This window comes from Pseudoliparis swirei, chromosome 15, assembly GCF_029220125.1.
Source record: "Pseudoliparis swirei isolate HS2019 ecotype Mariana Trench chromosome 15, NWPU_hadal_v1, whole genome shotgun sequence".
NCBI lineage: Eukaryota > Metazoa > Chordata > Actinopteri > Perciformes > Liparidae > Pseudoliparis > Pseudoliparis swirei.
In genome coordinates this window covers 15,928,588-16,072,766 of record NC_079402.1, presented here as the reverse complement: position 1 = coordinate 16,072,766, position 144,179 = coordinate 15,928,588, and the positions used below count along the sequence as shown (strand labels likewise).

General features: G+C 44.9%; 3 protein-coding genes across 23 annotated transcripts; 1 reads left to right on the top strand and 2 right to left on the bottom strand.

Moving 5' to 3' along the window:
- Nucleotides 1-41,595: 41,595 nt before the first annotated feature.
- LOC130204862 (formin-binding protein 1) lies at nucleotides 41,596-102,771 on the bottom strand. Of its 19 annotated transcripts, XM_056431821.1 has the most exons (19): nucleotides 88,694-88,903; nucleotides 81,526-81,641; nucleotides 73,734-73,790; nucleotides 72,705-72,852; nucleotides 68,061-68,123; nucleotides 66,852-66,956; nucleotides 63,118-63,246; nucleotides 57,280-57,426; nucleotides 56,176-56,367; nucleotides 54,409-54,597; nucleotides 49,555-49,569; nucleotides 49,244-49,279; nucleotides 47,661-47,770; nucleotides 47,442-47,574; nucleotides 47,135-47,255; nucleotides 46,441-46,617; nucleotides 45,489-45,647; nucleotides 44,402-44,442; nucleotides 41,596-43,740 (listed from the first exon to the last, which is right to left on the bottom strand). In XM_056431821.1, the coding sequence occupies exons 1-18, from the start codon at nucleotides 88,832-88,834 to the stop codon at nucleotides 44,435-44,437; spliced, it is 2,046 nt and encodes a 681-aa protein (XP_056287796.1). In that variant the 5' UTR covers nucleotides 88,835-88,903; the 3' UTR covers nucleotides 41,596-43,740; nucleotides 44,402-44,434. The 19 variants fall into 19 exon arrangements, 2 of the variants coding, with proteins under 2 accessions (XP_056287796.1, XP_056287795.1); XR_008833812.1 differs by lacking the exon at nucleotides 88,694-88,903 and adding an exon at nucleotides 102,465-102,771 and having other exon boundaries at nucleotides 44,402-45,647; XR_008833804.1 differs by having other exon boundaries at nucleotides 44,402-45,647; nucleotides 88,694-88,904.
- Nucleotides 102,772-107,287: 4,516 nt separating this feature from the next.
- agpat2 (1-acylglycerol-3-phosphate O-acyltransferase 2 (lysophosphatidic acid acyltransferase, beta)) lies at nucleotides 107,288-120,036 on the top strand. 2 transcript variants are annotated; one of them, XM_056432525.1, is made up of 6 exons: nucleotides 107,288-107,715; nucleotides 113,023-113,156; nucleotides 115,839-116,014; nucleotides 116,134-116,229; nucleotides 117,700-117,772; nucleotides 117,868-120,036. In XM_056432525.1, exons 1-6 carry the CDS (start codon nucleotides 107,537-107,539, stop codon nucleotides 118,023-118,025), a joined length of 816 nt encoding a protein of 271 aa, XP_056288500.1. In that variant the 5' UTR covers nucleotides 107,288-107,536; the 3' UTR covers nucleotides 118,026-120,036. The 2 variants fall into 2 exon arrangements, with proteins under 2 accessions (XP_056288500.1, XP_056288501.1); XM_056432526.1 differs by lacking the exon at nucleotides 107,288-107,715 and adding an exon at nucleotides 110,702-110,749.
- Nucleotides 120,037-124,848: 4,812 nt separating this feature from the next.
- On the bottom strand, nucleotides 124,849-132,212 carry egfl7 (EGF-like-domain, multiple 7). 2 transcript variants are annotated; one of them, XM_056432821.1, is made up of 9 exons: nucleotides 132,033-132,212; nucleotides 129,958-130,174; nucleotides 129,087-129,209; nucleotides 128,333-128,439; nucleotides 128,062-128,157; nucleotides 127,791-127,991; nucleotides 126,300-126,379; nucleotides 125,897-126,059; nucleotides 124,849-125,293 (listed from the first exon to the last, which is right to left on the bottom strand). In XM_056432821.1, the coding sequence occupies exons 2-9, from the start codon at nucleotides 130,029-130,031 to the stop codon at nucleotides 125,274-125,276; spliced, it is 864 nt and encodes a 287-aa protein (XP_056288796.1). In that variant the 5' UTR covers nucleotides 130,032-130,174; nucleotides 132,033-132,212; the 3' UTR covers nucleotides 124,849-125,273. The 2 variants fall into 2 exon arrangements, with proteins under 2 accessions (XP_056288796.1, XP_056288797.1); XM_056432822.1 differs by lacking the exon at nucleotides 132,033-132,212 and adding an exon at nucleotides 131,030-131,143.
- Nucleotides 132,213-144,179: the final 11,967 nt, after the last annotated feature.

Genomic DNA, 144,179 nt, shown 5'->3' with positions numbered 1-144,179 from the left:
GAGCGGATGAGTGAAATATCTAAAACTGACCATGATGTCTTCACAACGTACCATTAAAAACGACAAAATGCATCTTCCACCTTTGTACGACGGGTCAAGCGAGACCTTGCAGCTCGTATCCGATCATATGTCAAATAATCACACGCATGTTTAATAACCTCTTAAAGATTCCTGGATCTTGTTGTTGTTCTCCGACACATGGAGCGCACAAGGCCGACGAACCCAAAGTCACATGTTGCCGACAGCAAGAAGTTCGAACCGAGATGAAAGCGGCACGCTTCCTTCTCCAGTGTGTGTGTGTGGGGGGGGGGCGGCGGGGTGGACGACACATGAACCAATTACACTTTGAGTCCTCGCGCTGGCTTTGAAGTGGATGTTAATTAGACGAGGGTTGTCTTGTCTGGGCTTGTGAACTCAGCGCGCCGCGTCTTGTCTCAACTAAGACCCCGTTTACACGATGGGAAAACGCATATATTTTCATGCGTTTTGGCCTTTCATTTACACAAAAATGGAGGTTTTATCACGGAAAACGATCATTTCTAAAAAAACTCCGGCCAAAGTGGAGATTTCTGAAAACTCAGTTTTTGTGATTGCGTGTGAACTAGGTCAAACGGAGTTTTAGGTCGTCAAACGTCACAGTATGCGACTAAAAATGCTTCACGTCATGTGAGCGTCCTATGTTTACAGTTAGTTTGCTTCGGTGCGCCCGAGTTATTTCCTCCTTGACATGAGGATACTCCTCGGAGGTCTCGGACGGGTACTGTTCTAAGAACAATGCCAACATATCCCTTTATTTAGTTTGGCATGATTCCCAATCCACATTATCGAGTGCTTTATTTGCCTTATAATCTAAGGCGACTCGAAGCAGCAGCTCCACTTCGCTGTCTGTCCATACAAATGAACCTCGCGCCATATTTACTCTCTAAAGGAAAAGGAAGTTGGTCGTGTTTTTCGTAGTTGTTGTTGGTTTTGAGAATTCTGATTGGTTTGCATGTCTTTATCCTTCTCGTTACACTGCCGACTACAGGTTTGGCATAGTTATGATGGCGCCCGGGGGCGTATTTATGCGGGTTCATATAAACAGAAACTTTTTTGAAAACGACGTTGTGTGTACAACGTTATTTTTGAAAACGGAGGGGCAGAAATATTCGTTTCTGTAAATACCCGGCTATGTGTAAATGTGGCCTAAATCACACTTGCTATAACGATGTAATGACGGCACTCTCAAACGTATAATTGCACATTTTTGCCCCCGTATGACAAACAACGCCATAAAACACCCCGAGCGCTTCTTATAGGCTTCACCTCTCCGGCCAGAAGAGACCCTTAAATTAAATCTACCGGAGAATAAACGTGCTATAGTTAAAGCCCCTCGCCGTCGTCTTGGGCTTTAACTAACCGTGTCTCGTAACCGTGTCTCCTGACCCTGTCTCCTAACCGCATTTACTAACTGTGTCTCCTAACCGTGTCTCCTAACTGCATCTCCCTAACCGTGTCTACTAACCGTGTCTCCTGACTGTGTCTCCGAACCGTGTCTCCCTAACCGTGAATCCTGACCGTGTCTCCTGACCGTGTCTACTGACCGTGTCTACTAACCGTGTCTCCTCACCGGGTCTCCTGACCGTGTCTACTGACCGTGTCTCCTAACCGTGTCTACTAACCGTGTCTACTAACCGGGTCTCCGAACCATGTCTACTGACAGTGTCTCCTAACCGTGTCTACGAACCGTGTCTCCCTAACCGTGTCTATTAATCGTGTCTCCTAACCGTGTCTCCCTTCCCTGGCCCCGCCCTGTCGGCCGGTTGTAGTGGCGGCTGTAACTACCGTGTGTTTCTATACCGACAGCCTCTCTTCGCGCTGCCCTCTTACCGGCGACAGCTTCTCGTCACATAATTGGACAAGAGAGTCTGAAGGGTGCAAAACATGCTGCAGGTCGACGCCCATCGAGGCTGGAAGCGTGGTTTTTTATTAGTGTGTGATCACTTTTTAAACACACTCGTTGTGTTAGTTTTGAGTATCACTCCCTTCAGGAAATACACAACGCCGTCGTTCTTGGGTTGCTGATGGATTTATTGGATTCACGCGCACCACCGAGTCAATGCACCGTTAAACTCTATAAATACATTTAACAAAGGTCGGCGTTCACGTTACATAAAAATAGAAATATGCACGACGAAAACATGAACATAAAACATAAAGCACGTACCTCGCTGGCTGCACACAACCAAGAGGGAATGGGTCCATGTAGAAATACCAATCTTACCCTCACTTACATTTCTTTACTAATTACTACTGCACATGTCTTTTTGAGATGGTCGCAGCGAAATGCGTCCCAGCGCAACATATGATGGAGAAATAGTTCCCATCAAATGCAATTAAAACAAAACCAATATTTAACTAAACGAGTTGTACAAATAATAATATGCAACCACACTTATTAGAAATGACGTAAATAATATTTATGGCAGTTAAAATGAGTTATGAGTTTTTATTTTGTTGTTGTTGTTGTTGAACTGACTAGCTAAGATGTGAGGATATGTTTTAGTTCCATTTTGCGACATTTAAATGGGACGCAAAAAAATCTTCAAAATGGCTGTTTCCTCGTTTGCAAAACTAAAATCTTCAGTAGGAAAGAAGAAAAAAAATATTTAAATCTCATATTTTATTCCACCGAAAAAAGGTTCACGTCTTCGAAGTTCACCAAAAAATATACCTGCCAGCTTCCGCCAGAGCTCAGGACGACCCGGAGACCCGGAACCGAAGGAAACACTACCGATTGGCCATCGGCACGATGACTGATCTGGGGTCAGCTTCAAGCTATACCGGCACTCGGGATGGATGCCAAACCTTTTGGATGGAAACTGGTGCCGACCTTCATCGACCCCTGGGGAGGTGAAGAAGAACGTTGGTCGCACTTTAGAACTTCTTCATCAAGATTCTAACGTCTACAATACTCAGCAAATACCTGCGAACCATAGCAAATTAGCATTTAGGCAAGTGAAAAGAATAAATGTATACACTTAATAATGCAAATATACACACGCATACATTTATTTTTATTTGTATATTACACGTATGTACGAGGAGAGAGTATATTCCGTGTATGTGCACAAAAAATAAAATTAAAATAATCAACCGTTGCTACCGCCTCGCTCCAGTGGTTCCCCGTGTGTTGATGTGTTCAGCATTACGTAACATGGGCATCCCAACATATATCATGATATATCATTAGTGCATTCTCTGTTAGCTGGAAACAGCTTGAGGTCGGGGTCATTGTTTATTGGGGGCCGGCGGCCATTGTGGGGCCAGGCACACAAGGTTTTGGGGATCTCCCTTCCGCGGTGACTTTGAACTCTTTCCCGCTGAATGAAATGGGGGGTTAGGGTTAACTTGGCAACGCCGACTGACTCGATGAATACAACATATTCTTGTAGACTCTCAACCTTTTTTTGAAAACTCTGGGGGCCAGTCGAATAGGGTCAGTCGACCCCCCCCCCACCCCCACGTCATGGTTGAGTCTACCCGGGCTTCATGTGCACCACGCAGACGCTGCCGGTTGGACATTTGGCCGCTCGCTCAGGCGGGTTGTATAAAAAAAGAGGGGGAAATAAAGGGGGAGGGGGGGGATGAAGAATTCAGCCACAATGAACCACGAGTAAAGTTTTAATGGACTGAAAATAAGAAGATCGGGTAGCTTGTGTGTTTTTTCTTCCATGCTTATATATTTTTAACCGATTCTGTTTGTGAATGAAGGCAGACTGATTGGTCCTTCACCAGTGTGTCACAATCAGGGGGTTGGCGGTTCAATCCCCCCCTAGTCGATGTGTCCTTGAGCAAGACACTTCACCCTGAGTTGCTCCCTGTAGCTGTGTCTACTCTACGGTGTATGGATGTAACATGGGCATGGCTGTAAGTCTCTTTAGAAAAAAGCGTCGGCTAAATATCTTGTAATGAAAAAAAATGAGACTGGGGTTAAAGCTTGACAAAAGGGGGAGGAGCTTAAATATTCACAAGTGTCACCATGACCTACACGTAATAAAACCCCAAAAAGGGTGGAAGCCACTGGAGAGAGAGAGACTGGCTGACCTCCAACAACTTAAGGAGGCCTCCAGACCAGGTGACCTGAGAGGGGGAAGGAAAATGAAAGTGTCCACGTGGTTACGTTAAGCCCCGCCCCCTGTCAATCACAACCAAGTCAAGTCAGCAAAACAAAAGCCACTTCAGATAAATCGTCTAGAAATTGAAAAAAAAAATTTGAGGTTGCTATATAATTAGCATATTAACTTTGTGGTTTAAATGGGGGACATATGAGACTTTTTTTTAATTTCCATGCAGATGTTTGCTTATATCCATTCCGGTGGGGGGGGGGGCAGAGGACAGAATACCCCCTACTTGTGTACGACGATATTAGTGCTGAGTACACACAGTGTTTCCATTGGCCGTTAGTCAGAGCTGAGCTCATATAAATATTATAAAGAGTGCATAATACTTGCGCAGATGTGAAAGTGTTCAGCAGCTGCTGGAAGGAGAGTGATACATCAGATCAGGCCATAAAAGCAGGGACACTCGTACACACACACACACACACACAGACGCTACACACACTTGACACGTACGCGACACACTTGACACGTTGTTGTGAATTCCCCAGCTGCCCCAATCGAGCCTCCAGAGGAAAACCATCTCCCTGAAGAACACTTTCACCACAATAAAAGCTTGTTTTAAACTTAAAATGAGGAGGATGAAAATGTTAATGTTGCTTAAAGGTGACACGCCACGCTCATTTACAGGTTTATGCTTCTACTAGAACATATTCATGTGCTTTAAAGTAAGAAAAAACACGTTTTTTTCTCTCATATGTCTGAATATAGCTGTATTCGCCCACCGATATAAACGCGCCTGTCTCTATAAGAAGATGGAGCATCTTTGCAAAGGTGCTTCTCAAGTCGTGGTTGGGGTTGTTTTCACTTCACGCACACAATATATATATATATATATATATATATATATATACAAACAAACAAAGTTCTAAAACATTTATATAGTTGCACAGAAGGGTTAGGGTTATAAGGGTAATATATATATTATATATATATATATATATTTGTATGTATATATATATATTTATATATATATTATATATACGTATATAATCATATATATATTTATATGTATATATAATCATATATATATGTATATATATAATTTATATATATACATATATATATATTTTTATATAATATAAAAATATATATATGTATATATATACATATATATATATGATTATATATGTATATATTTTGTTTTTGTTTTGTTGTTGTCATTGTTCCATTGTCTGTGATTCTTTACCAACCAGTTTCCCTTCTGTAACTATAGTTAAGGCTCATAATTAAATGTTTTGGAACTTTCTTTGTTTGTTAGCTGCCAGAACAACGATGTAAACTGTTTAGGCGACACGGTTTACAGTGAATGAAGTCTGACCGACGACTCACGAAATGTTTCCAATCCAAGTGAAGCGAGATGGAGAGAAAACACAAACGAGCTGCAAGTCGAAGACAACTAAAAAAGAAAAAGAAGTTTAAACCCACGGCACGTCGTTTGCTCTCCAGATGTCAATCGTTTCATGTGATTCATACAGATGCATTTCCTGCTTATCCCCGTCAGGAAATAAAGTGATTGGTCGTGATGTGTGTGTGTGAGGGTGTGCGTGGGCATCTCTGAGTCTGTCCATGCGCCAAACTGCATATATTGTGGTTGCTCTCAGATGACTGAGACACATGCAAAGACCCGGCGAAGGCGTCGGCGTATATATATTAAAATGAGTGCACCTTTTTATCGGTAAGTTATGAGATCATTAAGAACTTTCTAATGCGTCTTCATCGTTTAAAACAACCCTGATTGAAAGAAGCTCACGTGAAGAATCTTGCCAAAGATCAAAGGTCTCCGTGTGCATAGATATACTTATGTTCAGATGTTTTAGAGTCGTTGGACCTTGGACGGCTCCTTGGTCTGCTCTTTGGACCTTGGACTGCTCAAATACTATTTGGACCTTGGACTGCTCCTTGGACCTTGAACTGCTCTTTGGACCTTGTACTGCTACTTGTACTGCTCCTTGGACCTTGAACTGTTCCATGGAGCTTCAATTGCTTCCTGGAATGCTCTTTAGACTGCTCCTTCTTGGACCTTGTACTGCTCTTTGGACTGCCTGTTGAACCTTTGACTTGTCATTGGATCTTGAACTGCTCCCTGGACCTTGGACTGCTCTTTGGCTTTGGACTTCTCCCTGGACTCCTTGGACTTCTCCCTGGACCCTGGACTGCTCCCTAGACTCCTTGCCCCTGGGCCTGGCTGCTACTCTCCAGGCAGCCCTCTCACCGGTCTCACATGTGGCCCCCAGCCTCTGTTCTCGGTTCACATCGGTCCTGATGTTTTTCAGCCCCTCGCAGTATTTTCATTTATTGTACTCTTCGGAGAGCTGATGTCATAAATTAAACATCCCGTACATGTTGTAGTCGTTAGCCGAGGAGCAGGGTATGCTAATCAGAGAGCTGGAGGCCAGCTGCAGTCTGAGGCCCAGAGAGAAGATGCCCCCATTACATCGAAGTGGCTGTTAAAACATTAGCGATGTCACTCGGGGTAACAAGGGGTTGTCCTGAAATCTGGAGACTCTTTCTGTTTTTGTTTTATCGTATCTCAGTGATTTGGGGATGTTCTGAGAGATCTTCTCAGATAACGAAGCAGAAACAATTAGAATCCCTCATCAACGCTTAATTGGGAAGAAAATGTATGCGTAGGTTTTTTGGGGGGAAATCTAAACCACGTGGAATACCTGCTGGTGAGCGGTGCTAAGAAACAACGTTTCTAAATAACTTGATATTTTCGATGTAAATTGGCCATTCAGTGCGCTCCAGGCTATAAAAGGAGGGCTAGTCAGCGAAATAGCATTAAGTGATTGTTAGCGACCACCTTTTGCTTCAGTCAACATTTTGATGTTCCCCAGAAGATGAATTCTCCACGTCTTTAGTGACGCTCGCACTTTCACCAACATCAAGTTGACCAATTTTTTGGTAATCTTCTTGTATTCCCCTTTCACCGGTCGTGGCGCCGTTGGCTCTGTGACCTCACAGACGAAGACAGCCAATCAGAAACAAGACGGTCTAAAAAAAGATCTTGGAAGTCTCTCTTCTTTCATAAGTTTAATTAAAGTAGATTAAATTGTATCCTCAAGATACAAGCAAGGTTATAGAGCTCACTGACTGATGGCCTTCCTCTCGTCTTAATCCCACCCCAGATGGTATTACACACAAGACAGCCCCCCCCCCCCCCTGTGCAATAAGGCTGTAAGTGCTGTAGGTATGGGCCTTCTTCTGGATTCCATGCAGGAGCACTTCGGCTCAGACATCGAAACTATTCGGTGGTGTTCTGAAGCCTCTGGGATGAATCCTTCATACCTCGGTCCTCCTTTTTTCCCCGCCGGCTCAGAAGACCCCATGTTTTTTATATATGCACGGATGAGCGTATAAAAAAATAAGCCCCTCCCCCCCCCCTGCTTTACTGCAAGGCTCTACCCGGAAAGAGTAATGGACTTCTGGGGATAGCGCATGTTTATACAAGCATCTCTTTGTGAACTGTAACGTGGACACACACACACACACACACACGCATGTACACACACTACATACATACACAACTGTTCCACCACTCATCCCTCTCCTGGTAACCCTCCGGCCGGCTCGGCCCTGTTTCATACTCTTTTCCATCTAGAGGGGATTCATCGCCGGCATCTCATCGAGGGGTATTGGCGGCTCTCCCGTGGAAAATCTTAACGCTGCAATCCAAACGGCAAAGTGCTCGTTGGGTTTTGATAAACACTCCGTCTGGAAAGACGACGTCTTGTTGGAGTGTGTATGTTTGAAAATCAAAAATTAAATCAGATTTCAGATGAAAGGAATATAAGGGCACCATTTTTTTCCCCCTCATTCTTTACGTGCCCGTCCTTGGACGCCCGCCATGTTAGACCCAGATGATGGCTGGTGGAAAAAGAGATAGAGAGAGTTTTAAGGTGCTCCATCTTCTTAAAGAGACAGGCGCGTATATATCTGAGGGCGAATACAGCTATAATCAGACATCCGAGAAAATAAAGTGTTTTTTCTTACTTTAAAGCACATGAACATGTTCTAGTAGAAGCATAAACCTGTAAATGAGCGTGGCGTGTCACCTTAAGCAACAGTAACATTTTCATCCTCCTCATTTTAAGTTTAAAACAAGCTTTTATTGTGGTGAAAGTTTTCTCCGGGGAGATGTTTTTCCTCTGGAGGCCCGATTGGGGGGGGGTTATATGGAAGAAGTGAGGAAAAAGCTGTATGGTTCTATCTTTTGTTAAAACTGCAAAATTGGGGAGTAGACAACGTTGTGGAAAATATGCAGACAGCCACAGGTCATGATGGGCTGAAGAGCGAGTGGCACCGGGTGGGTGAGCGTCAGAAAACCCAGTGAGCTGTTTCATGTGGCCGATGATGAGCCCAGACCACGGAGAACTCTGAATGAAACAAAAAACGTCTGTAAAGATTTTTTCCTCTCATATAACTCCAGACTACAACAGTCATCTACTCCGCAGACGTAGACCGAGCTGCAGCGCCGATGGAGTGTGTAATGGAGACTAAACTCTCTGCCTACTGTCTGCTCACTAACCCTGATTCAGTCCAGTGCTCCCATTCAGCCCCCGTCCCTGATGACTGGAGCCACCGAAGAGGAGGAGGAGGAGGAGGGAACTTTCCTATTTTTCACCGAGAGCTACTCATCCGCTCTGAGGACATTTTATTTTCCTCCTCTCTCTCTTTCCATTTTTTTTCACCCACTATTCTGTCTTGTTTTTAATGTTTTAACGATTTTTTTAACCTGTTTTAGTTTCTTTAGTCATGCGAGCTACGTGACTAATGTCTGTCATAAATATACAGTATATGTACATTGCCGTTAAATCATGCATATTAATCACTCAACGTTTTACAAATGTTATATGCCTCAAGGTTTAAAGAAGTCCTTAAAACAAAGAGCAGCAATTACACACGTTTGAAGCTGAGCATCGTGTTATTTATTGCAGTACCGTAGTTTGCCACCGGGGTAAGTGATATTCATGGAGTCACCAGCCGGTACAAGACGGTGTTGTGTTATTTATTGCAGTACCGTAGTTTGCCACCAGGGTAAGTGATATACAATTGCATGAACTCCCATGAAAACTGAACGATGGACCACGAATCAGGGGAAAATCTTAAATTAGTTATCGTTGTTTTGACACCAATGATGTTAAATACATTATAAAGCACATTAGCACATGTTGGCATGCACGACACTCCACGATGGAGGTTGTAAACATGAGGCCGTATGCTCAGGTTAGTATTCAGCTCAAAGCCCGGGGTGCACCTGAGGACAGCCTGGCGGCGCTTAGGCGTGTGTACGTATAAAAGAGCACATCAATATAATGAAGACTCTTCACTGTTGAGGGGCGACGACGGAGAAGGAATAACAAGCTGAGCGAGGCTGACATGAACTGAGCTGGTGGTGGTGTGATGGCAGAGCGTGCCTAGACGGCTCCCTGCCTGCCGGAGCTCTCCGCTCTTTGAAGTGTGCGTCGGTGATGCGTGCTGCATGTGTGCAGGGATCCCATGAGGCTTACTCCAGATCTTCTGCTTTTGGACCATCATCTCGGAGGTTTACAGACCATATGCCCGCCGTCTTTTCCCCTTCCATTCATATGCTTTCCCCCCTCTTCTTCTCTCTCTCTCTCTCATGCCTTTCTCTCACGCCATTTTCCATTTCCTCTTTCCCTCCTCCAGATTCCAAGCAGATTTTAGATGTGTGTGTATTTGTGTGTGTGTGTGTGTGTGTGTGTGTGTGTGTGTGTGTGTGTGTGTGTGTGTGTGTGTGTGTGTGTGTGTGTGTGTGTGTGTGTGTGTGTGTGTGTGTGTGTGTGTGAATGGAAGAAAGACACAGATTGCACTTTTCATCAGATTCAAATGCGGGGATGCATTTTGTTTATTTTGTTTATTTATTTACTTATTAATTTATTTTTATGTATATATTTTATTTTTATTTATTTTACTTTTATTTATTTATTGTTTGTATTTTATTTGTATTATATTTGTATTTTATTTTTTATTTAAAAAATTATTTTTTATTGGTATTTAATTTTGAATTGGTATTTAATTTATTTAATTTATTTAATTTATTTATACAACTTATTTAATTTATTTTCCGGGTACGAGTCCCACATTTGCATCTGATAAAAAGTGCAATCTGCGGCTTGCAGCGAGGTCAGACAGAAAATCAATTAGCGTCTAATTGATTTTCTGTCTGACCTCCCTGCAGGCCGGTAACTCTCCGTCCGTCTTCCTCCCGACATAAACACATGTTGGTGGTAATGACTCCACCACAGACCAAAGAGCCTTGTAGGGTAGCACAAGAACTTAAAGGGTCTTAACGGTGGTGGAAACATTTCAGAGTGTCACACATTAAGTATCGCCCTGGTTGAGGAGGAGGGGGTGGGGGTGGTGGGGGAGGGGGTGTTTATAGAAAGGGTGAGGTAGCACTTTCCAGAATCTTGAGAAAATTAAAAGAAGAGGAGAAGGAGGCCAGAGGGAAGGACGGGGGTAGAGACTAAAGAAGGCTGTGGAGGTTTGTCTCCTCGACTGGAAGCTGCTGGTTGTCATTAAGCTTGACCACGCCCAGAAACTCGTTAAAATGGAACGAGACAGGCGAAGTGTGTGTGTGTGTGTGTGTGTGTGTGTGTGTGTGTGTGTGTGTGTAATGTGCACCCTCATAAATGCAAAAAGGTGGAAAGAAATAATGAGCTAAGTGAATTAAACAAGATGACATAACATTTTCTGTCCTAGTTTGGCATATTTTGCTCTCAGCATTCTGATGATCTCATGTGAGGTCAGAGCACTGGAGGCTTTTGAGGACTTTTAGGAATCAACATTCAGTGTCATGAAGAGTGCTGTCAATTAATGGCGGGTGACTCAAATAGAAATGTAAAACGTGATTAAATTATTGTATTGTTTCTGTCCTTTTATTTATTTCATTTATTTCATTTATTTATTTCATTTATTTCATTTATTTCATTTTTTATTTTTATTTAATTCATTTTATTCATTGTATTCATTTTATTTATTTATTTATTTTATTTATTTTATTTATTTTATTTATTTATTTATTTTATTTATTTCATTTATTTCATTTATTTTATTTATTTTATTTATTTTATTTATTTTATGTATTTCATTTATTTATTTTATTTATTTTATTTTTAATTTCTTTGAGGGAATTTGTCACTTGTATTAACTTAAAATAAAATGATTGAAAAAAAGAAATGTAAAATACTGAGAATATAAATTGAAAACTCACTCATAATCCCTTATTAGAAATACAATAAATTACTACTCTATTGAATATGTCAGCCATGTAGATAGACAGACATACAGGCAGATAGACACTCAGCCAGGTAAACAGACAGTCACTCAGGTATAGAGACAGATTACCTTCTCAAGTGTTCCTTGGCACTCTTCCGTGGAATGATCTGGTAATTGAGCGAGAGCTGCATGGAGGGTGGAGGTCATTGAGTCCGACATGTGGTTTCACTGACATCCTTTTCCACACCTCCACCTCTCCGGCGGGTCCGGGCACGGCCTAGCCGAGATGACTCCTCCTCACCCGCCCATACCTCCGTCGGCATGCGGACTACACCCAAACCAGAGCCGCATCCAAATGGCGTTTCGGGGTAGACTGAGGAGGAAGCACATCTGTCATGTCGTGAATACATCATCTTTACGACAAAAGGAAAGAGCGCATCCAACGCTGAAGAACGAAAGAAAGTTTAACGTTTGCCGAACTCTAACCACACCTTGAACGCAGCGTCTTCACCGTTACCGAGGTCCGTCCCTTAGGGTGAAGGTATTAGGACCCATTGGACATGATTTGGATTGATTTTGCAGAGTTTTTCATATTCGCTTTACTCGCGTGAGTTTACTCGCGTGAGTTAACTCACGTAACTATTTTAGGCTTTTCACTCGCTTCATTCGCGCTTGAGAGGGGGCGGGGCTTATCTCTGTGGCTTTACTCCATGGAAACAGTTGTCATCTCCTTCATCCACCATGAAGAACTAACCACTAGTTCTGCTTCATACTTGTTGAGGATGTCCCCCAAATGTCTGAAGATCGAACGCCCTCGTGTTTGGGTTCATAACATTAATATATATATATATATATATATATATTATTTATTGATGACATCACACGTAGGCTCACAGAGCTCGTTGACTTTCACCTCTATGTCTGAACGCAAACATCGCGTCCGTACGTTGACTTTGCTTCTGCGATCTACTCGCGCGGAAAAATTTGCAACGCTAGAAGCACCTGGCATACAGACAGTTAACGGTTTTTAAGATCTCTGAAACTTCGAACCACAATCCGAGAGGAAGTTCATTGAAAGGATGTTTTTTCTTTGGAAGCAAAATAAAGTGTAACATCTGTTTGTTATAACTTTTTTTCTGGAAAGACGTGCTGCTCCGGTGGGAAACGTTGTGATGTGTGTGGTTCCACACACGTGTTTTAGACGAGGGTCCTTTTGGAGGATAAATCCTATCCCATAATAACCTTGTCCCTTTCGTCCTCATATTGAGTGCACACGGCGACCTGCACCTGAACTCTCAGAAGCCATCGCTTCTGGGAGTGATTATCGAGCAACACCAGATCTAAAGCGTCAGAGGGTAGACAAGAGGGTACAGCTGTATCACGTTATGGTCTGGATGATATTCACCCTTTTTGGAGCATAAATTAATCATTAATTTGTAATTAAATTTAAATAAAATTTAAAAGAATTACAAAAATATATATATTTAAGGGGCGAAGATGTTGAATTCATTCGATTTGAATTCATGATTCTTTCTTTCAATCATTTTATTTTAAGTTTATACAACAACAACTAAATTAAATCTATTTAAATATCAAAATAAATAAATATATACATAACACTAATAAAAAAATATTATTAAAAAAATTTAATGTAAAAGAATTTAAAGAATTAAATACATAATAGCATAATGACCAACTGTGCGTAAGATCAAACAAGGACAGAAAACATTCAAGAAAACACAGACATAAATGATCATCGTCCATATTAAACCTACTATAACAATTATATCATGAGGTTCATTGACACTGTGACAAGATTCCTGCTGTCACCCGTGGGTTTCCTTCCAAAGCACCAGAGATTAGCCACAACCAAGGTTCGGTTCGATAACATGTTTTATTCAACTCCAGCACAGCTGACCGCACGACGGCGCCTCTGCTCACTCTCCACACTCCACTCTCAACTGCTCCTTTTATGAGAGCAGCGTCGGCTGCTGATTGATTGCCAATCAGCCAGAGCAGCTGGCTAATAACCAAACAGCCAGCACCGAGGCCAAATAGGAGACTCCACCCCCACAGCTGCCACAGACACGTATTGCATCGACTCACCCACGAGCAAACTATGAAATTCCAGTTAGTGGTGTAAACTGGACGATGGTGATGTAATATCGAACTCGGCTTGAACTCGGGGAACAGTTTTTTTCTCGAGGTCATTATCAAAAAAACCTGGAGCCACAAAATGAAAAGTGTCGTCATAAGACCGTGAGCCACCAGGCCAGAGACCTGCAGCCCAACTCTTGCTAAAGGTACCGCACCATGTCAGTGTTCTTTTGATGGAGAGACAAGCTGCCGGGTCAAGAGCGTTGACTTGAAGAGGCGTACGAATGCTCCAAAATGGCCACCGGCGATGTTTCTACTTATGTAACAGAGCAAAGTCGATGTCTCAAGCTGAGGGATTACAAGACAATGGCTTACTCTTCTTCTTCTCGTCCAATATATTTATATGGAAAACCATATGTCTGGCATCACATCCTCCCTAATCGGACTGGTTTTCAGTGAAAGGGTTCCTTAACACAAAACTCTTCGCCAACAGAATGGTTCGATCCATTTATAACAATGAACGGTTTTCATATAATGACTAACAAATACAACAATTCACATTAGTCGAGATGGGAAAAACGGAGTCAGAGGAGGAAAATGTTTTAATCAGTTCTGGTTGTGTAGAAGCAGCTGTGAGTCTTCATTGTGTACACAGCTGTCCTTCAGCTGACTCACGGTGCTGTGGTGAGCCCGTACCGTCTGCTCCACCACCGCTCAAATCACCTCATGATTATGTCTCATACTTATAGGGCTGCCCTCGTACAGACTGAGGACTTGGTAAGGACGTGTTTCCGATGCTAGATGGAGTCAAATGGCATCACACCGGTCCGTATTTATTTTATCGCGATGCCTGTCAGCCCAGAATTGACATATCTAAATATACCAACATGCCCAATTTGTCAAATAATGCCTCTTAGTCGGTGGCCTTGAGATTCAAACTATGACGCTCTAGGCACCCATGGAATTTTTGTTTTGAAAAGACACTGTATGTACTATCAAGTGTCTTTTCAAAATAAAATTACATTTATTATCCAAGATTTAGGAAAAGATTTTAAAGTTCATTTTTTCCAGTTTCGCATGGGATACGAACAGCGATCTCCGGAAAAACAGCGCGGTCGCCTCTACAACATCACGTTAGTTAGCATCGCTTTTGTGTGTTAGCATGCAGATGCTATTCGCTCACTGCGGCTCTAGATTTTTTAAACATTTGGCCGCATATTAACGCGAACATTTAAATTTATTTATATATATCGTATATATCTTGGTTGTCTATTTTCAGACCTAGAAATATTTAACCATGAAGACCATATTAACTTGATAAAGATTTAGCAATGCCTTAGCATCCCTGTTAACAACTCCAAATCAGACAATATACAAAGCGCTAGCTACATTTAAAGTCTGTTGACACGGGACACATAACCCTTCTCTCTTTTTACTGGCCGTCTGTCACTTTAACCACCCCCTCCCAAATATACACATCCACAAGCACACACAGAAATGCTTGGTATGTTTACAGCCGGTGAATCTTTACATAAAGACAAATGCTCTTTGTGCTTATGCATTCATATAAACATGCACGTATGCGCCCCTATGCTAAAACGCGACAACATAAACCCGTTAGCAAGTACAATCTACCTCTTTTTTGTTGTTGTTTCTATCTTTCTTATACATCCCATCCCACACACAGTTTGTTTGACAGGCCCATCTGCCTCCAGAGGAGGTTACAGAGTATCTTCCTTTTTCTACGCCTGTGTGCTATCTAAATATTAAAGGACGTAAAGGATGTGCGTCCCACAGTTTAAAGATCAGCTGCTGCTAATAATTCAACGTCTACGAAAGCACAAGATTAGTAGTGAGCCAGTAAGATAACATAGCATATGACTGAACTTCTGCTTGTATTTATATTAACTTTCAATCAAAAGACAGCGTTTAATCGGGAAGCCATTGCCCGGAAGGACATGTAGTCTCAATTGAACGATAGCGTTAACTTTGCAGTTTTTAGTTCTGTGGAGCATTTTATTGCCCTGCAGCTCAATGTTTTGGTTTTTAACGACCGTCTTTTGTCTCTTAACACTCTGCAGGCAACAGTTTTCCTTTAAAAACCCCACCGGTCACCAAACAGCCAGGAACTCTAAATGAACGCTTAACATGTCTCGTCTCCTGGATGTGTAAATAAACCGTTAGCTAAGTACCGTTAGCTAAAATCGCAGTACATTCCGAAATATTTACCTTTAAAAAAAGGTGTTCATAAGTCAGCCTTGTTCTCACAACTGGTTATAATGCAGGTTTAACTTAATGTGGGACAATATCATTTCTAAATGTAGACAGATGTGCTACATGTGCTAATGGGCTCGAGTTTGGTCGCTAACATTCAAGTTAGCTGAACTTCAGATATCGTATAACTCCCGGTACTGTAAAGGATTACTGACTTTGTGAATGTTATTTTCTGTTTTAGTGATTGTCATTAACGCCACGTTTAACCCCCTGTAGCCAAAGCTTCATAGCCTCTATTTTACAAATCCTAATACCAGAGACAGGGTTCATACACATGTTGACCAATGAAGTTCCAGGACTTTAAACCAAATTTCCATGACCAAACATTTCGTGAAATCTCGTTTTATACATGAAAAAGTGAGAAAATTTAGTATTTAAACAAACAATTACGATTCCAAAGCATACAGAATACCTTAAATGACACAATTTAATGAGCGATAATAGTTTGATTAAAAAGATATTGTTTCACCCTAACCCTAAAGTTTGACAGCGTATGGCTGCTTCTTGAAAAAACATATTAATTATTTCAAACTCAACATAAAATATGAATATAACAAATGTCCATGACTTTGCCCAGATTTTTTTCATGGACTTTTCCAGGCCTGCAAATAACCATTTTAAAATGCCATGCCTTTTCCAGGTTTTCCATGAACCCTGAGACACACCAGACCAAAAAGGGGTAAATCAAACTCCCCGGGTTGCTAATCACGGTGTATGTAATGCATGCATTGTAACCGTTGTTAAATCCTTACACTGCAGCTGTTAATGCTCACGAGATGACCTCATGGGGCTCGACATCACAGCAGCAACATTTTCTTTTCCGCTACCACAAAATACTTCTTCGCTCTGCCAACCGTCAGCATCCCAGAAACTAACGTGCATGACATCACCGCGCTGTCCTCGCCCGGGGACCGTGCTGATAAAACGTGATGTACTCGTGCACGTTTTGACTTGACCTCAGCGACGTGTGCATCGTTTTTTTCTTTCCCTCCTAAGTGATACTCATTCAACCTGTTTTTGAGTCTGGACCTCTGGGGGGTGAGGGGGAAGTCGTCTGTCCTTATCTCAAACAGAAAAGGAGATAGTGCTGCGGATGCGTCTGAACACTGAGGTAATAATGTCGTTCGTTCAGACAGAAAATGCAGCCGGCTGGGAGGAGGCGGGAGGAGGCGGGGCTCCTGAGCCATGACTGGAAAACTTCAGACACACCAGAGGAAGGTGGAGCTCATTGTTGGAAAGGCAGCTTTTGTCGGTATGACTCTGCCCCCTTTTCTCTCTCTCTCTCTCTCTTCCCCCCTCCCAATGCACACACACAGATACTGTTTTCCTATATTTTCCCCACAGCCTATCATGTAATAGTAGAAACATATGCGCACTAGTGAGCCGACATGTGCGCAGGCCCTGGGTCCACAGGGAGGGTGAGGGACACATGGTGCACTGAGAAAACACTATTAATTCCTCTCCTCTTTCCCCTCTTTTTTCTCTTCCTGTTCTCCTTTTACTTTCCTATCCGCCGTGTCGTTCTTTTTACCGTTTCCACTGCATTTTGTTCCACATGTAACCCAAATTTCCTGATTTCCACCCCGAGGTTCTCTCGGGCGTCGCTCCTTCAGGGGCCCCCTCTCGTTCTATTGGGTCACTTTTCACCTCCTCTTCCCTTCTCACTTCTTCTATTCCTCTCTGACCTACGTTTCTCCACCGCTTATTGCGCAAAAGTTCTCGGCGGCGGCACATTCGCCTCGACTCTCTGACTTTTTTTCGGCAAATTCCATCCCGCCCTTTTTCATCGCTCTGCCTCACGTTCTCACAGCTCCCACGTTTTCTGTTTCCATCACTTTTTTTCTCTTCTTTTTCTTCTTCTTCTTCCTCCACTCCCCCCTTTCCCTCACTCCTCTCTCTTTCTCCTCTCAAAAGATTCTTCTGTCAACTCTCCCCTCCTTTCTTTTCCAATACTTTATGACCTCCTTCCAGATCCCTCCTCCCTACTACTCTCACCTCCCTTTTTTGGAGCATCTATGCTCTTCTTCTCCCGTCTCGAATGGCTGGTTTCGCTTCCATTTTTTCTTTCTTTTCTCGGATGAACAGGTTGTCATGTGCCGTGACTGCGGTCCCATACGCTGTACTCTGGGTGGGTGAGACGCTAAACCTCTAATTATGCAGGTACCAACAATCAGGACAGGCGTTGGGTCAGACATCCAGAAAAAAAGGCCAAGAGATATTAAAAATCAGTGAATGTCTGACGTCATCCTTTTCTTCAACATGAACGTATACACTTCTGGCTGTGTGTGTGTGTGTGTGTGTGTGCTGCAGAAGGGAGGCTTGCTCTGGTCTCTGGGATAAGAAACAGATACGCCCTCCGCTCATTCCAGGGGGGGGGGGGGGGGGGAATGTGAACAGCAGTATTTTACAAGATGATTATTTTCTCAAGACGTTAGTCTCAATGAAGTTAAATGTGGCGGTCATTATTTCCACATCAAAAGATGCGTTATAAAACATATATATATAGGGGATAACTTCATTATATATATATAGTAAAAAACTATTGTCATTGTTTTTTTTACATTAAAGTAAAGACAAATATGTTCTAGTCTTCTGACCACTCAAAGCACTTTAATGACATCATTCACACCGTTTCCCCCCCTGATGGGAGGGGCTAAGCTTCCACCTGCACATCAGCAGTAACTAACATTCATAAAGTGGAGGCACAGCTATGAGTCATGTTTGGGGGTAAAGCGTCTCGCCCGAGGTCACATCGACGTGGAGCCGGGGATCGAACCGCCGATCCTCTGACTGAACGACCCTGCTCACCACTGAGCAACAGTCACAATACGTTAGCTAGTAAGAATAGATCAAATATCATACTGAAATCAAGTCAAATGAAATGTATAACTGGTATCAACGATATTACATGATTGGCCACAACACAGCGTTTTAAAGTCGGAGGATGTGGTCGAAGATGCTGCCGCCGGTTTGGTGTTTCCGAGCCGCGGCTCTTTGGTACAGGTGTCCCTGAATGAAGCTGTCAGGTGATACCGAATTAAAAGTAATGAGAGAATAGGTCGTCAGCACCGTGCGTCTCTCCCTGTCTGCTGTATGTCGCCTCGGGTCTCCATGTTGGCCTCAACCATGCCGTCCTATAATCTCTTTCTGCCCCCCCCCCCCCCCCCCCCCACACCCAGACAGTTCAGATCAACGCGTCCGGTGCTTTTTCTTTTAAATTACATGTTACTTTTAAGTTGAAAAACTGAGGTTTTTCTTGGTGAAACCATCCTGTACTTAGTGGGGGAAAACATTTCTCTTGGGGTTGGGGGCGATTACCCGGCAGCAGAACGTTTCTTCCATGATTCAGCAAGCTGCTTCTTTTCCATCACCAGTGGGGTTACGGCAGCGACGTGCAATCTTTCAATAAAACTAAATGACTCAACTGCAAGTTTTTCTTTTCGCAGTCGGCCACGCTTTCATTTTAAATCGCCTGAAAGAATCATGTCAAACATCGATGTTTGTACTGCAGCGTTACCCCAAACGTCAGGGGGTCGGCGTCTCTTGGCCGCCCTTCCTCTGTGTTTGCATTGTGTGGTGTGGGGTTGGGTGCAGGCATATGTTTGGCCCTCACTCTAAAGTTCTCCCACCAGCTCTGGGACATGGTCTTCAGCTCCAGCTAATGAGTCTCAGCTTTAGCTCTTACCGTAAAGCCAAACAAGACAACGTCATCGGTGTTTCTCGTGAAATACATCGGGGCTGAGGATCAATGTAGTGGATGAAAAGGAAAAGGGAAGTCGGCCTGTTGCATAGTGAAGGTGGAGTGAGGAGATCCTGAGGATCCTGGTGCAATGTCATCGTGTGTTTGGTTCGCTGTCCAACAACGAAACTCTAACAACGTGTGTTCCCTCATCTCTGGGTTGGCAAACAACAGAATGATCTTCAGCAGCATCGTCTATGTCTAATATATTTTGTAAAATGGCGTGAAGAAATGCCTACAGGGGGCGAAAAGAAGACACAATTAGAAGAATCGGGTATAGTAGGGTCCCACAGTAGGACAGAAAGCTACTGGGGTTCAAGGTCTACGTATAGAAGGGCCCGAGGGTCCCACAGTAGGATAGGAAGCTACTAGGGTTCAAGGTCTGAGTATAGAAGGGCCCAAGGGTCCCAAAGTAGGATAGGAAGCTAGTGAGGTTCAAGGTCTGAGTATAGAAGGGCCCAAGGGGTCAAACAGTAGGACAGGAAGCTTGTGGGGTTCAAGGTCTGAGTATAGAAGGGCGCAAGGGGTCAAACAGTAGGACAGGAAGCTTGTGGGGTTCAAGGTCTGAGTATAGAAGGGCGCAAGGGGTCAAACAGTAGGACAGGAAGCTAGTGGGGTTCAAGGTCTACGTATAGAAGGGCCCGAGGGTCCCACAGTAGGACAGGAAGCTAGTGGGGTTCAGGGTCTGAGGAGCTCTGGCCTTGTTTACAGCATCAAGGCTGCTCAAGACATCAGAGCCCCCCCACACACACACACACACACACACACACACACACACACACACACTCGTCTACCAACACTTCCTGGAAAAGCTCATGCAGAACTTCAGGCCCTGCCAAGTGGGTTTAATGCTCTTGCGAACACTCACGGACAGGAAAAGGTTGCGTTGGCACACTGTTGGCTATTATAAATACAATTATTTCGCTACGGATTGGATTAAATGAGTAGATAGGGGAAGTCGGCCCTGGCTGTGCTTTAAAGACCCGGTGGGCTTGTGGGAGAGTGCTGACGTGGATGTTTTTTCCTGGAAAGAGATGCTTTGCAGTTGAGTCATCCCCAAGCAGTGGCTGCCATATCCTGGGCAGGCTGGGCCCCTCTGACCCCTCCCTGGTTCTCCCCCCGGGTATCCTCCTCTCTCTGCCTCTGATTTACGCCATGTTTCCAGAGGCAGCGTGAGCCGAGAAACCGGACGTTTCCGGGAGGTCGTCCCCCGAATCGTGACGAAGAGCCCCCCCCCAAGTAGGACGTTGGCTCTGAGTGGAACCTGAGAGGGTCTCCTCTCCGGGAGAAAAGGCCCACAAGTGTGGGGTCTGTTCCCCACAAAACTGCCTCAAGCGGGGCCAGAGACCCCCGTAGCCTGAGAGCGACACATGTGTGTGCAACTGCATACACACACTCACACACATTCCTCAATACTTGGGTGGGCTTGTTGTTTACTGACACAACAGGAAACATCGTGGCTGTCAACATTTCAGAGTTCTGATTGTTTGTTTCTGTCTCTCTGCTTTGTGTTTTATTTATTCTCTTCTCTTCTTGCCTCACCTACATTGCAACACAAAGACTGGATGGAGATAGTTTCATCTCTTTAAAGCCTCAGAGGTCTTTTAAAGTCTTGGCAGGCAGCGGTTGTTCCGTCTCCTCGAGGCCCCTGAAGTTCTCCACACAGAAGGCTTTCTCCAACACACGGCAGTTATATTTCCACTTACTCTTGAGATAATACTTGAAGAATGCATATTTCTTCAGAGAAATTGGTCTGTTGTGTTTTTAAGTGGGTACATTTTTAGTGCCATAGCATTGATTTTGGAGGTTTTAGTCCTTTTCCAGTTCCAGTGCTTCAACTTGCAAATGCACTGGTACTGGCCCTTTAAAAACCTGGAAAGGGGGAAAGTCTACATTTCTTGAAGTCAACTAATCCCACATAAACAACAACACCAACAATGAATTGATCCATAGTAGCAAGTAGTGCCTGTGTATCCACAGCATGGACTGTAAATAAGAAGTGGACCTCACTCATTGAAGTCTCAAGTTTCAGTATTTCGGCCATTACCATTTTCTTTGAGGAGCCGTGAGATGTTCATGGGCAACACCAAAAATCACAGCGACAACACCGCTGTGAAAAAGTTCTAAAGTTCTAAAACGAAAACATGGACAACTTCCAAACCCAACAGAACCATGGTAGCAACTTGATGACCACAAGTAGCCCCGCCCCTAAAGGGCTTTACGGTCCGACCCTGATTTACTCGAAAAGTCTCAGGTTATCAATGTGTAGTGTGGCATTAAATAAGGGATTACACCTCGACGATTCTCTATGCAAAATGTCCACTTATTTGTGGAAGGGGAGTCGGGTCAGCCGTCAGCTGACTCCGGCCGTCTGAAACCAATTCTGAATTCCAGTTTTTCGTTGTCTCTTCTGTCTAAAATTCAAGTTAAAAATGCATCTTTTAAATGTTTTGGTTCTTTTCCTGGCCACCCACATTCCTTCAGCTGCGGTCTTCTGCTTTTCTTTTCTTTTGCCATTCAATTCCTTTTCCATCTTTCTGCAGTTTTCATTCCTCGCTGTCCACTTTACTCCTCCTCCTCCTCTCTGCCTTCCTCCTTTACTCCACGTGTGAATGGTGGGAGGGAGGAAGAGAGGGAGGAAAGGAGGGAGGGAGCGAGCGAGGGAGGCTGGGAAAGCTGCTTGTAGGAAGTTAGAGCCCCCCCTCCCCCTCCCCTCCCTCTGTTAACGTGTTCACCGGCTGGACAGCACATTCTTTCCACCTCTGTCAGCCTCGCGGGTCAGAATCTCTCTCTCTCTCTCTCTCTCCCATAAGCTGCTGGAGGGGAGCCTCAGAAGACATATTTTAGTTTGTATCACACTTTCCAATCGGTTTCCATCTCCTCTGTTTTTCAGGTGCTCTCTCTCTCTTTCTCTGTCTCTCTCAATCTCTCTCCGTAAAAGAGTTAAAAAGCACACATACAAAAAAGAAAAGGAGGAAAGGTCTTTAAATATAAACATATGTGGCACACCAGCAACGCGAGTGTTTCCATTCCAGACACTTGATTTATGTCCGCCAGCTAAAAAACACAAGACACAGGATAAAGAGGAGGAGGAGGAGGAGGGTGGGAAAGATAGATGTGTTCAGAGTGGAAAGACTGGAGAAGATGGAGAAAAGCCTGTTGTATTGTCACACACACACACACACACACACACACACACAGTTACACACACGGTCGCAAATGAGCGTTCAAATTCTCTCCCGGCTGCGTCGTTAAGACGAGATCTGGAGAGTGTTGACCGTCTCCGTTGTCAACGTCTTTAAACATCTGCGCCGACGGTTTGTTTACACACACACACACACACACACTCACGCACACACACACACAGTGCATGATTAGGGCCATCATGAGACGTACTGTACAGCATGACTCAAGCGGAGTGCTGGAGGAGTGACTCATGGGGTACTCGGGGAGACGTTTCCCTCATCGGGGGCCGTGTCGGCCTGTCGGCCCGTCGGCCCCCAGAAGCCACCGACGGACCCTGAGCCGAGCAGACGCCGAGGACTCCAGAGGAACGTCGAGAGGAAACGTGGAAAAAAAGCGTTCACGACATAATGGAACGGTCAGGAATCTGTCATGTGGCGACGCGGTGAGGTCATGGTCGTGGAATGAGGCGATGTACAGTCAGACTTTGAGGAGCCGAGAGGAAGCACCGTGGGGCATGGAGGTCCAGAGGGGGAGGAGGGGGTATTTCGTTGTGGGTTAAAGGGTCAGGCACTTGAAGTGTAGTGCGGATATCTGAGGTAACTTAAACCTCTATACACACACACACACACACACACACACACACACACACGTGGCCTAAACCTGAGAAAAGTATGGAAAAAAGAGAAGAGGCTGAGCTCACTTGTTTTTACAAGAGGTCTTGGATGTTGGGGGGGGGGGTCAAGGATCTATGATGTCAAGTGAGACGGGGATGGCTGGCAGTAAAGTAGAGGGGGGGGGGGCATGACGAGCATTTACCAAATTCGGCAGGTACTGAGAAAGTCTCTGCCTTTTATCTGGAGCTGCGAGAGAAATCTTCACAAGCTCCACTCAGACATAAACACAGTCAAACCAAAACCGGCACAACACACACACACACACACACACACTTCATCATTTGCTGTAATAACACGCACGAGTGGAGCAACAGAAGTTACACAAGTGGCCCGTGATTGGAGGACGACGAGACGTCTCAAACAGCAGTTTAGGTATACACTACAGAGTGTAGGTAGACTCAAGCTTTCTGTTTATTTAAAAAAAGAAATCAAATCTGACCAAAATGGTCATTGAAGAAGGCTCAAAAGCGCCGGTTCAGATGTCTCCTGGACGATTTTTTATGGGGGGGGGGGAAGAAAAACAAAAGTCCCTGAAACACAGGAGACGGGTAATTTTCTCAAACTTCTGGCTGCCTACAGGATTCTGTTCCCTCCACACGTGTCTGGATGGTAATTGTTGCCATCTGTATTTCTTATTATGGCGAAAGAGGGCATGAAGCAGGTTGAGAGTCATGCATTCAACAAAAACAAAAACGTGCCATTTGCAGTCATTAATCCGTGCACGATGTCCGCCATCTATCATCGCCAACGACTCTGTACGCAACTGTACATCATGTAAAAAACTATAAAAAGTGGCAGATGTTCAGAGATGGAGTCACAAGATTAATTTGCAAACCGCCTGCCAAACACAACGTCATCCGTTAGGAGAACTCCACGCATCCTCTTATTCTTATCTGGCGTCCAAATAAAGGGATGCTGATTAAAACCATCGCTTAAGAGAGATGACGCTTTACATCCTCTACGATCGAGCTTCCAATGTCAAATGTTTTCTCCGTGTCCCGGGACGAAGACGCTCCATTGGAACCATGGATGAAGACGCTCCATTGGAACCGTAGATGAAGACGCTCCATTGAAACCATAGAGGAAGACGCTCCATTGGAACCATTGATGAAGACGCTACATTGCAACCATTGATGAAGACGCTCCATTGGAACCGTAGACAAAGACGCTCCATTGGAACCATAGACGGAGACGCTCCATTGGAACCATTGATGAAGACGCTACATTGCAACCATTGATGAAGACGCTCCATTGGAACCATAGACAAAGACGCTCCATTGGAACCATAGATGAAGACGCTCCATTGGAACCATAGATGAAGACGCTCCATTGGAACCATTGATGAAGACGCTCCATTGGAACCATAGAGGAAGATGCTCCATTGGAACCATAGATGAAGACGCTCCATTGGAACCATTGATGAAGACGCTCCATTGGAACCGTAGACAAAGACGCTCCATTGGAACCATAGACAAAGACGCTCTATTGGAACCATAGATGAAGACGCTCCATTGGAACCATTGATGAAGACGCTACATTGGAACCATAGATGAAGACGCTCCATTGGAACCGTAGAGGAAGACGCTCCATTGGAACCGTAGACGAAGACGCTCCATTGGAACCATAGATGACGATGCTCCATTGGCGACTATGGGTCAGTGGGTAGCAGGTCCTTCTTTCAATCAGGGGGTTGGAGGTTCAATCCCCGCCCTAGTTGATGTGTCCTTCAGCAAGACATCCTGTAATGCTCCCTGTAGCTGCGTCTACGGTGTATGAATGTAACAGGATTGTAAGTCGCTTTGGATAAAAGCGTCAGCTAAATGTCATGTAATGTAATTGGAATCATAGATGAAGATGCTCCATTGGAACCATGGATGAAGACGCAATTATGACCAATTATAACGAGGGTATTTAACAGGGTTGTCTCTCTCTGGTCGTGAACATGTTGGTGATTGATATAAATGTTTTCAGGGATCTTAGAAGGCAAAACAATGTTTTTGACCTCGTGCTGCTGCAGTCATTATTTTTTATCATGCCCAGATTCAAGAGTACATTTAGCTATCAGACGTGTTAAATTGCCATTTATATTGCCATAAAGAGCTCCGTGTCTCAAGATGTCTTGTCATAATTTATATTAATATGCCACCTCTTGCCAGAAGGCTTTGAAGAAATGACGTAAAGTCAACTTCTATGCAGATGACACTCACATGTAAATGTAGACATGAGCACTACTGAGAAGAGGTTTGTATCTTAACTTTTGATGAAACAATTAATACAAGCATGTTTCATCAGATTTCAGATCAAACTTTTAAAACCAGCACTCGATCCTTGTTATTGAAACACAGAATATTGTAGTTTTCTATCCTTTCTTTGAATCCCAAGTAAAAAATCGGTCCCTGATATGATGCTTGTAATAAAAAACTACCATGACTGTTGATACCGACTGGTTCTGAGACAATGGCAGTGGAGGAAGAACAAGAAAGATTAAGATCATTAAAGGGTTTCTTTAAACTCGTGGAAAATAGCAGCTTGAAGAGTCTCAGTCGGTTAACTTTTTACCATCCAGTTCTGTTTCTGTCTTTGCCTGTAAAGTACTTTAATGTACTGCTTGTTCATTTATGGTGAACTAAAGATTCTCTGAGGTTTCTACATGTCAATTCTGGCAAATTTTAAAATTCTAAATCCGTCCTCGGATGAGTAACTGTGCAGGTGACACGACATCTGTCATTTGATCATCACTTGAAGAGGTCTGGATGCACAATAAATCAGATTTGACCTCCTATCGTGTTGTGAAAATCAGACAAAAGCGGTTTTATGACCATTTTACCGAAATTTTTCATCAAAATGGAGACACAAGGTCACGTGACTTCATGAACATCTGAGGATAGCGTCAACTTTACATTTGATTCGGGGGTTATTGGTGCAGCCTTCACACCTACTGAGCTGCTTCTGCCAAACCCGATGGAACGCCCGACAGTCTCTGCACAGAACAGAACATGCAGTTTTTTACAGCCCCTCCCCCCCCAAATTAATGGAGTGGAAAACAGCAAGAAGTCGCACCAAGGCGTAGGCAAAGCGCGGCCGCGTTGTTTGATTGAAGACAGCCTGTTGGTCTTCGTCACCGCGGCGTTCGGAGGAGAGATGAAGGCGAGGCCGACTCAAGACTGCAGCTGGAAATTATTTGGTTTCTCGGGACTTTGCCGATGTGCTCGGAGATGATTTATTAAACGCACAGCTGTGTGTATAACTCGTGTTTCTCTTCGGAGCGTCGGCGTGTTCGAGATAGCGTTCGTTAAGATCGACGTCAATGCCTTCAACAACCTACAAGGGAAAAGTCCATCCACAGCAACATGGAGAACGTGACCTAAATACAGCACGACAAACGAGACCGACTGAATAATATCAAATAGAAACTGGAAAAACTGTAATAAAATCCAATAACATGGAAAACATGCAAGAAAAAAAGAGCCCGATTGCATCACTCGTCACCTTCGTGCCCTGCCAACGTTGAGGACGTTATACGAGACGTTCACTGATCACTCCGTCACATTAATGTCGAGCATTAAAGCCGAGACGCATTTATTTTTAGGCAACTCGCGGCGACGTGTGCTCGTAATCGTTTCCTCTGGGGAATCCCTCGACATCGGAAAGGAATTTATCACCCTGTGTGAGTCAGACCTTTTTTTTTTCCTCCACTTTTCCAGACTTGAAGTGTAAGGATAACCCCACGAAGGGTGGAGGAGGTGGAGGTCTCGGCCTAAAACATCTTTTCAAAGAGCTCCTTTGGCCTCTCGTCTCCAGACTCCCACTCACAGGACATCAGGACCGAGTGGGGCGGAGGATGAGGAGGATGAGGATGACGTTCGCGGGAAAAAAGAGTGCAACATTGTTCGATGAGTCTGGTCTCGATGGTCAGTTGTCGTGGGAGGAGGGAGGAGGGAGGAGGGAGCGCCTGTGGCTCCGGTGGTGTTGCACCCCTGAAACTCTTCTTCAGAGTAAAGGACTCCGGGTTCTGGGTCCGCTGTGCTCCGCGGGTCCTGCTGGAGACTCTAGTGGCTGGATCTAAGATCATCTCCTGAACCTACAGTGCACGTGGTGGTGGAGGGAGGGGGGGGGGGGCTCTGGAGAATGCGACTCACTCCCCTCCGTCCTCTCTTCCTCCTCTCTTTTTCTTCTTCTCCTGACCTCCCATTTTCATGTTCTGTCTTGTGCAACACATTCGGGATGCTCCTCTACAACTCTCAGCTCTGCCTTCTTCTTTTTTTACATCAACAACCCTCTCTCTCTCTCTCTCTCTCTCTCTCTCTTCGCCGCTGTTAACCCTCTCTTTCTCTCCCCCGCTGTTAACCCTCTCTCTCCTCTACTTTCATGTCAAATCATAAAGAAGAAAAAAATGCATAAAAACCTAGAGAGTGAGAGATGGCGGGCGGGTGGGGGTGATTTAATGGAGTCCGTTAGGAGGGTATGGACTATGGGAGTTGATCATAAAGAGTGAGATGAGAGGCTCGGCCTGTTTGAGACGTGAAACAAACATCTGGCAAACAGCTTCCTCCACATCCCCTTCAATCCCTCTCTCCTCTTTTCTTTTTGTCTTTCCTTCTCTCATCATTTCACTCCACTGTTCTGCATGAGTGGAATTAGAGCTGTTGTATAAGCGTATGCTGCTGTTTGTCCTGCTCACCTTTTGTATTCGCCTTTAAATAATCATATTTTAAATACATCATATATTTAAATGAGGGTGCATTTGTAAGAAGTAATTATTATAAATATGTTAAGCATTTTTTTAATTTGTAATAACAGTCATGAAAGGCTCCACTTCTCATGATGTGGAGTCATCTTACATGAGTCCAGAGCACCAGCTTCTGATAACAACAATAAGTGAAGTGTCGTCCTCTAGTGGTGGGGATGAGAACTACTAAAACTCGACAGCACCAGATCTCCTTTTTTTTTCTGGCCCTATCGCAGAAATTACAGAAGCAAAATATGTTTTAAAAAAACAACACTTCAGCTCTAACAACAAAATACAAATAAGACGGATCAATAAATATGACGGTGTCACGACAAAAAAACGACATTGGCTTGAACATTTATTCATATTTTATTTTTTATTTTGTATTTCCAAGTATTTATTTTATTTTATAAAACCCGGAACCATCCGTGATGGTTTCAGCTTCATCTGTGAAGAGGAAGAAGAAGAAGAAGTAGAAGAAGAAGAAGAAGAAGAAGAAGAAGAAGAAGAAGAAGAAGAAGAAGAAGAAGGAACTACAATGTGTTTACACAAGTTGCTTATACATCCCATCTTCCTCTACGTTCCTCAGATAAACAAATCTCTTTTCCATCTTTTCTTTTTGCTCTTCTCCCCTTCTTTTCTCTCTCTCTCCATACTGCTGATGTGTCACCAGCCCCCCTATTCTTCTGCAGCTCCCCCTTCTCACACACACACGCACACACATACGCACACACACACACACACACAAACACACACACACACACAGATACACACTCTCTCTAGTGTTTCCAGATGTGTGCCGGGATGATGTCATCATGGCTGACCGGAGGCATTGGACTCTGGTCCTTCTCTCTCTCTCTCTCTCTCTCTCTCTCTCTCTCTCTCATTTCTCCTCCTCCAGAAAACATTTATCTCAGATGAAGAGGAGCGAGAGGCGGAGGAAGAGGAGCTGACGCCATTGCAGAGTGTGCACACGGTGCTGAACGCCCTCTGGTCAGATGAGTGACAGCTCGTCTTTGACCTCCCACCGCGGGTCATCCTCCATGTGACCCTGCAGCCGCTGGAAAAGTGTCTTCAAATGTGTATTGCGTCTTTTTTTTTTCTTGGGGGGGGGGGCGCTGCGCATGCCTGGCACACCCCTGGACCACCGATGGTACCTGAACTTCCCAAAACATCTGGCACCAGCATTGAGCTCCCAATGACACGAAGAGTAAAGGAAGAGGAGGAGGAGGGGTTGGTGGGTGTTGTGACGGTTGCTAGGCGACGGCAGTGTAAATAAATTGCAAGAGTAGAAGGAGGAGAAGAAGAAAAGAGGTCCGTGTAAATGCCGGCCCGAGGGTCTCGGGGGGACCGTGAAGTGGAGGGAGGAGCCTCGCCCTCGTTACACACCCCAGCTGGACCGGAATTTGGGCCTCAGACACCAGCTGGAGGGGGAGAGGCTCCGCCCACCACGCTGTCAAGCTCAAGACCTGCATGTTGGGGAACAGGAACACCGAGACAGATACCGTGTGTACAAAGACAACGGTTGGTTTCACAGATTTAATTCAACTCTTTTTTTTCTTCCTAGATTTTATTTCTACAGATTATTTGATACATCTTTTGAAAAGGTCATTTGTGTTTGTGTTGCCATGTCTGTTGGATCGCAAGTGAAACAGTAATCTGAAAAGGCCGAAGACGTCCCCGTTGGGCAGTCGGCATGTGGAAGGACATTCTGTATTTATTATTTATTTATTGGGTCTGTATGTAAAGTTGCAAAGCAAAAAACATCATTTAGAAATAGAGCTTATGGTTGTGTTCTGCAAGAGATATTTGGTGTATCGGTTTTTGATTTTGGTGAGTAAAAAAAAGGGTTATGGTTGGGTTTAGGGTTAGGGTTAGGTTTAGGGTTGGGGTTGGGGTTGGGGTTAGATTAGGAAAAAAGCGGGGTTCCCCAAGGGGAACCAAGAGGGGCACTGGCACTAGGGGGCTCAAACATGCAAAACAACAATGAGGAAGACCTAAGTTATCTTTAGATCACATCAAATTTAAGAATCTTAACGTTTAACTTTCGTATTATGAGGTAAATATGTGTGTGGTCTGCATAGAAGCGAACACGTCGATAGACAAAGATAGACATGTCATCTATTACGAGATATTATAAGATGCTAAAGTTGTTATATTGGTATTTACACAGCGTGTCTGTGAACTACACAGACAAGGCAAGGTGCAGCTAATAACCTAACTAATTACCCAGGAGGCCGTTGCTAATGATTAATGAAACGTGTCAGAACGTCCGATGAGGCTCATGCGCGATGACAGATGAGCGCACGTCAAGCCGCGGTAACTTGATGACAGATGAGCGTAACTCAAGGACAACAACGTCGACGTCGAGCCGAGGTCATTTGTTTAAATTAATTGGACTTAAATTTGAAGCTGCACTCTAATGGTTGTTTGTTTTAAAATGTAAAAATAAAGACACCGTGTAACTTTCTGGTCAAAGGTAGACAATGACAACCGGGCGACAGGTATATTTACTATGTCGTGTTGTGAGGACAGGTGCTCATTTGTAATGTGAAAAACACGTAGAATACCTCGACTTGCATATCGGCTGATACCGACTACACAACCATAGAAGTGCTTTAAAAGGGAAGTTAAACACGTCATAATTCCCTCTCCAACATCTACTTTATATTTCTGTGAAACCATCACCTTCAAATAACTGGACAACTGTATTTATTGAAGACATTACAGGGAAAATGTGTTGCACAAGTTTAACCACAGGTGTGTGCAGTACGGATTGGGCAACATGTGCATATGAGGTAGTGAGGGTGTTGTTCCTATAAATAAACTACCGGTGATAAATAATATCAGATCGTTGCATGTTCCCTTACTGCATCGCGGAATACATCAAGTTCTGTGAACACACCACCATCCCATCACGGACTGTGCGCTGCTTCCCCAACAACAAGCCCTGGATCACCAGGGACCTGAAGGCGCTTCTTAACATGAAGAAAGCTGCTTTCAGGTCTGGGGACAGGGAGGAGCTGAGGAGAGTCCAGCGCAACCTAAAGGTGAAGCTCAGGGAGGGCAAGGACTCCTACAGGAGGAAGCTGGAGGCCAAACTCCAGCTGAACAACTCAAGGGAGGTGTGGTCTGGGATGAAGCAGATAACTGGCTTCAAGGTGGGAGGGAGACAGCCAGGGGGCTCCCTGGAGAGGGCCAACGAGCTGAACTGTTTCTTCAATAGGTTTAGTTCACAGCCCTCCCCCGTCTCCTCCACACATCACACCTCCCAAACACCTCCCCCTCTGCCCCCCCTGCTGAGCTGCACATTCACCGAGCCCTCAATAACAATGGGCTCCTCCACCCTCCCCCTCTCTCTGTGACTACTGACCAGGTGAGAAGACAGCTGGAGAAACTACACCAGCGCAGAGCTGAAGGTCCTGATGGCATCAGCCCCAGGGTCCTAAAGACCTGCGCCACCCAGCTGTCTGGTGTCCTGCAGCGCCTCTTCAACCTCAGCCTGAGGCTGGGGAGGTCCCGTGCTGTGGAAGACGCCGTGCCTGGTCCCTGTCCCAAAGAAGTCAACACCATCTGGCCTCAACGACTACCGACTGGTCGCCTCACCTCCCATGTGATGAAGGTGCTGGAGAGGCTGGTCTTGGCCCACCTCCGCCGCAGGTGAAATCGTCGCTGGACCCTCTGCAATTTGCTTACCAGCCTCATGTGGGAGTGGACGACGCCATCATCTACCTGCTGCAACGAGCTCAGTCGCACCTGGATGGAACCGGTGTCTCTGTGAGAGTCACTTTCTTTGACTTCTCCAGTGCATTTAACACCATCCAGCCACTGCTGCTGAGTGAGAAGCTGCGGGTGGTCGGTGTGGACGCGTCCACCATCTCCTGGATCACTGACTACCTCACAGGCAGACCACAGTTTGTCAGAATGGGCCGTGTGCTGTCTGGAACGGTGGTCAGTGATGTTGGAGCCCCACAGGGAACTGTTCTGTCTCCCTTCCTCTTCACCCTGTACACCAGTGACTTCCAGTACAACACGGAGTCATGCCATCTGCAGAAGTCCTCTGATGACTCTGCAGTGGTCGGGTGTATTAGGGATGGACGGGAGGAGGAGGACAGGGCAGTGGTGAGTGACTTTGTAAAGTGGGCCGATGAGAACCACCTTCGGCTGAACGTGGCCAAGACCAGAGAGATGGTGGTGGACTTCAGGAGGAAGGCGACAGCTCCTCCACCTCTGAGTGTCCTGGGAGTGGACGTGGACATGGTGGAGGAGTACAAGTACCTGGGCGTCTCCATCGACAGCCGACTGAACTGGAAGGCCAACATCAACGCTGTGTACAAGAAGGGGATGAGTCGACTCTTTTTCCTGAGAAAGCTTCGATCCTTCAACGTGTGCAGCAAGATGCTGGAGTTATTCTACCAGTCGGTTGTGGCCAGTGTGCTGCACTTTGCCATTGTCTGCTGGGGGAGCAGCATCGGAGCCGGTGACACCAGCCATCTTAACAAACTGGTTAGGAAGGCTGGCTCCATCATCGGCTGCCAGCTGGAGCACCTGGAACAGGTGGTGGAGAGGAGGACGTTGAAGAAACTTGTGTCCATATTGGACAACCCGGACCACCCTCTCCACCACCTCCTACAGGGACAGAGGTACTTTCTCAGACGCCTCCTCACGCCTGCTGCCACAAGGACAGAGACAGGAGAACATTCCTGCCATGAGGCTCTACAACAGATCCCTCTTGCAGATAATAACTGTCTTCATATCCACACTATGTTGATCTGCACTTCACACATTTCATTTACTTACACTACACACACACACACACTTCATTTTCATTTACACTACACACATACACACACTTTGCATTTTGCACACTGTCTATATTTAATATTTTTATATTTAATTTAATTTGTCATTAGTATTGTATTGTGTATTGTGTATGCATATATGTTGTATAGATACATATATATTTTATTTTATATTTTACTTTGTATACTTCTTGTATACATCTTTATCTTTCATCCCTGTTTTTTATATTTTACTTTTTATTCTTGTGTGTTTAGTTTATTGGTGCTGCTCCTGTTACGACAAATTCCCCCTTGGGGATTAATAAAGTACATATCTATCTATCTATCTATTCATGGACTCCTGATCCATCATTTCAGGCATTTCCAGTACAGCTAACCTCCACCGTAGATATTAAAGTATCAGCTTGCAATCGCACGACAAAACAATCCTTTTAATCACAGGTAAAGAGTTCCAGGGTCATGTGACCATTTACTCCGGAGACCCGAAGGGGGTGGTCCATCCATAAGGGTGTGTGTGTACCATTCCTCTCTCCTGACTCTCAAATGAAAGGACTATTGAAAAGAAGTAATTCCTCTTTTTAAATGCATGCGCTCTTTTGCTTTCCGGACCGATTCTCATTAGCGGAGCCGAGGGAATCTGTTCTGTGATATCGGTAATCGGTGCAGAAACGAGGCGAACCCCCCGCGGTGAAATAGATTAAATGGGGGGGCGGGGGGATGTAAATCTCCCTTCCTGCCGGGCTCCCTGGGATTTCATTGGGGGAATGAAAGCGTGTCCTGGGGTCTCAGGCTGGAGGCCTTCCCTCAGAAGCTGGACCGGGTTTTAGTGACTCGTATGATTCACAACAGCAACCCCGAGTCATCTCTGAACTTCGACTTCTTTTGCTGTTTTTTAACAATTTAGTAATTTCCCGTTGGACCCCAGCATGCAGGGCGCTGGCCACCCAACAGGCTCGTTAACTGTGTTCAACCCTGGGAAGACAACGGAGCCTGATTGGAACAAAATACTAAAGTTTAGTGACTTGACTGGTGAAAATGGCCATTTTTATTACAAGCTTTAATTGTTCTTTCATTCTTTTTTTCTGTTTACAATGAATGGGACACAATAATGACAACACCTGTAGAGTCTCGTGTAGTCTGAAGCTTCACTTTGGTTTACGTGGAGAAAGAGTTTCCTGATCTTTATAAGGAGTCAATTAAAAACTATTCATTAATATCTTCTCAATAGATAACAGTAACCTTTTATAAAATAAAAAACCTCTATGTATAGTATAAATATTATTTATTTATTTATGACATTTTGCTTAATTTAGTTTGAATATAACCAGCGGTTACTAGGTAGACTTTAATTATATTGTATCAGAAAATTCAAATATGTAGGAAAATTAAAAAATATATATTATATATAAAAATATTATTTATTCAATACTTTTGAGTCAAAGTTGTGGTAATTAAAATCTAACCAATTTCATTAATCGTCACTTTTTAAGTAACTATTAATCATATTTCTTTAGGGTGAGTCTGTGTCTCCATGTGTTTCGGTTCACGAGTGTTGGGGAGGATCTGGGCACTTAATTACCCAGGGTGCATTGCTGGCTCCACGAGAGCGCGGTTGGCAGCATCTCTCTCGTGGGTTGTGAGACGCGCTCTCTTCGGTACGAGGGCCGCCTGGAGTCAGAGGTGATCAAGTGGTCTGGAGGTCTGGAGGTCTGCCACAGCTGCAGAGAAACAGACCTCCAGAGATCACAGGAACAGGAGGAACAGACGGTCCTTTGTCCTGCGGCGAAGGCATTCCTTACAGTCATAGCTACGGTATTCACGAGGAATACGTGTTAACGGTCGTTTCCAAATGTCATTTTCCGTGTGTGTGTGTGTGTGTGTGTGCGTGTGCACAATTTCATTGTGCGGTCTAAAAAGAGGATGACACGGTTCACGCCATGTGAACCATCTGGTTAAAAAGTCCAACTGCAATCGGGCCGCGTGGCTCTGAGCCGCCACCTACGACTACGAGGTGGAGCAGGAGGTGGAGGAATCTCATTGTTGTTCTGTCCTTTGTTCTTTTAATGGGTGGCGGGCATCGGTTTAAAGGGGAGAGAGGACTCAAACATCCAGGGAGCTACGGGACGAAATAGAAATATGGAGATCATAATGAGGGGAGAAGCAATTTTTTGAAATTTAAAAACAAGAAAAATATAACGTCAAGTGTCATTGACATGTCATTATTCGTCGATATTCGGTAGTATTTCTATATATATAGATGTAAATATATCTACATCTATATATATATAAATAAAATATCCTTAATTTAACTGCAGATTGTTCCTCTGCTCTCCACTCTCTCGCTCCTTTATGGGGGAAGAAACACACTCACAGATTAGCCCCAGCTGGGGTTAATTAACAATCGACCACCAGCTGAGGCCGAATAGACCTGGTCCCAATGCCGTTCCCTGAACCCCCCTCCCCCGCTCCACCCACTCTGCAGCCGAGCCTAAACACCCCCCCCCCCCCGCTGCCACAGCCTCCTATTGTTTCCTTAAATCAATGTGTTCCTAATAATTCATGCAGTAAATGTCAATAAAAGCTTAACATTGCTGCAGATCTCAAAACACGCAAATGAGTCACTGTATATATATTTGTTGCACATCCTGTTCCTGTTTTAGTTTTTAGATGTCCCCACCCAAGATACTAAATTAAGACGTTACACATCTTATCAAAGGCGGTTGCTAACAAGAAGCTAAAGGAGACTACGAAATGTCATCGCGTGGACTACAACTCCTTGACAGCAGTGGTGTGTAGACGCACGCCACCGCAGTTTGTCGTTCGAGTTCGATTAAGACGAAACGTGTCACAAAGAGCTTATTTTCTGCAATAATACAGAATGAAGCGATCCTATTGGCTCAGAGTTGAAGGAACCAGCGCGACGCTAACTTCAGGGCCGAGCTCGCCCGCTCGTGGGTCGGGAGCGCTCAAGTTTTCCGCGCTCACACTTTTTCCACTATTGCGCCAAATAAATGGGCATCCGTCATCATTTTGTCTCGTGCCTGGAGAGAGGGAAAGAAAACGAGGAATGAAGTGCTACGTTGTCAGTTGGGATCATAATGTGCAGAATATTAGAGAAAACTAGAGGCCACGGTCCAAGTATTATCTCAACTGGGCTCGGGACGCCGCATGCGGACAGCATATCTGTTCCAGATGGAGGAACCGAGCCTGTTCACAGTTCTCTTGGTTCTCAGAGACCTTCTTTGTTACCCTGGCAAAAACTTCTGTGCTTTCATTTTTGTGAGATGGTCATCGCGGATTGTGTTGTCCTCCTTTTTTAATATTAACGCGTTTCATATTAGCGTCTTCTCATGCGTCCCGAGGCATTCTGAGGTGTCTCTCTTTTGGTTCTCCGGTGGTTTGCAGTCTTCCTTTCCCACAGTTCACATTCTTTTGGTGACGCCAAGATATGTTGAATCCTTTCTCCCCGGAGTCCGTCCAGTGGAGGAGACAAAGCCAGCAGCCGAGTGCAGCTGAGTGTTGAGAGATGTTTACTCGTTGCAGCCTCACAGAGACGGTGACTAACGGGCCTTCCTCCTTCTGCACACCTGTCCTGCATCTGTGATGTCACTGTTAGAGAAAAGAGGTCCGCCAGGCCCTCCGGGTCCTCCGGCTGACGTTGCTGAAAGAACATGAATGGCATGGAGTCACACTAATCCATATCCATAACATCGTTTGGTCATATTTAGTGGAAGCTGCATCCAAACTTTTTCATGTGAAATGCCTGAAAAGCTCCGAATAGCTTTAACAGAGTAAAAAAGTAAGGTTTTCACTCCAGCTAGCGTCCTGTTACTAGTGAGCGTACGTCTTTATACTGTTGTAGTGTGTCTTTATACTGTTGTAGTGTCTTTATACTGTTGTAGTGTGTCTTTATACTGTTGTAGTGTCTTTATACTGTTGTTGTGTGTCTTTATACTGTTGTAGTGTGTCTTTGTGTTATTGTTTTATGTTTATTATGGTCTGTTAAGGGACTACAGATGCAAATGAGCTGAAGCTACAATCTGGTCCAGAGCATCAAATGGTGACATGTTTTAACTGTACATGGTCCCTTTAAATAAAGATAATATATTATTATTATTATCTTTATTTAAAGAGACCATGTCCAGTTAAAACATAAATGTCACCATAATCTGTCTCTATAATAATAATAGAAACCAATAAACAGGAAGTTATGTAGACGTTCAATCCGGTCACACGAAGCAGAATACCTGTCCACGTGGTTCACCTCCATGCATTACCGAGACGCCGATGTCTGAACCAGCGGCATTTCATGGCGAGGCCGAGCGGGCCGAGCGGGCCGAGCTCCAGACGTGTGCTTTCCCCATCAGGCCCGACGGGAACATACCAGGAATGGAACAGACTGACACCAGCAGCTTCAAACCACTCTTACAAAAAGACTATCACAAAGTAAGAAGCTTCTTCCCTGTGAGGTCTGACTGTCTTGAACATTTCTATTGATTCAGGTGCAAATTCAACCTTTTGAGTCAAGAAAATACAGAAATGCTTTAATATTTTTATTTCGTTGCAAAAGAATCCGTGTTAAGATTCAGATCAAATCTTTTAAGGAAACTGACGGACTGTGTGCATCAGTACATTAAGTTGTTCATGATGTTTATTTTCGGAAGATGTAAATAATATAAAGACACACTACAACAGTATATAGACTTTTGCTTTGTTTGGATGAGAAATCCAAATATTAGTTCTTTCACATTCTTCCGTAAGTTACATTAATGTCCGTAACATTTAAACCTGGATGTGGTGAAGGTTAGTTAGAGGTCATCTATCAGGTGTGTGACGAGGGCACACACCAGTTTATTCTCCTTATCCTCCTTCTTCCTTTACTTCTTTCTTCTCCTCCTTCTTCCTTTCCTCCTTCCTTCTTTTTTCTTCTTCCTTCTTCTTCTCCTTCTCATCCATCTTCATTCTTTCTTTTTCTCCTTCTTCACCTCCTTCCTTCTATCTTCTTCTCCTCATTTCTTCTTCCTACTTCTTCTTCTCTTTCTTCTTCTCCTTCTTCTTCCTTTTCCTTATTTCTTCTTCTCCTACTTCCTTCTTTCTTCTGCTCCTCCTATTTTCTCCAAATGTCTTCTTCCTACTTCTACTTCTTTTCTTCCTCCTCCTTCTTCTTCTCCTCCTTCTCTTTCTCATTTATGATTCCTTCTTTCTTATTTACATTATTCTCCTTCTTATTCCTTCTTTCGTCTCCTCCTTCTCCTTTCTTCTTCTCCCTTCCTCTCCTTCTATCTTCTTCTCCCATCTCGTTTATTCTTCTCCCTTCTTCTTTTTCTTCTTCTCATATCTCCTTCTTCTTCTTCTTATTACTTCTTTCGTCTCCTCCTTCTCCTTTATTCTTCTCCTTCTATCTTCTTCTTCTTCTTCTCCCTTCTTCTTTTCCTTCTTCTCATATCTCCTTCTCATTTCTCCTTCTTCAGTTTGAATATGTCTCCATGGCTCCAAAGGGAATAAAAAAGACCTTCTCATTAGAGACACCTCCATTATGTGATGCTGTGCTATAAGTACTGTTCTCTACTACAATATTTGAGGTACTTGTTGAGGTACTTGTACTCAGCTCTAGTATTTCAATGTTCTGCTCCTTTATGTTTTATGTTCTACTGACACTGTTTCATCTCTTCTGGGATCTATTTTTCACTTCAATGCTTTTCAAAGACGAGGTGGAACCTTCATGAAGCTTAAACACTGCAAACTGCATTCATGGAAATTAAAATATAAATGTCACCCTCGCTGGTCTAACAACAGGCCAGGGACCAGAGACTCTGAGCGTGTGATGTAGTTTTTTTGGGACAAATAAATCAATTAAAGTAAGAAAAAGTGTAAATGGCTCTGCATGAAGCTGCCTTCACAGGATTCCCTGAAGCAATTCAGTTTATTTTCTTTTTCCACATTTCAAGCTGCGGCATCCGCAGCCCATCGGGTCCCCGGGATCAAAAAGGCCAATTAGGCTGTTTGGGAAGTGAGCTGGAGGAGCTGGAGGAGCTGCATGGAGGAGGTAAGGGCTGCATCTGCTGCACAGCACGAGGCCCCTGCAGCCGGGCTATGGGGCCACGAGCAGCTGCAGCTCAGTGGACCACAATCAATGGACAATCCCAATCTGTCAGTCGGCCAGATCAATACGTGAGAGTCAAACGGACGAATGCAATCAGGAGGAGTTAGAGGAATGTCAGTGTGTGTAAGAGGGAGACTTTTATTGAGTCAGACGCGGTATAAAGAGGAATTTAAAAATGCTTAATTCACCTATAGGGTATTATTTTTCTTTTTTCTTCATTGTCACTGAAAAATAGTGCACAAAAAAAGCACTTTTAGATACTTTAAACACATTTGAGGCCATTTGGTGGAGCATGACTACCATCTAGTGGTCAAAAGGGGTAACTGCATCCAAATAATCTTACTCAAAACAAGTATATCCAGGTGTATTTTCATTAGGGCTGTCAGCGTTAACGCGTTAATCTATGCGATTAATTTGCCCGCGTTAACGCACTAAAATATTTTAACGCAATTAACGCACTTTTTTTTTTTTTTTTTTAAACCGCGGCAGTACGGTTTGACACTGTTTCCGTTTTTAAAACAATCATTTCTCCGCGAAAATAAGGAGCAGAAATCAGTTTAAACTCGTGGATGAATCAGTCGGGTTTCCTCCTGCTCCTCCTTCCTCCCGTCTCCCCCTCTGATACACAGAGGAACGGAGGGCGACGTGTCGGGTGACGCGGCGCGGAAAGAACGCGACACACGAAACCTTCAACGTGATTGGTCAATCCGTTTGTCTGTCAACATTTCGGGGGGAAAAAAACCCAATGAACACTCAGTAAATCACAAAGGACCTCCCACCTCACAGGTTAGGCTCATTTAGCAGCCTGTCAGTCAGAGAACCAGAGGACACGGCGCGAGGACAATGAGCCTCATTTCAGAGCTGAGATTGTTCTGGAATGTTTGATGTATAACACGTGGGGTGTGTCACATGCAAAAGACTTTAAACGGTGAATTTAATTTATTTTGTAAAATGTATAAAATGCCCCCAGCCTCCAGAGGGTTAACGTGACATATTTGAATGTCAGTCAGTTACCAAGGCCACTGGTTCTGCTGCTGTTCAATGTTAAAGATGACAGGACCAATGGGGTCTCAATATACTTCTTTTTTTTTACTAATCTGATGTTTCACTGAAGAATTTTTTTTATCATCCACGATATTAAATACCTCGCTGGCACTTTGTATGTAGGAGCCTCTTTGAAAACACAGCTCTGTGGGAAGTTTTGTCTTTAAAAAGAAGGGAAACACTTTTAACCCTTGTGTTGCCTTCGGGTCATTTTGACCCGATTAAATATTTAACCCTCCCCCCGCCTTTGGGTCATTTTGACCCGATTCAATGTTTCACCCTCCTGTTACCTTTATATTTACTAACATATTTTACCCTTTGGGTTCAATTTGACGCCAGCAATTAAAACCTCCAGAAAATTATTAGAATTAATATTGTTTTCCAAGTTTAAGTGTGAGGCACTATATGTTTGTTTGTTGACTACCGAAAGAACACCGACATTAAACATTGAATGGGGTCAAATTAACCCGAAGGCGGCAGGAGGGTGTAATATTGATTCGGGTCAAAATGACCCGAAGGCAACACAAGGGTTAAACGGCGATTAATCGCGATTAATTAATCGCAATTTCAAAGTGTGCGATTAATTAGTTAATTTTTTTTAATCGATTGACAGCCCTAATTTTCATACATCAATCCTTTATACGATGTCCCGTAGAGGACGATGGAAGTGAGTACGGGGAGAAACTCTGCATGTTTACTTCAAGCTAACTTCAAGCTTGTGTAAAAATGTTTTCTATTAAACAACATGTTTGTGCATTTATTTATTTTTGACTGTACATATTACTGTAAAGGGTCAGGGTGTGACGTAAAGATATGTGTTTGCATGTTTGGTCACGCCGAGAACTGAAATACCAATTAGTGGTTCAACAGAAAATTAATAGCAGCGAGATTTGCTGTTATATATATATATTTTTTTTTTCTCTCATTAATATAGATATATTTTGTATTTATATATCTTTGCAATACATTTAATACATATATATACATATTTATATTTATTTATATATATATATTTATATATATATTTTTCTCATAAATATAGAAATATTTTGTATATATATATATCTTTTTAATACATTCTACGATATTATATTTTGTATTGATATATATATAACAAATTTTAAACACATTTTAATCTCTATATTTATATATATATTTGTATTAATATAGATATATTTATTAATATAGATATATTTGTAAATATATATTTATTTTATTTTAATTAATATATATTTATTTTGTAATTGTATTTATATATATATATATTTGTTGTATTATACACTTTACTTTTGGGCTGTCAGTCAGACAATAATAATAATAATAATAAAGACATTTAAGAGGTCACAATAGGCTCTCAAAATTAATATTCTTTTTCCAGATGAAAACTAAAAGCAAAAGATTAATTAAATAAATATCTGACTCGTGAACTGCTGACGAGAGATGCAAAAAACGAGCAAACATTACATTTCAATCTCATGAACACGTAATAAATACATCGTGGAAATCGTCGTAAATAATAAATCAAGCACAGGGACGCCGCGGTGACTTTCCAGGCATATTTAATTGGCACGGTACACACAATACAAAGTATTCGGTGCTCCAGGAACACAAAGCGGCCGCCGAGGGGACACCAACGAGAAAGTGCTGAAAACACACCATGTGGTCGACCTCACCAAAAGGAAACGAAGGAGTCTTACTGTTGTTTTGCAAAGCAGGTAAAGTAAATAATAAGACTCCTCAATAGTTAAAATAGATGTTTTTTTCCTTTTTTTTAAACTTTATTCATATATTCATATATATATATTCTCTCTAATTCCAACGTGCCATTTCCACTGTACAGGCAGGTTAATCCGGGGCTTCTGCTGCCCTCAAAGCGGTGATGTCATCAGGTGTGTCATGGTGGGGGGGGGGGGGGGGGCAACATGACATAGCAAACAGGGTACTTTTTAAAGCTGGACTCAGCAGATTTAATCAATACGTCCATGTAGTTTTGGGGAGGGAGGGGCTTAGACCCATTCAGGCAGAGTAAGCAAGCAACATAGACTTCCAGCTTCAAAATAAAAGAAGACAAATCTAATATATATATAAAAAAAGAAAAGTTAAAATCACGTATGTGCCGTTGAGCAGGGGGGGGGGGGGGCAGTGGTCATGATTTCTCTTGTATGATTTATAAAAACTAAAAAAATTCCCCCCAGAACATTTGCGATAATCACATTTGAATCCTTTCACAGGAAGTCGTGGATCACAGTTTATTTCTCATACACAGTAGACGAGTTATGTGGAGCATCCTAAAAAAACACTAAAACATGAGGTGTCAAAAAGATCTTCAGAGCGCAAGTTTATTTTTGGGGTGAATGTTGTTTGGACCGAGTGGAGAGTCCCACTAACTTGATTAACTGTAAACTAACAACAACAACAACACCAACAACAACAATTGGACACTGATACTAATGTGAACTCACAGTCAAACAAATGCACGCCCATGGCCTGTAACAATAACAACATGGCGTCCTCTCATGTGACGTTTGGGGGTCAAACTGAAAACAGGGAACCGAGAGTTCTGACCCCAAAGAAAAAGCTTTCATGAAAATAACAAAAAAAAGAACCGCAAGGGCCGACCCAAACGGCAGCATCCAGGTTAATTCAAACGCTGTGACCAGGCAATGAGGGTTAGCAGAGAGGCTGGAGGCGAAGGGGGGGTGGGGAGAGGGGGGGTGACCCTGTGACCCCCCCCCCCCCGCTGAGGGTCGAGGAGGAAAGACAGGGCAAGCATGCAGCGCACCACCACGCCGAGAGGCCCCCGGCCCCGGGACTCGTACACAACACAAAGTTTAGGGTGGGCAGGGAGGGGGGGGGAGTCTCAGAGGAGCCAAGGCATTGCCTGAGCCATCAGGAGGGGAGGGGGGGGGGGGCGTGGTCAGAGAGAGGAACGGACACCGTGTCACATGACATGTAGGATGAAAAAGAAGATGGACGAATGATCTCTGTCCTCCCCAGCTGGTCCTGGATATGTGAGGATGGGGGGGGGGGGGAATCACAACACACACACACACATATACACAGACACACACACATACAAACACACACACACATGTATACACAGACACACACACATACAAACACACACACACACAGCTCAGACGAACACACAACCTTTCACCTCTTCCTCTCACAAATATGGAGCTGATTTTAGTGGGGGGGGGTGGGGGGCCGTGATGGATGTCAAGCCCAAGATGTGTGTGTGTGTGTGTGTGTGGCCGGGGTGATTCTCTTCTTACACACATACACGCCACCCGGATGAAGGCGTCTGACAGCTTACAGTCCGTAAGGCTCCTGCTGGTCTGCGTCCGTCTCTGACCACACCCCCACCATGTGTGTGTGTGTGTGCATGAGTGTGTGTGCAATGGGGGGGGGGGGGGTAGGGGGGCGTTCAGAGCGAGGAAGCCAACAGCCGCGTTCATGAGTTAGTTACATTAAGAAGCAAAGCTTTGCTGACAACTAAAAAAAGTGTGTGTGTGCGTGCTTGTGTGTATGTGCGTGCTTGTGTGCATGTGTGTGTGTGTGTCGTGGCTTTCTCTTAAATCTGTGGAGGAAGCCCGCTCTAGGCCGTCTTCCTCTCTCTGAGCGGTGGAGCTCCTCCGGCTGCCTGCCCTGCCATTCCTCAGCCAGACTCTCACTTTTAGGAATCTGCAATTTAAAAAATAAAAACAAAAAAAAGGAAATAACAAACAAACAAAAACAAAAACAAACAAAACATGACAAGAAGAAAAAGTTAGATCGCTTGAAGAGGAGAAATTGCCAGAAACCCCAAATATCCAGATGTGGAGAGGAAAAGAGTTCATGAGATGTGTTGGCATGAATGTAATGTACACACACACACACGTGTGAAAGACCTCCTTTAACCCAAAGGCGTCTCTCTTTTATTAAGAATATTTCATCCTGTACAAAAAGATGATGCAACACGTTTAGAAAATGTAAAAAATAAAAAAATAGATAATTGAGAAAAATATGAAATGTGTATTCACAGCTCTACATGGCACCCTGCACATGGCACTAAATGACACCCTGCCATGCCGGGAACGAGCCAATCAAAGCGGATATTAATAAATAAAAACATAGGCCGAGTGTCATGAGTTATGAAATGATCATTTCCGCTGTGACACTGAACGCACCTCGCTGTGACAGTGAACGCACCGCTGTTACTGTGAATGCACCACACTGACAGTGAACACACCATGCTGTGACAGTGAACACACCACGCTGTGACAGTGAACGCACCGCTGTGACAGTGAACACACCACGCTGTGACAGTGAACGCACCATGCTGCACACATCTCTCCAGTCTCACCGTTTCTCTCTCTCTCAGTCCTTTATTCCTTTCTCACTGGCCTGGAAACAAAGGATGACTATCGAGTAAAAAAAGGCGGATGACAAAATCCTAGCATCCTAACCTCCTAACCTCCTAACTTCCTAACATCCTAACGGATACATAATTGAATAAAATCCCCCTTTAATAATTACTTTTACAACTTTTTCATGGTGTAACAATGCTATGATTAATCTACAGCATGCAACATTCAAGGTGTGTGTGTGAGTGTGGGTGTGAGTGTGGGTGTGAGTGTGGGTGTGAGTGTGGGTGTGAGTGTGCGTGTGGGTGTGAATGTGCATGCACTTTTTTCTTTTCTTAAAAAAATATCTTTCAATGCGTCGTCATATTTTACAGCCGAAGCGCACCGAGCATGCTCCGCCTTTTTAAGGTCGCACAGCGAGTGACTGCAACACGAGGTTCCTCCACAGGGGGGCGCACGCTCACCCAGCGAGTTTATTGATCTCTGATCAGACTGACTCGCATATTCGACCGAGGGCATGTTGGTGTGAGAGGAATACTGTTAACCCCCCACCCCCCCTCCCCCTCAAAAAGAGAAAACAACACAATATACATTTATTTTCTTTAAATCACATTCTGTGTGTTTTGAAAAGTACATGTGATCATTGTCAGCAGGGGGGGGGGGGGATTTGTCCCATCATGCTCAGCTTGTCTTTTTCTTGTTTTCCCTGTGTGACCACTAGGTGGCACTGCAGCGAATGTGGAGGGAGGAACTGGAAGCTTCTTTTCACACACACTTCTTGTCCCCCCTGTTTCCAGTGTCACAATCTACACGGTGTGCAGCAACACACACACACACTATCAGCCAACTGTCATGAGGCACAATGGACCAATCTGATTGGCTCTTCCTTCCGGGAGAGACAGGAAGTGTGTGTGCGTGTGGAGTGATTCTCTTATCTGAGCTACCCGGTAAACAATCTTTAATCTCCACAATGTTCCCCCTGCAGTGGATGGAAACGTTCTGACTTCACAGCGACAACAAAAAAAGAAGAAATAAAAAATAAAAATATAAAGTCACGCTTGCGGAGTTAAATGTATGTCATAGCACCTTTGGCATTGGTTTCCAAAAAGACCTCGACGTAGGACGAGGGCACGTATCCCTCCTCGTCCTCGTTCCGGCGCACTCTCGTCCAGCCGTCGCCTTTGTCCTCCTCGATGACGTACAGCAGCTCGCCCTCCGCCACGGAGATGGTGCCCTCGTTGTGACCTGCAGGAGAGGAGAGAGCGTGACTAGGAGAAGTGTGCACTTGGAGGAAGAACACTTCGGTGCCCTCGTTGTGACCTGCATTTTATATATATATATATATAATTTATTTTTATTTTTATATATTTATATTTATATATTCTTTTTATACATATAAATATATATACATATATATATATGTATATATATAATTGTTTTAAATATATATGTATTTTGGATATATATTTATATATAAAAATATATTTATCTTAATATAGATTTGATATTTTTTATTATTTATAGATAGATATTTGTTTATATATATATTAATATAGATATATCATGTATTTATTTATAGATAGATATTTATTGTTTTATGTATATATATATATATATGTTTGTATAATTTTTATTTTTATTTACAGGCGCAACAGCAGTAAAGAATGCCGTTGAAACCGTAAATTGATTACCTCAACTTTGTGGATTTACTTTTGTGGATATTTGACATGTTGAATTGGCAACTGCAAGACTGAATGTTTTAACTCTACTAAATATTAATTTAATATATATATATATATATTTTTTTTTTACCTTCTTAGTCGGGTCATTATTTATACATTTAACGTTTGCTATTTTTATGAGACTCAACGAGTGCAGGGGGGGATAACTCTATCCTCAGTGAGGTCACAGCCCTCCTCCTCCTCCTCCTCCTGTGTAATCACATTCCTCCAACTAAGAGTTAAAGGGCTTCTAACTTCTGAAACATTAACATTCGGTGAAGACAAAGGGGGGTCGGGGGGGGGGGGTCTCAGGTTACCTTCGAAGGGGTACAGGGCCTTGCAGGTGCCGATGGTCGGCAGCCTCTCGTCGTCGTCGAACTCGTCGTCGAACTCCGGCGTGCTGGAGGTCGGCAGCGCGGGGTTCACGGCGGCCTTCACCTGCGTCTCCGAATTCTGCTCCTCCGTGTAGCTGCCGTCCGGGCTGCTCAAGGGCCAACACACACACACACACACAGTAAACGCACCGCGAAAACACACACCCTGCGTGCACCTTGTTGTGTGTGTCTTATCTGTACTTCCGGTACTAGGTAGGTACACACAAAAATCAATACATTTCACTTTTAATTATAAAAAAAATCAGAAATAAGTTAGAATTGTTAATAATTATTAAAAAAAATATAATAACAATAAATAACCATAAAGAAATAAGAATAAAGTTGAATGTTATTGTCTGATTTATGTTTTTTGTTGTTTTTTTGTTCAAAGAATGTAAGAAAACACTTTAAATCTGTAAATTACTGCCTAAAAGTCTTATTATTGATATTGTTATGACAGTTGCTCATATCCTGTGAGACTAAATAAGGATATTCATTATTTTTAAACAAAGGTTAAATGTTATTTCACAAATTTCAAAAAGTACCTCCAATTTTTTAAGCGCTCCCCTGGTGGGGGAAAAAATTGCCCTCTAAAAAAAAAAAAAATTCCTGTGTGTGTGTGTGTGTGTGCCATACCTCTCTCGGTCCTGAGCGCAGTTGTTGCTCAGCGGCGTGCTGTTCTGGGTCTCATAGAGTCCACTTCGACGGTTCGTATCGCTCTTGGACGGCATCCTCTCCTCCACCTCCGCCAGCCAGCCCTGAGACACACACACACACACACACACACACACACACATTACATCCGTGTTCTTTCTCTTTCATCCCCTTTTATTTACACGGTTAAATAAACCAGGCCCGGTTGTGACTCCGCCCCCCCCCTGCAGCTGCATCACATCATCTCCTTATATGGGCGTAGCGGCCGGCTCCTCTGCGCTTGAACCCACCTCAAACTTCTGAGCCTCGAACTGCAGCTTCTCGACGTTCAGGGCGATCTCCGACAGCCGCGGGTCGACGCTGGCCGGGTCGCCCATCTGAGGGTTCTTCACGTACACGTCCTTCATCTTCGTCAGCGCGTCCCTGGGGAGAAAATTATCGACTCGAGTCAGAAGAGAGTGCCCGCGTATCGGGGAAGCGTCGTCCACGCCCGGTGCTGAAGAAGGTACCTCTGGTCCATCTCTTTCTGGATGTCCTTATTCAGCTCCTCCATCTTGCCCAGAAGCTTCTTCCTCCTCTGCTCCGGAGGCAGGTGGCTGAAGTCCTCCGGTCCAGAGCCCTGAGAGGAGGAGGTGAGGAAGAGAGAGAGAGAGAGAGAGAGGCAGAGAAAATGGGGGGGAAAGAGGAAAAGAGGCAGAAAGAAACATTTCCCCAGCTTATTATGGGCTGTGTCAACGAGGATCATCTCTAGTTCTGAGGCGTCTCTCGTTGCCGTGACGGAGACAGAGGAGGACGGAGAACCTCGTTCAGTGAGCAGTGATTTGACATAAATGACATTTATTTAATGACCTCACACCACGAGACACGTCTGGAGCTACAGACGTCACCGGAGCTGCCGGGTCCTACTCATGCAGACGGTACCCCGTACTTACCCGCCGCCCGCGGCGTGGGGTCATGCGGCGTGACGCGAGGTCAGTCGGCATGCGGAGACCGCCGAGCGGCGCTCGTGTTAGTGCTCATTCCACATGGACCCGAGCAGCTAGAGCTAGAGCTAGTGCTAAAGCTAGAGCTAAAGATAGAGCTAGAGCTAAAGATAGAGCTAGAGCTAAAGATAGAGCTAAAGATAGAGCTAGAGCTAAAGCTAGAGCTAGAGCTAAAGCTAGAGCTAAAGCTAGTGCTAAAGCTAAAGATAGAGCTAGAGCTAAAGCTAGAGCTAGAGCTACTGGCGGACATGGAGTCACTCTGTGTTTCACTACTTGAACTACGTGATTGTTCTGTATGGATATTTACAAAAACACAGACTGTAGAATGTTGAAATCACTAGAAATTCATGATTTTTATTATCTATATTTTTGGAAAATACACTTTCTTGCAGAGTGTGTAACCCGACTTGATTGTTCTGTCTGGAATCAGGGGTGCATTTACTGTAGAATGTCGAAAATCACAAGAAAATCCAGAAATAAATTATAATTATTTAAACTTTTCATTACAAATGAATCAATATTGTTTAGAAAATACGCTTTTTTGTTGCATTCTTGCAGAGTCCGCACGCAAAATATGAAGCCAGCTGGTGGTTAGCTTCCGCTTAGCTTAGCGATTTTCAGTCCTAAATGCTAAGCTAAGCTGCAGCTTCACAGGGCTCTCAAGTTTTGAAGACAGGCAAGAGCTCCGAGAAGAGTTGTTGACGGGGGGTGTTTTAATGCACCCCTGCATTAAAACATTAACGAGCCGAGAGTTTTTTTCAGCGTGAGAAATACGATGTGTGGCGGGAGTGCGTGAGTTAAGACCGAAATGCGTGAGTCTCACGCTCAATGCGTGACACTTGAGAGCCCTGGCTTCATGTTGGGCACACAGACTCGGCAGGAATGTAAATAAAAAAGCTTTTTTAAATCCTAAAAAGTGACAATCACACTCATAACAACACTAATAGAAGTCCGTTCTTCGGCGAGGCGATGGCACCGGCATGCAGTGAGAGGACGTGAGCGAGCGGCTGCTCCTCCGGGTGGGGTTAGTGTTGGCTACAGAGGACACGGGTGGAGACAGGAAGGACTACCACACAGAGCGGAGGCCAAACACACGTAAATATGATCACCTCCATCAGATTCCGGACGTGGGAATTGAGCGTGATCTGCACCACAGAGACCACGGACAGGTGTGTGTTTTTTGGGGGGGGGGAGAGACAATGACGAGAAGACAACCACACACACACACACAAAAAACACAACAAAAGATTAAAGAAATAAAAACATAAATGAGACATTCGACGTGGAGTCTGGAGGTTAAAGAGAAATCCCGTAGGACAACATAATAAACGTCATTATTCACGGCGTGGGTGGGGGGGGGCATGCATGCTTTTTGTGGTCATGCCGCTTTGCGATCGTGAGGTTATACGGTCATGCTTACCAGCTTGAGAGAAAGCTTCATGGAGGGAGGGAGGCGGGAGGAAAGAGAAACGGCGAGAGAGAGAGAGACAACAGTCAATATCAGGAGGACATCACGGTGGCCATGTTGGTTCATCTTTGCATAACGTGGTTACTCGTGTCGACTATTAAACTTCACCATTTATGGAAAAGAGGGAGTGAAAGTATAAAATAATAGCTTCAAAAGAAGGATTTTGGATGTGCCGGTTAAAAAATAATTATTATATTTTCAAAATAAAGGAATTTTTTTTTTAAAGCTCTTTTTTTCTAACGTGGAGAAGTTCAACAATTCTACTAATGAAAAATAAAATGAGAGAAATACGTTGGCAAAAATAAATAAAAATGGCCAACCTATTGCTCAAGCGTGAGGTGAGAGGGAAACAAATTAAGGAGAGACGGATGAAAGTAAAATGTAGAGGAAGAAAGAAGTAGAGAAGGGATGGAGACTGCGACAGGGACGACGGGTGCACCCTTTACTCCTCCTTCATCTCTCTCTCTCTCTCTCTCTCACTCTGCTGCCGGTGCAATGACACGGAGTTGCCGGCAGAGGGCGCCAAAAGCACGAACACACCAGCAGGACCATGTACGTTGACATGGAGGCAGATACTGAGCACACAAACAAAGATGGAGTCGCCTTCCACAAAACAAAATATATATCTATCAAAACTCACTCGTGGAGAAGAGAGCGCTGCTTATAGTAGAGCTGAACGAAGGCACGACAATAAATAAATAAAGGTTCGTTCTTTCCTTGGCTCTCGACCTGTTGCCAGGCGGATCTGCAAGCAGGTGCCTTGTAATCCTGTTAGCGGTCCGCGGTGCAGCGAGCAGCGCCACGGGTCCACTAATCGAGGCGACGTGTGGGCCTCCCCTCACCACGATGATATTCTCATGTTCTATGTGTGTGAAGCTTGCAGGATATAAATGTGTGTGTGTGTGTGTGATCTCACTGAGGGGGTATTCTTAAAATATAGGGCTTTTAAAAGTGACTCACAACTTAAAATGAATAATAAACTGAAGAGAGATGTTCTTCAGGAGGAACTGGTTATGTACCAGTAAAAATACCATATGTATCAGAATAGTATTATATTTATATCTGGTCTTTTTTATTATTATTATTATAGTTTTTTATTGATTTATTCATTTCATAAAAAAATTCAAAAATCCTGATAGAATTTTTCTTTTTGTCTCTTTTTTCCGGATAAATTGCAATATTTAAGAATATTAGTCACAATTGATTTGGTGGAAATAAAATATTATAATAATCAACAATGGGGAGCGTGCAGGGTGAGAAACAACTGGTCCCTGATTGGCTGTTCCTGCTCTGAGCAAACGTCATGTGACTAGTCACGTGATCACTTGAGAAGCCTGTTGTTTTTAATATTATATATATATATATATTTATATATATATGTTTTATTCCTACCTCTCTCCAGCCACCCGGACAGACACAGATACACAGGTATATGATGGTCCTCACAGACACAGTATGGCACAGCGGCACAAAGAAAGCCCTGGAGTGGTGCATTCTGGGTAATGTAGGCTGAACCCAGACCCAAAGTGTGACCAACACCTCCCCTACAATGTCCCATCCACCTGAATAGAGAGTCCTCAGGTGCTTGTGACACTTTGTGAATCAACCCCCCTCGTAGAGCCCCGCCCCCCCCAAGCTGATTGGATAACATGTGATGTGGGATGAAGTCGTCATCACTGCCGAGCCAGGCTCAGACACCGGCCTCCTTTTTTATCCACGTGAGGAAATGTTGCCTTAAAATTACTCGAAAATGATGATGAGGCTCTCACACACACACTCACACACACACACACACACACACGCACACACACGTCTTGCTTTTTCTTCCACGCCGGTACTCACTGGCGCCCGTCACGCACTTACAACATACTGCCTGGCTTCGAACGCGTACGTGGGTCGGCCCAGAGTCCTCTTCATGAGCTCTTTGTGACGCGAGCGCGTGGATTGTTGTTGTTGTTGTTGTTGTTGCTGCTGCTGCTGCTGCTGCGGTGGTGGTCGGCGGAGAGAACACAGCTCCGTCAATTAAAGAGATCTTATACTGTACAATGTCTGAGTTTGACTCCCAAACGCGGCCTCTCCTTCCTCCTGTACTGAACCCCCCCTTGAAGGACCTGGACCCTGATTATAAGGACCTGGACCCTGATTACAAGGACCTGGACCCTGATTACAAGGACCTGGACCCTGATTATTTGGACCTGGACCCTGATTATAAGGACCTGGACCCTGATTACAAGGACCTGGACCCTGATTACAAGGACCTGGACCCTGATTATTTGGACCTGGACCCTGATTATAAGGACCTGGACCCTGATTATAAGGACCTGGACCCTGATTACAAGGACCTGGACCCTGATTATAAGGACCTGGACCCTGATTATAAGGACCTGGACCTTGATTATAAGGACCTGGACCCTGATTATAAGGACCTGGACCCTGATTATTTGGACCTGGACCCTGATTATAAGGACCTGGACCCTGATTATAAGGACTTGGACCTTGATTACAAGGACCTGGACCCTGATTACAAGGACCTGGACCCTGATTATAATGACCTGGACCCTGATTATAAGGACCTGGACCTTGATTATAAGGACCTGGACCCTGATTACAAGGACCTGGACCCTGATTATAAGGACCTGGACCCTGATTATAATGACCTGGACCCTGATTATAAGGACCTGGACCTTGATTATAAGGACCTGGACCCTGATTACAAGGACCTGGACCCTGATTATAAGGACCTGGACCCTGATTATAAGGACCTGGACCTTGATTACAAGGACCTAGACCCTGATTACAAGGACCTGGACCCTGATTATAAGGACCTGGACCCTGATTATAAGGACCTGGACCTTGATTACAAGGACCTGGACCCTGATTACAAGGACCTGGACCCTGATTATTTGGACCTGGACCCTGATTATAAGGACCTGGACCCTGATTACAAGGACCTGGACCCTGATTAATAGGACCTGGACCCTAACATCACTGCCTCTGGCAGGCAAAATAAAATATGGAAGACTTTTTTTAAAGAATTAAAAAAAAATTTAACCTTCTGCAGACTAAAAATAAAATCTAATCTTTTCTTCTCAAAATGGATGCGGGTTCTGGGGGCCTCCAGCTGGTTTGAGAAGCGGCCTTAGAAGACCTTTTATTTCTGTTGCTAGGCAGGATTAAGGATGCAACCCCCCCCCCCCCCCTGTGGCCTTTTAGACACCTCTAACATAATTAATTCCTAAAAGACAAATCATTGTAAAAAAAGAAAGCGCTCTATCTTAAACATCTATAACATGAAGACATGAGACATGGAAGGGGAACAGCGAAACCACACCATGACGAATGGAGAGGAGATTCTCTAGAAAAGGGATTTCTAGACTTCCTTCAAACTAAAATACGACCCCGAGGTCAAACAATCTTTTTTTGATCAGTTCACACAATGCCGACTGATTTAACTTCTTTGTATCGCACTTCTCTGGCGCCATTTCAGCACTACCGCTTTTCAGAAACGTGCACTTCCTGCTTGGACCCGAAAAAGAAAATACACACTTCCTCTCTTTTTTTTGTGTGTTCTCTGCCGACCTTCAGATGGTTTCCTCTGCGATACGCTTGAAACGCTACACTGTTGCACCGCATTGTTCTTTTTGGGCCTTTTCAGACGTCACGTCGCCACCTATTCATGCTCGTGTTTTTACTTCGACTCACCCGCTTTTCAAAATAAGAGCGTATACAAAAAATAACAAAAAATTAAAATATAAAACGTTATTCGTGGGGTCCGGAAGGAGCGCGTGAGTTACCGCCCGGTTCCTGAGGTCAGTGGCGAGTGAAGCGGGTTTACGGGAAGGCGAAGCCATGACTCAGCAGCTCCATTGAAACACACACGGCACCGGGAGGGGAACCCGCGATGACACACACAGCAGGACCCGCCGGGCCGGTGCTGATGGAGCCGCCCCCCCTGGGAGCCTGATGGAGTCACTCACAGTCAACCATCACTTCGTCCACCTTGGGAGCTTCACCTCTATATCAAACACAACAATCTGCCTCCAGCTCAGCCTCACTGCTGCCTCCATGCTACCGACAAGACCGCTCAGGCATCTTGCTCATTTCCGTCGAAGAGGGTAAAGGAAGGGGGGGGGGCGAGTTAATATGAAGAGGGGCGAGATGGAGAGAAGAACCATGGATTGATAGTTATGCGCTAGAGAAGCATGCCAGAGAAGCACATGAGCTGAGCACCGTATGGGGGGACGAGGAGGCCTGTTGCACTGCTGCTGTTCAGGGAAGCTTCACTTGTGTGGTAATACAACCAATTAAAACCACTTCTGTGATGCTAAAAACACTAAAGTGATGTTAAAAAACACTGCTGTGATGATAAAACCACTTTTATTGATGATAAAAAACACTTAAATTATCATAAAACTACTTTGCTGTGATGATAAAACCACTTAAATGATCATAAAACCACTTTTCTGTTATGATAAAACCACTTTGATGATGATAAACCACTGAAATTAGCATTAAACCACTTTTTGTGTTGATAAAACCACTTAAATGATCATAAAACCACTTTAAATTATGATAAAACCACTTAAATTATAATAAAAACCACTTTCATGTGATGATACACCACTGCGTACACATTGAGGTGTGTATAAACCCTGTGAGGTGATGTCCTCACCTGCATTATGACGTAAAGTATCTTTTTGCGTCGCGTCCCCCACACAGTGCACAGTAGCGGGTACAGAGCTCAGGTACAGGTGCAGGACACACACACACACGTAGGCGCGCACACACATGCACAGACACACTTACCCCTCGCCTCAGGCTCCGGAGGCAGTGCAATTTGGGCTTGGAGGTCATGAAGTCGTTGAGGCGGTGGGAGAGGGGCTCCTTGTGCTGCTTGGGAGACTGGGGGTCGTTGGGAACAGCAGAGGGTGAGGGCGGGGCCGAGGCTGGGGGCGCGGGGGGGGGCTGGCGGGGGGACGCTATCAGGGACATAAGCTACCGGTAAGAGAGGGGGGAGCCGGTCGAAGAAGAGGAGGAGGAGGAGGATGAAGAAGAAAAGGGGGGAAAGAAACCAACGAACAAAAGGAGGAGGGAGCACAAAACGAAATAAATAAGCCTCTAACAGATATTAAAAAAACAAACAACAGAAAAACCCAAACAGAAATTAAAAAGACAACCGAAGAAATACGTCAAACCCCTAGTGTATCAGTTGTTATGTTGAATGTACGACATGAAAACATACAAAACAGGTTAAAACATATAAAAGAAGAGGAGGAGGACGTGTGAAGATGTGTGAGAGCTGCAGACGTCAAAGCTCATGCAGGCTTCGCTTTTAGAAATACTTCTGGGGTTGTTAGTATTTTTCCTCTGTCACAAGCCGGCGAGGACGAGATGAATTCCTCCCGCGTCCCCGAGGACGGCGAGCGGCTGAATTTAAAGGTCAGTCGGAGAAATGCAACTCGCTTATCGTCCCCGAAACGTCTGACGGCGTGATTCATCGGGCGGTCCAGAGCTCTCAGAATGCAGCGGAGATGAGATCCAGGACGCCACGCGGTGCACATGCAAGGGAGGTGGGGGTGTGTGAGGGGAGGGGGAGTCAGAAACCACCCCGTCAATAAGAAAGAGGCGGAAATAAAAGCCCCTAAAGAAAAAAGCCCCTCTGGAAGGTGAGAATGGTGCTTTTATTCTGAAATGTCAGCGTAATGTTTAATTTGCATTAGTGTGTGTGTGTGTGTATATGTGAGTGGGAGAGTGGGAGTGAGTGAGTAAGTGTGTGTGAGTGTGTTTGTGTGTATGTGTGTGTATATGTGTGAGTAATTGTGTGAGTGTGTGTACGTGTGTCTGTGTGTGTGTGTGTATGTGTGTGTGTGTGTGAGCATGTATACGGGGGGTGTGTGTATGTGTGTGAGTAATTGTGTGAGTGTGTGTACGTGTGTCTGTATGTGTGTGTGTGTAAATGTGTGTGTGTATATGTGTGTGTGTGTGTGTGTATGGGTGTGAGTGAGTGTGTGTATATGTATGTGTGTACTCTCTGTGCTCCCCCCAAAAAAAGAAAATGAATCCCGAGTACATCGAGCAGACGATGTGTTGAGACACTTCACACACAGTCAGTGTGACTCACACACACACACACACACACACACACACTCAGACTCATACCGGCGGTGCCACCAGCCCAAGAGCAGAACGGCCGGTGGCCATTTAAGGGAAACGGTTACTTCAGGTGCACGTTAATAAAATCGGCCAGTTTTTGAGTTACTGCCGCGGCAGAAATGAATTAGTGTGAGTTACAGGGGGAAGTCTCGGTGAGGAGGAGGAAACGGGGTGGCGAACGACAACAACAACAACAACAACAACAACAAATGGCACCAGAAACCTAACAGATACAGATGTGTAACAGTATATCTGATGTACTAACAGATGTGTGAACATTTCAAGAGCGAGAGCCCCGCCCACATCTCCCCAAAAGCAAGATGGCCTCCGTGCGAGGGCCACGGTGCTCTCCGGGAGCGTGCACGTGCCCCCCCCCTCCCGTGTGAGGAGCGTGCACGTGGCCCCGTGCGCGGCGCTCACCTTGCTCTTGTTCTTGATAAAGGGCCACAGCTTGCCCTTGCTCCTCGCCGGCCGCTCCTTGGCCTCTCGGGGGTTCGTGGTCAGGCTGGCGTCGGACGCCGTCCTCGTCATGGCCTGGCCGTAGTCCTCGAAGTCCACGTCGCCCGGCGGCTCGAACCCGGACTTGTACGACTCCACCACATGCTGGGAGTCCTGGTGTGGGGGGAGGGGGGGGGGTTCAGTGACGGCCTTGATACACGTTAATCCACTCATACACAACGGGAGAATCCGATAATGGCTATTAAAAAAAAGAAGGCGGGGCTCCGTTCAGATTGTTCATCAGCACAAAGAGAGAGAGAGAGAGAGAGAGAGAGAGAGAGAGAGTTTGTGGGCCGCAGGAGAAAGAGAACCTCAATGTGCCACGCAGGAGTTATGACAGAAACAGCGAGGTCGGGGGGGCTCATCAGACACAGGAAGTAGAACATTAATCAAGTGGAGGAGGAGGAGGAGGAGGAGTTGAGGTCAAGGGGTCAAAGCTTGCACAAAAGAAAGAGGGACAAAGACAGGGAAGGAGCACGTGATGCGTTTACTGTCACGGGCTGGAGTCACACACACACACACACACACACTCATATACACTCACACAAACACACACACACTCACACACTGGGTCGATACTCATCGGGGGCCTTTTAAAAATAAAAGCGTCCCACCTGTGGACACACACATTGCCAGGGCTCTCAAGTTTTGAAGACAGGCAAGCGTGAGATTTCCATCAGCACCCGATACAGCTGACCGCTAGCGGCATCGTCGAAAAGAGTTGTTGTTGTTGTGCTAGTGACTATTTCTACCCGGAGAAAAAAGTTTGACGGGGGTGCTAGTGACTCATTGCTCCCCCCCAATGCGCCGACCCGGGAGCAGAGCTCTGCAGCGGAACAATCGATCGGCGATTGCACCCCTGCATTCAAGCATTAAATAGCCGAGAGGTTTTTCAGCGTGAGGAATTCGATGTGATGCGTGAGTCTCACTCTGCATTGCACCGTGTCGCTAGTTAGCGTAGCTTAGCATAAATACTGAAATCAGAGTGGGACATATATACGTGTGTGTGTGTGTGTGTGTGCTCACAGTCTTGGGCTCGATGGACTCGGCTGCCTTCGTCATGCCGTCTAAACATTTGCCCACGATGGGCAGCACCTGTCGGTCCACGTCCGCAAACGTCCTCATGCTCACGCCCAGCCGCTCGATCCGCTTCTCCTCCATGTCCTGGAGTTTCTACGGGAACATAATGAATAAATAATAAATAAATAATAATAAATAAATAATAATAATTATATAAATAAATAATGAATAAATACAAAATATATATGTATATGAATAATAAATAAATGAATAAATAAATAATAATAAAAGTGGAACGGAGAGTGAAGCGGGCCGGACCTGAACTCACAGAACCATTCAGGTGACATCTGGAACCGAAAATTGTTCTTCAGAGTGATGCCATAGAAGAACCATTTATGGTTCCACAAAGAACCTTTCAAACCAGGGTTCTTTAAAGAACCAGTTACTTAAAGAGTTCTTCAAAGAACCTATAAAGATATCTTAAAGAACCTTAAAAACATGGTTCTTTAAGGTACCATTTATGGTTCCACAAAGAACCTTTGTGTGGGAATTATCTCATGCACTTTACACACACACAAATATATATATATATTTATACACACACATATATACACACACACATATATACACATATATATATATATTTATATACACACATATATATATATACACACACATATATATGTGTGGATATAAATACACACATATATATGTATATATATACGCATATATATGTATATATATACACACATATATATATATACACTACCGTTCAAAAGTTTAGGATCACTTAGAAATGTCCTTATTTTTCAAAGAAAAGCATTGTTTTTTTCAATGAAGATAACATTAAATCAATCAGAAATACACTCTATACATTGTTAATGTGGTAAATGACTATTCTAGGTGGAAACGTCTGGTTTCTAATGAAATATCTCCATAGGTGTATAGAGGCCCATTTCTAGCAACTATCACTCCAGTGTTCTAATGGTACATTGTGTTTGCTAATCGCCTTAGAAGACTAATGGATGATTAGAAAACCCTTGAAAACCCTTGTGCAATTATGTTAGCACAGCTGAAAACTGTTTTGCTGATGAGAGAAGCTATAAAACTGGCCTTCCTTTGAGCTAGTTGATAATCTGGAGCATCACATTTGTGGGTTCGATAAGACTCTCAAAATGGCCAGAAAAAAAGAAGTTTCCTGTGAAACTCGCCAGTCTATTCTTGTTCTTAGAAATGAAGGCTATTCCATGCGAGAAATTGCAAAGAAACTGAAAATTTCCTACAGCGGTGTGTACTACTCCTTCAGAGAACAGCACAAACGGGCTCTAACCAGAGCAGAAAGAGAAGTGGGAGGTCCCGGTGCACAACTCAGCAAGAAGACAAGTACATTAGAGTCTCTAGTTTGAGAAATAGACGCCTCACAGGTCCTCAACTGGCAGCTTCTTTAAATGGTACCCGAAAACGCCAGTGTCAACGTCGACAGTGAAGAGGCGACTCGGGATGCTGGCCTTCTAGGCAGAGTGGCAAAGAAAAGCCATATCTGAGACTGGCCAATAAAAGAAAAGATTGGTATGGGCAAAAGAACACAGGCATTGGACAGAGGAAGATTGGAAAAGGTGTTATGGACAGATGAATCCAAGTTTGAGGTGTTTGGATCACACAGAAGAACATTTGTGAGACGAGAACAGGTGAAAAGATGCTGGAAGAGTGCCTGACACCATCTGTCAAGCATGGTGGAGGTCATGTGATGGTCTGGGGCTGCTTTGGTGCTGGTAAAGTGGGAGATTTGTACCAGGTAAAGGGATTTTAAATAAGGAAGGCTATCACTCCATTTTGCAACGCCATGCCATACCCTGTGGGCAGCGCTTGATTGGAGCCAATTTCCTCCTCCAACAGGACAATGACCCAAAGCACACCTCCACATTGTGCAAGAACTATTTAGGGAAGAAGCAGGCAGCTGGTATGCTGTCTGTAATGGAGTGGCCAGCACAGTCACCAGATCTCAACCCCATTGAGCTGTTGTGGGAGCAGCTTGACCGTATGGTCCGCAAGAAGTGCCCATCAAGCCAATCCAACTTGTGGCAGGTGCTTCAGGAAGCGTGGGGTGAAATTTCAACAGATTACCTCAACAAATTAACAGCTAGAATGCCAAAGGTCTGCAATGCTGTAATTGCTGCAAAAGGAGCATTCTTTGACGAAAGCAAAGTTTGAAGAAAAAAATTAATACTTCAAATACAAATCATTATTTCTAACCTTATCAATGTCTTGACTATATTTTCTTTACATTTTGCAACTCATTTGATAAATAAAAGTGTGAGTTTTCATGGAAAACACGAAATTGTCTGGGTGATCCCAAACTTTTGAACAGTAGTGTATATATATATATATATACAGGACTGTCTCAGAAAATTAGAATATTGTGATAAAGTTCTTTATTTTCTGTAATGCAATTAAAAAAACAAAAATGTCATGCATTCTGGATTCATTACAAATCAACTGAAATATTGCAAGCCTTTTATTCTTTTAATATTGCTGATTATGGCTTACAGCCTGCTTACAGCCTGCTCGCCGAACCTGGAACATCTGACGATCTCATGCCGTCCATTCTACCTTCCCCGGGAGTTCAGCTCGGTCATCACCACAGCCGTCTACATTCCACCACAAGCGGACACCGACGTAGCACTATCGGACCTACATGATGTGTTATGTCGGCATCAGAACAAGTATCCCGACGCGGCTGTGGTGGTGGCTGGGGACTTTAATAGGGCAAACCTAAAAAAAGTCATGCCGAACTTTCACCAGCACATTACGTTTGCTACCAGAGGGGAAAGAACGTTGGACCACTGCTATACGCCATTCAAGAGAGGCTACAAGGCTGTCTCTCTCCCTCCGTTCGCAAATCAGACCATGCCGCCATTTTCCTGCTTCCGCAGTACCGGCAAAAGATCGCGCGGGAAGCGGTAGTGACGAGGAACGTAAAGCGGTGGTCTGACCAATCAGAGGCTGAGCTACAGGACGCTCTGCGTGTCGTCGACTGGGACATGATCCAATCCAGTTCCAGTGTCGTCAGCGAGTTTGCGGAAGTAGCAATGAGCCTCATAGCAACGCTAGCGGACACCATCGTCCCCACGGTAAAAGTTAGGGTCTTTCCTAACCAAAAGCCGTGGGTTGATAGATCCATCCGTGAAGCTGTGAACGCCCGTACTGCTGCCTATAACTCCGGTCTTGTATCCGGCAACATGGACGAGTACAAGGCAGCGGTCTATGGACTGAGGAGGGCGGTGAAGGAGGCCAAAAGGAGGTACCGAGACAGAGTGGAAACACAGATGGAGCAGCGCGACACCAGGCGCCTATGGCAGGGACTACGGACTATCACAGACTACCAGAGCAGACCCCGCGCAATGGTGAGTGCCGACGCATCCCTAGCGGACGACCTGAACTCATTTTATGCACGGTTTGAGGCTAGCAACAACAGCGCTAGCTCGCCGGCTAACAACAACACCGTTAGCGTAGCCGAGGTGAGTTCTACCGCTGGGGATGAACACACACTCTCTGTGACCGAGCACAGTGTGAGGAGGGCTCTGTTGAGGGTGAACACCAGGAAAGCTGCAGGTCCAGATGGCATATCTGGGCGAGTACTGAAGACCTGTGCTAACCAGCTAGCTCCAGTGTTCACCACAATATTCAACCTCTCCCTGGCTGAGTCCGTGGTCCCCGCCTGCTTCAAGAGATCCACTATTGTCCCTGTGCCCAAGAATGCTTCTCCTGCATGTATGAATGACTACCGACCGGTGGCCCTCACCTCGGTGGTCATGAAATGCTTTGAGAGGCTGATAAAGGACTACATCTGCGCCTTCCTCCCTTCCTCCATGGACCCGCTGCAGTTTGCTTATCGCCCAAACAGATCCACGGATGATGCTGTCTCTCAGGTACTGCACACCACACTCTCTCATCTGGACAGCCAGAGGGGGGGCTATGTGAGACTGCTGTTCATTGATTATAGTTCAGCTTTCAACACCATAGTACCCTCCAGACTGGCCGGCAAGCTGATTGAGCTGGGACTGAACACCCCTATGTGCTTGGATCCTGGACTTCCTGACCGCCAGGCCACAGGTGGTCAGGGTGGGCAGACACACCTCAAATCCCTCACCCTGAACACAGGATCCCCAGGGTTGCGTCCTCAGCCCCCTACTGTACTCCCTGTACACACATGACTGTGTGGCCAAGTTCAGCTCCAACACCATCATCAAGTTTGCGGATGACACAGTGGTGGTGGGCCTGATCTCCGACAACGACGAGAAGGCCTACCTGGAGGAAGTTGCTGATCTGTCACTCTGGTGCCAGGACAACAGCCTCATCATGAATGTCACCAAAACTAAGGAGCTGATTGTGGACTTTAGGAGGGTACAACAACGGAGGACGTACTCACCACTGGGGATTAACGGGACTACTGTGGAGAGGGTGAGCGGGTATAAATACCTGGGAGTCCACATCACCGAGGATCTGACATGGTCAACGAACACAGACACTCTGGTGAGAAAGGCAAGGCAGCGCCTCTACCACCTCAGGCAGCTGAGGAAATTTAAAGTTTCCCAGAGGATCCTTCAGTCCTTCTACTCTGGAGCTGTAGAGGCGTCCTGACAGGAAGCATCACAGCCTGGTTTGGCAACTGCTCCGCTCAGGACAGGAAGGCTCTGCAGAGAGTAGTGCGTTCGGCTGAACGCACTATTGGAACTACACTCCCACCCTGCAGGACTTGTACACCAGGAGGTGCAGAACCAGAGCCGGCAGGATCATGAAGGATCCTCACCACCCCAACAACAGACTGTTTCAGCTGCTGCGGTCAGGCAGGCGCCTCCGTAGTCACGCTGCAAGAACAGAGAGACTGAGACGGAGTTTCTTTCCTCAGGCCATCAGGATTGTGAACTCCGACCTCACCAGGACCCCCACATAGACCCACACAACTGCCCCTCTTAGGCACACACACACACACACACACACACACACACACACACACTTACTGTAAATATTGTGTTGTTTTTTATTGTAAATAGTGTGTACTTGTTGCCCTTGCACATTCCTGCTGAGCATTGCCACTTTCATTTCACTGCACACCCTGTGTGTGTATGTGACAAATAAAACATCTTGAATCTTGAATCTTGAATCTTGAGCTTAAGAAAACTCAAATATCCTATCTCTAAATATTAGAATATCATGAAAAAGTATACTAGTAGGGTATTAAACAAATCACTTGAATCATCTAATTAACTCGAAACACCTGGAAACACATTTTCAAATGTTTGATTTTCTTTTGCTGTTATAAATCTTTTTTTTTACTTGGTCTGAGGAAATATTCAAATTTTATGAGATAGGATTTTAGAGTTTTCTTAAGCTGTAAGCCATAATCAGCAATATTAAAAGAATAAAAGGCTTGCAATATTTCAGTTGATTTGTAATGAATCCAGAATGCATGACATTTTTGTTTTTTTAATTGCATTACAGAAAATAAAGAACTTTATCACAATATTCTAATTTTCTGAGACAGTCCTGTATATATATATGTGTGTGTTTAAACAGCACTGCAGTGTTTCAGTGGATGTATTTTTAGCCATGGACCCAGAAGAGGGGGGGGGCTTGTGGGCTTCAATGTCCACAGCATTGAATCTGTCTGATTGCACATGAATGCATCGTTCTGGCCCGACCCTTCCATCAGTCGCCACCTCTCCGCCGCATTGTCACACACTGCGAGTGTGAAATGATGATTAAATGAAGAAAAATGGAGGCGAACATGTCCGGTTGGGTGGGGCCGCTCTAAATAAATAAACAACAACAACAACAACAAACCTGGAATATGTTGGGGATGACCGTGAAGTAATGCTCATTCTGCTCCTGGTTGAACTTCTGCAGGTAGGAGGAGTAGTCGCTCTTACTGTCCGAAGCCATCAGCTGCCTGGACTGAGCATGCTGTCGCGCCTGAACAAACAACAACAACAACAACAACAACAACACAGAAAGAACATGCGCATTAGGACCAACACACACACACACACATGGGTGATATGAGTTGATCACGCCAGCGTTCATGCACGTCGACACGAAGCTCGTCACAGGTGTAGTCGGGCAGCGGCGACGACCGGAGATCCAGAACAACACACACACACAGAGAGAGAGAGAGAGGAGGGGTCTGGGTCTGGGTCTAGGTCTGGGTCTAGGTCTGGGTCTAGGTCTGGGTCTAGGTCTAGGTCTAGGTCTGGGTCTGGATCTAGATCTATGTCTGGGTCTGGGTCTAGGTCTGGGTCTAGATCTAGGTCTGGGTCTGGGTCTGGGTCTGGGTCGCCCGATAATGTTGATTATCTTTAAGCCGGTTGGCTCGGGGGGCAGTCAGGGACGCAGTGGGAGCCGCCTGTTACGATCCAAGGCGAGCAGATGGAGATGGGATTATCTCAGCGAGGCGGCATGTGTGTGTGTGTGTGTGTGTGTACTGTAGCCGAGTACTCGTATCTTTTTTCTTGCTCTTTCCCAACAGATCTGAGGCCTCTCTGCACATACGTGGTGGTTTCATTGGGGGTCACCTTATCTGTGATGAGTGGGGGGGGGGGGGGGGCAGCAGGGGAACCGTGACCTGGGTCCGCCAGTCTCGAGGGGGAAACATTTTTACGAGGACCTTCGTCCAGTTTTTCACCCACACACCAATCAGTCTCTCTCACTCACACACACACACGTGAGTGAGCGATGGAGAACGTGAGAGCGGACACACTCGTCACAGACGGGGGGATGGCGGTTAATGCCAACAAACAAAAAAGATATCGGCACCGCCTTTGCCGAAAGAAGAAAAAAAAGGAAAAGAAGGAATGTGAAGCCGGAGAGAGAAAAGAGCTGAAGAGCTCATGTGGAGATCCAGCTGGTTAGAATCTGCATGCGGAGCCTGTGAGCATGCATCGAGTGTGTGTGTGTGTGTGTGTGCGTGTGTGTGCATGCAAATGTATTGACAAAGGATGAGGGTAAACACCGTCGCCATGGTAACAAAACAAACTGCAGTACACGTCACATCCCGCGGTCGTGTTTCCTCCGTTACTCACATCTCTGAGTGTGTGTGTGTGTGTGTGTGTGTGTGAGCATCTATAAACACACAGGATCTGTATAAATATACATTTATAAATCTGTCTGAGGGGATTGGAATGAGACTTATGAAAGTTGTGGCCTTGCGCAACATGTCCAGCATTTTTGGATTGTGCTTACATCACACACACACACACACACACACACACATGTATAGAGACAGTGAGACAGGCCTCTGTATGGGGATCACAGTCAGACAGGACAGGGCGTGTTCACAGTGACCCCCAGTCCAGGTCTGTGTGTGTGTGCGTGTGTGTGTGTGTGTGTGTGTCTAGACAGTGTGTGTGTGCGTTCCCACAGATGTATAGCAGGCTCTCTCTGTGTGCCGGACCTACCTTGTGGGAATTTCGCTTCAAGGCGTTGGCATAAAAATAAGATTTACAAACACACACAAAAATAAATAAACAAAAAAGAAAGAAAAAAAGAAAGAAAGAAAGAAAGAAAAGGATCGTTAGCCGTTTCCAGCTAAACAAGAAGCAGCTTCCTGGACCGCCACCGGGGGGCGTGTCCTCACTCGGGAGGGGAAGTCGGTGAGCAGACGCAATCACAACTGAAATACTGGAACTGTGAGGGAAGAGGGGTGTGTGTGCATGTGTGTGTGGGGGGGTAAGTGTCTGTGAGTGTTTGTGGATCCGGGCTGTCAATCCCAAACCCTAATGGAGGGAGACAAAACCTCAAAGCCTCAAACAGCCTCACTTGCCTCAATTCTTTGAGTTTAACGATTAAATTCCCTCCAGAAGAACGAAGAAATGCAACGATAGAAGTGAAAGAGGAACGACTCTGAGCTAGAAGACGAGTCACACGAGCAATAGAGCACACACACTTCCTTCCTTTCTCTTTCCTCACACATAAACACACACGTATTCATCTCATGATTACGGTTATCCTGATAACTCCAGCACCTTCGTTTGAGAGAGTTTTGGAAAGTGAAGCTTCTCAAATTAACTCGAGTTGTATATAGAAGTATTTTTAAAGTGAGAGCGAGACCCAGTTTTATTTTAAATAAAAAAAGTAAATGTTTAATTTGGTACTTTCTTGCTCAATAATAAGTATCTGAGGAGGGTTTAATATGATAATAATCATGATGACGGGATTAACGTCCAATATACAAGCAATCTGAGGAAATTTTTTAATTTTTAATTCATCATCCACTGGATTTTATCTTTTAATTAAAATTAACACAGTTCTTTGGGAATATATATATATATATAATATATATATAATATATAATATATATATTATATAATATTAACTATTAATTAAAATGAACACAGTTCTTTGGGAATACATATATATATATTATATATATATATATATATATTATATATAAATATATATATACATTATATATATAATATTAACTATTAATTAAAATGAAAACAGTTATTTGGGAATATATATATAATATATATACCGTCTCAGATTTTCGGACACATCTAAATAGATAGCTGCTCTGTAAAGAAAAAAGAAGAAAAAGAAGAAAATTGAACGGAAGTTGAATTTCCAAGGAATTGAAGAAAAGAAAAAAAGTAAATAAAAAACAAAAGGCTCAGCAGAAATGTAAATGATGCCCACAAGGAGCCCGTTAATGAAATATATCTCATAATAAAGAGCTTGTTCACTGAATGTTGTGTTGGCTCCGATTAAAGAAACGACTGTAACGGGACACAACGCCGCTCTTGTGTCCTCTGGAGCCGCTGAGCCGGGTCTGTGCCGGGTCTGAGCCGGGTCTGAGCCGGGTCTAAGCCGGGTCTGAGCCGGGTCTGTGCCAGGTCTAAGCCGGGTCTGAGCCGGGTCTCATGGGCCAGGTCCACAGTTTAATCCTATTGTGGCTCGGCGGAGGTCCAGAGAGGATCTTTATTATCTGCGTAACGACGGGTCTGAACCGTGTCGGCCCCCCAGCAGCTGATGAAGAGCACGCGCCTCTGACCCATGATGCCTTGCGGGCCGTGGGAGCCGTGTGGGAGAAGGATTTTTTTTTATAATGGTCGCGAAAACAGGAAAAGACATCGGGGGGGGCTGTGTGTCTGTCCTGAGAGTGTTGAAGAGAACGTATTCCCACAGAAAGAGCAAAAATTCATATTTTGATTCTTTCGACAAAGCCAACAAAAATACTGAATATGTGTGACACACACACACACACACACACACAAGCGTCACCATGGACACAAAGTCCTCTCTGTCGCTAAGGCCCACGCAGACCCAGCAGAGAGTGTTTCGGCGTCCGCCGTGCGGGCGATAATGAGGACTCGGCCCATGAGAGACAATGCCATCTTCTTCTTTACCCACAATGCCCGGCGTCAAACTCACGGTCCACTCGATCGGGCGGGTGAACTTAGGGGGGCGTGGATGCAAAAGTAAATGGCGTTCAGGCTGGCGGAGTGGGAGGTGGGAGGGAAGGCCAGGCTGGCTGTGTTGGCAGGCTCGCTCGTGATTGGTCGCCCGTGGACGACGCGTACCTTCTCCACGTCGGCCTTCGTCACGTTGATGTCGGCGTCCATCCTCTCGAAGTACTGCTGCGCTCGGTCCGCCTCCTTGCAGTCCCTCTCGAACCTCCGTTTACACTGGGGGCAGAAAGAGGAGCCCAAACATCGAGCGTGTAGATTTACAACCGGGGGGTCGAGAAAGAAAAAACGGCGTCTGCAGCCGGCAGATTAAAGTCATCGGTCATCGTGGTCATTTGTGTCCAGAAAAACAAGCATTCACTCAACCCTCCCTCGACCCCTCGGAGGGAACAATCTGTGTTTGTGGGGCCCGGCGGCGCACTGTAAACTACACACTACGCCTATCTGCAGCGCACACAATGGGGGCATTGAACGCACCGCGGAAGTTTGAGGAGGACGAGGCAGAGCTGCATATCTCTTTCTCTCTCTCTGTATCTCTCTCTCTCTCTCAACCCCCGCCGAAGGGGCCGGCCGGAGATAAGAAGTGTTCTGTGTAATCTCTCTTTCAGGCCGGGTGGAGAACAGAAATGGCCTCTCTGGATGCGACCTTATAACTTATCTCTGGGTTTTAATAACAACATTTGGAGTTATACAGTTTGTCTACATCAATGCTTGTCAAACTTTTTCTGTCACGCCAGACTTGAAAAAAGTTTGTGCCCCACCGACCAGATAAATGGTCTTTGATAACTTTTTATTGAAATAACATTGTGTGACTCCATTTTGAAAAACAAAAGTGCATCACTTTGTTAAAACAATGGAAATAAAGTTATATATGTACAAAAAAGCACACTGGCAAATAAATATCATACTGGGACTCAAATTAACCTTTTTTGCACTGGGTATCTTTTCAAGATATTAACAATAAGTGCAACTTGTGAACTAAACAAGTTCAAATATTTTGCAAAAAAGTTTCAATTCATGCTCAATGTTGAGCTTTTGTTTTGAAGGGCATCATAGAAAGCCTTTTATATGCGATAATTCTCAATAAAGGCATTTCTGCCTTTCCTCCTGCGCCCCCCTGTAGTACCACTGCACCCCACTAGAGGGCGCGTCTAAATTAACGTTAGCTCCAATGCTTAACGACGAAAACAACTTCTATTGAGTTTTTCTAACTTCAACGAACTGTCGTAAGTGTTTTCCGACATCATCTTGTGGTTTTTGCTCACTCTCGAATGCTACCGGTGGACAGTAGATGTACTGCGCATCGACTTTGCGGTTACTTACCGATTCCAGCTGTTTCCACGAGCTCTCGATCTGCTGCTGCGCTTTGCGACCATCGTGGAAGTGCTGTCAAAAAGAGACGGGGAAAAATGTATTTAATATTATCATCCTATTCACAGGCTTAAGAGATTTTGAAAGCAGGTGACCTCGACACAGTGGGGATATAATAAATTAGAATACGAGTCTCGCTGCCACTAAACAGTGAATATTACTCACACTGCGCCAGGGAAGTATTAATATAAGCCGTGAAAGTAGGGCGAGTTCTAATAGATGCTATATTGTAGCTGCATTAACGGGCTTAACGCTTAGATGTATACGAGCGTCGTGGCTTTCAGTCGATTAAAGAGCAGCCGCGTCGGGATCCATCAGCTCTACAATCAACGACATGCATTTAGCAGCTATGATAGGAAATCCGCTAAATGAAGGCTTTGTGCTTAGGAGAGATTCCAATGAAATAAAAAGTCAAGCGAACTGTAGATCAAGTAAAAATGACAAGCGAGGGATGAAACCGTGGCGACGGCAAACACACAATGTTTCTTTGAAGCTGGAAAGTCACATGGCATGTGCACAGCAGTGAACACTGTTAAAGGTGCACAAGTTTAATGACCTCATGTACAAGAAAAATTAGGTCAAAAAGGCAATATATATATATATATAAATATCGATACATATATATATTTATATATACAGGACTGTCTCAGAAAATTAGAATATTGTGATAAAGTTCTTTATTTTCTGTAATGCAATTAAAAAAACAAAAATGTCATGCATTCTGGATTCATTACAAATCAACTGAAATATTGCAAGCCTTTTATTCTTTTAATATTGCTGATTATGGCTTACAGCTTAAGAAAACTCTAAAATCCTATCTCATAAAATTTTAATATTTCCTCAGACCAAGTAAAAAAAAGATTTATAACAGCTGAGTGTTTGTCAAGGCTCAGGAAACCCTTGCAGGTGTTTCGAGTTAATTAGACAATTCAAGTGATTTGTTTAATACCCTACTAGTATACTTTTTCATGATATTCTAATATTTAGAGATAGGATATTTGAGTTTTCTTAAGCTGTAAGACATAATCAGCAATAAATCAGAATAAAAGGCTTGCAATATTTCAGTTGATTTGTAATGAATCCAGAATGCATGACATTTTTGTTTTTTTAATTGCATTACAGAAAATAAAGAACTTCATCACAATATTCTAATTTTCTGAGACAGTCCTGTATATGTGGAATATGTATAAATAAATATTTTTAAAAAAGATATATACATACATATATATAAATAAATATAATTATTTATTTATATTTATTCCAAATAGAATATATATATTTATATTAGTGCTGTGAAAAATAACGCGTTAACGCGTTATGATTAAATTACAGGATTAATTAGTTAATTTTTTTTAACGCATTTAACGCATGCGCAGAATGAGCTTCCAATACGTCCCACAACTCTTCTCGGCTCGCGCGCGGCAAAGCTCAGCCGCGATGCGCGCACACTGGTGAGCAAGTTATGTGCACCCCTGTGTATAAATGTATATATCCGTCTTTTGTCATAAATCTTTATGTTCTCACAAAAATATACAGAGAATATCGGTAATATGTGATTAATCATGATTAATCCACAGAAACCTGTGATTAATTTGATTAAAATTTGTAATCGTTTCACAGCCCTAATACATATATATACATATAAAAATAAATATATACATATATATAAATATAGTTATATATGAGTTGCTGCTCACTGTGATTACTTGCAACTTGTTGACCCCTTGGATTCAAAATATGTTATTAGCCAATACTTATTTTATTTATTGGCCACTAAAACAAAACCTTTATTTGCACTTTGATCTCCGAGCAGCTGAGCAGATTATTGACGGCGAGACCGTTAAATATCCCAACGTTGACGGTGTACGTGTGAGCGTTCATCTCCTTTTGTTGCATTCAAACCTCTCCAAACAATGTAAATGAAGACGCCATTGAGACTATCAATGAGGTCTCCCGTGGTTACGCTGCAGCCCGGGTCAGAAGCTGAGCGGAATATCGATCCTGCAGTTTAACAAAAGGACCGGAGCCACCGAACCGGGTCAGCGTGGGCCGGGTCAGAGCCACTCCTCACAGCCTCGGGTCTCGAGGGGGAAGCGGCGTGAGAAATGAGGAAGCGCTCCGTTTCAGAGGAAGTATTTCAGCTCTGACAGATAATAGGACATCGTGTGTGGAGAGCCTCTCGCCCCCCCCCCACCCCCCCCCCAAAAAAATTTCAACCGACCCCGACCTTCACGTTCCCCGCCTGACAAGAAGAAGATCTCCTTCACGTCTCGCCGATAAGATGCAGACCGGAGGAGCGCCGCTAACAAGACCGGGGTGACATCATTGTTGCTGCGGAGCAAAAACACTCGTCTCCACGGCAACAAAGATGTCCGCCCCGCCGGCGTAAACAAATCCTCCGTCGTTCCGTGTACACGTCGGTAAACAAAACCGCGTTGGCGCTCTTAACCCACCAAAAAAAAACAGCTGGATCGGAATCACGAGATCCCGAAGCTGCAGGACGAAGAGCGACGTCAACGGCAATACAGAGATGAGAGCTTTAAACACACACACACACACACTCAGGAATGTGCACCTGCAGCCCCGTGCGCACACACACACACACACACACACACACAACCATCAGGCCCTTTCCCCCTCGGACCATTAGAAGTATTTCTTCCCGCAGTGTCCTGGATCGAGATGCGGTGATGGAAAAAAAAAAACACCCACGATCAATCCCTCCTCCTCCTCCTCCTCCTCCTCCTCCTCGACTTCCTATTCGTCTTTCCACTCGACACAAGAAGGTGCGTGAGAGTCTCTCCAGAGAGACGCGCTGTTCTTCTTCTGTGGTGTTAAATCGAGGACAGTGTGCCATTGGCTAAAAAGCTCTGGAAAGATGTTCTCAGCCGACGTTACGTTACGATCTCTGAAGATAGATTCTGTTTAGAAATGTTTATTTATGTATATATATATGATTGATATTTAACAACACGGAGAGGTAGGAGTATGCGCTGAGACTCATCTCCATGTTGTAAACATGTGGATGCATCTGGTAACTCACGGTTTACGTGTAATTAAAGCTCAGTAAACAGTACGGTGGCCTTTCTAAGACATTTCTAGGAGTCTTTCGGGGTCTTCGTCAGTCTGATGAACACCTGATCCCTCTTCATTCTCCCCGCTCTTTATCATTGCCTCAGATACAATTGGAACACACTCAAGAACAACATGGCATCCCACTGAGGTCATGATGCGTTCAGGTGTCTGCTCTCAAATCAAATCTCTAGACCTCACCCTCCTCTAGTCCCAGGGTCTGGGTCTGGGTCCGGATGCTGGATCCTGACCTCGTCCCTCTCTCGTATGTCTCTGTTTGTCTGGAGAGGGGCGGGGCTTCCTGACTGGCCACCTGTCACTCAAGCCTCCGCCTCCACATAGACGCCTGGTGCAGTTTCTCCTTGTGATTCCAGCCCTGACCCCCCTGCCCCCCCGCCCCCCCTGACCCTGACCCCTCTGACCCTGACCCCAGTGACTTGGTGTATTCTCCACCGTCAACAAGCCCAACGTTCAGGCTGAGGAACGATCTGCTCAACGACTTTGAGATGAAACGACGGTCTGTTCAGAAAGGCCCCCCCCCCCGTCAGCCGTGGGGCTTTGTGTAGTCACAAGAGGCACATGACAGGAGGGGGGGGTGGGGGGGGGGCTGTTCATATTTATAAATAAAACTGAAGTCAGGAGAAAGAGAGAAGTCAGAGTGACATCCTGCAGCCTCAGGACAGCGGGGGCCGGAAGCCCAGACCCTCTACGAGAGGCCCAGACCCTCTACTTGAGACCCAGACCCTCAACCAGAGACCCAGACCCTCTACGAGAGGCCCAGACACTCAACCAGAGACCCAGACCCTCTACGAGAGGCCCAGACCCTCAACCAGAGACCCAGACCCTCTACGAGAGGCCCAGACCCTCAACCAGAGACCCAGACCCTCTACGAGAGGCCCAGACACTCAACCAGGGGCCCGGACCCTCTACGAGAGGCCCGGACCCTCAACCAGAGACCCAGACCCTCTACGAGAGGCCCAGACACTCAACCAGAGACCCAGACCCTCTACGAGAGGCCCAGACCCTCAACCAGAGACCCAGACCCTCTACGAGAGGCCCAGACCCTCAACCAGAGACCCAGACCCTCTACGAGAGGCCCAGACACTCAACCAGGGGCCCGGACCCTCTACGAGAGGCCCGGACCCTCTACTAGAAGCCCGGTCCAAACCACGCCGGGCTAAACCAAGTCAGGCTAAACCAAAGCCAGACTAAACCAAGCCAGGCTAAATCAAGCCAGGCTAAATCAAGCCAGGCTAAATCAAGCCAGACTAAATCAAGCCAGGCTAAATCAAGCCAGGCTAAATCAAGCCAGACTAAACCACTGAAGCCAAGCTGCCCATTGTGGTCATGTGACTCGGGGTGCAGCATTAGATCGTCACCAGTGAACATAGACTCTACACAAGATGGCCGCTGTGCCTCTGGGTTCTCCCTCCAGTTCTCCTCTAACTGGCGATGATGAGGAGGGAGCGATGTTTGGATGAAGGTGTGATTATATATATTTATGTATTTTAAAGCGTGTCCCACCGCTTTCCTCTCGCCCTTGAGCTCCTGCAGGTAGCGCGACAGCTCGCAGATGATCTGAGACGTCAGGTTCTCGGCGATGACCTCGTGCTGCCCGGCGTAGTCGCCCAGCTCGTTCAGCGACACCAGGAAGGCTCGGCAGAACGTGAACCTGGGAGAGAGAGACAGGAAGTGATGTCAGAGGAGAAGAGACAGGAAGTGATGTCAGAGGAGAAGAAGAAGGGAAGGTGTGACGGAGAGGAGGGAAATACAGTCACAGGTTTAGGGGCAGTTTATGCTTTTTTCAAATGGGGCAATAAACAATAAGTTAGGGCACTTTTTTTAACTTGTGAAATAACATTTAACCTTTGTTCAAAAATAATAAATATACTTATTTAGGCTGACAGGATATGAGAAATGGTCATATAAATGGCATTAATAAGACTATTAGACAATAATAAGACTATAAGACAATAATAAAACTAGTAGGCAATAATAAGACTATTAGACAATAATAAGACTATTAGACAATAATAATATTAGGCAGTATTAGACAGATTTACATTTTTTTTTAAAATTTTAACAGAAAAGATAAATTAGACAATCCTTTTTAACTGTATTCTTATTTATTTGTGGTTATTTATTGTACTATTAAGAATTATAACTTTGTTGTTGTTATGATATAAATTATATTTATTGATTATTTTGTGTACCTACCTAGTCCAGGCAACACAAACAGAACACACAACAAACAACAACAAAATGCTATTAAATGATCAGAATTATTAGAGGTCATTATGTCTGTCGTCCCTCTGGTGACGTCAGGGGCAACATTATATTTAGGGGCCCTTTGCCCTTTGCCCTCGTGTGTTTACGACGCTGGTGTGACGTCTTTTTGGAGGGGAATAAAGAGATGCTACCGCTAGCAGTTAGCTTAGCTTAGCATACAGACTAGAAACAGCTGGCCCGGTGTAACGATCCATCGTGTCCATTCTCCTCCAGAAATACAATGCATGGTAAACATGTGACATGGAAGTGACTTCCTTCACTCACTTGCTCTCTTCCTCTTCTCTGGAGTTCCTCTTCGGTTGGTACTTCTTTGATAAATTCCTGTCGGAGGACAAAAGGTTCAACTCTCATCAGACGCTTCACTCCAGCATCGTCCTCCAGTTCCCCGACGCCGCCATGTGCATCGTGCAGTACACATTTCAATCCAGCAGAGTGCTGTCTTCTTCTCCTTCCTCCTTTTTCCTCTTTCCAGGTCATGAATCATAACCCCCCCCCCCTCCTCCTCCTTCTCCTCAAACCCCCCAGGAGCAGATGCACGGAGAAGCATTCACCGGAAGAAAGGAAGCTTCAATATGCAGCCGTTGACCTCGTTTGGACTCTCCTCTGCATGTGAGTGGCACAAGGAGGAGGAGGACAAGGAGGAGAAAGAAGAAGATGAAAGGGGGAGGAGGAAGAGGACAAGGAGGAGGACAAGGAGGAGAAAGAAGAAGATGAAAGGAGGAAGAGGAAAGGATGAGGAGGAGGAGGAGAGGAGGAGGAAGATAAGGAGGATTATCAAGCTCCTCTTTTATGGAACCAGCTTCCAATTTCAGTCCGGGAGGCAGACACAGTCACCTCGTTTAAGAGTAGACTTAAGACCTTCCTCTTTGACAGAGCTTATAGTTAGGGCTGAATCAGGTTCACCTGGTCCAGCCCCTTGATATGCTGCTATAGGCTTATAGCTGCCGGGGGACGTTTAGGATGCACTGAGTACCGATCTCCTCTTTTTTCTCTCCTTAAGGATGAATTTTCATCTCTCAATCACACCTTACTAACTCTGCTTTCTCCCCGGAGTCCTTTTGACTTCACGTCTCATGGGGTCATTGGACCCTATGAGATGGCATAGATCCTATCTGCCTGATGGATCATTGAGGTCTGGGTCGTGGAGTTCCTGCTCCTGACTACGCCACTGTCCTGTTGAGACTCCGCCCACTGTTGAGACTCCGCCCACTCCTCCTCCCCACCGCCATCTGCCTGATGGATCGTGGAGGTCTCCATCGTGGAATATGCCTACTATGAACTATTCATACACTCTGTCATATTCATTGAATGTATTTTAACTCTAAATCTGTCCTTCTGTACACATTACATCTATTGCACCTGTCCATCCTGGAGAGGGATCCTCCTCTGTTGCTCTCCTGAAGGTTTCTTCCCTTTTTTTCCCCTGAAGGGTTATTTGGGAGTTTTTCCTGGTCCGATGTGAGGTTTTGGGGCAGGGATGTCTATGTGTACAGATTGTAAAGCACTCCGAGACAAATTTGTAATTTGTGAAATTGGGCTATACAAATAAACTGAATTGAATTGAGGAGGAGGTGTAGGGAGAGGAGGAGGACAAGGAGGAAGATAAGGAGGTGGAGGAAGATAAGTAGGAGGAGGTGGAGTAATATAAGGATGAGGAGGAGGAGGAAGAGGAAGATATGGAGGAAGTGGAGGAAGAGGACAAAGAGGAGGAGGTAAGGAGGAAGAGGAGGAGTTGGAGAAAGATAAGGAGGAGGAGGAAAAGAGGAAGAGGTGCACGAAAATAAAATAAATGTTGTGTTACTGCGGCCGCATGAAGTTTATCCGTGGCGCCGTTAGCTAGTTGCGTGTCTCGTTGTTTTAAAGCTAAATGCTAAACAGTTACATTTAAACATTTTGGTTTTGGTTTATCTTTTTCAAAATGATTTGAACGTTTTGGACGGTGGCTTTTAATAGAAACTTCCCGTACATGCGAGACATGTTGACCTCTGACCCCTCCGAGGCATCAGTGGGCTGCTGTAAAGCTCCTGAGATTCAGTGCCTCGCTCAAGGGCAAAGTCACGTGCTGCGGAACCAACCGCCGACCTTGTGGTGAGAGGACTTCCCTCTCCGGCCAGACAGGAAGACACAAATCACACGAAAAGTAATGCTTGATTTCCAATTTTGAAAAAACTAAACCCGGTGGTGTTTGTACTGTTGCTAGGCAGATCTGTCTGCCTCACTCCATGCCCTGTCTAATTATAGTGCTAGTTCCCACTAACTCATTCAGTCACTCAGGCAGATGTCACATGTCAGATTGTATTTGCCCCCCTCCCCCCCCCCAACATATTTAACACACCTGTCAGAGTTCAGGTGGTGGCTTAAATAATAATCGCCTTCAGGCGTCTCTCTGCGTCCGTCTGGGAGGTGAGACAGTGCTGCCGCTTCACCCTGGGTAGCACTGTAGCCGCAATGAAGACAGATGCCCCCCCCCCTCCCCCCATCTCGCCCTCAACCAATCTCTTTTGTCAGCAGGACTTTATTCCCACTGTGTTATGGATTATGCCGGACTGGAATGTGGGGGAGGAGGAGGAGGCATTAATGCATCGCCCTGCACAACTAGACTGAAGCATTGTGCACGTTTACACGCTCGGGGGGGAGGGGGGAGGGGGGGGAGACTACGCTGATGGGCTATGAACGGTACCGGGTCGTTTCAATTCAATTCAATTCAGTTTATTTGTATAGCCCAATTTCACAAATTACAAATTTGTCTCGGAGTGCTTTACAATCTGTACACATAGACATCCCTGCCCTAAAACCTCACATCGGACCAGGAAAAACTCCCAAATAACCCTTCAGGGGGAAAAAAAGGGAAGAAACCTGGAGGAGAGCAACAGAGGAGGATCCCTCTCCAGGATGGACAGATGCAATAGATGTCATGTGTACAGAAGGACAGATTTAGAGTTAAAATACATTCAATGAATATGACAGAGTGTATGAATAGTTCATAGTAGGCATATTCCACGATGGAGACCTCCACGATCCATCAGGCAGATGGCGGTGGGGAGGAGGAGGGCGAGTCTCAACAGTAGGCGGAGTCTCAACAGGACAGTGGCGTAGTCAGGAGCAGGAATTCCACGACCCAGACCTCAATGATCCATCAGGCAGATAGGATCTATGTCGTCTCATAGGGTCCGATGACCCCATGAGACGTGAAGTCAAAAGGACTCCGGGAGGAAGCAGAGTTAGTAACGTGTGATTGAGAGATGAAAATTCATCCTTAAGGAGAGAGAAAAGAGGAGATAGGTACTCAGTGCATCCTAAACGTCCCCCGGCAGCTATAAGCCTATAGCAGCATATCAAGGGGCTGGACCAGGTGAACCTGATTCAGCCCTAACTATAAGCTCTGTCAAAGAGGAAGGTCTTAAGTCTACTCTTAAACGAGGTGACTGTGTCTGCCTCCCGGACTGAAATTGGAAGCTGGTTCCATAAAAGAGGAGCTTGATAACTAAAGGCTCTGGCTCCCATTCTACTTTTTAAGACTCTAGGAACTACAAGTAGTCCCGCATTTAGTGAGCGTAGCTCTCTAGTGGGCAATATGGTACTACAAGCTCCTTAAGATATGATGGTGCATCACCAATCAAGGCTTTGTACGTTAAGAGAAGAATTTTAAAAGTGATTCTTGATTTTACTGGGAGCCAGTGCAGAGCAGCTAGTGCAGGAGTGATGTGATCTCTTTCTTAGTTTTAGTGAGAACACGAGCTGCAGCATTCTGGATCAACTGGAGGGACCTAAGAGACTTATTAGAGCAGCCTGATAATAAGGAGTTGCAGTAATCCAGTCTCAAGTAACGAACGTGAACCAATTTTTCTGCATCTTTTGAGACAAGATGTGCCTGATTTTTGAAATATTACGTAGATGAAAGAATGCAGTCCTTGAGATTTGCTTTACGTGGGAGTTAAAGGACAAGTCCCGATCAAAGATAACGCCAAGATTCTTTACAGTGGTGTTGGATGCCAGGGCAATGCCGTCTACAGAATCCACATCACCAGATAATTGATCTCTGAGGTGCTCAGGGCCGATTAAAATTACTCGGTTTTGTCTGAGTTTAACATCAAGAAGTTGCAGGTCATCCATGTTTTTATGTCTTTAAGACATGCTTGAATTTTACCGAGTTGGTTGCTCTCCTCTGGTTTTATCGATAAATATAGTTGAGTATCATCTGCATAACAATGAAAGTTTATGGAGTGTTTCCTGATAATATTGCCCAAAGGAAGCATGTATAAGGTAAATAAAATTGGTCCAAGCACAGAACCTTGTGGAACTCCGTGATTAACGTTGGTGGTTATCGAGGCGTCATCGTTTACAAATACAAACTGAGATCGATCTGATAAATAGCATTTAAACCAAATTAGTGCCGTGCCTGAAATGCCAATCGACTGCTCCAGTCTCTGTAACAGGATGTCATGGTCAATGGTGTCGAATGCAGCACTAAGGTCTAACAAGACCAGGACAGAGAGGAGTCCTTTATCTGCTGCCATTAAGAGGTCATTTGTAATTTTCACCAGTGCTGTCTCGGTGCTGTGGTGTTTTCTAAATCCTGATTGAAATTTCTCAAATAAACTATTATGATGTAGAAAGTCGCACAACTGATTTGCGACCACTTTCTCAAGGATCTTGGAGAGGAAGGGGAGGTTAGAGATCGGTCTGTAGTTAGCCAACACCTCTGGATCCAGAGTGGGCTTCTTCAGGAGAGGTTTAATAACAGCCACTTTGAAGGAGTGTGGTACGTGGCCTGTTAGCAGAGACACATTGATAATATCTAATAGAGAGCCGCCAATTAAAGGCAAAATGTCTTTAAGTAGCCTCGTCGGGATGGGGTCCAAGAGACAGGTAGACGTGTTAGAGTAGAAACCGTTGAAGATAATTGGTCACGGTTGATGGGAGAAAAGCCCTCCAAATATACACCAGGGCATACAGCGGTTTCAGAGCCGATAGACGACGTTCAAATGGTGAGGAGTGAAGGCCATGTCATGTAGAGCAGTGGTTCTCCAATGGGGGACGTGAAGGTCCTCTAGGGCGACGTGAAGGTCCTCTAGGGCAGGGGTTCCCAACCCCTGGGCCGCGGCCCGGTACCGGTCCGCGGCTTGGTTGGAACCGGGCCGCGGAAAAATTTTAATCAGTCGGAAAAATATATTATTTTGAAAAAGGAGCGGATCCACCCGTGTGTACGTCTGAGCCGCGTTCAGGAGTCTTAAAGTTCGGGTTTATCGCTGCAGGCGAGTCTCACGCGCCGAACCCTCTGCTGGCGGCACATTTCAGTGACAAAGAATCTTAAAACATATTCAACCTGCTCAATGAATTCTGTCACTTCAGGGAAATGACAACTGTTTTCAAGTTGGCCGATAAAGTCGCTGCTGTGTGGGCGAGTGAACAGCGGAATATTCTACATGTTTCAGACGTTGACCGGGTGGAAGAGGCTTTTAAAAGAGTTTGAGCGGTACTCCAACCACAAACGACCCGACTGCAAAAGAATAGACCTGCAACCCATTTGTAAACAAACCCACCCGGTGAATCGAGCCCGTCCGAGCTAGAAGAAAATGTGTTGGAGATGCAAAGGACGGTGGCCTTAAGGGACATTTCACACAACAACTCTGCCGGTGTTCTAATGACAGCGACCAGAACTCGGTTAGGAGCAGCGGACCAAACACACGTCTGTGTCGCCGTCTCCATCAGCGGCTCGTTGCAGGTAAACAAGCGCACGGCTCACACTAATTCGGCGTAATGATGAGTTGTAGTTTTGGCACTTCATGCCCTTCGTATAATTGTATGACGTCATATTTATTACGTCATTTATATTGCCGGTCCGTGAAAATAATTTCTGACACGGAACCGGTCCGTGGCTCAAAAAAGGTTGGGGACCGCTGCTCTAGGGGGTACGTGAAGGTCCTCTATAGGGGGGACGTGAAGGTCCTCTAGGGGGGATGTGAAGGCCCTCTATATGGGGTACGTGAAGGTCCTCTAGGGGGGACGTGAAGGTCCTCTAGGGCGACGTAAAGGTCCTCTAGGGGTACGTGAAGGTCCTCTATAGGGGGGACGTGAAGGCCCTCTATAGGGGGGACGTGAAGGTCCTCTAGGGGGGACGTGAAGGCCCTCTATAGGGGGTACATGAAGGTCCTCTAGGGGGGATGTGAAGGCCCTCTATAGGGGGGACGTGAAGGTCCTCTAGGGGGGACGTGAAGGCCCTCTATAGGGGGTACATGAAGGTCCTCTAGGGGGGACGTGAAGGCCCTCTATAGGGGGTACATGAAGGTCCTCTAGGGGGGACGTGAAGGCCCTCTATAGGGGGTACATGAAGGTCCTCTAGGGGGGACGTGAAGGCCCTCTATAGGGGGGACGTGAAGGTCCTCTATATGGGGGACGTGAAGGTCCTCTAGGGGGGACGTGAAGGCCCTCTATAGGGGGTACATGAAGGTCCTCTAGGGGGGACGTGAAGGCCCTCTATAGGGGGTACATGAAGGTCCTCTAGGGTGGACGTCAAGGCCCTCTATAGGTGGGACGTGAAGGTCCTCTATATGGGGTACGTGAAGGTCCTCTAGGGGGTACGTGAAGGTCCTCTAGGGCGACGTAAAGGTCCTCTAGGGGTACGTGAAGGTCCTCTATAGGGGGGACGTGAAGGCCCTCTATAGGGGGGACGTGAAGGTCCTCTAGGGGGTACGTGAAGGTCCTCTAGGGGGACCTTATTTATTGATACGCTGCGTTACGAGTTAAAAGGTCTAAAAGCAGGAGGTGAGAGAAAAGATACCGTTACTTTATTAGATTTCTTCTTGGTTTTAAATGTCCCCAAGTAGATTGAACAGCCGAATGAGCTGAAGTGGTTTAAAACAACAACAACAACAACAACAAAAGGGATGATTAGTCCTGAGATGAGGCCGAGGATCGCCACGGCAACGGGGCGCTAAAAACACAGGAAAGCCCTCTGACTCAGGCTATCCTGTCAGTACGGACTAATTTCCTCATTTCAGCCTTTTTTTCTGTGTGTGTGTGTGCGTAGGTGTGTGTGTGTGACAGCGGGTCCTCTGTGTAAGCACATTGACTGAAAACATCCGCACCATCTGTGGAGCTCAAGTTCAGTGGAAGCCAATTTGCCCCGCCCCCCCTCCCCCCTTAAACATACTGTACACACAGACGCTGACTAATTTAATTATGGGATGTTTTGTATGACTTGAAATGCAAAATCTGTGAGTGTGTATGTTTTGGGGGGATTATGTCATTTTTCAGCGGCCTGGTGAAAGAGGCGTGTTTACACTTCCATGTTTATCTCTTAATAATTAATTCTCACAATGTTTCTGAGATGCAAAGAAGAAGAAGAAGAGAAATAACTTCTGTTAATTATGTGTTAATAAGTGTGATAAGGCTCCCGGGGGCCTGGATGTAACCACAGAGTGCTGAGGCCTGGAGAGGATCTGTTGCTATGTGAATGGATTGGGGGGGGGGGCAATGCTTAAAGCATTAGCCATATTGCCAGGCCTCTTTAAAGATCAGGATCAGGGATGTGTGTGTGTGGGGGGGGATCTCCGACTGTGATGGGATGCATGAGGAGTTAAGAGATCCTCTCGGTGCAGGGCTGCTGCACCAAGAGAGTGTGTGTGTGTGTGTGTGTGTGTGTGTGTGTGTGTGTGTGTGTGTGTGTGTGTGGAGGGGGGGAGGTTAGATAGAGAGAATAGGAGGGGGCGGGCCCACACTTGCAGTTGGTGGAAAATAAAAGAAGAGAAGAAAAAAAAAAAATCTGGGTCAGACCTGCGGGTTTGATAGTGCTGATACTTTACTCGTCTCTATGGAAACACAAGCTCCGCCCCCCCACACACACACACACACACACACACACATACACAACCTCACTTCCTCTTGCCTGAAGCAGAAGCCGGCAACAGCAGCACACGAGAGAGAGAATAGAAATGGCTGTTCTATTTAGCTCCTACACATGCATTAGTATGAGCCTCCCTGTCCAGAGGGAGGTCAGAGGTCACGGTCAGCTACAGGACTAGCTGGGGAGGGTTCGGTCTCACGGAGCACTCACCTAATCTGTTTGGCATAGTTGGTTTCGATCTCCGATCTCTCCTTCACGAATTTGGTGTACTTCTCCACGAATTCGATGCCCCACTGCGTGTGCTTCTCCAAGTTGTCAAACTGATCCTGCAGAGAGGAAAGAGAGGGGGAACAGATCAAATCACCAGATCAAATCACCAGATTAAATCACCAGATTAAATCACTGGAATACAAAGGAGATGGCAATCAGAGGAATGCTGAGAGGGAATCATCAGGGGAAGACGGTGTATTGTGTGTCTATAGTATCTCTTGAACTCCTGAGCATCCTCTTGAAGTCACGGAGGCTGTGTGTGTGTGTGTGTGTGTGTGTGTGTGTGTGTGTGTGTGTGTGTGTGTGTGTGTGTGTGTGTGTGTGTGTGCAGCCGAGTTCACCGTCAAAACAGACGGTAACCAAACACAGCTGCCGGAGCTGAACTCTGTATTAATGATCTCCACAGGACTGGTGAGGGGAAAAAATGAGGCTCCAGTTGGCTGAGGTCAAGTCTTGAAAGACAGAGCCGAGAGCACGTGCAATGAACACACACACACACACACACACTTCCAAACTGATCCGCCTCGCAACGAATGCGGCTGTAAGCTAGCCAGATGAACCGAGAAGCGAAGCACCTTGGTGTGACTCCAGCAGTCCCCCATCCTGACCTCGGACAGCCGCCGGCGCCTCTACAGCCGGAGTGTCGGGAGACGGTCGTGTGTTCTACGAGCTAACAGAGCTAACAGAGCTAACGGAGCTAACAGCGCGACGCGGCGCTACGATGCTTTAGTGATCGAGTGCATCTCTAAAGCATCTCCAGAAGAAACAGGAAGTGGTTGTGGTGAGTTTGAGAGTTAGATTCAGCCTGCACGATTATGCACTCTTAAAGAGACCTTTTGTTCAATAGCTGTATCTCTATTGTATCTATATTCTCTTTCTGTTGTATCTCTGTTGTATCTCTATCGTAGCTCTCTGTAGATAGATAGATAGATAGATATATACTTTATTAATCCCCAAGGGGAAATTTGTCGTGACAGTAGCAGCAGCACACAAGAGTAAAAACAAAACACAAAATGTAAGAAACAGGGATGAAAGATATAGAAGTATACAAGTAAAATAAAAGTAAAATACAAAACAAAATATATATGTAAATATACAACACACATGCATACACAACACACAACACTGACAAATCAAATACACAAAATATTAAATATAGACAGAGTGCAAAAAGCAAAGTGTGTGTATGAGTGCAGAGCTAATGAAATGCAATGTGTGTGTATGTGTGTAGTGCAAACAAATGAGATGTGTGAAGTGCAGATCAACACTATGATCTGGCAAGAGGTGAACTGTTATAGAGCCTCATAGCCGCCGGCAGGAATGTTCTCCTGTATCTGTCCTTGTGGCAGCGGAGCGTGAGGAGACGTTTGGAGAAAGTACTCCTCTGTCCCTGTAGGAGGTGGTGGAGAGGGTGGTCCGGGTTGTCCAATATGGACACAAGTCTATCTGTAGTAGTTGTAGTATCTTTGTTATATCTCTGTCATTTCTCTGTAGTATCTCTGTGTATCTTTATCGTATCTCTGTTATATCTCTGTCATATCTACAGCCTCAGACTCCTTTTTTTAAGCAGCGTTTGCAAATTGAAGGTCTCCCGATTGAAGCACTCAGGCACAAACACAGAGGACTTTGAATGGGGGGGCAGGGGGGCTCCATTGTTAGGCTGTTTCAATGAGCCATCACTCAACAGCAAGCCACTCAACGGGGGAACGGCGAGATAAAAGACCAACAATGGGACATTTTAAGTAACGAGGAGAGACTCCTCGGCCCCGTGGCCCCGACCAGCCACAAGCTGCTCTGCCCCTTTAAGGACAAATAAATAAAACAAGCATTATTATCTTCATCACCATTATCTATATCACCGTGGGCACCAAACATTCCTGGAAACAAAACAGACGACAATTGGCACACACGTCACTACACACACACACACACACACACACACACTCTGTCTCTCTCCAGCACACACCCACACACACACACACACACGCCTTCACACCACATAACTCCGATTACCCTTTTCTGCAGGGGCAACATCTTCTCCAGCGTGTCTCCGTGTGGAATGCGTCCCCTTTTGAAATACCCAAATCCAGAATAATGTCCATCAAAAAGTGCACCTCCTCCTCCTCCTACTCCTCCTCCTCCTTCTCCCCCCCACCCCTCTCCCCCTGAGGCAACACAACAACAAAAACAGGCCTTTAGGGTTAGGTCAGAGAGGGCATCCACAAGACCATTTCCAAGGTGACTGAAGCTCGGATTAGTGTCCGGGGTTTTATGGAACGGCGCCCGCTAACCCCCCCGCCCCCGCCCCCCCCCCCCTTCGCCGCTCGCCACGCAACAACAAAGAGCTGAACGGTCCACAGCGAGGAATCCAGAGGATCCCGGAGAGCAGGAGAGGAGAGCAGCTCGGTGCACCGGCTGCCTCTCTGGGACTGACGGCTAACGCTCCATCAGGCGTGAGGTGGAGGAGTGGGATGGGAGAGGAAGGGGGAGGAGGAGGGGGAGAAATGTGAGGAGAGGCGGGATTACAGGGGAGGGGATTCATTTTAAAGGAGGGGGAGATCCTCCTGTTTACTCAGGGTTCATCCACATGTTGACCAATGGGTGTCCAGACTCTAAACTTAATGTCCATGGACAAACATCGTGTAATAAAGTGAGAACATGTCGTATTTAAACTAACAATGAGAATAACAAAACATATAGTAATTAACGTTAAAATGACTCAAATGAATGAGAGAATAATTTAGATTAAAAGAATTAACATGATAGATAGAGAGAGATAGAGGGGGGAGATAGGGAGAGGGTGAAGGAGGGAGAGAGAGAGAGGGGGAAGAAAGAGAAAGAGAGGGGGGGAAAAGAGAAGAGAGAGAAGAGCTCATAGGCTTAAATTAAGAGCGTCATTCTTTTTTAAAGCATATTAAATTATTCAAAACTCAGCGTAAATGAACATGTGGATATAACACATGTCCAGGACTTTTCCAGGCTTGGAAATAACCTTTTTAAAATTCCATGATTTTTCCAGGTGTTTCCTACGAACCCCGATAATATATCTAAAATATAATAAAATGTTTCTCCGGATAAAAAAGGTGACGTCCGGCCGCCGGTCGGCTCCGACCTTGTGACCTTGTGATGGATCCAAAGTAAAATGGAAATAAAACCAGAGCGAAGCGATTCTCTCTCTCTAATAGGAAAGATTAATAAATGATGACTCTGAGTGGGGCGGGTATCAAAGACAACAACACGCGAGCGGGAACCGGATATCTTTTGGGTTTTTCGTTGTTGGGCGGACGAAAAAAAAGATATTTAATATGTTTTATTTGACTGTGATTTCTTTCTCACGCTCATGTTGTTGCATGTGTGTTGTTATTCAGGCCTCGTGTGGTTTATACGCATATGTCCACGATATCTACTAATAATAATACCATTGTACATACAAGCACTTTTCACCAGCTTCTGTATCGTGTATTCTTTTATATTTTGTTCTTTCTTATTATAGTGTTGTTTCTAAACTGTTGACTCTGAGCCCTGTTGAGTCTCCAATGTCTGGACTGATGGTCTACAGCACAAATAGCAAATACAAACTGGAATTGAATATTGAATAATGTCCCACTGGACCTCATGAAAGAACTTTTAACCAGAAAATTAAATAAAGATCCGTCACATGCTTTGTTGTTGTTGTTTTGCCGTTTTTATCCAAAGAAGATGAATTCCCTCGCTGCTCTCAGCAGGAAAAGATGAATTCAAAAACTTCCAGTTGCTTGCTTCGTGAACGTCAAACACAGATACATTTCAAAAAATTATTTTCACGCCTTTTACTTTGAAACTTCTGCAGCGACCGAAGAAGATGACGTATTTATGAACTCTCTGCATGTGTTCATTAATCAGAAAATTTAAACAAATCCTAGTGCCTGGTCCTCTCAGTTAAAGAACCCCCCCCCCCCAAACACACACACACACACACACACACACAACACACACACTTAAGACTAATAACTCCGACTTCCACTCTGTCATCTGCGGCCTGTGACACCCGACCTTGTTCCTACAGGATGGATTGGGGGGGGGGGGAAACCAGCCCCTCTCTGCTTATTTTTTTTAAAGGACATAATCCCCACATGCCGGGACGCATGTCCTATCGCGGTGGAACAGGAAGGCAAAGAAACGGAACAGCGCGGGATAAATATTGTATTTTTTCTTCTTCATCGTGCAGGAAATGTGAAACGAGATCAAACGGAGAACAAAGGAGAGACAAACTAAATACGTCGGCCGCCTGCCCGCCTGTGTGCTGCAACACAAACACGCCTGTTGAAGGGTCGGCCTCCCGAACCCGACCGCTGGTGGAGATTATCGGCCTGTTTAATCTCATTTTATGCACATTATTCAGCGATGCCTGCGTCGCTTTCCTCTCTACTCGACGTAGACGAAGCCGAACACGAGCTCGTTTTGCTCCCATGTCCTCTAGAAGTAATAACGAATACATTTAAACTGAATAAAAATGAACTAGCACAGACGTTGGGATCTAAAAACTGGATTTTCACGCCTTTTACTTTGAAAAATCTGCAGCAACCGATGAAGATGATGTATTTATGAACTCTCTGCATGTTCAAGATTCAATTTGCCTTTTTTCCTATAGACCACAGGTGTCAAACACGAGGCCCGTGGGCCGAATGCGGCCCACCACGTCATTTTATGTGGCCCCTGACGGCTTGAAAGACACATGATCACCTTTATATCCTGTGCTTTTATTTTGAAGGTTTCAAATGAAATGTTATAATATTAGAGAAATGTCCTTGTGTACAATATCTCCACACTTGAATGAACAATAATCAAATGCAAAGAGAGTTATTTATATGTTCAGGAGTAGTTTATACAGAGTTTCAGGTACACCGGCCCTTTAAGAGGCGGCCATGATGCTGATGTGGCCCTCGGTAGACCAACGGTTTAGAAATAACACTATAATAAGAAAGAAAAAATATAAAATCAAAAAGAAAGGTGCTAATATGTACCGTTGTGGATGCAGTTTTAAATTAGAGATATTAATAATTTGTCACATATTGCACATGATAAGTGTAATGAGGTATGAGCATGTGTTCAAATTAGAAGTAGAAAAAAACCACCTAGTGCGTGACCCTGAATGCCACAATAAAAGCATGGCGCTTAATGGGTGGATGTGCAGAAAAAAGTAAATAAAAAAAAAATAAAAACATCTGGCATCGTCTCCGCTTCAGGAAAAAGGAACGACGGGATCCCGGAGCGAGTTTTGAAGACGCGCCCCTCTTCATTTCCTGCTTCGCCAATTCTGCAGAGGTCGCCGCGACGATCAATGCCGCCAATAAAAACACAAGAGATGGAGGAGGGAGTCGCTGCCTATGAACTTTGAACCCATCGGCTCCCCTGAAAAGGTACCGAACTTATTTAATGTAACGAGAATTGTTATAATTCATGAATCAGAATTAGTGAAATATACAAATGTAATTGTTGAGACAGATGTGTCGTCAATGTGGCGTCCAGATGTTATGAAGGAGGCTCTAACAGATGGAGGCCCGGTAGGTTCTGGATGTATGGAACCTTTAATCGGCTTATTATAAACGTGAACTCATTTAAAATATACATATGATTCTGTTTATCTCCAGTGTGCAGGTTGTGTTGGATATGAGTGTTAGAAGAAGAAGAAGAAGAAGAAGAAGAAGAAGAAGAAGAAGCGACAACATGATTGAAAGCTCTGACGCGTCAGACGTTCAGACGTCAGAGCGAAAGGAAGAGAGGAGGAGAGGAGGAGAGGAAGAGGTTCTGACAAGGCCACCAACCGGCCTTCTTCTTCTTCTCATTTTTCTTCTTCTTCTTCTCCATCTTTTCCTTCTTCTTCTCCTCATTCTCCTAATTCTCCTCCTCCTCCGTCTTCTCCTCATCTTTCTTTTCATTTTCCTTCTACTTCTCCTCCTACTTCTTCTTCTCCTCCATCTTCTCCTTCTCCTTCTTCTCCTTCTCTTCTCCTCCTTCTCCTTCTCCTCCTCCTCCATCTAACCACCCACCCCTCACAGTGACTTTGAGTCCATATTGAACCCTGTGTGTGTGTGTGTGTGTGTGCGTGTGTGTTGATCATGTGACGTCCTCTGAGCCAATCGTCAGTGTTTAATCCTCTTGACTCACAGAACACATGGTGAACATGAATGAGTTATTGAGTTATTACAGGGCAGAAACCCTCAAACTGCGGAACGAAGAACGCCTCATTCAAAAAGGTCTCGAGGTCTTGATTATCATCACACACACACACACACAGCCCGATTGTTCTCTTCAAAAACACTTGCCCTGCCTCGTTGAATAAAGCAAAGCTGCAGAAAGTGATGCCCTTTGCTCTCGAGTTGTTACAGTAATTATCCAGTACTTCTTACTGCTGACCATAGCAGAGCCTCTCGGCCGTGGGCGGCGAGCAGCAAGAGCTATTATTTGCGGGAGATGCCAAACCCTCAAAACACACACCGCGCTTTGTGCAAGAGGAGCGGGGCGGAACAATGCCTCCATAGCCCGGTGTGACACCCCCACCTCTCCCTTGGACAGTGGCCTAACCCGGTGTGACCCCACTCTCCCTCCCCTGGACAGTGGCCTCACCCTAAACCAAGACCGATGGTCACGTGCTTGACTACACACTCAATAGCTGCACTCAGCAAGCTATATTTCTCTTTCTCTGGGTTATTAAACGTCGGGTGAATGTATATCTTACGCGCATGCGCTCACGCTGCCTGCGTTCTGCGCAGACTCGCAGCAGCTGTTGCGGGGTGCTGGGTGACCCAACAGTGTTGAAAGAGCTCTTGTTTGCATACCACGCTGGGCAGTATTTATAGAAACAACGTATTCGGCCTCTGCCGGGGCTGAGATGGGTCGTTTATATACGCGCGCGTGCGCCATGTCCATAAAACATGCCCCCCCCGTGCATGCTTGTGCACGACCCTCACACACACACACCCCACAGTGTTACGCCACAGTTGTGTGTGTGTGTGAGTCGCCGGCGCCAGGAAACGCGTCGCGCTGCGGTGAGTCACCGTGAACCGGAAGCGGGTGCGCATGTGCTCTCTCCGTCGCTCATCCGCGCGCGCGCAGTCAGTCAACTCACGTCGCTCGTCGTCTTCATCTCCAGCAGCACCTGCAGGTACTCATCGCACGGGCTCGGCTCGCGCGCCTCCCTCTCCTCCCGCCCCTCCGTGGCGCGCGCGCTGTCGAGGAAAAGCCAAAACTCGCTTCGGCGGCGCAACATTGTGTCGAAAAAGTAGACCCCCCTAAAAACACGCGCACAGGTGAGTACGCTATGACGTCATATCCTGCACATCCAGGGACGTGCTCGCGGATGCAGGAGCGAAAGGTGAAATAAAGAGAGGCGACGACGGGAATACAGCAAACGGGATTAAATTATGTTAATCTGATTACTACTTTAACGAGCCAATGGGAGGCCGCCGTCCTGTGGATTCCCCCCCCCCCCCCCACACACACACACACACACACACACACACATTAGCCATTGTTCTTGGTGTTTCTTCATGTTGCAGGATAAGGCTCTTTACATCTTACATAACGCATTCTGCAGGAATGAATGTAAGACGTTGAATTTAATGACAGATAACCACAAAGAGACACTTTATACGCGCCTGACTGTATATATGTATATATATATATATATATACATACATATACATATATGTGTGTGTCTGCAACAGGCCATGGATGGAGAAGTGACTCGGTGTCGGTGTGGTTGACCTGATGTTTGTATCTGCTATTAGTGAGGAAGTGTCCATTGATCCGTGTGTGTGTGTGTGTGTGTGTGAGTCAATACTGCGGTACAGATGTGAGTCGTCTCTGAATTAAAGGTCTCAGGTAAGGTGGTAAAGCCGCTTAAAGCAACTAAAACGTACCTTTTCAACACGTATTTTGTTTTTAATCCTTTAAAAACACAAATCTGAGGGATCTGTATAATCAGTTTTAGTGAAAACATAAAGTATAGGTCTACGTTTGGTATGCACGCCTTCATGATGTCAAGCGTTAAATGTAAAAAGACATTTTATTTACATGGCGCATTTAAATTTCATCACAATAATTACTACATAGGTAAGATGTAACTTGAGTTACACGCGTGTGTTATTAAAATGAACTCGACTGGATGTTGTTTTTTTATGTTTAAAAACACGTGAAAACCCAAAATATAAGTGTACGTTTGGTATAGTAGGAATATATATATAGTTTTTGACTGTAAAAAGAAATGTTAATCATGTAAATCACACAATATTTATTTACTCTATAGGCCGCGTCACACGTAAAAGAGATAACCTCAAAACTGTTTGTTGTTGTTTGTTTGCATGTGACGCAACATGTGTTTACTTTAAACTGCGTGTTCGCCAACATGAGAACGAGCAGCATAATAATGCAAAATGTCCTTTAGTTCCCCGTTGTGCGGTAGCTAAACGTTGACCCCCCCCCCCCCCCTCCTCTCAGATAGTATGGCCCACTCCCTGCAGGAGGTTCAGGTGAAGCTCTTGTTATGAACATACACGGTTTCTTGCAAAGAATTGTCAAAACACAACTTTTCTTTCACGATGACTGTACTGCGTGGCCAATGAGGTCGCCGTGGACCTCGAGCGGGAAACAACACAAACAAACAGCGGCAGCCTGTAATTAAGCCCGCTGGGGTTTTAAATGAGAGGGCGAGCATATTTCATTCCACACTTAGGCCCGGCCGCGTGACTTCCGCCCATGAATAGATCTTCCTCTTTGACTGTTGGTGTCGTATAGGGCTGCAACTAACGATTATTTTGATAATCGATTAATCGGTTGATTATTTTATCGATTAATCGATTAATCGGATAAAAAAACAAAAAAACTTTAATTTTCAACCCTTTATTCAAAACAGGGTCCGTACGGTCATGGAAAACCTGGAAAAGTCATGGAATTTTTAAATGGCTATTAGCAGGCCTATAAAAGTAATTGAAAAAAATAAAATCCCAAAATATTTGGAAAAGTAATGCAAATTTGTTTCATTCAAATGTTAATTTACACGGTATATATACGGTATGCTTTGGAATTCTCATTGTTATTTTAAATACTACATCTTCTCACTTTGTCACGTATAGACAGAGTTTTCACAAAATGTTTAATCATGGAAATTTGGTTTAAAGTCATGGAAAGGTCCTGGAGACCCACTGGTCACCATGGTGATGAACCCGTCACAAACAGACTGATAGCTCTCCTCTCCTGAGCAGTGGTCCCCATGTGGCCCCCTGAACAATATCAGAGACGCGTTCCGATTTATTATTTTTTTCACCTGGCCCGCTGCCGTTGAGATTGCAGTGAGACGTGGAAAAAATGTGAAGTGGTGCTCTTCGCAACAAAACATCTTTGATGAGACGTGTCTCGGCCAATCAGCGTTCAGATGTCCACAGCGTTTGAGAAGTTAGGTTAGCTTGAATGTTAGCCCGCTACATCTGCTGCTGTCACGCTGCACGGTGCAGCGATACTAACAAAGTACCCGTACGTTAAACACGATGTGATTTAGCATATTTTTAGTATCGATACTTCATTAAAAGAGCGCACGATCAGAGCTCACGCAATGCTCCGCTCCGTGAAATGTCTGCACGTGCAGCGCACACAGCGAGTAGCGTTGTGGCTTATCTCCGTTGCCTTTCTCCGTGGAAAAATATTTTCCGCTATCCGCCACGGAATAAATAACCACGTTTTCTACGTTATACTCTTGTGGAAATGCCACACACGTCGTGACATGTAGCGCCCTGGTGTCTGGGTTCATAACGTCACCCGGAGGCGCACTTAGCTCCGTGAATGTCTCCGACGACGTGAATGACTTCCGCATCCAGCGCCACGTGAGCAGCAGCAGCCAATTAGATTCATCAACAGAGGAGCAGCTCAGCGCTGATTGGCTGTCACAACGCAGCTTTCTGTCCTCTCCCTCCGCTCTTGTTTCCCCTGTGCCGCTCTGCGCTCCGTGACTTATTGAGCGCCGTAATAATCGCGCGACACAACGAATCGATAATGAAATTCGTTGCCAACTATTTTAATAATCTATTTTTATCGATTCGTTGTTGCAGCCCTAGTGTCGTATATGACTAATATATACTACATCAAAAGTTTGAGGTCACGTAGAAATGTCCTTATTTTCAAAGCAGTGTTTTTGTCAATGAAGATAACATTAAATGAATCATAAGTCCTCTCACTACATAGTTAATGTATAAATGACTATTCTCTGGTGTTTAATGAAGTCTACAGAGGTGTGTAGAGGCCCATCTCCAGTGTTCTAATGGTACATTGTGTTATCGCCTTAGAAGACTAGCGGAGGGGTAGAAAAGATGATTGACAGCCCTAATTTATATATAGATAGATATATATATAGCAGGGCTCTCAAGTCTCACGCATTGAGCGTGAGACTCACGCATTTCGGTCTTAACTCACGCACTCCCGCCACACATCGTATTTCTCACGCTGAAAATAACTCTCGGCTCTTGAATGTTTTAATGCAGGGGTGCTCAATATGTCGATACTGACGTGCTAATGCTAACGGCTAACTGCTCCGCCCCTTCACACGATCACGACTGAGGACTCGTGTTGCTCAACTTTAGATTATTTAAAAAAAATCTTATGTTGACCTCAAACCACATATCAGGCATCTAACTGAACTCACCAGGAAAAAAAGACAAATAAGAATAAAATGCAAATAAATTCTCACTTACAGATGTTCAGGACTAATTATGTAGAATAAGAAAACACTTTTAAGGAAACCGTCTCCCGTGTTGCCTGTCTGAGCTCCTCGGACGCTTCTATCCTCTTTCCACCTGTCAACAGCTCACAAATGACAACGCAAAAATCCACACTCCTATATTTGTCTCGCTGTACATAAATACTTTGGCCGTGTCCCCAAACCATCTGAACCATCTCTCCGCTGTTAGTGGTTTTCCTCTTCGCTGACAGTCTTTCTGGCGTTGCAGCTCTTTCCCCTCCACCCCGACGCGCCTCCTCTCAGGAGGAGTGAAGACGAGCACTTAAGAGACGGCCCGCAGGAAGCTCATCTTCTTTTTTCTTCTTCAAGATTTCGCAGTGCGTTACGAGCACTCGTCGTATTCTTTTTCCACCTTTTTTTGGGAGGGGGGGGGGGACAGAGAGGCGTGTGAACTTATTCACTTTGTTAGGAAGACAGAAACTTACCAAAGGAAGAGATGGATATCGTTTCAAAATGCCATCTGCTAATACGATCAAGCCTCTGTCTGGCTTCATTCACATCAATAAATGTCCACGAAAAAAAACACGAAGCACCCTGCAGACCGGAGGAGAGGAGGAGAGGAGGAGAGGAGGAGATGAGGAGGAGAGGAGAGGAGAGGCCTCGCGGCGCTCCGTCACGCCCTCGCAGCTTCCTGCAGCCCACGCAGACGCTCGATAACCACGACGACGTCGGCTTCGCTCTCCCAAAATCTAAGCTGAGGATAAGTACCTTTTAATTTCGGGTCCTTTGACACCCGTCACTCAGAAACAAAGGGCCAGTCGACGGAGACGGGGGGATGAGAGCAGAGAGAAGGGAAGCAACAAGTACGAAGAAAAGGAAATGTGAAGAGAGGCGGGAATGAGAGTGATGGTTTGTGTGTGTGTGTGTGTGTGTCTGCATTCATGCTGCAGCAAACATCTGTCTCATGCATTTTGCACTGCAGAGGTAAAAAAATAAATATATATATGTAAATATATTTATATATGTATATATTTATATATATATATTAAGATATATATTAATATAAATATAGATATCAAAATATGTATTGATATATATATATATCCACCGTTAACTGCAGCTATTAGACTGACGAACAACGGAAGAGGCGGCGGCTGAAGATTAGAGGCTGTGGCGGGAAGGATTGAGTCAGCTTCTCTCAGACCAGGGGACGTCACTTTTTGAAAAGCAATGTCCTCGAATGGAGCAGCCAGTCCAAAGCGAGACTGGGAAAACTGAAGTAAATACTACGTAAGCTCAAGTTTCAGGGGAGAGTCAGTTTGGGAGACAGCCATGATGAACAGGTTCCCCAAAAATTGAAGATAAAATACTGAAGCTCACCTGCTCAAAGGGTTCTCCATTAAAAAAAAATGATTTTGTTTTAATGCAATTCATCTGCACGGCTTACAAATGTCGGTGTGAATAGAGTAGCTCTCCCCCCCCCAGTCTGAGCCCGGCCCCCTCAGATGTGGATCCATTCATCACTGTTTTACAGTCGTGGAGCTTCAAAAGAAAGTATCGCTGAGTCAGCAGGTGGGGTTTTGGGAGGGGGGGGGGTGCGTATACGATTGAATGAGGGAGGGAGGGAGGGTGTGGGAGAGATGTATTCCCCCCCCCCCCTGACTTCAACACCATGACAGTAGGAAACAAACTAGCTCAGGTTTCAGCCCCTGGAAGTGCTCTGAATGTCAAGTGAACGGTGGGGGGGGGGGGGGTGGAGGGTGGAGGGAGGTGTTCGGGAGAGGGGGGTCTGAGCCAAGATGAGATACAAAAGCAGCGAGCACAGAGGAAGTCTCAGTCTCACACCGAGCTGCTTCGAGCCTCGATTACACAACCTGGAGATTCGCCCCTGATGCAGCTCGCTGCTGAGAACGCACGACTGAACACCCCCCCCCCCCCCAACACAGACTAGAAAACAAGTGGAGTTCAGAGACGACAACACCGAATAAGCAAAAAGTACGTGCCATTTGCAAGATGAAACTACAAGAGGTTTCAGGTTGGAGGGGGGAGGAGGGGGGGGGGCTTTCGGCCAATGCCGATGACCCCACGTGGGGTTGAACTCACCCTGAGCTGCTGCTCTCTCTGGAGAGTCCTCCCCTGGTCCATGTCCCCTCGACGGGCTCCGAGACGCGTTTGAGGTCCTCCAGGAAGCCCGTGAGCCTGAGCTTCAATCTAGTCGAACCGCACGAGAGAAGTGAAACGGTGGAGTAGCGTCATCGTGAAAAGGTGTGTGTGTGTGTGTGGTTCACAAATCCCCCTGGCCTGGGTCCAGGTCCAGGTCTGGCTGTGACACCCAAGCCCCCCCCTGAGAGGAAAATACGCAGACTCCCTCCAACACCAGCGCCACTAACTGGGTTTAGATCGGGTTATTTAGAGCGCCGTCGTTGTCAGTGAGAGGCTGAGAGTCAGTCAAGTGATGTGTGATGTCATAAAGATCTGTTTATGAATTATAATTTGTCTTTTTCCCCCGGACCCCCTTGTTCCAGAGTCACAAGTCACATGTTTCACCACATTCGACTTCCTCCTTCCTCGGGTTAGGCGAGGCACGTGACGCTGACGCCTTCACGCCACCCAGAACACAGCACGCCATTTGTTCTGGGAGCACCTTGTTGACGTCTATTCGACGCATCCCCGTTTGCAGGTTATGGGGAAGATGGCCGCCCACGGCCTCCTCTCGACTCTCCCTCGTGCAAAACTACGGGTTTTGGTTTTTTGTTGGTTTGTTTTTGCAAAACAGTGATCAGGTCGTAATTGTCATGGCAGAGAAACATTCCCAGAGTCTGTCTTTAGGTGAAGACTGTAATCAGCAGCATGATGTTGCACCGAAGGCATCCGGCATGTTGTACTGCCTCAAGAAACGAATGAAACACAGACTCAGCTCTGTGCAGTGAGATATATATATATATGTATATAGATAGATATGTATATATATATACATATCATATCTATATATACATATATATATCTATATATAGAGATATGTATATATATTTATATAGATATGTATATATATATTCATAAAGATATGTATATATATATACGTATATTATATATATACATGTATATATATATACGTGTATATTTATATAGATATGTATGTATATGTATATATATCTATAGAACTAGTCGTGCAACTAGGCCTCCGCAGTGAAATATTTATATAGATATGTATATATCTATATAAATATATATATATGTATATACATATATATAAATATTTATATATAGATATGTATATATTTAGGGCTGGGCAACGATTACAATTTTTAATCGTGATTAATCGCATGTTTTCCCTGATTAATCACGATTAATCGCATTTGTATTCGCAAAATCCAATAATTAATTCAAAAGTAGTGTATAGCGCACTTCTATTTAAATGTTCTGCCATATGAATGAAAGTGCCATGACATTTGTTGTCCCTGTTAGAGTGAGACACCAGAAAACACTTTCAGTGCAGTTTGTCAATTCCTAGAACGTGACACTTATATTAAATGTACTGCCATATGAACTAAAGTGCCATAAAATCTGTCAGGACATTGTCCAACGCACTGTTATGCAGAGACACTGTGACAGAACGCTGGAGGCTGAGCGCGAAGCAGGGACATGATCACAAGGCAGTTGTCTCGCAGCAGCGATCATATTTGGTGCACTATCTGTGCTCAGTGTGGTGACTTTATTTGACACATTCCACTGCTGTGCAACTTCAGTAAAGTGTCAGCAGAATGTCTCTCCTTTGTTTTCATCAGTCAGGGCATGTGAATGCAGCGCCCACTTCTCATCAAGATAATGCTCAGTCACTACGAGGTCATTGTGGTCACCGAGTGATGTCCAGTAGGGTGACCAGATTTAGGAGTTTATAGCACAAACAACAATGAACTAGTGGAGGCGGCAAGGTGCTCAGTGTTGCCAGATTGGAGATGGTGAAGTATCGTACCAAAGGCTCAAAATGATTGTATTTGGAGGATAATTATCGTGTATCTGGCAACCCTGAGATCGGTCGACCAATGACTGTTCTCTCTACAGTCAGCTCACGCAAGAAGGTGGAACGTAAGGGAGATACCATTTCCAAAACTTGTAAGGGGTAAATACTAGTTTATGAAAACCCAGAGAAACACAAATATCCGACGAAGCAAAATCCCGGACGTTTTTGGAATCCCTGCCGGACGCATTTTTTTAGGTCTCAAAAGCAGGACATGTCCGGGGAAAACCGGACGTCTGGTCACCCGATGGCCAGTCGTCCCCAGTGAGAGCAACAGGGTGCACGTTGTAAAGCTGTCTCTTTTGCAGTCCTCTCCTTTTCATACAGCTCGTGTATTCTCCGTGTGATGTGTGTCTTGAGGGCGTCTCATACCTGCCGTCATTCGTTGAGATTCTCCATGTTTGTTAAACCGCGAATGACTTTCTTTTCCGGTTCCGCAGCAATCAGTCGCAGACTTTTACAAAATAAAAGCCTGTGAGCAACACACTTTTACAAGAATAAAATAAATAATAAAACCTGCGTTAACGCGCGATAAAATAATTGTCGGCGTTAATTAATTGATGCGTTAACGCAAGATTAACGCGTTAACGTGCCCAGCCCTAGTATATATATATGTATATATATATATAAATGTATACATATATATATACATATAAGTCAAAGTCAAAGTCAGTTTTATTTGTCAATTTTCCATATGTGCAAACATACAGAAGATCGAAATTGCGTTTCTCTTCTGTCCAACATAAAGTGAATTGTGCAACATATAGACAACATAGAGTGCAAAAATAGTAAAAAACATGTGAACATATAGACAACATAAAGTGCATAGACAACATAAAGTGCAAAAATAGTAAGAAACATGTAAACATATAGACAACATAAATTGTGCTAGCAGCATTCAGACATGTGAGTCTGAAAGAGGACGGAGTGGGAGGATGGGGAGAGAGTTCAGCTTCCTGACAGCCTGGTGGATGAAGCTGTTGGACAGCCTGGTGGTGTGAGCCCGAGGCTCGGTACCTCCTCCCAGAGGGCAGGAGGCTGAAGAGACCGTGTGAGGGGTGGCAGGGTCACTCACAAGCGAGGTCGCTGGCGGGTGAGGCGGGTGTTGTATATGTCCTGCAGGGATGGGAGGGGGGGGAGTGAGGCACCCATGATCCTTCCAGCTGCCTTCACTATGCGCTGCAGGGCGTTCCTGCTGTGGTCTGTGCAGCTTCCGCCCACACAGTGATGCAGTTGGTCAGGATGCTCGATGGTGCCGCGTAGAAGGTGCACATGATGGATGGGGGCTCCTGCTTTCTTCAGTTTCCGGAGGAAGTAGAGGCGCCTCTGTGCTTTCTTTGCCAGCGATGTAGTGTTGGCTGTCCACGAGAGGTCCTCACTGATTTCCACCCCAGGAATTTGGTGCTGCTGACCTGCTCAATGTCCGCACCGCTGATCGTCAGTGGTGGGTGATGGGTGTGGCCTTTCCGGAAGTCAACAACGATCTCTTTGGTCTTGCTGTTGTTGAGCAGGAGGTTGTTGGCTCCGCACCACGTGGTCAGAAGGTTGACCTCCTCCTGTAGAGGGTCTCGTCATCCTTGGTGATGCGACCTATCAATGCTGTGTCGTCTGCAAACTTGACCATGTGATTGGTGCTGTAGCTGGTTTTGCAGTCGTGAGTCAGCAAGGTGAAGAGCAGGGGACTGAGCACACAGCCCTGAGGGGCCCCTGTGCTGAGTGTGATGCTGCTCGAGGTGTTGTTGCCGACACGTACTGCTTGTGGCCTGTCACTCAGGAAGTCCAGCAGCCAGTTACACAGCGAGGTGTTGAGCCCCAGCTGGTCAAGTTTGCAGATTAGTTGTTGTGGGATGATTGTGTTGAATGCTGAGCTAAAGTCTATGAACAGCATTCTTACATAGGAGTCTTTTTGTCCAGGTGGGTGAGGGCTGGGTGGAGAGCAGAGCAGATTGCATCCTCCGTGGACCGTTTGGCCCGGTATGCAAACTGGAAAGGGTCCAGAGTGGGGGGGAGAATGGATTTGATATGCGACATGACTAGTCGTTCAAAGCACTTCATGATTATGGGGGTCAGTGCCACTGGACGATAGTCGTTGAAGCAGGACGGAGTGGATTTCTTTGGCACAGGTATGATGGTGGTTACCTTGAAGCATGATGGAACAACAGCTTGTCTCAGAGAAGTATTAAAGACATCCGTGAAGACGCCCTTAAGCTCCTCTGCGCAGTCCTTCAGCACACGACCAGGGATGTTGTCTGGACCTGTTGCCTTGTGGGTGTTGATGGACGAGAGAGTCCTCTTCACGCTGGCAGCAGACAGGCACAGAACCTGATCATGGGGAGGGGGCGGAGTCTTGTGTGGACGAGTGCTGTTCTGTGCTTCAAACCGGGCAAAGAAGCTGTTGAGGTTGTTTAGCAGAGAGATGTTGCTGTCGCAGTTCTGTGGCGTGGGTTTATAGTCTGTGATGGTCTGAATGCCCCGCCACAGGCTGCGTGTGTCTCTGCTGTCTTTAAAGTGCCGGATTATCTTTTTTGTGTAGGAATTTTTTGCTTTCCTGATGCCGTGGGACAGGTTGGCTCTCGCTGTTTTCAGGTCCGTTTCATCCCCAACTCTGAAGACCCTATTTCTAGTCCTCAGCAGCCGATGGACTTCCCCTGTTAGCCACGGCTTCTGGTTAGCCCGAGTGGTGATGGTCTTTACATGGGTCACATCATCAATGCACTTGCTAATGTAAGAAGTAACAGTGTCTGTGTACTCCCAAATGTCTGTGTGGTCGTTGTATGTGGCTGCCTGTTGAAACATTCCCCAGTCTGTTGAGTCAAAGCAGTCTTGGAGAGCGCAGGAGGCCCCTCTGGCCACACCCGTACCTGCTTCAGAACCGGTCTGGAGGCTTTCACTCTGGGTCTGTATGCTGGCATTAGCATGAAGGTGATGTGGTCAGAGAGACCTATGTGGGGAGGGGAGGCCTTGTACGCTCCTTTGTGGGTTGTGTAGACCAGATCCAAAATGTTGTCTCCTCTTGTAGGGAAATCAACATGCTGGTGTAGTTTGGGAAGGACAGTCTTAAGGTTTGCATGGTTGAAATCTCCAGCAAAGATTGTGAAGCCGTCTGGGTGAGCCGCCAGTTGTTCGCTGATGGCCTGATACAGTTCACAAAGTGCCGCATTTCTATCACTGTTGTTGGAGGTCGGGGATGTAAACAGCGACTAGCAGAATCGCCGTGAATTCCTCGGCAGATAAAAAGGACGGCACCGTGCGATCATAAACTCCGCCAGTGGTGAGCAGTGTCTACATACCACGGCAGCGCCCCGGCACCATGCGTCCCGGATGTAAACACATACCCGCCGCGAAGTTTTCCCTCCATCAGCGAGGGCTCTGTCCGCCGGTAGCATGTTAGCTGCTCCAGTCTCACAGCAGAGTCGGGGATGTTGTCGTTTAGCCATGTTTCCGTGAAGATAAGCACACAGCAGTTCCTCACGTCTCGCTGCTCCGTCTGCAGCAGTCTAATGTGGTCCATTTTATTGTCCAAGGATCGCACATTAGCCATGATAATGGATGGTATGGCTGGACGAGTTGGCCTAGCCGCTAGCCTAGCTCGGGTTCCTCCGCGCTTGCCCCTCTTCTGCTTCCTCTCACAACGCTTGCGGCGCCTCCTTTCTGGGGGAGGAGTGGCAGTCGAGTCCGGTGTGGTCGGTGTGGTCGTAGGCCGGCGAAGTAATCCGTGCTCCGCGAGTGTTTCCGCTTGTTCAGCGTCCAGAGTGCCGTGTAGTTTGGTCCTGCCGATGGTTAACAGAACCTGGCGACTATATTTGGGTTCCGACGTAGACAGACGAGGCGAAGACGAACAATTTTTGGACGAACTTTTGCACAAACATTTAGAAACAGAACAAAACACCAGCCCTAGTATATATATATGTATATATATATATAAATGTATACATATATATATATACATATATATATCACTGCGGAGGTCTATAGTTGCACGACACCTCATGTCGTCTGTGACCTCACTTCCTGTTTGCGGTGCCCTCGTGTCGCAACATCAGATCTGTAATTTTAACCAAAAACTTTCCACATGTTTTTTTTTCTTTTCTCTGGTTGCACAAAACGAGACTTTGAAGACCAGAAAGTATTTTTGCGAGTGCGTAAACCTGCAGAATAACAATCGATGGTGAAACCCAGAGTTCTCGAGTTGAAGCGCCCTGAAAATAACTTCACACGACACCCCCCCCCCCCCCTCGCCCAGAATGCGAGCGTGGTGTGTAGGTTTTGATCTGGTTCTGCATGGAGAGACTCGTAAGCTGTGTGAACGCTGTCGACTGAGATTAAAGGAGCAAGTGTCTGGATGCCGGTCAGCCCTCTGAGAGCATCTGGTTGCAATACATTAGGTTCTCTGCAGTCTGTGTTTTTTTTTCTTTTTTTTTAAACGTTCAAATTTTTTCCAGACACATGAAAGCCTGCAGAAGGTCTCCGGGCTGCGTGTTCACACTGTGCTCTACTACCTGTGTTCCTCCCTCGAGCTGCAGTGGTAAAAAAGAAGTCTAAATACACCGACGTTCCCCGGAGGGAAGAGAAAAACGCAAGAATGTGGCGTGCTCGTGGTTTCCCTGTGAACTCTGGACCAGGTAAAATTACTGGAGAATTTAAGGAGTGCCGACCCCCGCCCCCCCCATCCTCCTTTTTTTATTTTCTTAGAAAGGAAGGGACATCCATGACTTAACTATCTCCAGGCCTTGTTGACCAAAAAAGGGGCGAGCTCATAATATTGACATTAGACTGCAGGGGGGGGGGGGCTGCAGTATTGTGATCAGGTGCTGAGGGGCCTCCTCCAGACTTCAAATGCAAACTCCATGTAGTAACTTGCAGGCATTACACTCTTGCATGTGTTTGCACTGACACACACACAACACACACAACACACACGTCAGATCACTTCCACAACAAACTAAAGAGCAGGAATTCCTCCCGTAGACAGCTGCTTATTATCAAGTCGTAAAAAAAAACCCACTCCAGTAATATGGATGTTCGCCGCCTAAAACACGTGGGGGGGGGGGGGTGAAGCAATCCTCGTGAAAGTGAATTTCAGTAAAAGAGTGACATCATCGCACAGGCATTTTTTGCAGGAAGGTCAGTCAGTGGGCTTCTACTCTTGTCTTTCTATTGTTGCTCACAAAGGGCCACATCACACATGATATATATATATATATTTATATATATATATATATATATTGACCCCTGCTGCCACCCCCCTCAGACGCCCCCCCTCATTTATATATATATATATATTTATATATATATATATATATATATATATATACATATTTATATATAAATATACATTTAAATTATATATACATATATATACATATTTATATATATATGGTTAACCTGAAGGTCCCTCTGGTTCTTAATATTGATAATATGTCACATGGTCAAATCTATTGATCTATATCTGATGCAAGTAGTTTATTTAGCCCCAAATTTGAAGTTGCGAATACAATTTTGAATGCCACAACCTCAACTTGAAAATATAATAAATATCAAAATAAATAGAAAATAAATATATATATTTATACAGCAAACTGTCACTTGTGAGTTGAGCTGCAGCTTGTTGTGCGTGCACGGACCAATGAGAGACTTCCTCAAAGCGCGTGCTCGTTGTTTCACCAAGCGTCACCAAAAAATATATATAAATAAGCAAGTGTCACTGCAGAAACACACTCACAGCTTGGAAACACTATAATGCGAGGGCGTGTATGTGTGCGCGTGCACGTGCATGTGTGTGTGCAAAGCGTGGTTTGAAACGCTCCAACGTGAACTAAAATGGTGAACGAGCTTAGATTTTCTCTTTCACACACACATAATATAAACACACACGCGCGCACTGTGCCAACCGTATACCGTTACACCGCGTTACACCGACGTAATTAACGCAAACGCAACGCGACGGATCGCCACTGCACACGAGCAGCCAGAGGCGGAACATCCGCAACGCGGTTGGTTCTCTAGCGGCGGAAAACACCGGGACGCCGCTGCGCCCGGTGGTCACGCGCACGTGGATGTGCGTGTGCGTGTGTGTGTGTTATCTGAGAACCGTTAGTTTCCACACCGGCTCCGTGGCACGGTGTGTCGGTCCGGGTGTAACGGGAGACTCACCCAGAGCTCGGACCCCCAGCTCATGGTTTCAGTCCGATGTCCTCGGAATAATCCACAACTCGTTCTTGGTGGGGTTTTTTCCGCGCGCGCGCACGCTCGTGGTGTATCGCCTCTTCCTCGTAACCGCCGAGTCACCGACACCGACACCGTCGTCTGTTTACAACCCCCAAAAAAAAAAAAAAAAAGGGCTCCTTCGTTTTTATTGAGTATTGATCTCCTCGAATCGACGTCTCATCCCGGGTGACGTCACGATGAACCAGAGAGCTGCTGCTTAATCTTTCAAACGGGAGAGTCTTCGCAATGTGCAGCGCGCGCGGGCACCCGCTCAGAGCCAATGACAGCTGCTCCTGCGCGCGCACCGGCATGAGGGGGAGAAAAGAGAGAGAGAGAGAGAGAGAGAGAGAGAGAGTGAGGGGGGGGGGTCAACTGGGTGTCCAATAAAGCCCTTTACAAGTATCACTCTATTCCTCGGGAGCTCGCACCAATGAGGATGCCGAGATGGGGTGGGGGGGCTGAGGGGGGCAGCGGGGGTCAAAAGGGTCACCACCCTCGGCAGATGTTTCATTGAAGAACCCCACGGGGCACGAGACCAACCACCGTATTCCCCTTCCTGCTGCCTTTGTCCCTATGACGTCACTGCGGACAACACCCCTGGACTCCATCACCGCTCACTCGGCGCCCTCTGCACGTGCACGCAGGAGGAGGAGGGTGCTGCGTTGAAGGGTGCAGAGTTAAGAAAATTGTTCACGCGCAACGGGCATCCCAAAGCTACCCCAATTCGAGGCCCCCCGTAATGTATCCCACCACTATTTAACAACAAGTTGAGCAACGTGTTTACTTTATAGCTTCTTTGCATCCTTATGTTCTTAAGTTTCTCCATCTTTATATTTAAGAAAATACAATAAAATAATTTAAACAAAAATAAATAGGTCATTAACTGTAACCGTTTAGAGACACAAACTGATGTTTTAGATGGCTAACTGATGGTTATTATTATTATTATTATTATTATTATCATCACATGGATTAATCACGTGAATCATATCTGCATAACGTTTAATAGAAGTCCATTTCATTGTCAATCCAATGGCCATGTTGTTACAACGACACTGTCATCTAGTGGTCAAATAGTATACTACAGGGGAGAGGCCTATCAGAGAAGCCAAAGTAAAACATTATTTAGATCATAATTAATTAACTAGCTCATCACAAGTAACTGTTGACGGTTCTCACAGTGTGCTGGTGTTCTGGAATGTTGCATCACTTACTGACACACACTTGTTGTATTAGTTATTATTAGCCATATAAATTGTCAGTGGTTAAAACACATTAGTATCCAGCAGGGACTATTTTATGGTATCCACAAGTTTTCGTTTTATTGAATTTCTGCCCATGCATTGTTGTGCAGCTACAAAATATAATACACATGATGCACTTAAAGCTGTTGGGTTATAATTACCCAGCAGGACCAAACATTTACCAGAACTACATGAAATCAGAATGCACAGACAAGGAATTAGACATGGTGAAAGGTGCATAATAATAAACATATAAAACAATAAAATACAAATAATACACCTTTTTTTGGATACAAAAATAATAATAGATAATATTATTTTTAAATGATAAAAAAATAAAAATAACATACAGTTTAAAATAATAATTCTAAATGAATAGCAATAAATAAATTACAAAATAAAATGAATGATACAACATAAACAACATATAATATAAAATACAAAACAAAATACAAAACAATGATACATATGGTAAACAACAAACTGATAACATACTTGAGAACAAGTATATATTATAAAATTAAAGTGCCAAGTGTATTTAGGCTGGACTCAAACGGGCCCTGAAGAACCATTTAGTATAAATCACCTTCAACTATACATCTCTGTGGACCACATTGCATTGGACCAAATATTTTGAGAAAATTATAAAATTTAAAACATTCTTCCAGGCAACCATTTGTTTCTACACATTATCACATTGCAGATAACCTTAAAAACATGAATCAAGATGGATGAAGTAAATATGTGTTAAGTAAATCACGGATTGTGCCTTTAACATGACGTCATTTGAAGTATACAACGTTAGTTCACCAGCAGGGGGAGCTCGAGAGCTTCACGGCCGGTGTCTGGCGCCACAACACACTGAAATCAAGTCTTTTGAAATCTGAATATTCCTTAACAGGAAACCTGCCCTGAATATCCTGTTTTCCACTTTCTGTGTTCTGCTCGTCGAGGCTTTGATCTCATGAAGCAGAAGTGAAAGCAGGTGACAGTTTGTGCTCGGCAGAGTAAGAGAATAAGGAAACTGCAACTTGGAACAGCTTTTATAAAGAATCTGTCGGCTGTATTTATGTTTCAGCTCATGTGGATAAGCTAGTATGTATAAGTAGTAGAGGTAGTATTTATCCTCAGTTTGCTTTAAACCTGTAAAGTTCACATAAAATGTTCAGAATATACAAATATACCACAACTACTGAACACACACACACACCTCTATCCCTAACACACTCCATGCAAAACTCCACGCTGTAATAACTCGTGTCGGGTTTCTTCCTTCATCAAAGCCTCACATCTCGTCACGAGGCTTGAGTCCCGAAGAGGCTTCATCGTGTCCCCAAAGCAAACACTCTTCATCATCAGCTTTCAGGACAGAGCAGCTTAAAAATAACAAATGTTGTTTATCTACAAGAAGGGAAAGTTGTTCCTTTTTTGTTGTTAATAAGTTGCAGTAATGAAAATGCTGTAAGACAACATGAGACAATATGAAACAATGTGACAAAATATGAAACAATGTGACACAATATGAAACAATGTAACACAATATGACACAATGTAACACAATATGAAACAATGTGACACAATGTAATACAATATGAAACAATGTGACACAATGTGAAACAATAACACAATATGAAACAATGTAACACACTATGAAACAATGTAACACAATATGAAACAATGTAACACACTATGAAACAATGTAACACAATATGAAACAATGTGACACAATGTAACAAAATGTGAAACAATGTGACACAATATGAAACAATGTAACACAACGTGAAACAATGTAACACAATATGAAACAATGTGACACAATATGAAGCAATGTAACACAATATGTCACAATGTAACACAATATGAAACAATGTGACAATGTAACACAATGTGAAACAATGTAACAATATGAAACAATGTGACACAATATGAAGCAATGTAACAATGTAACACAACATGAAACAATGTAACACAATATGAAACAATGTAACACAATATGAAACATTGTAACATAATATGAAACATTGTAACAATATGAAACATTGTAACACAGTATGAAACAATGTAACACAATACGAAACATTGTAACAATATGAAACATTGTAACACAATATGAAACAATGTAACACAATATGAAACATTGTAACACAAAATGAAACATTGTAACATAATATGAAACAATGAAACACAATATGAAACAATGTAACACAATGTGAAACAATGTAATACAATATGAAACATTGTAACACAATATGAAACAATGTAACAAAATGTAACACGATATGACACAATGTAACACAATAGGAAACAATGTAGCACAATATGACACAATGTAACACAATGTGACACAATATGACACAATGTGACACAATGTGACACAATATGACACAACACGTCACGTGGCGACTGCATGTTTAAACTGCCTCCATGCCGTGTGTTTAGCAGAACAATGGCGTCTTTGTCATCCTGGGTGTGCAACATCAAAAGAGGCTGTTGTCCATATGTGTGTCTTCCAGCCTGTACATATACGGACATTTGGTTTTTAAAAGGTCGTTAATGAAGAGCAATCTGGAAAGACTCTGAGGTCTATATCCTCCCGGCTCCGCAACCGCTGAGAGTTCTGGGAAAGGAAGTGGAGACATGATGGAGGAGGAAGTGGAGACATGATGGAGGAGAACATTCATGACACAGGAGAACATTCAATACAGGAGAACATTCAATACAGGAGAACATTCATGACACAGGAGAACATTCATGACACAGGAGAACATTCAACACAGGAGAACATTCATGACACAGGAGAACATTCATGACACAAGAGAACACTCGAGATACATCAGAATATTCCAGATACAGGAGAACATTTAAATTCTTAAATGTGCTATGTCCTGCTATATTTTTAAATGTTATTGTATTGTGTAAACATGTTTGCTGCTGCTTCCAAGTACATATATAATCTAATCTTCTGGTTACTCCACAGAAAAGTATCATTTGCCTCTTAAAAAGTGTAAATAACGAGCTTCTGGACGAGGAGGCCGAAGCCAAGTCCAGAGTCTGCCAACGTTTAGGATCGCCGCACATATCAAGTCAGGATTAATGATCCTGATCCTACAAATCACGTCAAGTAGAGCCTCCCACCGGGTTTAGACTTCATAATCGGGGGCACCGGACACTGAGATTATAGTTCAGGATTGGATTATCACTCCTAATCCCATTAGACATGGTGTGCTCCAAGTGGCTGTCAAACTGGGTGAATCCAGACAAAAAAATTATATTTAAAGTCTTTAAAAAAGCTGTGATTGCGGGAAAGAAATGACTGAACCTCTTTTAACTGTTATTATAACTAATTTACTTTAATCTCATACTGGATGTGAAAGAAAAAAACAAGCCTGTGATATCACAACCCATAGTGGTCCAGCAACCGGAAATGGGGAAGAAGAAGAAAAAGAAAGAAAAATCACACACACACACACACACATACAACCGATGACGACTTGACTCCACCTCATGATGCCATTTAGCAACAGATGAGCAACAAACGGTCGATGTCCATTTTTCGGAGCCAAGCGTCGCCGTCGCCCCGGGTTGCCCTCGAGAGGGACTACTTCTGACCGCGTAATGGTCGGCAGGGTCGCGGTGCTCCCCTTCCGTCTCGCACCGTCGCCTGGCCAGTTGTTTTAGCGGCTTTTCCACCCCTGTCTTTAACCGTGTGTGTTGTCGCTGGCGAGGGGACTTTTTCCTCCTTCTTCGCCCTCTCGGCTCTGCTGGGTCGCCGCTATGGACGCGCTGTGGGTGATACCGCTGCTGCTGCTGCTCCCGCTCCTCCTGTGGGGCAGCAGCACCTTCGGGTTTTATTTCAAAAAGTGCTTCTACGTGAGCTGGATGATGGTGCTGGCGCTGCTGGCGATCCCCCTGTGCATCCTGAAGAGCGGCGGCAGGGACGTCGAGAACATGCGGTGAGTGAGTGTGTGTGTGTGTGTGTGTGTGAGTGTGTTTGCGCGATAATAATGTCGCTCGCGGACTAACGTCGTCTGACAGCTAGCCGACGTTAGCATGTTAACTTATTTTAAATAAATAGCTATATATGTGTGTATGTGGCAAACGGTTGGAGAGCAACGTTACCCCGGGTCTTATGTCGGGCGACGTGTTGCGGCAACACAACGGGCGACGGAACGTCAGTTAGCTTCTAGCCCCACTAACAAAGTAATTAACGATCATTAAAGCTACGCGACCCATTTCTTTCGCTCTCCTTTCTTCTTGAAATCACACGTATGCTAACGTTAGCCACCTTTTAGCAGAAGGACCTGTTATCTTTACGTGGCCAGTGAACTTAAAGTCCAAAGCGGATATAACGGTCATTATCCGGGTACCTGAAGGAATGTCTGCTAACTTATATCCCCCCCTCCCCCCCTCCTCTCCGGCCAAAATGCCCGACGATAGCAGTTGGGTAAGTGAGATCGGGAGGTGAGCACATTAGTCCGGGGAGACCACAACAAGGCGGTCCATTGTTACTTCTGGGACCACAGCTGCTTTAAAACAAAAAAATAAGTGTTTATTTGTTGTGACTTAGTGGTGGATGTTATAGCTCCATTTGTATCGCTAGGTCGGCGTGGCCCCCTTCACGGTCCACGTGAACGCTCGTAAAAATGCAACACGGCAACATGTAACATAGTTCGCCCTGCACATTATGTTCTGTCTGTTTTATGGATGAGAAGTTGAGTCCCAACGTGTTTATACTAGTAGAACATTGTTCAGTGAAGTCTTCAAAGTCCTGAAAGTAATGTGCACGCAGATTATTATCGGGAAACAACGTAGAAGTATATATGTCATTCTTATTAGTGCTGGATATCTCAGCAGGTTTACAACATGAGGGCTTATTAGTAAGATAACTGGCCTTTTGAGTGTCATGAATTGATCATGTTTTGTATGTAAAATCAAAGAGTGTGTGTGTGTAGACCAGTTAGTGAAGTAAAAGTACAATATTTCCCCCTGGGATGTCGTGGGGTAGAAGTCTAAAAGTTCAAGTACCCCAAAAAGGACTAAATGCAATTGGTTACTTACTTTCCACCACTAAAAAGAACTTTAATACAACACACGCTCTCTATTGGTCAGTAACAGGTTATTACAGGATATTGGCTCTTTAGGTATGCCCCATTTATACCCTACATACACACACACACTCACACACTGATGGGGTCACCTGATACCTGTTGAAGTTGTAATGCAGCACCGCCGCTCTTGTAATAACTGTCTCTCTAGGCGTGTTGGCCATTGAAATCGGTGTCGCGTTACACCAGTGTTGCGTTCTGCCGGCTCAAAGGTCATCGCCGGGACCCGACGCGACCGGATCGGGGGGTCAGAACTTGCCCGGGAAGTGAATGGAGCTGCTGTGATTCAATGGAGGACAGAGCGGGGTTTCACAGACATTTGTTCCCGTCGGGACACAAATGCCCTGAATTCTTCGCAGCTGACTGACTCTCTGAGGACTTGAATGCAACACAGTAAACAGACCCCTGCTCTGTGAACGGCATCCATAGAACTCAAGTCGCTGCTCGTGTCGCACTTCCTGAAACTCTGTGGGTTACTTTATCGTTCGTGGTTGTGCAGCATAGTTTCTACCTCTCGCTTACTGTCTTGTATGCAAGTGTTTTCCGGCTCTGCCTCCAAATTTGAATTATCAGTTGGCATCTCATGTCTACGGAGGTTCAGTTTTCTCACTCTCGAGAGCTTGAGCTCAGGTTCCTTTCTGTGTAAAGCCGAACATCAGGAGGGGACGGCCATTGTTTGACCAAGCAGTAAATAACGTTGTGCCCCTTTTTTGTCGTAGAACGTACATGTAGATATTCATAGTTTTACTCATTTCTCAGGTTGAAGTGAATCAGCCTAAATGTCATTATCGTCCGTAGGAAAATCCACTTGCCAAGAGACTGATAATGAAATGAACCAGAATAAAGAAAGCTTTGTGGATTGGCCATAAAAAACAACCCAACAAAGGCCATTTCCTTCCCCATGAGCAGTCGAACAACAGCAGCAGAGTCGTTGCGTAACCGGTGGCTTTTGTGCTGGACTGAGTTGTGTTATCACTGCTGCTGTGTCAGAAGATAACCTAAAGACTGCGCTGTGGTCTAAAGGTTAAAGTGATCTCACTCAATGGAACGTACACAAGGTGCAAGGCCGGCGTCAGTGCCACGTGAGATGATTGCATTAGCGAGGATTCACAAGTGATGTCTTTCGATTTTAAGATGTGTGTGTATATATTTATATATATAACATTTCAACAATTTTTTTTAGTTTTTTTAATACATTTCTTATATACAGGACTGTCTCAGAAAATTAGAATATTGTGATAAAGTTCTTTATTTTCTGTAATGCAATAAAACAAAAATGTCATGCATTCTGGATTCATTACAAATCAACTGAAATATTGCAAGCCTTTTATTCTTTTAATATTGCTGATTATGGCTTACAGCTTAAGAAAACTCTAAAATCCTATCTCATAAAATGTTAATATTTCCTCAGACCAAGTAAAAAAGATTTATAACAGCTGAGTGTTTGTCAAGACTCAGGAAACCCTTGCAGGTGTTTCGAGTTAATTAGACAATTCAAGTGATTTGTTTAATACCCTACTAGTATACTTTTTCATGATATTCTAATATTTAGAGATAGGATATTTGAGTTTTCTTAAGATGTAAGCCATAATCAGCAATATTAAAAGAATAAAAGGCTTGCAATATTTCAGTTGATTTGTAATGAATCCAGAATGCATGACATTTTTGTTTTTTTAATTGCATTGCAGAAAATAAAGAACTTCATCACAATATTCTAATTTTCTGAGACAGTCCTGTATGTATGTGTGTATATATATGTATGTGTGTATACATATGTATGTGTGTTTATATATATATGTGTGTGTATGTATGTATATATATATATTCCCTCTCCTCAGCCAATGACGAAGACCCCACCGACTGGAGTCACAAAGACTATAATGTGTGTGTATATATATATATATATATATATGGATTATCCTTTTTACCGGTTGGTATATATTGTCTTTGTGACTCCAGAACATGTTTTCATTGTGTTATTGATCGAGGCTCCCAGCCTCTGTGAGCTCACCTGTTTTCTCAACAGGCAGATGATGATTTTCCCCCTCGCTCGCTTCGGCGGGCGGGGAAATTAAATCAATCGATCAATACGTGGACCGGCAAAGGTCGAATAGAAAACTATTTTTGGATTTTAATAAATGGCTGCTGTCGGCCAGCCCGGGGCCGGAGCACTTCTCACGTGAATTATATGAGTTAATGCCCGTTTATTTTCCATGATATTACGTTAAACTGTACAATTTGATATGCTGATCAAGTCATTAGTCGAGAGATTATCCGAGCCTCCATCCATTCAGAGCTAAGAGCCATTCAGAGTGTTTCTGGGCCATGAACGCTCTCTTTGGTCTCTTTTAATCATAGTCTCGGGCAATTATAAAGTACTAAGTGGCGTTGCGGTGTTCACGCCCGTCGTTGTTGGGAGCGAAGCCAGACGACGGAGCCGAGAGACTCGATCATCTCGATTCACGTCGCCTGGGATGCGACGTCGGAGCCGATGCTCGGAAACGTTGTCGATAAACATGGAGCCCGGAATACAAAACAATATAAAGAGTTTCGGGGGGGGGTAGCGACATGCGCTAAATCTGCTTTTAATATTTATTGTTACTAATTATAAGCCTGTCGCTTCCTCAGTGTTTTCGAGCCGATGCTCTGTCTCCATCAACTTCAACATTTTGTTTTTTTCACATGAGAGATTATTGGGGACTAGAAAAGGGGGATGAGTTTGAGAGGGGATGTGAAGAAGAGGAGGGAGTGACTCTAATGTTTAACAGAAGCCAGGTTGGGTGTGTTGCACAGAAAAACTAAAACTTAAACGACTTATTGTTATTTTACTTTTGCAATAGGAAGATTTCTCCAGTGAGTTGTGGCTGTTTGATCACTTCTGATTTGTGGGTTTCATTTTTTAAAACTTTTTCCCCCTTTTAAATGTTTTTTAAATTATGTAATCTCTTCTCTACCACTTTACAGTTTATAAATATATATCTAAATGTGTTTTTTTACCGATAAATCTGTCGAGCAGTCGTGGAATCTGCATTCCGCTTCCGCTTAAAGAGAATAAGTCTCATTTCATGTCATGACATTTCATGTAATGGGTGCTTTCGTCCATTAAGAAGCAGATAATCGACACGTGTGATGCCCCCCTGAGGCTACAGCGCGCACAACAACACCTCTTTAGTGCCGGATCTTTAGGACACTTAAGCCCTCCGATAAAGCCCCGGGTGGGACGCTGGAGTTTCACAGCAGCTTTGTACAATTTGCTGCCTTTTGGCTCCGAGAGGGGAAAAGAGGTTCATCCCGATCGAATGATGATCAAATTAGGGCGAAGAACTGGAGCGCTGGTGTGGAGTTGGGCCGCACGTTAAACGCAGAGGCTCTCCTTTCAGCCCCGTGCACTAACAGAGGTCAGATAGGTCACGGCTAGTAACAGTGTTGTGGTTTTTTTATTTAGTTTTTAAGCATTATAGGAGCCAAAGGTGAGAGAGGCTCTCAATGTAATGGAAGTTCAAAAGCCCGAGCAGAAAGAGTACAAAAACCAAGCCAAATATTTACTAGAATACGGTGATTACTTTATTTTAGATGCAGTCAAGAGATGTAGAGTTCAAATTGGACCGGGGAACATATTTATTTCACCACATAAAAAAAATAAAAAAAGAGCAAACGTGTAAAACAAAACAAACCACATCTACCCCATTGGTGGTTTAAAATTAAATGGGGGGGGGGGGGGTCCACAACTTTTATTGTGTGGGTTTTTGTTTAGATTTTTTTTCCTCAGTGATTGAGGCAGATGGACAGACATTCTTTATCAAAGCTTATTGGAGTGTTATTTTTACTGCAAGCAAATATTTAACCAACCAAGAAACAAACAAAGCAAATGGGGATTTAGGACAACGTTAATCTACCAGATGTCTTGTTTTCGTTCTTTCTTTTTGTCTGATTTAGGTCACATTTAAACATTTTTAAATTGGTATTCTGATAAAGTACTGTAATATATATATTTTTTCTTTTCTTTTCTTTTTTTAAAATGATATAATTTTTTTTTAATTATATACTTTTTATTTATTTATTATATTTATTTATTTTTACTATATTATTATATAACTGATCAGTAACTTGTACTTATTAAGGACTATAATAAAGCTCCTCTCTCCCCCTCCCCAGGATTATCCGCGTCTTGGTGCACCACGTGAAATACTTGCTGGGTCTCCGGTTTGACGTGAGCGGTTGGGAGCATCTGCAGACGGAGGGGCCGTACGTCATCATCTCCAACCACCAGAGCTCGCTGGACGTTCTGGGTGGGTGGTGCCTTCAAGTGTCGTGACATGGTGTGCAACAATCTAGGAGCGTTTACGGCTTTATTCTTTGCCACAATTTCTACATTGTTGCCACGATTGTTACTACGATTACTACATTGTTGCGACATTGTTACTATGATTGCTACATTGTTGCCACGATTGCTACATTGTTGCTACAATGTTACTACGATTGCTACGTTGTTGCTACATTGTTGCCACTGAAAGACCTTCAAACCAGATGTGTAGATTGCTTCCCATGTTTAACTGGTTTCATGCAATAACTCCTCATCAATGTGGTTTTAAACGTGAGCCGCGTGTCGACAGGTTTGTCGACGCAGCCGGTCTCATCCATTTAAAACTCTATTTCCAAACATCTGAGTGACGTAAGACGGTTGTGCAAACGGCTTTTGGTCTAGTTCCTGTTGGTTTGAACGGTGCTGAGGTGAAGCGACGCCGCCGTGGGGGGGGGCTCCACTCCCCGAGGAGCTGCTGCCGCCCGATGGAACCAGCATCTGTTCTTCATCAGCGCCGTGTAGAACATCATTTAGAGTTGTCTTTCTGGCCCGTTTATAGTTCTATTTAAATTCTATCACAAGCATTAGCACATGCTGCTGCTCGCTTCAATCTAACAGATGGACTTTTTTTTGTTACTTCAAAAATGTCATAGCTCATTTCGAAGTAATATCATCTGTTATCACAAACCCTTTTAAAAAGAAAACAAATGTACTATTCTTGTGTCTGCTGATCATAACCAGGCCTGGGGAGAGACGGCGGGATGTAGTTAGGATAACAAGGGAGAAAAAAGTAAATGGATCCTGTTAGAGAAAGAAAAGAAAACTGGTAATTGTATCGCATTACATATTTAAAGTCTTCTTTTTCTTCTTCTTCTCCTCCTTTTCCTTCTTTTCTTCCTTCTTCTTTCTTCTTCTTCTCCTCCTTTTCCTTCTTTTCTTCCTTCTCCTCCTCCTTTCTTCTTCTTCTTCCTCCTTCTTTTCTTCCTTCTCCTCCTTCCTTCTTCTTTTTCTTCTTCGACCAAAGTTAATCAATCAATGTCTGATTTCATAATGGAAGCGCTCTCAATGGAGATAACTTCTATCAATAAAGTCCAACATGTCATGTTGCGACACCAGAGGACTTTGTACTCGATGAAATCAACGAGTACGAAACAGTAATGGAGGTCATGATCATGGAGGTTGTGATCATGGAGCAGGCATGAGAATCCCTCACCTTTAGGCGAAATTCGCCGTTTTGAAACCAAAATAGGTGACTTACGTGAATCGTGTAGATCCGAAGAGTTTTTGTTTTGGGGTAGGGGGGGGGGGGTCAATTGGCCGGCCGACGTTTATGAGATTGGAGTGGGACACGGAGAAAATGTGGAGTGGTGCTCTTCGCAATAAAACATCTTTGATGGGACGTGTCGCGTCTCGGCCATACTTCATTAAAAGAGCGCGGGATCAGAGCGCACGCGCTGCTCCGTGTCAAGCTGTCTGCGCAGCGCTGACAGCGAGGGGCGTTAAGTGGCGGAATTGTCGGCTTTAAAAATAAAAAATAAAAAAAGATGCCAGAAGTGAAATGTTTAAGTTCAGTCTGTAAAGTTCTGTAACTCTCCAGCTGCTCATCCTGATGAACTCTGTATCCTCTGGTCAGAGACTAACGGCCTCATAGTGTATAATCAATGCTATGATGGCTCCATGAAGTTTCATTAATATCTTGTAGGCTCATACTAATATTACTGCCATTTGTTAAGTGTTGAAAAAGTTGGTAAAAAGTGAACCATACAGATATTTTATTTATTACTATTATAGATAAATATACCAGTGTCTTATTTATGGTATACTGTTTTTATGGTATTGTATCAGTATCATGATATTTATGGCAGGTATGGTATAGAAGATCGTGACAACCAGGTAGAGGCAGAACAGACTCAAGGACCAGACTCAAGGAACAGACTCAAGGCTCAGCAGAGCTCAAGACTTGAAGACTTGTTCACGCCAAAAAAAAAGGAAGTTGGTTCATGAATGACCATATTATACACAATATTACTATTATTATAGGGCCCGATCACCAGAATGGAGGACCTACAGACAGGGATGGATTAACAAACGGGCCTACCGGGCCCAGGCCCAGGGGCCCATGAGCTCATGGGGACCCTGAGCCAGAGCCTCCGCGCGTGACGTCGCTGTGATTAACATTGTATTGATATGAATATGATGATATGACACGATGCGCCGTAGCCGGTATATGCTGGGCTTAAGTCATTCATGTCAGTAACAGGGCCCCAATAGTCCTACTCAGGGATGGATTACCGAACGAGCCTACCGGCACCAGGGGCCCATGAGCTCAGGGGGCCCCTAAGCCAGAGCCTTTGCGTGAAGTCTCTGTTATTAACTTTGTATTGATATGATACGATCCGTAGTTCCATACGGACTGTTTTGTTAGCGATGTGGTTTTTTTTGCGGGGGAGGGGGCCTTGACACATCCAGGCCCAGGGGCCCGTGGTTTCTTAATCCGTCCATGCCTACAGATTATCATACAACGTCCAACATCGATGTTCGTGGAAGTCACCAGCACCCCCCCCCCCCCCCCGCGCGCCTATCCTTCTCACCTTTTTCACTCCTGACCCGTTTTCATGCCTGATGGAGGTCTCCGTGATTTTAAAGCCCCCCCTTCCTGCGTCCTCAGGCCTGATGGAGGTCTTACCGGACCGCTGCACCATGATCGCCAAGAAGGAGTTGATCTACGCCGGCACGGTCGGTCTGATCTGCTGGCTGGGCGGCATCGTCTTCATCAACCGCAAGAAGACGAGCGACGCCAAGAGCGTCATGGCCGACGCCGCCCAGACCATGCTGGACGAACGGGTAACGTGGTTATTGGATCACACGGAGAGAGGTGGGGGGGGGGGGAGACAGAGAGAGGGGGGGGAGAGAGAGAGAGAGGGAGAAATTTGTAAATCCCCTTTCCACCTTGTCGCCCTCAGATTCGTCTGTGGGTGTTTCCAGAGGGAACTCGAAACCAGACGGGTGACCTGCTGCCCTTCAAGAAAGGGGCGTTCCACCTGGCAGTGCAGGCACAGGTGAGCCCAGAACTCTCGGGGTTCGTACGGTCATGGGAAACCTGGAATAGTCATGGAATTTTAAAATGGTAATTTCCAGGCTTGGAAAAGTCGTGGAAAAAACTTAAATCACAAAAGTTTTGGAAAAGTCATGGAAATGTTGTTATATTCACATGTTCATTTACGGCGAGTTTGAAATAATGAATACATTTTAGAAAGAAAGACGTTTAAATTATAAGCCGGCGAGTGAACGCACCTTAACTGGAAAGTTCGCTGGTCATTTGTTTAATTTAGCGTATACTGTATGCTTTGGAATTCACATTGTTTAAATACTATAAACCCAGATTTCAGTTTGGTCATGGAAATTTGGTTTAAAGTCCTGGAAATCCATTTGTCAAAATGTGTAAGAACTCTTGTTAGAGCGGGCGTGTCCATGTCGTATGTACAGGTAGTCAAGGGTCATTTATTCATGCAGGTAAGCAATAAAATACAAAGACATTTAAATGCACAATATATATACATATATATGTCTGTGACGTAACACTGTTATGCACGTCCTCTTTATTCACTCACCATGCTGGCAAAAAAACAGGGTTTTAGGAGACTTCTGCCTACTTATGTCATTTAAAAGAGAGAGAAAGAGAAAGAGAGAGAGCAATGCTTTGACACCAGGGGGCGCTAGCAGCCTGCCGCGGCCCCCTGGAGTCACCCTGCGGAGCAAAGGAATGCTTTGAAATGCTCCAGAACAATTTGGACTGTCTGGGTACTTTCATCGGGATATTTCTGTCTCTGTCTCGTTTATGATGTAATCCCCCCCTCCCTCCTCCCCTCCCTCCTCCCCCCCTCCCTCCTCCCTCCCCTCCGCCTCAACTCTGTAAACCAAACAATTTACAGGGAAGTCAGACGGTAGAGAATAACTCCAGAGTGATTGCCAGCTCGTGTGCGTGTTCAGAGCTCAATCTCCTAATGCGTGCGGGTGGGAGGTCTCTGGTCTTGCACACACTCGGAGGGGGGGGGGGGGGGGGGGCGTCGAGGGGGTCCGGCAGGTGGAATGAATTAAAAAAACATTGTCGAATGAGATCTGGAGCAGAGACCACAACCTGGCTGGCTCCAGACGAAAAAACAATGTTTGCGGCGTGTGAGGCCGACGCTGTTAAAGATTAATATCACTGTTGAGACCGAGAAACACAGAAAGACAGAGACACAGAAACACAGAGACACAAAGACACAGAAACATAGAAACATAGAAACATAGAGACACAGAATGTGGCCTCTTTCTATCGCTCGTGTCGTCTCCATTTTGTACCCAGTCGGCCAGATTGAGCGGAAGCGGGACAGCCCCCCCGGGTGGAGGGGGGGGGACTCGGCCTCTATTAGTGGAGGAGATGGAGATTGTGTGTGAGGCGGCGATGTCGGTTCAGTTGCTTCTCATCTCTTGGCTCAGCTGACAGGAAGTGGTTTGAAGTCGTCTGATGTCCTCTTGTCTTCCAGGTGCCCATCGTCCCCATCGTCTTCTCCTCCTACAGCAGCTTCTACCTGCGGAAAGAAAAGCAGTTCAACTCGGGTAAACGCCACTCCATCGTCCTAAATGTAAAAAACGCCGCTGGACGCTCCTCGCACCTTCTGACCGTGATGTCTTTGTTGTGGCGCCCCCTTCAGGGACCATCAGAGTGCAGATCCTCCCGAAGATCGACACGAAGGGGATGGCGCTGGACGACGTCGCCTCCCTCTGCGACAAGTCCTATGACGTGATGCGCTCGGCCTTCCGGAACGTCGCCGAGTCCAAAACCCAGAGCAACGGGCCGCTGAGGCGCTGAACCTTTACCGACTGCTCCCCCGCTTTGACCCCCGACCCCCTAACCCCCCCCAGTCTGAGACCCAACCCTGTCCCCAGACCCCGGCGGTCCCATAACCTGGTCAGGAAAAACCACACGGGGCACCGGCCTCTTGTCATGGATCCTCTTCTCTAGTTGACGCCCGGTCCGGTTCAGTCCGGTCCGGCCTCACGGCGCAGTCGGTCCTGACCCTCGCCGCGTCTCTGCACGCCGCGAGCGGAGTGACGGACGACGCGCCGACCAGCGCAGACGTGTGCCGCGCTCCGTGTTTGCCTTTTGTTTTGGACGGCTCTGTCCGCCTTCATTCATGCTTTTCTATTTTATTTGTATTATCACCATTTTGTACTGCTTTTGTTTCTTCTCTTCTCCTTTTGTTTAGCATCTAATCCGTTGCTTTTTTTTTCCTGTCGGCGGATTATTCATTTGTTCGTCTCACACACACACACACACATACACACACACACACACACACACACACACTCGTGAGCAAACCAATTCAAAGAACCCGTCTCTCTTCCCTTTGTTTAGTATTGGGCTGATGGGGTTCCAGTGAGGTGCATTGTGGGTGCTTCATTTGCTTTTTCGGTCATTGTTATTATTTTTTTCTCTCCGAAAGGTTCGAGCAACAAGTGTCTTCCCACTTTATTTCTGCTTTCTATTTATCAGATGAACTTTTTTTGTTGTAGTTTGTTTTTTTCCGCTCCTCGGACAAGGGAAGCTCATTTAAGATGTCAAACAAATAATGATATTGCGCAATCCCGTTTCAAAATATTGTGCAGTGCCGTTTTCGAGCGCTGCTGTTCCAAAGTGCGAGCCGCCGGCCGCCGCCGCGCCATCAGCCAAATCCACGGCCGGATCTCACCTGACCAATGACGTGCGGTCGCTCTTCTTGAGGAGGCGTGGCTTCATGAGATGACTTTAGATCTCAAGTGTTGTTGTTTATTTGGGTTTTTTTGGGTCTGATTTCATTTGTTCTGATTAACTTGAAGGTTCACTAATTGCCAACCTGGTTGTCCCTGTTTTTGTTTTTTAGTCGTGATGTTCTGAAGAATATTAGACTATTTAAAAAAAATGTTTTGGCAATTATTTAAGTTTGACGATGACTTAACGTCTTCACGTCGCTCGCCGCCTTTTGCTTCAGACCATTAAACATCTGAGAATGTAGTTCAGCATTCAGGATATTTGTGTACGACTTAATTTAACTTGTTTTATTTTATATAAACGTGGGATGTTGTCTTTCACACAGTTGGCTTCACATGTGGAAAAATGTATTTATTTCAACATTTAATTGCCAAATTTAGACTCGACACAAGCACATAAAAACTTCTGGAGATTAATTTTTTTCGTGAATGGATTTATTCATATTTAGTGCAGCTTTAAGTTCAATGCCAGTAGAGAAAACGCCCTTTATTAATACTAACCGATCAAATGATGCTTATTTGTTCTTGGTTTATTTATTTGACCTTTTGCAGCACGTGGTTTAAACGTTTTAAAATACTCTACCAAATGTATTTCATCCAAATTATGACTTATACGAGATATATATATATATATATAAAAATATAGTTTGCAAAAAACAAAAGAAAAAGGAGTGTTTTACCCATTTACTTCCTGTTTATTTCTTTTGTTATTTTTGTAATACAAATGGGTGATTTGTAAGCTCCGTGTCACGGTGGGCAAACGACCGCGCCGGCCGTCGATTTCGAGCAATTTGTTTACGGAATGATGAATACTGTAAGATGGACGATACAAAGTGTTCTGGACCCTAATGAAGCACCTTTTTTTTATGCTGCGTTTTGGGGCGGAAACAAAAACACGGAGGACTCTCACGTCGTCTTTTCACCGCCGGCATCAAACGATTTGGTGGTCGCTCGCCGTGGACGAGAGACGCACACGCTGTGGAGTCTGGGTAATATTCATGGAGTGTTCTTGATTTCACCTTTTCTGGGAAAACCTGAATGCAAAAGAAATAAAAATATATAATAATTCTTAAGTGGCCGTGCAATGAAATTCCTGCTTTGCTTTCCTCTGACATCAGTGAGTAATTCAAAGTAACTAAGTACACTTTGAGGTACTTTTACTTGAGTGTTTTAATTTTCTGCTACTTTTGATAGTACTTTGCATGAATTTATAACTTTATACTTCCGTTTCTAAACATTTGAGCTGATTTGTAGGTTCACTTTCTGCAAAACTGCACTAATCTAAGTAATTTGTGTCTTTAAAAGTCACTTTATTTGTCTTTTTAATGAACGGTTCTCAGTTGTATATGTTGGTCAAATGCTTCTATAGTTTACTTTACTTGTGTTGGTTAGCATTGTAACACTGTGTGTTGTTAGCACCGTAATGTTAGTATTGAATGGGACGTATTTAATGTATATTGTTGTGTGTGTCACGTGGTCAACATCAACAGGAACTCATTGGCTTGTCTTTATGAATAATATTAGTTTTAATGGGTAATTACTACAGTATCCGTTTGTCTGTCAACATTTAGTGAAAGAAACAACGAATGAACACTCAGTAAATCACAAAGGACCTCCCACCTCACAGGTGAGGCTCATTAGCAACCCGTCAGTCGCGATTAATGAATTTCAAAATGTGCGATTAATTAGTTAATTTTTTTTAATCGATTGACAGCCCGAATATATATGTATATATATATAATTATAATTCAGAGATGGATATTGTATTTTTACCTTTGTCTAAAAGTTACTAGTTCTTTGAGGATTTTTAATTTAACATACTAAATGTGTGATCATTCTATAAAATTACGGAACTAATATTGTATACTTATACAATCATATATAATATTACATTAACAATATTAATGCTACAATATTAATGATACAATAATATATTATATTAATGATACAATAATATATAATATTACAAAACGGGGAAGGAGACGTTCTGCTGCTGTTAAAGATCAGAAACAAACAAATGTTCCAGCTTTATAAACCTACACAGACCGGTCCACGAGGGATTTATTGATCACGTCACAGAGAAGATATTCCTTCCATTCCTTTATCCAAACTGCAGCCGATCCGAGGCCTGCAGGGTTTATCACAGTGACGTATATAAATGAGGCGTATTTATATTTAGACACAGAGGCGGACTAACAGTCACTCACACATTCCTACCTGAGTCCAATTCACCTGAGCTGCATGTCTGGGCTGAGGGAGGAAACCAGAGAACCGGAGGGAACCACGCCGCCACGGGGAGAACGTGCAAACACTGCCTGGTGGATCGTGGAGGTCTCCATCGTGGAATATGCCGACTACCAACTATTCATCCACTCTGTCATATCTATGAATGTGTTTTAACTCTAAATCTGTCCTTCTGGTCACATGACATCTATTGTTCTGTCCATCCTGGAGAGGGATCCTCCTCTGTTCTCTCCTGAAGGGTTCTTACCTTTTTCCCCCTGAAGGGTTGTTTGGGAGTTTTTCCTGATCCGATGTGAGGTCAAAGGTCAGGGATGTCTATGTCTACAGATTGTAAAGCCCTCTGAGGCAAATTTGTAATTTGTGAAATTGGGCTATACAAATAAACTGAATTGAACTCCACACAGACGGCCTGGGATGGAAGCCTGGCCCGCCGTGCCGTGAGGTGACAGTTTCTCGCCACCACGCCACCGGAAGGCCCGAGAACACATTCCTGGATTTCTTTATTACACTTTCTAGGACATCCACGGCTAGTGACAATTAAAACAAGTATATAGTACATGTACAATAGCTTTATGAATACGTATGTATTCATAGTTTATGTTTGAATGCACATTGCACTGTGTGGTCCCAGATGAAGCTGAAGGGTCCTGCTGGTCCGTGCGGAGGCCACGATGCAGCTGATACACAGAACAGATCAGAGGTCGTCAATCAAATCCTTTCACAATAAACCAAACAACGAAGACAACAACCGCTGCAGAGCGAACATGACAACAAGGTGCATCATGGCCGCCGGAGCTGAGAAGCAGTTGTGTCCAAAAATGAAGTGCAGCACATTAGTCCCTTTAGTGGAAGCTGGTATTACAAGTGAATAAGTAAATGCCCTTTCTTCCTCAGTCATAGGAACGACTCAGTAGAAGTTAACGCTCTTGTCCTTCAGTCACGATGGCTAAAAGATATACTGATATTATCACACGGATAATGGACAAGCATTTTAATATGCATCTGTAAGAGGTCGGTAGGAGCAGACAGAGCTCGCCGTGGCCGAAGCCGACTGAGGGGATCGATGCAAATGATGGAAAGTGAATGATTTTTTAAAAACGTTTCTTTTAATCAGCGAACCACATCCCACACTTTGTTCTCCCGTCCGAAACAATGACAAGAAACCAGCGAGTAGGCAGAATCAACCCATGCTTTTATTTAATCCATTGCATATAAAACCTTTTTTTTTCATTCTTTTTATTGTTTTTTCTACATAAAGTTGTATGATCTACAGTGCTATCCAATAGACTGCAAAGAACAAGGAATCCATTAAAATAACATTTGACTTGTCTTGTGAAACTTACAGACAAGTTGGCATTCTAAAGACATAACCCCAAAAAATAATTGTCTTGAAGACCCTTTTTTAAGTTGGTTTGTGTTTTCCTTTCATACCATAAAAAATATAACACGTAATGAGAAAAGAACCCACTGTTTCCGTTGGTCCAGGGCTGTTTAGAATCTACAGTATGTGTCAAAATAAGAGTCCCGAGTCGGGACAGTGACCCGCCCGGAACCCCCGACCCGCCCTCCACGACAGAAATATACGAAACCTTCTCCCGGCCAGGCAGAAAGATGTCAGTGGTTTTGGATATTGCGAGTAATGCGAGTGGAAGTGTGGGCGGGGCTTAGATCAGCGACACACCGCCAGTGTTCCAGCCGTAATTAATGCAGCAGTGGCTGAACATGCAGATGTGCCTCCACGCCTCGGTGCTCCGTCGGCTGCGGTCCGGCTGCGCGCTCCCGCCGCGCGCTCCGTGTGCACGCGGACGACGCGGCGGACATGCTGTGCGCGGACACAAAGTCGCCGCCGTGTCGTGGGCGGAGTCACATCAGTGGGCGGGGCGCGAGGGAGGCTCCGACCGGGCCACGCGGAGGCACCTGAGCTAAATTTTGAGTGTCATGGCAAAGGCTGTGAATACTTATGTACATGTTATGTTTTCATTCTTTATTTTTAACAGATTTGCGAAAATTAGCAAAAAACAGTTTTCACTTTGACATTATGGGTTGTTGTGTGTAGAATGTTGAGGAAAATTATGAATTTAATCCATTTTGGAAGAAGGCTGTGACTTTTTCTTTGCTCCGTCCGTCCCGATGCGCGCAAACCGGTGTCGGGAGCTCCGCGGCGCACGAGACGGCGGGCAGAGGACTGTTAACGCGACACGAAGAGACAGAAATGACATGCTGCTGCTGTAATGTGGCGCTATAGAGAAAGTGACAGGGGGGCGGGCCAAATTTTTTTAAAGTCATGCGATCTACCAATACTACGCCGCGATCGACTGGCAGGTCGCCGCGATCGACCGGTCGATCGCGATCGACGTATTGAGCACCCCTGGGGTAGACCTATTTTGCATGCAAATTACATGAATATCTTTAAATAAAAATCCATATTTTAAATGAAATAATTTCTTTATACCCAAATCCTACCAACTGACTCCAGATCAGCACGTACACACATGGACATGGGACACGCCCACATACACACACTTTAAAAGCAGTGGCACGGGCATATCTTGAGTTCTGATATTGGGCTGGTTTTGGGCTGGTTTTGATTGGCCATTGGGCTGGTTTGGTCACACAGACCTGGCAACCCTGGTTTGGGGGTTCAGGTTAGCTTGAATGTTAGTCCGCTACATCTGCTGCTGTCACGCTGTACGGTGTAGCGATGCTAACAAAGTACCCGATGTGATTTAGCATATTTTTAGTATCGATACTTCATTAAGAGAGCGATCAGAGCGCACGCACTGCTCCGTGTCGAGCTGTCTGCGCACACTGCGCTGCGCAGCTCACAGCGAGAGAAGTGGCGCAGCTTTAGAGACTTCGGCTTAAAAAATAAAAAGATGCCAGAAGTGAAATGTTTCAGTCTGTAAAGTTGTGTAACTCTCCAGCTGCTCATCCTGATGAACTGTGTATCATCTGGTCAGAGACTAACGGCCTCATAGTGTATCATCAATGCTATGATGGAACCATGTAGTTTCATTCATATCTGGCTGTATTAATACTAATATTACTGTCATTTGTTAAGTGTTGAAAAAGTTGGTAAAAAGTGAACCATACAGATGTTTTATTTATTAATATTATAGATAAATATACCAGTCTCGTATTTATGGTACCATATTGTTTTTATCGTATTGTATTGAATTCTGGTATCGGGTATCATGATATTTATGGCAGGTATGTAATATGTATAGAAGTTATAATACGAGTATCGTGACAAACAGGTAGAGACAGAACAGATTCAGGGAAAAGTCCATGAGGACTGTTCAGGCAAAAAAAAAGGAAGTTGGTTCATGAATGACTTTAACCATATTATATATAATGACAATGTATATTTGTTATTACTATCATTATAGGGCTGAGTCAGAGCGGAGGACCTTTTGTTCTTAAACTGTTTATTATCATTATTTAGATTTGTGGTCAGAACAATAAAATGACTGTAGTTGTGGTTCTAAAAGCTTTGAGGCTTCAAACAACGTAGATGTGGTGTGACAAAATAAAAAAAAGTCACCTGCATCACTCCCCCCCCCCCCCCCCGTTGTCACCTTTTTCACCCCTCACGAGTTTGCAGGTATGTATCTTAATGAGTTATTATTATTTTGCATCAGGACTTTTTGGACATTCGTAAACTTTTAATAATCCTTTCATAAAGCACGCACGTGTTTTTGATTAAGACTTTTTATTACAAAAAATGTTACAAAACTAGGTAAAAAAATGTCCATCGACGTAATCTTAACTTAAATAGATAAATACAGATGTCCATGCCCCGCCCCCCCCTCCTTCCGGACACAGCTGCCACATTGACCTTTGACCCCCCACTTGGCTTGATTCAGATGTCACAGGGATGATGTCGTGCAGACGCTGGTACACAATCGACAATGATGACGGCACATGAAGCTGCTGGGAGGAGTGAGACGTCACGGCTGAAGGTTTCTCTCACAGGTCGGCCATCTTGGTGCGACGCAAGGATCTCCAGCAGGTTTTTAACTTCATGGAGACGTTGGATGTTTCTGGGGTCGTTTTTGTTCGGTGGCTAATTCTCCTGACAAGAACCTACGAGGAGAAGAAGAAACAGTTACAACCTAAACATTCAAACAAAATGCTCACGGAAGTGTGATTTAAAAATATTTATATATATATATTTTGTTTTCTTAAATTTTTTGTGAATCTTGTAACCAACATAAATTATTTTTATGTATTTTAAAAAAAATTAAAGATCTAAAAATATATACAAATACCTATATATATTTATTTTCTTAATATATATATATATAATGTAATTAAATAAAAAGATATAAATATGTTTAATTTTTATTTCAAAAAAGAAATTAATTGAAAAATATATATATAAATGTAATTAAATATATATTTCATTTTATCTTAATATTTTTTAAATATGAATATATATATATAAATCTTTTTATATATATTTTAATATATATATATGCTTTTTTTTTACGTTAGTCGCAAGATTTTGATTTTATTTGAATTAATAGATTATTTTATATTACAGTATGGAGTTCTTCCACTTGGGCTTTAATATGCTCTCTGATCTTTCGCTCCAGCGGTGTTCAACCAAAGTTTGTATTCCTATGGACCATGACACCACCTAAAGGTCACCATGACACCACCTAAAGGTCGGCCGAGGTCACTCACAAGTGCCGATGCGCTCCTCCAGGAAGCCGATCTGCTCGCTGAGGGAGTCGATGCGGTCCAGCTGCCTGAAGGAGTGCGACAGCAGGCTGGTCCTCTCCGACCAGCCCTCGTCCGGCGATGGCGGGAAGAAGCTGCTGACGGGCGCCAACACCAGCTGCAGCTTCTGCAACAACAACAACAATGTGACCTGCAGCATGATTACGCGTCCTCAACGGCTAATATTCATTTAATCGTTCCTAATTGAACCCATAAAACATCCTCACAGTTCTGGCTTTTGGGGATTAAAAAGCAGCTGAAGATTTTATATAATACAAGTAGAGGTGTTCCTGGAGAGGCTGGCAGGTCTCAGGGTGGGTGGCTTTTATCTGTGTGTGTGTGTGTGTGTGAGTGTGTGTTTTCTTACCTTTTCCAGCAGCTCAACTCTGCTCCTCAGGCTCTGCACCTCCTCTGTCACGTTCTCCGCCCGGCTGAAGCCGCCTCCACCTGTACGGAAACCACACAAATACAGAAATGCCCATCAGGAGGCGACGGTGAGACTCTCCTGCTCCTCTTCTCTTTAATTATTGCGCACTAAGTGAAGAGGAGGAGCAGAGATCAAAGAGGAGATGTTTTTATCTCAGTGGGTTTCCCGTATCGGGGTGCAACACGAGGGACCCCGTGCTAGCCGGCTTATGGCAGACGGAGCGGCTCAATGTCTCCCAGATGTGGTCCATTACTGAGACGAGGAGGAGGAGGAGGAGGAGGGGGAAGCTGGCGGTGACCCCCAGCAGACAGAGTTGATGGAGCTATAATGAGAATAAAATTGTTGGCCAAGAGCGCAGTGAGAAAAATGAAGACAAGAGGGGGGGGGGGGGGGGGGGAAGAAGTAGAAAAAAGAAGAGGAAGATGGAAAGACACCAGTCCAACACTCCTCCTCCTCCTCCACAGCAGAGCGACGGTCCTCCTCCTCAAGCCTTTTTAAGCCACATGTGTTTATGTTCTCCTCATCAACATCCCTCATGAAGTCAAACCTCTCTACTCCAACGATAAAACACCTCCGCCGCCTCCCGAGAGCAGAGAGATCCGTCATGTTTGGTCTTTTCATCCTCAAACCCCCCCCCCCCCCCCCACACACACACACAAAAAACACTTGTTCTGCTGACTTGGCGATACTCACTCGTGGGACTGAACCGTATCTTGAGTGATTGTGTTTTGTGTTCTCCACAGAAACTGATGAATTAGAGATATTTCATCGTCTGACACTTGAGACAGTACCCCCCCCCCTCCCCCTCTTAGATTTACAGTTTTTTGACAACGGTGGAAACATTTGGAAGAAATCATGAAATAAAGAAAAGCATTCCTGAAGGTTTCTTGTTGCGTAACCACCCCCCCCACACACACACACACACACGCACACAAAAAGCCATAACGCCGGCATAAAACAGCAATTTAACAGGAATGTCCTGGAGTCAACTACTACACTTGCAGACATGGAGGGGGAGGGGGAGGGGGGGGGGTTTAGAGAGAGAGAACTCCTGATGCTCCTGAATGTGTCGGAGTTTCGTTGCAACATTTGTGACGGGGGCTGATGGAGCGCGATCAGAGTCAGATGTTTGAGTCCACCGAGTCATTACCGAGCAAGACCAACCGGCCCCGGTCTCACTGCCCGGAGGGGGAGGGGGGGGAGGCCGAACCACAGGGGCATCCGTCTGGAGTCGGCACCAGTCGCGGTGCATTATTACTCACGGTACGAGTTGAGAGTGGCATAGCGCGTACCAAAAGTAATAATGCGCCGCGAGGCTGGCTGAGTTTCTCTCCTCCGGGCGCGGCATCTGCAAAACACAAAAATCCTCACACACACACACACACACACACATGCACACACACACACACATGCACACATACACTGCTTTACCTGCATCAGTGGGACCACCAGATGTTGCTGCCTGGCTGGTCTGGGTGGGAGGAGGAAGAGGAGAAGGAGGAGGAGGAAGGTCTTGACAGGAGCGTCCGTCTCCGGCGAGCTTGAAGCCGTCTCTGCACGCACATCGATAGCTGCCCGCCGCGTTCAGGCACATCTGGGCGCAAGGCCGCCGCTCGGCACACTCGTCCACATCTGAGAAACACACAGAAACAGGTTTTACATGTGTGCGACTGTGTGTGTGTGTGTGTGTGTGTGTGTTTACCTATTTGGCAATCGGGGCCCTTCCAGCCCAGCGGGCAGGCACACTGGTTGGGTCTGAAGCAGGCTCCTCCGTTCACACAGGGTTGTCCACACACGGCTGTTGGAGGACATTTAGACTCGATAAATATCCCATAATTACCACATTATATATTTTAAAAAATGTAAGCAGTACAAAATCCTACAAATACCCAAACAGTTATGGGTTCTTTGGGGAGTTACGTCCAGTTCTTTCCAGTCTTTATGCTAAGCTAGGCTAACCGTCCCCGGGTTACCTTGGTTGCAGTCGGGAGAGTGAAGTCTCCGCCAGCCGGGGCAGCACCCGGAGGCCGGGGGAGGGGCCGCCCGGGTCACCTGCCGGTAGGCCACCGAGTACACGGTCCTGTGAAGACACCCCCACAGTCAGGGACCCCACGTCGCACAGAACATGTGTGTGTGTGTGTGTGTGTGTGTGGTCGAGTCGTTTATCTTCATGTTCTGTCAGACTGAAAGAACGCTGACGAGGGAATGGGGGATTGGTGGGATACTAAAACCACTGACCGCTGTCAGACGAGAGATAGGGGAGGGGGGGGGGATGCAAAGTCAGATCTAAGCTCCGAGACTCCGTCATGTTTGGTTTGCAAGAGGAAACACGATGTAATCAAAGTAAAGAGATTAAAAGGCCACAAAATGAGCAACACAAACAAATACATAAATAAATTAAAGTTTTGTGGTGAGGAAAGAGCATTGGAGCCGGAGAGAGGGACGAGAATGCGAAAGTATGGAGGGGATGCAGTCCAAGATAAACACGTCTCTGTGGGCAGGCGCTCCGGTTCCCGTGGTTACACCAGAGCCCTCGATATTTAGATTCCACCCAAAATATGTGGCACTGCCCCCCCCCCCGCCCCCTTCCTAAACATTGTCAAGCATTGTTTACTCCCCACTAAATGATTTCAAAGTAAATTGTTGCGTCGCCTTAATTACGACCCCCCCCCCCCCTGAGTCTTCCCTGTGCATGCTGGGAAAAGAAGCCGATCCTGTGAGGCTCACTTGTAGGTGCTGCAGAGGCGGTGCCCCCGGCACAGGGTGATGTAGGGCTTGTGCACCGGCCGGACGTACGACTCCGTTGCCGTGGCGACGCTGTGACGGGGCTCTCGGCCACACACCCTCCTCCTGAGGAAGAGACGTTTTTTTTTAGACGTGAGGTTTCAGGGCGTGGGAGCGATCCAGATCTGATGCTCCTGAATGTGTCGGAGTTTCTTTGGCGCCACTTCAGGGGTCAGACACGTGTCGACCAAAGTCCAGGACTTTAAACCCAATTTCCAAGACCCACATTTTTGGAAATCAAAGTGAGAAAATGTGGTATTTAAACTAATAATGACAAGTCTAAAGCTTACAGTAAATGACCTTAAATGACTTAAATTAATGAGACAATAGTTTATATTAAAAGAATAAACATGTATGTATTTTCAGTGAAGGTGCGTTCACTTGCAGGGCGGAAAAATGTGCGAGTATGAAAGGCCATATGGCGGCTTATATTTTGAGCGTCATTCTTTTTAAAAGCAGAGTAAATTATTTACAACTCAGCGTAAATGCACATATGAATGTAATAAATGTCCATGTTACTTTTTATATATATGTTTTCCTGGCCTGGAAACAACCATTTTAAAATTCCATGACTTATACAGGTTTTCCATGACCCTACGAACCCTGCATTTGACCTTTAAGGTTTATTTTTGCAAATCCCCCCCAAAAAAAGACAAGATGAGCCTGAGGCTCCTCCCACAATGACGTGCGTCTGACAGCCTGGGAACCTATAAGGCCCCCGAGAGAGAGTGCACTTTTAAATATATTTAAGTGGCATTCACCATACACATTCCCATCGGGGCCTTAAAAAACAAAACAGGAAGTGAGCCGTTACCCGGGGTGAGCGAAGAAGTGCGGAGTGCACATCACGTGAAGGACGAAGGAGGAGAGAAGCAGCATTTGGTACATCGTCTTTCCCACGTTCCCTCGCTCGCTCTCAGACTCTGTGCCAGTCGGGGGGGGAAGAGGAGAGGAGGACGAAGGGGAGGGGGCGGGGCCAAAGTCTCCTCACGCCGAGTGTGGACCTTTTCCTCCAGGACTACTCCAGCTACCTGGAAAGAGAAGACAGATATAAGCAGGAATTTTTAAAAAGAAGGTACTTTTAGAGATGCTGAGTCTGAGTTGACAACTTGCATGTCTCTGAAGCCCCGCCCCCTCCCCGCTGGCTCCACGCCCACAGACAGGACACGTGATCGTTCACAAATCAAAAAGGTGTCTGTGACTCTCTGAAGACATCATGAGCACATCTGTGACAAAAAGAAAACATCCCGACATTGGGCGAAGAGGAAGGTGCAAAAAAACTAGTTTTACTAGTTAGGTTCGAAGATAATAGCTTTTTCATTATGAGGCTGTTAAATATTAAAAGCACACTCCCAACGTTTCTGCAGACGGGATGCAAAGATTGGCTCGTAGACAGTTTAAATGGAAGCAAGACTGAGATAAAAAAAATATTCTGAAGAGATCTAATATTGGTTCCAGCCCAAAAAACCCCATGGCATTCATACAAAAGTGATGCTTTTACAATCTAGTTGAACATCTGTTCTCACGAGGCTCCGTGCACGTGGCTGCATCTGCATCACGTGTTTTTTTAAATAAGTTTGGGTCTCGTACCGACACATCGGAGTAACCGGAGCAGCCGCACTTCTCGCGCTCGCCAGCAGAGGGCGCTCGTTCACAGGCGCCGCACAGATCACGGTTACAGCATCCATCTCTGCCGCGCTCCTCGCGTACACGCGCGCGCACACTACTAACACCACTCCACATGTTCAAAGAAATAAACCCAAATCCGACACAACAAACAAACAAACAAACAGACAAAGAGGCGCGAGCTTCTGGACGCACGCGCTGTTACGCGAGTCGAAATATCAAGGTGTGCATGCATGGAGAGAAAATAAGTCATCACAAACCGTGCAATAAGTAATCAGCTTTCCTTAAAAACAGAAAAAACAACAACAACACAGTCCCCGACTGCAGGAGGTGAAAACACGAGTCCCGTTATTTTCCGCTCGCGCGTGAAGTCCAGTGATTAAAATTCTGCTGCTCGTCGGGTTTCTCCTGCAGCCCCGACTGTCAGGGGGGGGAGAGGGGGGGGCTAGGACCTCCTCCCACTCCTCCAGCTGGGTGTCCCGGACTGCCTGCGCTGCGGGGTACCCGTGCGTGACGTCACCGTTTACGAGCAACACCGACTCGGCGTTTTTCTTCTTCCCCCCCATTCATAAAACCTCCGGGGGCTCTTCTCAAGCTGTACAGCGGGTCGACGGCAAGCGGCGTGGGACTAAAAGGCAGCTTCGCGGTTTTTAAAGTCGGCCTTAAAAACTATATTCAGGTTATTTTTCTTTGTGGGCATTGGAACCGTTTTATTTTTCTGCATTATATTGACTATTTGTCCAAATTGCTTTGAATGTGTGACTGTGGAGCTCAATGTTATTTTTTGTTATTATTTATTGTAATTTTATTTATTCTTAGTTCTTAATTCTAGGATGTGTATTTGAGTATCTTGAAAAGCACTATATAAATTAAATGCAATATTATTATTATTATTATCATTAAGATATTTCATTCTAACATGTTTCAGAGTTTAGATGTTCTAACCTCAGATTATAGCTTTAATACACTTGAGTAAAAATATGGGGACAGTTCAAGGACTGACGCACACACACACACACACACACACACACACACACACACACACACACACACACACAATGCAACAGCATATTGATTATTTGCTGCACATACATCTGACTGCACTGTGCATACACACTCACTGCATCACGTGACAGCGTGTAATCCACGCAGGCCCCCCCCCCCTCCCCCCAGCTATAGAGGCGGTGAGTTGTCCAGCTCGTGCATGTATGTAATAAAACAAAATAGGAAATAAAAACAAACAATATGTCAATAAAATCTCACCGAGGGTCATCGGGTGCGGGTGCGCGTGCAGGCTGAGCTGCGGCCGTGGTGGGCACGAGCCGCCGGACCGGCGGAGTGGTGGAGGTGTCTTCCATGCTGCCGGGTTTCTTTTTTAAAAGTTAAAGAAAGAGAGAAAGAGAAAGAGAGAGAGAGAACAGAAGAGCTGCTCTCCGAGAGTGAAATGTCGTCGGGCGGGTTTTCTCTTGCTTTTTATGCTCAGCTTCCTGTGGAACGCAGGATTTGGTGGACAATCCCAAACCGGACTTCCTGAGACTGTTTGCAACTGATAAAAAATAAAAAAAATAAAAAACCTCTCCCCTGCACAAACACTCTCATCCTGCTCAACCCACCCCACAAATCTGATTTTGAGGCATTTCTCCCCCCCACACCCTCTTTGTAATGCAGACATCTTGAAGTGGACCTTCACCTCCTGGCCCTCTGAGGCCTTTACAGACCAGAGAAGAGCTCAGGAATCACCAGTACTGAGAGGGTCCCTGAACCTCACACGCAGCTCTAATTATAACACCACTTCACTTTTTTATCTTTTTTTATTTGAGCTTATGGCACATCGAGGGCTCACGTGGTCTCATGTGGTCTCACGTGGTCTCATGTGGGCTCATGTATTCTCATGTGGGCTCATGTAGTCTCATGTGGGCTCATGTAGTCTCATGTGGGCTCATGTAGTCTCACGTGGTCTCATGTGGTCTCACGTGGTCTCATGTGGGCTCATGTAGTCTCATGTGGGCTCATGTATTCTCATGTGGACTCATGTGGTCTCATGTGGGCTCATGTGGTCTCATGTGGGCTCATGTAGTCTCATGTGGGCTCATGTATTCTCATGTAGTCTCACATGGTCTCATGTGGTCTCACGTGGTCTCATGTGGACTCATGTGGTCTCATGTGGGCTCATGTATTCTCATGTGGGCTCATGTATTCTCATGTGGGCTCATGTAGTCTCATGTGGACTCATGTGGTCTCACGTGGTCTCATGTGGTCTGGTGTTTACAGCGTTGAGGCCACTGTGAGATCAAATCTGTCAAATTGCAGCCCGTTGAGTCTAAACCACGAAAACAAATGGGTTTCTGTTTCCTCCCACGTGGACAGGGGGAGCAACACACACATATACACACATATACACACACACACACACACACACACACACACACACATATATATATATGTCTCTGACGCCCGGGTCCAGGGGGGTCTCTGAGCCCCTCGTGGTGACACAGTAGCCGACATCGAGCATTAGAGTGTCAGTCGGCTCCACTTACAACAGGGACGCAGAACCAGACCACATGCTCCCCGTGTCTGTGTGTGTGTGTGTGTGTGTCCAGGCCTCTACACTGATGAACCCTCCCTGCACACAAAGATAACAATGAGGCTACGTGCTCCGGCACCATGGGAACACTTTACTTCAGGGTCGCAGGTGAACACACACACACACACACACATACACACACCAACACACACCAACACCAAGGCCCGAAAAGGTGCGTTAGGATTTTGGATTCAAAATCAGTGTGTGTGTGTGTGTGTGTGTGTGTGTGTAGGGAAGGTGTATCTCTTTTTAAAGAAACTAATTTTCATTCTTTGAAATCAAGACTTTGGGGGTCGACACAAGCAAAAGTTTTGCAGTCCGTGTTCCATTTTTGGAGGTGGGACGTGTGTGTGTGTGGGGGGGGGCTGAAGCAAAGCAGCACTTCCTCTTCGAGAGGAAACAGGAAAGGTCTGAGGGAACGAGATTCTGGAGGCTGCACCCTAGGAACAATAAAAAAATCTCACAGGAAACGGATCTGCGTCAAAGAAGGACGGACAGATTTGACTAAAGGGCAGTAGATGTGACCCTGGAGGGGGCAGTAGATGTGACCCTGGAGGGGGCAGTAGATGTGACTCTGAAGAGGGCAGTAGATGTGACCCTGGAGGGGGCAGTAGATGTGACTCTGGAGGGGGCAGTAGATGTGACTCTGAAGGGGGCAGTAGATGTGACTCTGAAGGGGGCAGTAGATGTGACTCTGGAGGGCAGTAGATGTGACTCTGAAGGGGGCAGTAGATGTGACTCTGAAGAGGGCAGTAGATGTGACTCTGGAGGGGGCAGTAGATGTGACCCTGAAGGGGGCAGTAGATGTGACTCTGAAGGGGGCAGTAGATGTGACTCTGGAGGGCAGTAGATGTGACCCTGGAGAGGGCAGTAGATGTGACTCTGGAGGGGGCAGTAGATGTGACTCTGAAGGGGGCAGTAGATGTGACCCTGGAGGGGGCAGTAGATGTGACCCTGGAGGGGGCAGTAGATGTGACTCTGAAGGGGGCAGTAGATGTGACTCTGAAGGGGGCAGTAGATGTGACTCTGGAGAGGGCAGTAGATGTGACCCTGGAGAGGGCAGTAGATGTGACTCTGGAGGGGGCAGTAGATGTGACTCTGAAGGGGGCAGTAGATGTGACCCTGGAGGGGGCAGTAGATGTGACTCTGGAGAGGGCAGTAGATGTGACTCGGAAGAGGGCAGTAGATGTGACTCTGGAGGGGGCAGTAGATGTGACTCTGGAGGGATGCATGTGACCCTGGAGGGGGCAGTAGATGTGACTCTGAAGAGGGCAGTAGATGTGACCCTGGAGGGGGCAGTAGATGTGACTCTGAAGAGGGCAGTAGATGTGACTCTGGAGGGGGCAGTAGATGTGACCCTGGAGGGGGCAGTAGATGTGACTCTGAAGAGGGCAGTAGATGTGACTCTGGAGGGGGCAGTAGATGTGACCCTGGAGGGGGCAGTAGATGTGACTCTGAAGAGGGCAGTAGATGTGACCCTGAAGGGGGCAGTAGATGTGACCCTGAAGAGGGCAGTAGATGTGACTCTGGAGGGGGCAGTAGATGTGACTCTGAAGAGGGCAGTAGATGTGACCCTGGAGGGGGCAGTAGATGTGACTCTGAAGAGGGCAGTAGATGTGACTCTGGAGGGGGCAGTAGATGTGACTCTGAAGAGGGCAGTAGATGTGACTCTGGAGGGGGCAGTAGATGTGACTCTGAAGAGGGCAGTAGATGTGACCCTGGAGGGGGCAGTAGATGTGACCCTGAAGGGGGCAGTAGATGTGACTCTGGAGGGGGCAGTAGATGTGACTCTGGAGGGGGCAGTAGATGTGACTCTGAAGGGGGCAGTAGATGTGACTCTGAAGGGGGCAGTAGATGTGACTCTGAAGGGGGCAGTAGATGTGACCCTGGAGGGGGCAGTAGATGTGACTCTGAAGGGGGCAGTAGATGTGACTCTGAAGGGGGTAGTAGATGTGACTCTGAAGGGGGTAGTAGATGTGACTCTGAAGGGGGCAGTAGATGTGACTCTGAAGGGGGCAGTAGATGTGACCCTGGAGGGGGCAGTAGATGTGACTCTGGAGGATCTTCTTAAGGGATGATCCTTCTTAAAGGATCTTCTTTAAGGATCTTCTTAAATGATCTTCTTGAAGGATCTTCTTTAAGGTGCAAGGAGAAGAAGTAGAACAATTACTTTAAATATGCATAATAACTGTATAACTCTTCAGCGTGTGCTTCATTTCTGTTTTTTGCCACTTTATTCTCTTATAAAAGCCATAAAACATCTTTAGGGCTTTAAAGTTATTCTAAATTGTTCAGATAAAAAAAGTTGAATTTATTACGAGGGGCTGCGAGCATCCTTCACTTTGCATTACCGTGGTAACGGGCCCCGTACGAGTGTTTGGGGGAAGTTATGCACACATGCATTATTTCTGAGAGGTCGTCAGACTGGATTTGGAAAAAGTTTTTACTTCAAATCCCTCGGCTGCTGACGGCAGCTAGAGAGACGGACACGCACACCGACTTCCTCGAGAGGGGCGGCGTTCACTGCAGGGCCGAGACCCTCAGGGACGGGCCGAGACCCTCGAGGATGAGCCGAGATCCTCGAGGACGGGCCGCAGGATGTGAGCAGGGCGTGGCGCTCCAGTGGTCTCACAGACATGTCTAGGACATGTGCACATAGAAAAATAATGGTTCTTATACGGTTCTTTAATAGGCTTTGTGGTCTTACGAAGAACCATCACCTACTGGAGAACCATTTTGGAAATGGTGCCTTAAAGAACCCTGATTTGAAAGGTTCTTTGAGACACCTTTATAGGTTCTTTGAAGAACTATTTAAGGAAATGCTTCTTTAAGGAACCCTGGTTTGAAAGGTTCTTTGTGGAACCAAAAATGGTTCCTTAAAGAAAAAAATTGTAAGGTTCTTGGAGACACCTTTAAATTACTCTTTTAGGAAATGGTTCTTTAAGGAACCCTGGTGTGAAAGGTTCTTTGTGGAACCATAAATGGTGCTTTAAAGAACCATTTTTGAAGGTACTTTGATACACCTTTATAGGTTCTTTGAAGAACTCTTTAAGGAAATGGTTCTGTAAAGAAACCTGGCTTGAAATGTTCTTTCAGGAACCATCAATGGTGCCTTAAAGACCTTCAACGGCATCACTCTGAAGAACCATTTTTGGTTCAAGAAGGAACATTCTTCTCTCCGTGTGTAGTAACAATAACGATGCACATGTTGATGAAGACGATGAGAACTCTTCTCTCATTCAGACTCCCAGAGTTCCTCTCTGCTCCCGGGACACTTCAGGAGGTTAATGGACTTGTTTTGAATTCCTTCGCCTCCTCGACAGGAACGACATTCCGAGCCTTGAAAATAGCGGCTAAAACAAAGAGAGGAAGTGATGTCGGAGCACTTCCTCCCCCCCACCCTCCCCCCAAACTCCCCTCTGAATTTATCTCACTCCTGCAGACTGGCTCTCACCTCTCGGCCTCCCACCCGGACCGCCGCTGTTGAGAGTTGCCCCCCCCCCCCCTCGAACATCAACATCAAGCGAGCGACATCTTCCACTTGTTGCCCCTCTTTGATCCTCGCTGTTCGCGTCTGGTTGTGGTTACTCGCCGCGTTTCTACCCGGACGGCGTGGACGTGCCGCCGGTGAGATGTGGAGAACACATCTGCAACATGTGTCGGCTGGATTCAATGCAAACCTTCTGTGCCCTTTGACCTCTGAGTCACATGGCGCTGTGCCGCGGGGGTCCACGGCCGGGCAGCGGCGCCCTAACGCCTCTCGTTGCCCACCGCCCCGCGTGACTTTTGCCGTTGCCGCGGTGATTCTTGAGGCGACGTCGGGGGCGGGAACAGGAAGCACCCTTTAGGCGCTCGCTCCAAATCTCCAGGAGCAGAACCTCCGGTCCACGGGCGCTTCCCTCTTCGTCAACGCTGCAATAATACATGAGAGCGGCTGATGGATGAGGAGATGGACGGGAGGGGAAGGGTGGAGCGAGGAGAGAGAGAGAGAGGGATAAAAGAGGCGAGAACACACCCCGTTCACACAGGAACATGGAGGTCACATCTGGAACCACAAATGGTTCTTCAGAGTGATGTCATAGAAGAACCATTTCTGGTTCCACAAAGGACCTTTCAAACCAGGGTTCTTTAAAAAAAACATATCCTGAAAGAGTTCTTTAAAGAACCTATAACGGTGTCTCAAAGAACCTTAAAAATGGTTCTTAAAGGCCCCATTTCTGGTTCCACACAAAACCTTTGAAACCAGGGTTCTCTAAAGAACCATTTCCTCAAATATTTGTTCAAAGAACCTATAAAGGTGTCTCAAATGAAAAAATGGTTCCTCAGTAGGTGATGGTTCTTCGTAGAACCACAAAGCCTTGTAAAGAACCATTTGAGAACCTTATTGTTCTATGTGTGCAGCAGGAAACAGAAACGGTGTAGAGTAGTTTACTTTTTGGAAAAGCACTCAAGTAAAACACGTTAAATTCTTCCCACATGGGGTTCTGCGTTGCGTTCAAGGACACAAGAACAAGAACTTGGTTTTTTTTTCCTGCTCGGCTGACGCAGATATATCGTTTTTCTTTTCTCTCGGGTCTCTGTCGCTGGCACCATCTGCGCCGCCGTTTCCCAGCATGTAACGTATCCGGCGCCCGGCGTAATGAAGCGCTGACGTCTCCAGAAACGCTCCGTTCCATCGCATACGAAGACGCATTGATACAAGTTCAGGTTCCTCCTCTCGGAAAAAGACATTCGAATGCATGTTTTTGGGGTTTTTGTTTAAGATTTAAAGGCCGTTAACGTGGTGGACGGTGACCTCCGGGGCGCCGGCTCCACGGCCAAGAGCAGCGCGGCGAGGTTCCCCCCTTTTTTAACAAGTCTCTGCAGGCCCATCTGTCTTCCTGGAGAGCCTGTCAGTCTGCGCTCAGGGATTTTTAACCACTGACCCGGCTCACATGAAAAAGGCGCCAACAGGCAAGAAGAAGGGAGGAGGGGGAGGGGGTAATGATTTAGGATGTCGCCGTCACTCCTAATAATAAATACATTCTCAAGTGATGTACTTTAAGAATATTTATTTATTAATTAATTGAATCAAGATTATGTTACTGCATTGACTATATATTTTTATTATATATATATATATATATAAAAATCAGATATTTTTATTTTATTTTATTTGTATTATTTTTTTAATGTAAAGAAATTATATATATATATATATATATACAGTGCATCTGGAAAGTATTCACAGCACTTCATTTTTTCATGTTACAGCCTTATTCCAAAATGGATTAAATTCATTATTTTCCTCAACATTCGACACACAAAAACCCATAATGACAAAGTGAAAACAGTTTTTTGCTAATTTTTGCACATTTATTAAAAATAAAGAACGAAAACATAACATGTACATAAGTATTCACAGCCTTTGCTCAATACTTTGTTGAAGCACCTTTGGCAGCAATTACAGCCTCAAGTCTTCTTGGGTATGATTCCACAGGCGTGGCAGACCTATTTCGGGGCAGTTTCTCCCATTCTTCTTTGCAGAACCTCTCAAGTTCCATCAGGTTGGATGGGGAGCGTCGGTGCACAGCCATTTTCAGATCTCTCCAGAGATGTTCAATCGGGTTCAAGTCAGGGCTCTGGCTGGGCCACTCAAGGACATTCAGAGTTGTCCCGAAGCCACTCCTTTGTTATCTTGGCTGTGTGCTTCGGGTCGTTGTCCTGTTGGAAGATGAACCGTCGCCCCAGTCTGAGGTCCAGAGCGCTTTGGAGCATGTTTTCATCCAGGATGTCTCTGTACGTTGCTGCATTCATCTTTCCCTCAATCCTGACTCGTCTCCCAGTTCCTCCCGCTGAAAAACATCCCCACAGCATGCTGCCACCACCACCATGCTTCACTGTAGGGATGGTATTGGCCAGGTGATGAGCAGTGCCTGGTTTCCTCCAGACATGACGCTTGGCATTCAGGCCAAAGACTTCAATCTTTGTTTCATCAGACCAGAGAATTTTGTTTCTCATGGTCTGAGAGTCCTTCAGGTGCTTTTTTGCAAACTCTAGGCGGGCTGTCATGTGCTTTTTACTGAGGAGTGGCTTCCGTCTGGCCACTCTACCAAACAGGCCTGATTTGTGGAGTGCTGCAGAGATGGTTGTCCTTCTGGAAGGTTCTCCTCTCTTCATAGAACAACGCTGGAGCTCTGTCAGAGTGACCATCGGGTTCCTGGTCACCTCCCTGACTAAGGCCCTTCTCCCCCGATCGCTCAGTCTGGCTGGGCGGCCAACTCTAGGAAGAGTCCTGGTGGTTCCAAACTTCTTCCATTTCCGGATGATGGAGGCCACTGTGCCACTCATTGGGACTTTCAATGCTGCAGAAATCTTTCTGTACCCTTCGCCAGATGTGTGCCTCGATACAATTCTGTCTCGGAGGTCTATAGATAATTCCTTGAACGTCATGGCTTGGTTTATGCTCTGATATGCACTGTCAACTGTGATACCTTATATAGACAGGTGTGTGCCTTTCTCAATCAAGTCCAATCAACTGAATTTAGCACAGGTGGACTCCAATCAAACATCTCAAGGATGATCAGTGGAAACAGGATGCACCTGAGCTAAATTTTTAGTGTCATGGCAAAGGCTGTGAATACTTATGTACATGTTATGTTTTCGTTCTTTATTTTTAACAGATTTGCAAAAATGTGCAAAAAACAGTTTTCAGTTTGTCATTATGGGTTGTTGTGTGTAGAATGTTGAGGAAAATAATGAATTTAATCCATTTTGAAATAAGGCTGTAACTTAACAAAATGTGAAAAAAGTGAAGCGCTGTGAATACTTTCCGGATGCACTGTATATCTTTTTATTTTATTTTATTTTTATATATTGTTTATATACATATATAAATATATATATGTGTGTGTATTCTTATTATTTTTGTACACTTTCCACTGTATTTAATTAAGGGAAATACCCAACATTTATTTGATGCTTTTATTTAGTTTCTTTAAAGAATCAAATTATGAATACAAAATATAATCATATTCTAATAATATTAATAATAATAATGATGTATTAATATAGATTATGACCCTGCAATATTAATTAATTAAAATAAGCAGCTGCAACATTAAAGTAATGAACACATAAATGTATTACTATATACGATACAATCCATTATTTAATATTACTCTCAAATTAGCCAAATTCTTCATAATGAGTACTTTTGACTTTTGTGCTTTTTTTCTGGTTCAGTCCTATATTTGGGTTTTCCATGTTTAATTGAATGAATCAATCTCCGTCTTCGCGCCTGTGTCTGTAAGCTCTGCTCAGATTGGCTCGCCGGCCTAAGCTCCGGCTCTGTAGCCGCTCGGGTCCTCATGTGACATCCGAGCGGCTCGTTGAACCACGTGTTCTCTGGGTCGGCTTACTTCACGGGCCGAGGGGTCAGCAGGTCGTCCACATACACACATGTGTGTGTGTGTGTGTGTGTGTGTGTGTGTGTGTGTGTGTGTGTGAAAGAGCCAGCGATCGGTCCCCATTAAGTAGATGCTCATGCGAATAACTTTTTATCAGGAAATAATTGAGAATGAAGTGTATTTATTGTATTTGGACTTCTTCCACTCGTGCATGAAAAGCCAGAGATTTCTCTCTCGGTCTAATTTAGCATGTTAGCATGTTAGGGAGTCAAAAGAGGGGGGGGGGGGGGGGTACAGATGGTGTGTGACCACCAGCCTCACGAGCTGCAGCTCTTATCAGCGTCACATTCACAGTTCAATCAGGAGTTCAGAGAGTGACACATGGAAAAGATTCCCAGGCTGCAGACCTCTCTCGCTCTCTTTCTTTCTCTCTCTCTCTCTCTCTCACGCTTTCTATCCATCTCTGTCAGGAAAAATGAAGGCAAACATCTTTCATCATCTGCAGCCAACGTCCATGATGTCACCTCACAGTTTTTGTGGGAGGCCGATGTGCTTTGTGTGTGTGTGTGTGTGTATGTGTGTGTGTGTGTGTGCGTGTGACCATCAGAAGACATCCTCCTCCGGCCTCCTCTCTCCGATGAAGGCCAGCCGGTGGAGCAGGTGGGTGTAAAACTACCCCTGTGTTTGTTTGTTTTCTCCCCCCCTCTTCCCCTTCTCCTCTTCCTCCTCATCCCCCTTTCCCTCTCCCCCCCTCCCCCCTCCACCTGCTGTTGCTTCCTCCTCTCATTTATTTTGGGTTCACATCGGTCCTTCACGTCCCGGCGGGTTGTTCCCGAGCCCCTCTCACCGCGGGGGCTCACCGCCTGGCAGATAGTTCACTCCCGAGGTCGCTCGTTTTCATCGAATCTGCTCGTCACCACACACACACACACACACACGCACACACACACCGTCGACCTGGTTTCATTAAATTTAAACTTATTTAAGCTCATTTTTTAACACCAGACTTCTCTCGTCTGAAATTGAGTCGCATTCGGTGCACCTGAAGAGTCCCCCCCCCCCCACACTTCAACGTGTGTGTGTTTAGCTTCTAGACCAGAAGGTCACACACACACACACACACACACACACACAAGCAAGCAAACAGGACTGAGAGGGGGTCGGTTACCTGTCTCTGTCCTGTCTCTGCTCCCGGTGTTGATAATGTCACGAATTCCCCACCTTCCTAGTTAAATTCATCCTGCTTACATGTTTAATGAACTCTCCTGTCATTCCAGATCCTGTCATCCTCACCTGATTGTCCCTCATTCCCTTCACCTGGTCCTCACGCCCTTCACACCTGCAGCCCATCCCCTCATTAGTCCCTCACTATTTAGCTCCCTCACTTCCACTTGTCCTCTGCCAGATTGTTTTGTGTGTCATTGCCAAACTTTCCAGCGAATTCCTAGTACTAGTTCTGATCTGCCTGTTACGACCCCGTTTGCATATTAACCCGACTTGAGATTTTTGCCTGCCCCTTTTGGATTTGATGCCCTGTTTGACTGACCACCTGGTTTTGACCCTGCCTGAAACATTAAGTAAAGAGCCTTCTCCTGCATTCCTGTGTTTGTTGTGCTTTTGGGTTCCAGTACCTGTAACCATTACACAAAATAAATAAAACAAAATGTATTTTTATCACTTTAAACCCGACTTTGCACTTTTTGTTTTTTTAAGTATTTTCTCGTGTGACCGCACGGCGCCGCGCTGACTCGTCATTTTAAGGAAATTAAACATCATAAATAATCTTGCGTACGTTTTCTTCCCATGTAGTTGTAAAGCTGTTAATCAAGTTATATATATATATATTTCTAGAACATTTGTGTGTTTCAGGGTGGATTTTAAGTCAGATTCGTCATGTTTTTTAGGCTCTTTTTAAAAAACAATAAATAAGCAGCATTTCGGCTGATTGAGTTCACGTCGCACGAGAGCTCACACAAAAAAAGTCTGGTCGTGAGGAAAGAGGAACATTAGAAACCGAGAAAATAAAATAAAAGTGTGTATTTTAATAAAGCAGATTCATGTATTTTGGCTCCCGTCCAGCTGGAGCCTGAACGTCTCACCTCCACTGGCGGTGCGTTCAAGGTCAACATTGATTATTTAGATCGTTCTACGGAAATCTCTGAGACTCTGCAGCTTCAGGTGAATCTCTGCAGGTTCATCACATCGACGTGACGTCAGGTATGGAGCAAAAAAGTGGAAAATTATACAACTTAAATATTATACATCGCTGTAACAATAACACGGCCGTGTCACATGTTTTCAGATTACATGTGATGAGTTACCCCTCCACCACCTGAGAGAGGAAGGCTGCGGCGGATGTTGGATGTGAGGTCACTTCCTGTTCGGGGTCTGGATTTAGTCGTGACGGCGTCCAGACGGGATGTTTACGTAGCGGACTCACACAATAGGGACCGCATGTTGGATGACCACAGGCATTCTCTCTCTCTCTCTCTCTCTGTTTCTGTCTTCAAGTCAAGCGCCACTCGGCCCTTCGTTGTCCCGTTGCATGCTGGGATATCTGGGATCCCCTTGGCCTTCAGCGTTACACATCTCGCCTCGTTATGAGCGCTGCAGAACTGAGTGTTCCATGTTACCTGTGTCCAATGGACTCTTCCTTTCTCTCCTTTAATGGACTCTTCCTTCCCTCTCCCGGGCCGTCGTCCATCTCGATGTCCACGAGGGATTTAAAACTTAAAAAATAAACACAAACATATTGTTGTTTTTTAATTCTCCTGTTGAAGACGATCTTCGCGTGTTTTTTGGGGGGTTTGATTTGTGCCGTATTTCAGATGAGGTCATGAGGTCAACGCCACATTGAGGATCCATTAGCAAATGGAGATGCCGCAATAAACCATAAAATGTTATTTATGGAGCACATTTCCTTTTGGGAGACACGGAGCAGATTACAATAAATACACAATACATGTCGCAAAGGGAGTGAGATTAAATAAAAGTACAAAAATAAACAAAAAGTGACTTGTGTGAAGGCCTGATGCCAAAAACAGCCTCATATATTATTATAATATATATATTCAGTCTTTACACTGATTTTAATGTGTTACACCTGAAGGCAGCGCAGCATCGTGCTGCGGTTGCCACCTTTAATTCTCACTTTCCTCGACAGGAAGTGAACTAAACCAAATAAATATGATAGAAACATCTATATTACATAGATTAATTGAATACAGGTACATAAATGTTGAATGATTGATAGTCATGCTGAGCAGACGGTCCTGAAGAAGCACAGTGCAGCAACAATAGCAACTTTAAAGTAAAGGTGTGCACACAATGTATTTGACCTATTCGAGTCGTAGTGTGTAATTATTCAAGGTATCTTATAATTTAAATAATCAATTCATTTGATTTTTCAAACAGTGAATGTTCATACTTTTTTAATTT

Bases quoted from the DNA above. Each gene is read 5' to 3' on its own strand.
- agpat2 (XM_056432525.1), top strand. From the start codon at position 107,537: ATGGACGCGCTGTGGGTGATACCGCTGCTGCTGCTGCTCCCGCTCCTC. The intron at 107,716-113,022 runs GTGAGTGAGTGT...CCCCCTCCCCAG, and splicing joins AGGGACGTCGAGAACATGCG to GATTATCCGCGTCTTGGTGC. The intron at 116,015-116,133 runs GTAACGTGGTTA...TGTCGCCCTCAG, and splicing joins AGACCATGCTGGACGAACGG to ATTCGTCTGTGGGTGTTTCC.
- egfl7 (XM_056432821.1), bottom strand. From the start codon at position 130,031: ATGTACCAAATGCTGCTTCTCTCCTCCTTCGTCCTTCACGTGATGTGC. The intron at 129,210-129,957 runs GTAACGGCTCAC...TCTCTTCCTCAG, and splicing joins CACTTCTTCGCTCACCCCGG to GAGGAGGGTGTGTGGCCGAG. The intron at 125,294-125,896 runs GTGAGTGACCTC...TTCTCCTCGTAG, and splicing joins GGAGGAGCGCATCGGCACTT to GTTCTTGTCAGGAGAATTAG.
- LOC130204862 (XM_056431821.1), bottom strand. From the start codon at position 88,834: ATGTTGCGCCGCCGAAGCGAGTTTTGGCTTTTCCTCGACAGCGCGCGC. The intron at 54,598-56,175 runs GTGAGCGCCGCG...TCTTACCGGTAG, and splicing joins TTATCAAGAACAAGAGCAAG to CTTATGTCCCTGATAGCGTC. The intron at 45,648-46,440 runs GTAACCTGAGAC...CCTCTCCTGCAG, and splicing joins GGCCCTGTACCCCTTCGAAG to GTCACAACGAGGGCACCATC.